A 144179-nucleotide genomic window follows, 5' to 3' on the forward strand; every position below is an offset into this window, starting at 1 on the left:
CCCTACTATCTATCTATCTATCTATCTATCTATCTATCTATCTATCTATCTATCTATCTATCTATCTATCTATCTATCTATCTATCTATCTATCTATCTATCTATCTATCTATCTATCTATCTATCTATCTATCTATCTATCTATCTATCTATCTATCTATCTATCTATCTATCTATCTATCTATCTATCTATCTATCTATCTATCTATCTATCTATCTATCTATCTATCTATCTATCTATCTATCTATCTATTGTATAAAGGCTATGTAGCCCATACTGTATAGAAGAAAACTTGGGGCTAATGAGCCAAAGTTTTTGAGACTCTTAACGGACCATGCCAGTCTAGTTTTGACTTCTCGCAATTACCAGAGATTGTCCCTGTCTTTAACAAATGTTGTGTTCATAGGTGTATAATGTGTATGTTTTGGTAGATCTCAGTCAACCTTTCACACTGATGTCAAAAAGAGTTGAAAATATGCTCCATGAGACTTTGAAAGTCTTTGACACTACCAGCTATTCAAATTTGCAACCAGGAGCACCCGAGAGTTAATAACAAGTGCACCCAACTGAATATGGACGTCTGACATGCAGGACTTCTAGTAGAGTGTTAGCTAAAGTAAAACAAGTCAGTGGTTTTCAGAAGGATGGATTTCCTGCCTTGCAACTTTCAAACATCTTTCAAGTCTCGTGGAGTATTGTACACCCCTTTTCAACATCAATGGCAGTGTGAGGCATACACTATACCTACTGTACGAACACAACATTTGTTAAAGACGGGCACATCTACAGTAATTATGAGAGGACAAAATTAGACTGGTATGGTCTTTTAAGCACCATTTCTTAGAGAGTTGCCTCTGAGGAGAAACTGCAGTGGTATTCTGCTCAGTATGTTTCTTATAGAGAGTTACCTCTGAGGATAAACTGCAGTGGTATTCTGCTCAGTATGTTTCTTATAGAGAGTTACCTCTGAGGAGAAACTGCAGTGGTATTCTGCTCAGTATGTTTCTTATAGAGAGTTACCTCTGAGGAGAAACTGCAGTGGTATTCTGCTCAGTATGTTTCTTATAGAGAGTTACCTCTGAGGAGAAACTGCAGTGGTATTCTGCTCAGTATGTTTCTTATAGAGAGTTACCTCTAAGAAGAAACTGCAGTGGTATTCTGCTCAGTATGCCAGATCCTCCAAGCCGGCGGACTATGGTGGTATCATTGTATCGCAGGTCCACATCAGTCTTGGGGAGGTCGAATACAACCAGCTGAACTGCATACGCTCCGTAACTGTGTATGCGTTCGTACAACAGAGTGCAGTTGTTCTGGTCAAAGGAGAGAGACAATACAAGTTATTTTTAATGCAATAGTTTGAAAAGCATTTGAAAAGGGCTCTAGGAATTGCAATGGTTGAGGAGATTAAGCTATTATCGTGACATGCAACATCACCAGCCTAACCTCTTAAACATCGGACGGCCTGATGGCGTGCCGTCACGCACTCGCGCTTACTCGCTACACTTTGTGCTCGTCTACCAGCTCTGGGCTGCATTTTTCGCAGATCATGCAATACACTGTTAGAAAGTTGAAATTTCCACATTTCGATCGCCACCACACTCAACCAATTGCGTGCTTCGGGTCTCGAGTTACAATACGATATATCCGGCGAGCATCATTTTACAGGCCGCTCTGTCAAGTGACCACGTCCGGTTCTGAACAGTCCTGAACTGACCAATCCCCACTGATGGCAAAGATTATTGATCACCATTGTAGCCAAGGAGCTTCCGCTCCGAAATCGATCTCAGACGGGTGGGTGAGTGTGGGGGAATTGATTGATTGATTGATTGAAAAGTTTATTAACAGATTGCAGAATGGGTACAGTACAGTACAGCTCAATACATACAATTGTTAAGGGGATGCAGACCAGAGAAAGACTTTCGTCTTGTTTACATCAGGGTCCCCCATTTTCAATTCATCATAACATATATGACATACATGACATACAGATAGACAGTACTGCTACATCTATACATTTATGACATATCAGATTTGCAAATACAGTACTGTTTGCGATATGATGTGGCATAATTGCGAAACGTGTTTAGTCCCTTGTTTGAGCCGAATCTGGGTTTTACATGATTTGTGGAGCTCCCTCTGGTGTTGTGATCGTGGTATTCACTGACCTTTGGGAAGTATTTTGACATGTACATGGGTACCTTGGTCGCGTAGTGTATCTTGTAGACCAGGCCCATTGCAAGTTGCTGTACTCTGTCGTCTACTCTAAGCGAGGTGGGGGAAGGTGGGGAAAGTTGACGAAGAAGTCCGTTGTCCTGACTCAAGCATCAGAATGAATGGAAGTGGACGGTCATTTTGGATAATCACGCTGTATTTTTACCGGTAAACACATTTACAAAAACACTCATTTTCTGTGAGATTTTTATAAAATGTGGACCTGTAGGCCTACTACAAATGGTAAATGGTAAAATGGTAAAATGGTAAATGTTACTACATAAGACTTCAGGCTATGGAACCGCTGTGTTTTCCAGCTCCTACCTCTCTGCTGGAACTTAAAAACAGGCATCTGGCAACCACTAAACAGAAATGTGAGTACCTCTCTCACATTATCTGGTCGTGAATGTGAAGGATTAAGTTCCTCAACTCTGTAGCCACATTCTTCTCTGACTCTCGTGTTGACAAAAGATAATTATTTCAAATTGCTGTATGTTTTAAAATTCTCCAGAGTCAGAGAAGAACAATAGATACCAATTTCCTCTTTGTGCATTCAGTAGAAGGCTATCCAGCTACAAGCAAGACTAGCTTAGCACAAATTAATGGAACCGGATACGGACCAGCTAACCTAGCTGTTGTTCAAAAACATCTCTCCTGGAGTAAAGCTAGGCTAGTGGTCTGTATCCGCTTCCATTAATTTGTGCTAAGCTACGCTAGCTTGCAGACCTACTGAACTCACAGAGAGGAAATTAATATCATATCTTCTTGTCTGAGTTTGGAGAAGATGGGAGAAGCGCATTTCCCATAATGTTGGTGTGTTCCATTAACGTGTTGTCATTTCAAAGGCAATTGGGCAAAGGTGTACCATGAGAGGTTAATCAAATTAAGAGATCATTGATTGATTCATTCATTTTGTGAAACCTCAATTAAACTGACATTTATCAGGGTGACGCCAGGCGGGGGATTACAGTCAATACACTCCTTGTATGCATTGGAAGTAGCAAATCGGCACTTGACTTGGTCCCCATCTGGATCAAAGGCCAACAGCTGGTATGTCCTGGGACAGTTCCTAGGAATCCTGGGCAAGATGAAGATTGGAGAAATTACGAGAGAGAACGTTTTTCAGTTTAAAGCATCAATTTAAAGATAATATGCAACTTTTTATTTATTATTTTATTTTATTATTTTGCCACCAAAATACCACGAGATGTTGGCACTGATGAGTAGGGAAATGTGGTAGAGTTTCAGTAACCTGTAGTGAAATGTGATAGTTTCAGTAACCTGTAGTGAAATGTGATAGTTTCAGTAACCTGTAGTGAAATGTGAGTTTCAGTAACGTGTAGTGAAATGTGATAGAGTTTCAGTAACCTATAGTGAAATGTGATCGTTTTAGTAACCTGTAGTGAAATGTGAGTTTCAGTAACCCGTAGTGAAATGTGATAGTTTCAGTAACCCGTAGTGAATGTGATAGTTTCAGTAACCCGTAGTGAAATGTGATAGTTTCAGAAACCTGTAGTGAAATAATGTGAGTTTCATTAACCGTAGTGAAATGTGAGTTTCAGTAACCTGTAGTGAAATGTGAGTTTCAGTAACTTGTAGTGAAATGTGAGTGCCAGTAACCGTAGTGAAATGTGAGTGCCAGTAACCATAGTGAAATGTGAGTTTCAGTAACCCGTAGTGAAATGTTGAGTTTCAGTAACTTGTAGTGAAATGTGAGTTTCAGTAACTTGTAGTGAAATGTGAGTTTCAGTAATCATAGCGAAATGTGAGTTTCAGTAACCATAGTGCTCCAGTAACGACTCAGCGATTGCCTTCTGAAGTGTTCTGCTGGGAACAGAACAATCATGGAAGCTCTCAGCAACAATTTCCATTGATATTTTTGTGACAGACTTCAAATAAAATATTAGTTAGAGAAAAGTTGTGCATGTTAACTAATGATGATGATTAATGGACTGTATTTATATAGCGCATTTGAATGAGTCTTCCAACTCCCCAAAGCTCTTTGCAATGCCTCACATTCACCCATACACACAACAACGGCGAAGGCAGCCATGCAAGTGTCTTGCTCAAGGACACTTTGACATGAAGTCAAGAGGAGCCGGAATCGAACCGGACACTTTCAGATTACCAGACTACCGCACTACCTCCTGACCCACTGCCGCCCTTTGAAGATATTCAATGAGAGAATTTGAACAGATGTGAAAACACAGCACATAGGGTCCTTGGTCCCTGCACTGACAGCTTACCGGATCACAGGTAAGATGGCAGCTTGTGGTGAGATATTGCTCCCACCAGTATCAGATCGGGTCCCAAGATCCAGATGAGTGAGGATGCTGAAGTTTCTGACTGAGTTTGAGTTAAACATCCAACAACAGTCCTCCATTCTATCAGGGGGATTAGATGAGTTAACATGTGAAAGAAAAACACAACAAAAATCATATGCCATTATAAAAAATAAATTGTAATCAGATTTTATTGGATGATAGTGAAATAAGGATTCAAATTTTAAACAGGTAAGCTTATTCATTTGAAAAAATTACATTGAAACTATGCAGAGACAGTTACCGTAGGTCAATTGTATGTGCCCGGGGGAATGCCTTGATCACGGTCCCTTCAGTTTCACACCAGGTGAAATTCATATCGTATTTCCCGTGGTCCACTTCCATCACTCTGTGAGGTTCTGTGGTCATGTTCTGGGCCTGGCAGGAGCCGTTGGTGCACCAATATGGGACACCTTCAATACAGGTTGTATGGGACAGCCTGTAGCGCAAAGCCACCTGTAAACGATGCAGTGCATAATGATGAGAGAGAGAGAGATAGCAAGTAGGGACAGGTAGGGAGGAATGGGCCGAATGCTGTTAAAACTCTATAGCTGATCACCGAAAGTGAACCTGAGATTCCCAGAGTACGTGTGTCACAAGAGAACAGTGTTCAACTGAAAAGCATCTGTTTGGTTGCCCTTCCACATGCCTTTCAATTTGTTTCAAATGGTTATTTTGGTATTTGTGTCGAGATTAGAAACAAAATTGAATCATTTGTAATTATTGCAGAGGTAATTTTCTCTTCCCAAAACTACATGGTGCAGCTTTAAAACTGGAATTGATCAAATGTCCACTTTTAAGTCATCCATTAAAACTAGAATTGATCAAATGTACACTTTTAAGACATATCCATAGCAGGTCCTATCATCTAGGTTGGATTGTGCCGGCAATGAACATGAACAAAAGCTGTAAACCTCAGAAATAGGTCAAAATAGAAATATTGGCATTTTTGAGTGCTTTGAAATGTTCTCTATCTGTTTCCTTATTTGCTAAACGTAATACAACTTGTAATTGTAAATGTGTTTATTATTGTTAGATAGCCCGACCGTTACCGTATCATGCCTAAACTTAACCGGCGAAAGAATGCACGTTAAAAAAAAAAAAAAAAAAAAAGTTTAAGGGAATTGAACTTGTGACCAACGGACCGGAGGATCCACAGCAATGCAGCGCTGCCAGATGAGCTAGTTGTCGATAATAAAAAAAAAAGGGGGGATTACTGCTACATAATGCTGCCGCGATGGAGCTCCACCGCGACAATATTATTAAACAGCGGCTCTGTCATTGAAGTGGGAAAAGTGAGCCGTATTGTATATTAGTACATTGCATAGTATCACCTTACTGTAAATTGTACCTCATCCCATTTCTGCTTTGCACTATAGCGTATTGTATATTGTATGGTAACTCAGTTACTTCTATTCTGCATCGAACGCTGTACATATGTCTCTATACTATTTTATTTCATACAACAATGTATGCCTTTCAAATGTTAAATGATAAATGATTGCATGATACACACTGAAATAATCCTGCGCTCGCGCAAATTTGCTGCTGCGGGCGGCGTTGAAGGCGGAAAGCGGCGGTGAAACACAGCAGCCTCGTTGCCGCGTCCTGGGGCTGCCGCGGGGCGTGGCCGCGGCGGGTCACGTGCCTGTCGCGGCCAATCAGGCCTACCCCGGAAATAGGAACGGTTGCGGAACTGATACAGGCAGCCTGCCTGTCAGACAGTGCGCATAGATTACACCCCGCGCGTTATTTTTTTCCGTAGCCGCACATACTTCCTTCCGCAAGCCGCATCCGCACGTGCGCATTGGTGTGCGTGACGTCATTTGTGTTCTCGTCAGCGCGGACGAGCTCGCTGACGAGTAGGGTCCAGCTGCAGCGCCGTAGAATCCTCTCAAGGAGCAAGCCTGTGGCAGCCACGAACCAACTTTCTATAGAAGCAGATCGGAGGGCCTGAGCAGCTCGGAGGTTATGCTTAGGCCCTCTTTCGAAGTTGGTTATGCTTAGAGTTTATCTTTAGAGCAGGGCGATCACCAGCCCTGATTCCAAACTCTAAGCATAACCGACTTCGAAAGAGGGCGACTTCGAAAGGGGGACTAAGCATAACCAGTTCGAAACAAGGCGGACATTAATACAATTTTCAATCAATCAATCAATCCAATAACACACGCTCACTTAAAACAGCGCACCTTCGAGCTGCTTCTTTAGAAAGTAGGTTATAATAATAATAATAATAATAATAATAATAATAATAATAATAATAATAATAATAATAATAATAATAATAATAATAATAATAATAATAATAATAATAATAATAATAATAATAATGCAGGACCTGTTCAGAGATAATTGGCATGCAATTATCCTCAATGTTAGCGGTTAGCACACACGGTTAGCAGACACACACACACCGGAACACACACGCATGCATTGTCTTTGTAGGATTGCCGATGCGATTCGTCTCTGCGATTAACCCATCCCGTCGTCCAGGCATGCAGTCATGCACAAACGCGGTTAAACGACATTTAGGTATAGGTCACTGAGGCAGAAGTGCGAGCGGATGTGCACGCGCGCACACAAAAATGCGTCACGCCGGCCGGCACTTATCACCTAGACTTTGCATAATAATAGGATACCGATAGGCGATAGCATAACAACGGACTCCTCTCCTCCACTACCGCCTCTCCACCAGCGTCAATGAGTCCTCGGAGCAGCCGCCCAGCTCCGGCGGGGAGTCGCTGAAGGAAACTGTCCTTCTCTAAGTTACATTGTTAATTTAGTTTGTATATACTTTTCTAGTTTAAGTTCATTCAATTAAAGAAATTGTAACTACAATTACATTTAAAACATTTATGCATAATAATCATCTGTTCTGTGCGCAACCGAGGGAACATGTATGCACGTGGCGTTTGGGCATTGCCCATATTACGACTGCACCACTGCCGTCGTCCTTCCCCCCAAGGGCAGCCGGGAGCAGACAGGCGTCGGCGAGGGCCGCGCCCGGGGACCAATCCAAGTGCTCCTGCCCATCTTCGTCAGGGACGCCACAGCGTTAGCGATCTGTTGTTGTGCATGTTTTTCCATTAAGTTTATCTTATCGGTGGGAAACCCTTGTCAGCACGGGGAGAACATGCAAACTCCACACAGAAAGGCCTGGGAGATACCCCACCTGGGTACCTGGCATCATGGAAACCTGGTCCCCAAGCGGGAATCGAACCCTGGACCTTCTTGCTGTGAGGCGACAGTGTTAAACACTACACCACCGTGTGCCGCCTATAGAAAGTAGGTTCGTGGCTGCCACAGGCTTGCCCAGTGAGAAGATTCTACGGCGCTGCAGCTGGACCCTATTGGCGCTGACGAGAATTACACAAATTACGTCACACGCACCAATCACCGTGCAGATTGATTGTTGAATGAAAATTGTATTAACAGATTGCAGAATGGGTACAATACAGTACAGCTCAATACACACAATTGTTAAGGGGATGCAGACCAGAGAAATACTTTTGTCTTGTTTACATCAGGGTCCCCCATTTTAAATTCATAATGAATTGTAAGTAAGGGTGCAACTTGCTCAGTGCAATCCATTCTTTGTGGATCTAGCCCACAGTGTCTCTCCCTCCCTCCCCCCTCTCTCTCTCTCTCTCTCTCTCTCTCTCTCTCTCTCTCTCTCTCTCTCTCTCTCTCTCTCTCCAAATGTTACACTATAGTATAAAAACGAACTGGATAGTTGATTTAACTTCATAACAAGTCTGCTATCTTAAATGTGTGTGTGTGTGTGCGCGCGCGAGTGTGTGAGCGCGTGCGTCCCATCTCTGGTCTTTGGAAATACCAGATGAGGTCAGAGGAGTTTGATAGTATTGACTGAGGGATGGCCATATTATTGATATTTAAACTTAAAAAATAATAATACATTTATTTGGTCATTTAGCTGATGATTTTATCCAAAGCGACTTGGTATGATTAATCTGAGCTATATTGTTAATACAGCTCTATTTTGTACTTTATTTTAAATGATAATACAATCTTGAATCTTGATTACTATCTTGACTATTTTCCTTTATCCTCTTACAAGATCTCACAAGTTTCAAGTTTGCTTTTATTTGTCACATATAAAGTACAGTTCTCTCAGTTCTCTCAGCAAAAAGGTGGGTGTTTGTTTAAAGTGAGTGTGAGCAATGAGTGTAGATGGATGGGTTGATGAGTCATTGAGCATCCTGATGGCCTGGGGATAGACGCAGGGTCACAAGTCATCGGAATAACAAAGGCGTCAGACTGGAAGGTGCAGTAGGGAGGTGGAGGGGGTTACATTGATTTCTGGGTAGAGTAGTCATTATACATTGTAAGATAAATGGCTCCATTTTCTCTTAAGGCCTGTATCTCTGAATAAGTATTGTGTTATCAGCATGTTTCATAAGACATAGATTGAAAAGTATCCGCCAGATTTGTACAAGTGATGGCTTATTGAAGTCATCAACCTGTAGTTTCATATCATGTAAAACAATTAATTGAGGACGCCTCTAAAGGACCCAAGGTCTGTGCTGGGTCACCTATTATTGGAAGGGAACCATGAACAATTTTTTTTAAAACACATTTCTTCTGAATACTTCTGTAAATCTTTTGGAAGGTTTTGAATTCTATTTTTTTTAACACCAAGTTTCAAATCATCAATTTGTACCAAAACGTTTGGCCCTTTTAGCCCTCAGGTGTAGGTTACGTTTTGTTGTAAGAAAGTAAATAAGTAAAGTTTCACAGAGCAAGGTCACAAAGTGCTTCACAAAGAATACAAAATGTACAAAAGCCCGACCACAGAAATAGTAAAAAAGATTATAAACAAATCAAATATTTTGGAATGTTTTCTCAGCATTAGAATGTTCAGCTTTCAGAATTATCATCTCATACTGTATGTGAGATCGATCGTGCACCTGGAAGGGTTTTAGCGTTGATATCTTACCGTGACAGATCCATCTGGGTGGCTCTCCTTGGGGATGAAGCTCACACTGGTACCATAGAAAGCCCATGAGTCACACACCTGCAATAACAGCACTAACAGAAGCAAAGCTGCCATAGACGAACACATGATGCATGCGCTGGTTTGGCTTTGCAATTACTGGCTCTACTTATAGTCTCTCTCTCTCTCTCTCTCTCTCTCTCTCTCTCTCTCTCTCTCTCTCTCTCTCTCTCTCTCTCTCTCTCTCTCTCTCTCTCTCTCTCTCTCTCTCTCTCTCTCTCTCTCTCTCTCTCACACACTCTCACACACACTCTCACACACACACACACACACACATTCCTTATGTTTCCTTCCTGAATTTGTACATAGTTCTATATATTAATTTATGTTACAATTGTTTCTGATAGTTCATTTGATTTATTGCTGTCTGAATTTTAGTCGATCACCTTCATTCACATAATCACAGTTCGTAGAGAGAGAGAGAAACGGTCATGCAGGATGTCATATTGTGCAAGTCAGAATACAACGAAAGTACATTAATAATGTTTTTTCTTTGACTGAATATTCTATGGATTTCTGGAGGCAAGATAATCCATAAGTAAATATATGTAAACTAACCTTATTGTGAGTTGAATGGATTACACAACTGGTAGCAATCATATACAGGTAATCGGTAATAGCTATAAAATATTGTATTTGATTATTATATATTATTATATTATTCAATATGTGTCACTGCAATTAAGGGAACTAGTTGAAGTGATTGTCCAAGTATGTATCTGTGTAATTGGGCTATGTGTAATAGCTCAATGCATTATGAAATAAATAGAGAATATTTATTTCATAATAATTAGAGAAAATATCTTATTCCTGAGGATGTGTGTAAATGTCGGTTCAAATCATATACAAGCTTAAAGAATGCCATTCTTTAAACTGCAGTGTAGTTTTACGACTGCAGTGTGCAGTTTGGGATATAAATCAGTTTAGGTCACAATGGAATAAAAACATCACTTGTGGTCAAATTGTTCACGCAGTACAATTTCAGTTTATTTTTAGGCTGACAATAAAACAGGTTGACCTACTTTCATTTGCTTTGTATGGCAGAACTTGCCGTGTGTCTTTATAATGGAAGATTTCCCTTTCATTTAACTTTCCATCTATGATGTAAATACAGAGAGCATACCACTATTTTCTAATCTTAGTATCTACTTATTTTCAGCTAATATCGCAGTATATTTATTTAAACTATGTTATAGCTTCAAAGTAGTTTCTATATGAGTTTAACCCTGGAAATTTGACTTGCTTCCACATAGTGCCATTCAAGTTTATCGGAATTCAATTCCTTCCGTGAGCTTTGGGTGTGACAGTAAAATTAAAGGCTTAAGAGATCATTTTCCCGGCTCTTTAAAAAATATAATCAGTAATTGCAACCTTTTAGCTTAACTGATGGGGACACCTGTCCTTTGTCTACGACAGCATCCACAATGGTGTCAGAGAGATGTATTATGTAACAAAGCACATACTACTGACCACACTGTCAGGACTTTCCTCAGCGATGCTATAGCTTTAAAATAGCATATGCCATTTGTTGGATACTTTAATTCAAAGTGTAGAGAAGCAGCAGTTTATGCTAATAGGGATTATACGAGGGCTTTACAGTATCATTACTGAGAGCATACATTTCTTTTTAGCATGGCAAAACCTCTAATGATATGGGATGCTTTTTCTGCATGTTGTTGAATGAGATGATAAGGTTTCACCATTTCCCCCATACTACGTCTTTTCCCCAATACTACATTTCAGGTTAGGGCTAGAGCTCGGATTGCCAAATTAAATAACCCTAGACTGCTCTAGTTCATAACGCATGATTCTGTCAAGGTCAATGCTAATCACTGTTAGACACTGGTTTTGGATGATCATCTGACCTCCAGTTTTATAATGGAGGTGTATAATGCAAACCCCAAAAGCCCTTGACTGTAGGCTACTCCTCACAGAAAGACCAAGGAAGAAGGCGAGGAGTATCTTGGCAGACAGCTCCCACCCTTTACAAGATACAAGATACAAGATACAAGAGTTTTATTTGTCACGGCATACAAGTATACAATGAAATGCGGGGGGTCTTGCCCGCAACGATGTGCATAATTACAATAGTAATATATAATAAGAATACAATAGAACGACATTGTGCAATAACAAGTAACAAAGTAGGGCATATCGGTATCTGTACATGAGTTATTTACAGAGCATGGTAGGACATGCTAGGTCCTGTGGTAGTGCAATACACTGTTAGCTATGGATGAGGCACTGGGTCTTTATGTACACTGCTATACAATGCTATATTTTACAATCTCAAGCTATACTATACTATTCTTAAAGTGACCTTTCCTTCTGTAAAGTGACCATAAGTGTGAGCGTGTGCAGCATGGGTGTGTGTGTGCTCATGTTAAAGTGGCTGCTAGTGTGTGAGCGTGTACAGTGTGTGTGTTGTGTGTGTGCTCATGTGTGCTGTGCATGGAGAGTTCAGTGTTCAAGGCTCTGATGGCCTGGGGGAAGAAGCTGAGCCGAAGTCTCTCTGTCCTAGTCACTGGTGTTCGCAGGCGTTTGCCTGACCGCAGCAGCATGAACAGGCTGTTGTTGGGGTGGTGAGGGTCTTTCATTATCCTGCAGGCTCTGGATTTGCACCTCTTGTTGTATAGGACCTGCAGGGTTGGTAGTGCAATACCCGTGGTACGCTCGGCTGAGCGCACCACTCTCTGTAGGGCCTTCTTGTCCTGTGCCGTGCTGTTTCCATACCAGGCAGTGATGTTTCCAGTCAAGATGCTCTCTACAGCTCCGGAGTAGAAGGACTGGAGTATCTTCCCAGATACTCTGAACTTCCTTAACTGTCTCAGGTGGTAGAGGCGCTGCTTCGCCTTTTTTACGACTGAGTCTATGTGTGTTGTCCATGTCAGGTCCTCTGAGATGTGGACCCCCAGGTACTTGAAGCTGCTCACCCTGTCCACGGTAGCCCCGTTTATCCTCAGTGGTGTGTGTGTCTCCTGCTGTCTCCTCCTAAAATCCACTATCAGCTCCTTGGTTTTACCAATGTTCAGGAGCAGGCTGTTGTCCTGGCACCAGCGTTCCAGTACCTCAACCTCCTCCCGGTAGGCCTTCTCGTCGTTGTCCGAGATCAGCCCCACCACCACTGTGTCGTCCGCAAACTTCACTATGGAGTTGGAGCTGAACTTGGCCACACAGTCATGTGTGTATAGTGAGTACAGCAGGGGGCTCAAAACACAGCCCTGGGGGGACCTGATGCTCAGGGTGATGGTGTTGGAGGTCTGTCCCCCCACCCTGACCGCCTGGGGCCTTTCGCTCAGAAAGTCCAGTATCCAGGCGCTCAGAGCGGAGCTCAGACCTAGCTCGATCAGCTTGTCCAGCTTGTGGAACGCCCTACCCAAAGCTGTAAAGGAATGTGGATCACTACCCACTTTCAAAACCTCTCTCAAGGGACACCTACGGGAGACTGCAATTCAACACTGGCCCCTGTAAATATCCTAACCCAACCCCCTCCAATGTACAGTCATTTACCTAGTATGGTTTTGTCAATAGTCCAATGTACAATTTTGTTTGTTTGTACAGTGTCTCCCCCCCCCCCCCCTCAATGTACAGTTTTGCTTGTTTATACAGTGTGCCCCCCCCCCCCCAACCACCTCCAATGTAAATTACCCAGTATGGTTGTCAATATCCCAACGTACCCAACCCCCCCCCACCCAACCTCCTCCAATGTACAGTTTCTACGTCAAATGTATATACTCCCTTTTCTTGACTCCTTCTGTATCACAAACAGTACTGTATTTGCAAATCTGGTATGTCATAAATGTATAGATGTAGCAGTACTGACTATCTGTATGTCATGTATGTCATATATGTCCTGATGAATTGAAAATGGGGGACCCTGATGTAAACAAGACGAAAGTCTTTCTCTGGTCTGCATCCCCTTAACAATTGTGTGTATTGAGCTGTACTGTATTGTACCCATTCTGCAATCTGTTAATAAAGTTTTCAATCAATCAATCAATCCACCAGTCTGGTGGGGACTATGGTGTTGAACGCTGAGCTGTAGTCAATGAACAACAGTCTCACATAGCCCCCCTCCTGATGGTCTAGGTGAGAGAGGGTGCTGTGCAGTACTTGGGAGACCGCATCATCAGTGGACCTGTTTGGCCTGTATGCAAATCGCATAGGGTCCATATCACTGGGGAGGGAGGCACAAATGTGATCCTTGACCAGCCTCTCGAAACATTTCATGGCCACAGAGGTGAGTGCCACCGGTCTGTAGTCATTGAGACCTGTTGGGGAGGGTTTCTTTGGTACCGGGATAAATATTCAGCCAGTTTGAGCTCTTGAGCTCTGGGAGGCACTATAGAGCCCCTTTGGCAACTAGGAATATATTCAAGAAGTCCTTCATTCCAAGTGCCATTAGCATCCTTAATTCGGCAAAGTGACCAACAAGACGGAAGCCACAGACATGAACTGTTTTTTCCCCCTGTGTTTATAATGTGTAACCCTGTCTATGCCTGTTTGTGTTTTATGTCTTGCTAGTTGCTTTCTGGCTTCTTGTGTTGATGTTCCTGTTTGGTGAGCCGAAGACAATTTTCCACCTTGGTGGACAATAAAGTTATATTCAATTCAATGCAATGTTCAAACTGGGATTATATACCGACTAGTATAAAGAAAGCATTGGTATATGGGTAAAATCCTTATCATGTTGTTACATTTTCCCAAAGCAAAATGGATCTATCTCAAACCCTACCCTTTTTTCTCAATCCTTCTATCACAACTGTTGCGTCCCTCTGTGACAGTTGTGATTGGAGGAACTAGAAAATGGGGGGGAGCTTGATATAGGTCAATATAATTGCTCAAAAATGCCACAGACAAAAAACAAACTCAAATCACAAGGACTGACCTGAAAAGGTGAAAAGCATCCACGAAACACTGCTACATGCTTTAAAGGAACTCTAACCCAAGATGGATGCCCACGGAACACTGCTACATGCTTTAAAGGGACTCTAACCCAAGATGGATGCCCACAAAACAATGTGCATGCTTTAAAGAGACTCTAACCCAACATGGATGCCCACAAAACTGCCTCAAAAAGTGGATCCAACCAAAGTGGAGCTCAAAATGAACATTGCCTCAGAATTGGGAAAAGCATGTATGACCAAATAAACCATGGGATAAATAACATAGAGGTAGAGGACGGGGTGAATTGAAGGTTTTTCACCCTCTGAATGAGAAATACCAACAGAGAGCACCTTTGTTTGGCAGGCTTGTAAAACCTTAAAGCCCAACTCAGCTGAGCAAAATTCCCAAGGGTGTCCACATTTTTGTACATGGAGGGCCAAGGGCTGAATTGATAGTTTAAGTAAATAACTGTGTCTAGTGTGTCTAGTGTCTAATGTCTGAATGTTGTGAGATGGCTGAATTTGGCCTGCAGATCTTTGACCAGCCCTTAGACCAGGAGCCTGTTTGGTAGGAGAGCAGCTGTGGTCACTCAAGGGCCAAGAACACATACACACCTAATGGAGAGGTACGTTTCAAAATAGACCATGCACTACTTTTTATGATTCACAGCATTTTAAGCCATTTTCTAACAACTGCCAGCTCTGTTGGGATGATGTTTTTAGATTGTTCTAGTGCTTTTAAGGCGAGACAGAACCCCCAAAATTGGCTTTTTGCTTTTTTTTGACGATATTGATTTTTTTTTATATTTTGCTTCCTAAACATGTCTTCTATGAAACTAGTGACAATACAATGTCAATAGTTTATTTGACTTCATTTTGCCTGATTGCATCCATAAATGTGCACATATTTAATGGGGAAGTGCCTCATTTGCATATATAAACATAACATTCAGAAAACTTGCAATATTTTTCTCTTAGTTTATATGTACATAACAAACTGGGAAAGTCTCTATTCAGATATTTTGTTTGCCTATTAGAGGGTACTACACTTACTACACTGTTACTTTGTAGCCTGTGTGTAGTTCTGTTCAGTTCAATAACATCATTATTATTATTATTATTATTATTATTATTATTATTATTATTATTATTATTATTATTATTATTATTATTATTATTATTATTATTATTATTATTATTATTATTATTATTATTATTATTATTATTATTATTATTCAGTTATCAGGCATGTGTTTAGGTTGTCTATTACTAATGGTTTGATTGGGTGTTGTGTTTGTAAATAGCTGTTTCAAATACAAATTTATGGTTTTACAATACAAAACTTTGAGGTTGTTTTCTGATAAACTAGTTTTTAACTTTTTATGCATTTTACTTACACATAAAGAGTTGGAACTCCATTTCCCTAGTACCTACACACACCAAACTTTCCACATTTCTTCCCATCCATATTATGCTTATTTCTATAGAAAGGTTTGTTGATATATATCATTCATAGCCGGGTTTATAGTACATTTTATACCAAAACTAGGCGGGAAATAGTTTTTTTTATGACAGTAGACAGTATTTCCTGATGTATGGGCTGATGAGAGGACATAGCCACAAAGTCTTTCTATACAAAGTTTCGTTTTGAATGTATCAACAAAATGAAACCAAGTTCAGCATCACTGACATATATTAAAACAGGATCAATAAAATGATCAGGGCTGGCTCAGTGATTTTCAGATTTATTTAATCAACACTTTTAGATGTGGTCTAGATCCATAGCACCATTTAGCTGTTAATTATGTCTCAAATGGTTTCCTATGGTGTTATATATATCTTTTTTTATTGCAATCTATATTGTTCTATCGATTGTTGTCTGTATGATTGTTTTTGGTGGAAAATGAGTTTCCCCACAGGGATGGGACTGTCTAATCTAATCTAGAGCACAGCCCTGCTCCACCAAGGCTCTCACTTTGCTGTTTTTTGCTGTTACATGCAGCATGTTACTGGGTAGATGAGACACAACAGTTTCCATATATTGCCAGTCTCAACAGACCCAGACTATAAATAAGATGGTAGTGCTAGAAATCAACAGAATTCTTCTGCTTGGGGTCATGAATGTGCACAACAAATTGAATGGCATTCTGGCCATGAATCACTTATAGAGAGGACCAATATAACATAACCTCCTTGTTGTTGAATCCATTTTATTAAAAAAAAACTTTCTAATAGGGCTGTCAATTGATTTAAATATTTTATTAAGCACATGATTGTCCATAGTTAACTGATTAATTGCAAATGAATTGCAATTTTGTATCTGTTTAAAATTTACCTTATTTTCACTGCCACACTACAGAAGGTTAACCTATTACTATCACACTACCAACGGTTATATTTTAATATGTTTTACTCTTATCAACACAGGAGTGGACAGATATGCTTGCTTTATGCAAATGTATGTTCATTAGATACAATATATAATGAAAATGATAAGAATATACAACCAGAAAAACAAGGGTACTGCATTTAGCATAAAATAAACAAATAATCATAACAAACCGCCAATAGACATCAACAGATGACCATATTGACCTGTTAAATGTAACATTACTCAGTGATATGAGTACTCACACAATGTAGTGCCCAACCTTACTCTTATGATGGTTCACTAAAACATCCTGTTTTTTTAAGCATTAAAACCAAATGATGGACCTCAATGCATCGCAACAACAGACACATTGTACAACAGGTACATTGATAAGCACATTTTTCATTATTCCCTGGATGGATCCCTCACACTTCTAAAGCAAATCACACAATGCAATTACCTCACATGGGGAAAAATAAAGGGTCAACATCCCCTTCTAGTATGTGGAATCAAAGTTCTCTCTCTCTATTTTCATCGTCTGGGCATATTGGGGGACATACACATACACACAAGACACACATGTCACTAATTAAAATGTACTCAAATGTTTGAGTCAAGACATCTGAAGAAGTCTGTCACCAAAATTACATTTATTTGTCTTGATGAACTGGTATGATTGCATTATACATTTAATTTGAATGTGCATGTCAAAAATGGTGGCGTTAATTAACGTGCTAATTTTGACAGCACTACTTTTTACCTATATTTACCATAGGGTAGGTTCTCTTTTTCAGCAACACCCTGCTTCACACCCATAACGTACATATATTCCCACCTGGGAGCTGCCCAGTACCACCAGTCTGACACTATCACACCTGGGAGCTGCCCAGTACCACCAGTCTGACACTATCACACCTGGGAGCTGCCCAGTACCACCAGTCTGACACTATCACACCTGGGAGCTGCCCAGTACCACCACCAGTCTGACACTATCACACCTGGGAGCTGCCCAGTACCACCAGTCTGACACTATCACACATGGGAGCTGCCCAGTACCACCAGTCTGTCACTATCACACCTGGGAGCTGCCCAGTACCACCAGTCTGTCACTATCACACCTGGGAGCTGCCCAGTACCACCAGTCTGACACTATCACACCTGGGAGCTGCCCAGTACCACCACCAGTCTGACACTATCACACCTGGGAGCTGCCCAGTACCACCACCAGTCTGACGACCACTGAGGGCCTGGTATTGGTATTGAGGAGGGAGTGTTATTCATTCACCCCCCCCAAATCTTTCCTGCCAGCCAGGGGGGGGGGGGGGGGGCATTTGATGGCTAAATGTGCTTTACAGATAAAGGCGGTTATCTTTGTTAAACAATGCTACCATCATAAAAATAAATGGATGTAAGTGATGATACAGACTAATTTACTTTAAAGTGATGTGTAATTGCGGCGCCTTCTGACTGTCAGTGTTTTCTTGGTGGTCGAGGTGGCTGTGTGACTGGTGTAGCTGCATACTTGTTTTCTCATTCTTGCAGAAAATACTCTGCGTTCTGGGGGGTATCAGGTCTCTTGTTCTAGGCATACATTCGGGATCGTGAGGCATGATGGCACCAGACCATTTGAGGCTCTAGCAGCGACAGGGAGTGGTGTGTTGAAGAGCCGTCTCTGTTCTGTAACACACTGCAGAACTGAATGATCTAATAGACAAATTACACATCGTCGCTCCGAGTAAAATAATTCACGATAGTAAGTACAAAATAATTACCAGTAGATAGATACACTAGGCCAAAAGTATATATTCAGGATGTTTTACATGCAGAGTATGAGCTACTGCCCTCTGGGAGGAGGTTTAGAGTTCCAACATGTTTAAAAAATCCTTTATTCCATTTTCAGTTAAACTTTTAAATGGCGCTGATAAATGGACGGCAATTATTGAATAATCTATATTTGGTCGTAAATAAAAATATTAACAACTTCAGAGAGATATTGGCAGAATTGTGCTGGCACCAAATGTAAATACAGCTTATAATAAATTAGATTAACATTAAATCGACATGGGACACTGAAAACATTACTCAATATGAGACCCTCCTCTTCTCCATCCCCAGCTGAATTTCAGGATGGTGCGGATAAGATAACAGAGCCATCCCAAATTGCGAATAGTTTTAACAACTTCTTCGTGAATGTGCAGACCATGTCTTGCAAAACATATTGGCAATGCTCTTGGTTCTCCCACTTATTTTATAAGTAAAGAGTATGTTTCTCTAAATCAGGGGTCTCAAACTCAATTTACCTGGGGGCCGCTGGAGGTAGAGTCTGAGTGAGGCTGGGCCGCATCAAATATTCCACACAAAAAGGGTTTCAAGTATTTTTTTGACTTTTTATGGAAATGTATGGTTGAAACATGCAAACATTCAAACGCACACACACTAATAAGCATTGGAGGCTTTTAACCAGGGCCAGACTGGGGAAATCATTCAGGCCAGGAAATATAGTGCGAAATATAGCCCCAGTCAGGCCACTTTTTAAGCGGGGGGTCCCCCACCAGGAGATTTTGTGTTACAAAGACTTCATTTCCTGCATTCTGGTGCAGGACTTTTTTTATTTGTACCCTTTAAATGCCAGTGTTTGTGATGACATGACTGCAAAAAAAAAAAATTATATATTTTTTTGGAAATCATCTGGGGGGCCGCAAAATATCATCCAGCGGGCCGCAATTGGCCCGCGGGCCGCGAGTTTGAGACCCCTGCTCTAAATGCTTTTGAGCCTGTAAAGACCAAGTACTTGATATTATTATGAGCCTAAAAAACTCTTCTCCTGGCCATGATGAAATTCCTCATGCAGGCCAGGATCAGTTTTGGATTTGTTAGGTTTTAAAGTTCAGACTGGAGCCACAAACCACCAGGAGAAGAAGGGTTGCAATCAAATATCAATTTATTTTGCTGGATAATGATGATCTGGTGTTTTCATGTTGATTGCCATGGTTCTGAACAAAGACAGAAACAAATTCAATATCATGCCAGATAATACAAACATAAACATGGCCTTTAAATCATAGTATATAATTTAGGTATTTAAAGTATATTTAACATAAACATGGCCTTTAAATCATAGTATATCATTTAGGTATTTAAAGTATATTATTTGAGTAATAATTAGCCACAGATTTGGGAACTTCATAAAGTAAACAAAATCAAAACATACATATAAATATAAATAATACAAATGCATCTGTTCTTAACACTTTGATCGCCGGGGTTAAATTCATAATTTACCATCCCTCGCCAGCCCTATTTAACATGGAGAAGTTCCCCTTCTTTGCAGGGCTATAACTTTTTAAATTGTATTGCTAAATTGACATTATTATGGCCCATTCAATGTCCTATATCTATTGTTCAGGGTGTAGCAACGTTATACTTTTTCATTCACATATTCATACTAAAATACGGTCAAAGTATAAGTATGTTTTTATCGTTTTCTGCAGCTTTCTCCAGAACTTGATTTATAGCCCTAAATGCATTATATTGATGATCAAATACAGTTTGGTAGGAATCTGTGCGAGATAAAAAATTTCAACTGGACGTGGTTCTAGAAGTTACTACGTATGATCTGATGTTGACCGGATGGGGGGGGGGGTCGTTTATAATTCCGTGGGCAACGTTAGATGATTCATCTAGTGTGGGTGATATGATCATCAGAGCAGTTAGTATCGAAGACATTAAAAAATAACGCTGAAACTCACCGTAGCGTCCTCGCGCCGTTGGGAGATGAGCGTGGAAAAAAAAATTCTATTATGGGATGTCGAAATATCAGATCCATTTCCAGGTTGTATAATAGTATATACGTCCAAATCATGTTGTTTACCGAGTTATTGGTAACCGATCGCCATCCATTGTGTCAAGATGGAGTCCTGCTAATGATAGCGAGTGCCCGGACGAAATATGGGTGAGCACCACTTCATCCGCATCACTTCCTGTTTGGGCGAGCGGCCGATCGGCCACCAGATGGCGCTCTTGAACCGTTGGAGAATTGACAGGGGCTCACCAGTACATATAATGTCTCCGGGGGAGAAATATGATTTCGATCAGAATACCTTCCACTTCAATCAGGACTGTGTGCAGGACTGTTTCTGTTGTTGGTTGGTTTCCTAGAACAACACGGAGGGCCATCTTTATGGATTTGATCTCTCGTTCCCAGCTTCCACCGAAATGTGGGGCAGATGGAGGATTGAATTGGAAGTTGACTTGTGTACGAGCTAATTGATGCTTCAAGTCTGGTGCCATGGCCTGAAAGGCATTCCTCAGCTCTGCCTCACCTGCTTTGAAATTAGTCCCACAATCAGAAAGAAGTTCAAAGGGTTTACCTCTGCGTGAGACAAATCTTCTGAAGGCCATTAAGAATGTATCTGCATCCATACGGTCAAGCAGCTCAATATGTATACACGTGTTGTTAAGCACTTAAAGAGTAGTCCCCATCTCTTCTCTGTGCGGCGACCAATTTTGACAGTGAAAGGCCCAAAATGCCTATGGACTAGAAGGGGCGCTTAAACAGTCTAAGACGGGCTGGAGGAAGGTCTGCCATTTTGGGAATGACTGGATTTGCTCTCCATCTCTCACGGTGTCGACATTGGTGCTGATGTTGGCGAATGGCTTGGCGACCGCACAGGATCCAGTACCTGCGTCTCAGTTCCCCAAGAACGCGCTCACAACCTGGGTGGAGCAGTTTCTCATCATAATGCTTAATAATGAGTTTGGTTATGGGATGTTTAGGGTCCAATATAATCGGATGGATGCTGTACTGGTCGAGGGACTCAGCAGCCCTTCGAAGTCGACCTCCCACTCTAATGAGACCAAGATCCGGGTCATATTCAGGAGACAGGGGGAGTAGTTTGCTACTTCTTGGAATGGATTTGTTTGTTTTGAGGGCATTGAACTCCTCAGGAAAACACTCGGATTGGGCCCTTTGCAGGAGATACTTTTCTGAGTTTATATAGCATTGGGCCAAGTTTGAGTTGTGATCTGCCACGCCATGAAGCATATTATTTGTTTCCTCTATGAGATCATCCCAGCTGCTGTACTTGTTCGGATCAGGGAGATTTGTGTTAGACATCACTGTGCCACAGAACATTGACTTCCTAAGTTCCTCCACAGGTTCTGATCCAGCAAGCACAGCTGGATTGGCTGGCCAGCATTCGGTATGCATCAAGAGGAATGGAGGGCCTTGATGCCATCTGTGTGGCTGAGAAAGTTCAAGGAGGGTTTTACCCCGTGTCAAATCATCATTGCTCTTTGAGTCGACATATCTCCAGCTCTTGGTGTCGGTCAGTGTCTGAATCTCAGCTACTCTTGTGCCAACAAACACCTTGTAGCGACATGAGTCGGATGTTAGCCACAACAAGACAGTTGTAGAATCTGTCCAGAGTGTCACTGACTGTAGTGGGATAGTGAGTTCAGAACTGAGGAGGTTAGCCAGTTGTGCACCTGATAGGGCTGCACACAATTCAAGACGAGGGATGGATAACTGGCGTTTAGGGGCTATACGAGAACTGGCCATGATGAAGCTGACATGGGTGTGGTGATGTTTGTCTGTGGTCTGAAGGTAGGCAACAGCACCGTAGACACGCTCTGAGGCATCATAGAAAACACCAAATAAACATATTTGCTGCACAAATCCTGCATTGATCCTTTATCTTTCATTTTTTCCATGTCCCTTGAATCAGGACTATCCCTCAAGCCTTCAAAGTTGCCAAGGTTATACCGTTGTTAAAGCTGATAAACTCACTGTATTCTCAAGCTATCGTCCTATACCAATCAATACTACCTTGTCTTTCTAAAATTCTTGAAAAGCTGGTATTGCAGTAGAATCATGAAACATCTAGATGACAACACTATCTTGTTTGAACATCAGTACGGCTTTAGAAAGAAATACTTGACATATATGGCTCTTTTGCACCTCAGAGAAAAGATTACCGCTGCACTGGAGTACATATACCGATATGCCCTACTTTGATTACTTGTATTATTGCACAAATGTCATTCTCATCCTATTGGATTGTTATTATATTATTATTATTGTATATGCACAATCGTTGCGGGTAAGACCCCCCGCATTTCATTGTATACTTGTATGCCGTGACAAATAAAACTCTTGACTTGACAAAAATGTATATACCTTAGGCATTCTAGGACCCTTGTTGTTTTTGATTTATGTGAATGATCTTGCAAATGCATCCAGTTTGTCACCTATATTATTCGCTGATGACATAAATCTTTGTCACCGACAAGAATTTTGATTCCCTTATTGATAAAGCAATTTCTGGACTCATTACATTTTTTTATTGGTTTCAGTTAAACAAGTTATCACTCAATGTCAAAAAATCTAATTTGAACAAAAAATACATTTCAGACAGAACCAAGATTTGTATCAACAACAATGAACTTGCACAAGTTTCATCTGTGAGGTTCTTAGCTGTCAATATCGATGAGAAACTCTGCTTTAAGAATCATTGTGAAATTGTTTGCAAGGTTTCAAAATCGTTGGGCATTATGCAAAACCATTTAAAAAATAGCACATTACTAACTTTGGATTAGTTTAATTTATCCTCACATCTCTTTATAATTGCAATATAATTTGGGCCAACACTTACCCTTCTTACTTACAAGCAATCATAGATCTCAGAAATCCTTTGTAAGAATAGCAACAAACTCCTCTTATTTAGGCCAAACCAAAACCTTATTTAAACAACTGCAACTATACTCACAATTTATGAGGTCAACAAGTACCAAACAGGGGTTCTCATGTATACAGTACCGGTAATTGGTCTACGTTTCATCTTTACCTATTTTCTTTCCGTTATTTTGAGTTTAATTCTCATTATCATGCACATCCCACAAGGAGAAATAATGACTTATGCATTCCTTTCTGTAGGACCTCTGTTGCCAAATTATCATTGGTCTATCAAGGTGCAGTGATGTGGAATATAAAAAATCTAACAGAAACATGTTTCACGTTAAATAGATTTAAAAGCAGCTTTAAAAATAACTACAGATCCTGTAGTCTTTAGTATCCTTGTGTATTTGAGAATTCTATTTTTTTCAACATTGTAATTGTTGTATTGTATATATGTGTGTAAGAGGGATATGCGCATAATGTGTGTGGGGGATTTTCTGTGTAGTTATTCTATATAGGTTTAAGAGGGGGGGGGGTCGCTTATAAGCCCTTTCCTGCACATTTGAACTGTTCTTTTACTTCTTTTGATTCCAGAATGTATGTTTGTAAGTGCAAATAACAATAAACAAATATTCGATAATCGATATTTGGTCATACTATATATATATGTGGTGTTGCCAGACATCCTGCTGTGCAGGTACTTTTTTGTACCTTTTATATTGTTTATCTTCTTTGTTTGGAGTCAGTTGCGTCATGTCTGTGTATGTAATGTATGCGTTTGTGGCTGCAGTGTGGGTGTAAGCCCAAGACAGATTTCCCAGCTGATGGGACAATAAAGTGACTCTTGACTTGATGGTGTACAGATCATTTAGGAAACACAAGGGAAAATAAACTGTTGATAATTTTTTATTTTTTTTATTATTTCTTTACCTTATCAAAGACAATGTTTTGTAATAATTTATTTTAACACATTGTCTGCCACGCAGTTTGCCAATCTTATACCACTCTCTGCCAGTGCTGTAACCCTATGGAGTCGCTCACCTTCTTTGCAGGGCTATAACTTTTTAAATATTATAGCTATATCGACATTACTATATGGCCCATTCAACATCGGGTATCTATTGTTCCGGATGTGGGAATGAATGAATGAATGCGAACGTTATATTTTTCCATTCATACATTGTCGTGTTAGTACCATCGTGAATATAAGTATGTTTTTAGAGTGTAGAGCAGTAATTCCTAGAACACGAGTTATAGGCCCTGATGCATATTATCGATATCGATTGGCGTTTCGTTCCTATACACGCTATATTAAAAAATTCAAATGCATATGATCGCTATACATTATGCTCCATCATGCGTGAAGGAAAGGGGGGGGGGGTCGTTTATGATTCCTTGATTGTCAGTAACGGCTTTCTTTAGTACAACATCATACGTTGATCAGATGGATTGCAATGAAATAAATGCACAATCGAGCTGGAATTAACGTTAGATTCCTCTTATATGTGGCCGATGAGTCTGGAGAAAAAAAAATCCAATTATTTGATTTCGATCTGCTAGATCCATTTTCCGTTTGTATGACGCAATAAACGCCGAAAGCATATTGATTCTTGCATCTCGAAAGTGGCGGTATTGAGGCGTTGCAATATCAGACAGAGTCCAGCTGGCTCCCGGAGCCTTCCTGGATGAATTATGAATGCCAATAGCGAATAAAGGAAACAACGATCATAAAAACGAGTAAACTCGCTGTTGGCGTTATTAGATTGGCGGGCAATAACGAGTAAACTCGTTTTTGGCGCAGGCAAACATGAATAAAAATATGAATTAAGTAGTGCCACTAACACAGTACGAAGGTACAACAACACTAGAACAGGTTTAGTAAACAGAATGGGCTAGTAATTCAAACCCTAAATGTACGGTTTACATTTAACTCAATGGCCACCAACAACGATTATATACGTGTTTGGCCGACGACATTGAACGCCAACCACGTATATATACGTTATTTGATCGTTATTTCTTTTATTCGATATTTCTATTCATTACAGGCACACGGACTCGGGGTTAACATGGGGAATCATCCTGAGAATGCCAAAGTACAATACCGGCCGCATCACGCTAGACGGCGGTATCGAGCACCCTTTGGAACCTTGTATCTTGGGCTGTGGGACGGCCAAATGTCTTGGGTTTAATTTTTTCCTTGTCGGCCGAGGCGAACGGTTCTCCCGGTTCCATTGAAGCACGTCAAATATCCCCATGTTGTGGTGGATTATGTCATGGACGAAATGAACATTGAATATAGCAGATGGCGATCAAACAATTGGAATATTATTTTTGGAATACTCCCGATCACAGGTAAGGACGATTTGACGTCAATTTGAGCTTGATGGATGGAAAACGTATGGGTGGAAAAATTCATTATTTTTCACATATTGAACGAGATAGGTGATGTCAAACAGGCCATAGTATTGTATCCATAGCTATAATATAGAATATAGTTATAGCTCTACCAACAAGGTGATCCACTCCTATCTTTTAAAGCATGGCAGTGCTAGAGCGGGGCCACGGCTAATCCCCGGCGGTCAATGAGTTAAAGATGGCTACATTTAATAATAAACTTGTAAAATTGTATTGAAAAAATATTAAATAAAAGAAAGAAACTGATCATGACTCAACAGAAAGACAGCATACAACTGCATAAATACACATTTGGCCAGAATCATGCAATATTGTAAGCAGTATGACAGCATGCAACACATTGGCAACTGAACTAACAGGCTTAGTAGCTCTGCCTAGTGCTACAGCACACATCGAGGTCAGGGGGCTGGTACTATGTCAGAAGTGACTTGAGATAGTGTAACAGAAAACATAGGGACCATGTATCCAACAACCTAATTTGCACCTGCACTCTTTCACACGCACATCTTCTTCTGACACATTTCAGTCGACATACAAGCACTCACACATGCTTCCTCACACATACTTCCTCTCAGTCACTCTCTCTCCCAGAGCCAACGTTTTGAAGTTGATTGTTCTGGATGAGGATTTCAAGATAGTCTCTGGTAAAGTCTTCCTATGTCAGAATTTACAGTTGGGTTGAAAGAAAACCCATGTCACGTTGTAATGTAACATCCCAGTGCTCACTGGGCTCTTGACACACAGACACACACACACACACACACACACACACAGACAGACACACAGAAGCAAGTAAGTAACAGCCGCTGAAATGACAAGATGTTCAAACTCTGAACAGAAATACACGCTTGCTTATATACTGTAATTAAAAAAGACCACAAACTATAATTGGCCCAGTTCCCCAAAAGCATCTTAGCACTAAGAACATCTCATCCCATTTACCTCTGAATGACACCAAGTTGATCTTAGTGCCGAGAGGGTTTTTGAGAAACTGGGATCTGATAATATGAGTTGAAACGGTAAGAAAGATCGAAATGTGAGCAGGACAAAAAAATAAAACAATACAATGAACTTGTGATTAGTGGTGCCTAATCCTTTCTGCAAAGGGAAAACCTTTGGATCAAATCCAATTCCAACAATGAAACTTATCGAACTGAAAGCTTGGTTGGATCCGATAACAAGCTTTTCATGTATGGGATGTCTGTTCATGGGATGAACAGTTGATCTCTGTTCGATGGAGGAAACGAACGACAGTGTATCTACAAACACAAGAGCAACAAAAACCAACAGCGAAAAAATAAAATAATCTGAAGTATTTTTGTTGTTTTGTTTAAAATCCCAAACTTGGAAATAACTCAACGTCAACATCAAGCTGGAGGATGGACGGAGGTTTGCAACGAGGCTGTCAACCGCCTCCTGGGTCAGGGAGTAGCCACTTCAAGATCAGTAAGAGTGGGTGAAGATGGCCTGAGGGTGCTCTGGCAACCCTCACAACAAACAACTCCTCCCCTGTTCCTGCGTAGAACAAACAACAAACCCCTCCTCCAACGTAGACCCTCATCTCTCACGCTCCCCTCCAGCTTCCCTTCTCTCTACTCTGCCAGTTTACAAGACACTCCCTCAGAGAAAGAGATGCAGCAAGGCCAGTGCTCTAATGTCGCGCTCTCTCTCTCTCTCCCTCTGTCTCTCTCTCAAAGCCTGAGAGAATCCTGCTGGTATAATTAACACACACTAACTGACTGCAGCAGAGGCACACAACTGGACCAGGAAAACGTACAAATCAAAACACTCCATCCTACCTTAACTTTCTCCATCTCCCCCCAAACCCACCCATCTTTCTACCTTGCTTCCTGGTCCGTCGTTCCCTAGAGACTTCATCAAGTCTCCCTCTCTGCGCCAGAGGAAAGCTGGCTGATGTTGACACACACGTTACACACAAACACCTTGTGACGAGAGGCGGGACAAAGCTCATCAAAACCACTATTTGTGTTCACTTTAATTTTGTTTGTAGTTCACAAGAAGTGGTTCCTATCCACTCTTCCTTTCGCTCTCCCTCCCTCCCTCTCTTCTCCTCCTCTGCTTCTTGCGCGTCTTCTCCCCACTCCTTGTTTTGAGTGGCCGGCAGGTTTCAGCAGTTGGGTTTCCCTGTGGTTCCACAGTCTGGCCTGGTTCAGCCCACTTTGGCCCAGCTGAGGAAGGCCGGGATGTCTCGGACCGGGACGTTGCGGGTCAGAGCCTTGACGCGCATGTTACGGTCATCCGTCAGCAGGACGACCTCCCTCCGCAGCCGCACTGGTCCGCCTGTGCGGGTTACAACACACACACACGGGGGGGGGGTTAAGACACACGTCACTCTCAAACAGAATGACATTAACTTGTTAGACAGTTTTTCAACTTAAAGGGGCAGTTCACCCAAACTTCAGAAAAACACATTTTCCCCCTTTACCCAGAGTGCTATCTATACAACCAGATAGTTTCGGTGTGATTTGCCTAGTTTTTAAGATATCTGCCGTAGAGATGTCTTTCATCACTCTAATACAATTTTCAAATTAACTATAACCCCCCCCCCCCCCCCCCCTCCACATAAACACGATTGACCGTTGTTGATGGAGAAATATGTTGAATCAATATTGTTTGGGACTTGCAGAATTGGAACGTTATTTAGCTAAACTGTGCATCTTGGCCATAATTTGATATTAGCAAAACCTGCGACAAAAAACATGGCAGAAACATATTGGCTGTTTATATTGTTCAATCATGAATTAGCCGTTAAATAAAGGCTTTTTAGTTGTATCGGTCGATACAATAAATCATCAATAAAGTCAGATACTATGGTGATATGGTGGAGTCTTGTAAAGCACAAGAAAAAGATGATTTCTGTTTCGCTGTGTGTTACCAAGGCAACGGGCCGTCAGTGTGCACACAGGGGCTTTTACACTAAAGTCTAGTTCCATGTTCTGTTGGCTAGTACAGAGAAATCTGCTTCTCCCCCACACTTTTAATGTGATCACAGCTCCAGAATTCATTATGATGAGAGACAACAAGACACCAAAACATCACCATGGTAAGTTAAAATGACCCTATTGACGACCATTTTCAGCAGAAGGTATTTAATTCTCAGCGTGATGCATCTAGACCCAAAGGAGAGCTAGCTTTGCGCAGCGTTCCATGGGCCTGACGTGTCAGGCTATATATAAGTATGTGTCAATGAGTCATCCTTACTTCTGTGATCAGGCATGAAGTCCTTTGCCTTGTCCTTGCAGTAGTGGAGACAACAGGACAGAATCACATCATCGTTGTTGCCCTGAGGAAGAAACAGGTAGAGAGGATAAGTCTGATGTCCAGAGGAGCCGTTTAACTGTCACACATTCTCTCTCTCTTACCCTTCCAAGTCACAATCACATTGCATTTCACCAGGCCATGTTATCTTGCTAAAATTATATATATTTTTTTTAAATAAAATCACCATGAACATGTAGCTTTACATCATAGCTGCTCTAACATCCATTAAGCACCGGTGAGTCACGCAACTTTGTGGGTCAAGATTCAACCAAATAGAACTTGGCATGATGCTGAGTGCAATGATGCAAAAAACGTAACATGAGAAGAAAAACATTGTTGATGCCCTGTTACCTCTGCTTACTCATTATACCCGTTATATCAGCCATCCTTGTTGGGGGGATCTCTCATTTAAATGTCCTTCCGAGCTTTCTTTCCTTTTTCCCCTATTACAGTTTTGCAGGAGTTTTTCCTCATCTTCGTTGAGGTTTAAGATCAGGGGGTGTTGTTCCCGTGGAGACATGTTTGTGTGATATTGGCCTATAAACTTGATAAAATTATGTTTTTATTCACTGCAGCTGTACCTGTTGTCCGGAGGTGTCCTCGCTGCGGAAGGCGATGGACTCCAGCTGGTTGCCTCTGCTGGTCAGAGCTCTCAGACAGGGCTCCCTAGACTCGAACCCTCGCTCCAGAAACGCCACGGCCACCCGCGCCTTCTCCTGCACGGCCCGTGCGTGGGCTGCACTCACATTGGAGTTGCCGCGGCCGCCGCGCGCACCTGACCCGACTCCCCCGGACGCACCGCCGATGTTCTCCTGGCCCTTTGCCAAACCATCCAACTCCGTGATCACTGGTGGAGGGAGAGACAAGTCGACCCGGGTGGATAAACAAACACTTCCTGTTTGAGGCATAACGTCATGGATCCATGCAAGGTTTCAGCAGTTGCATCGTCATTTAAAATAACACGCCAATATTATGGGAAATGGGCTTACCGTCTTCTCCAGAGTCCGACAAGAAGATAGATACCAATTTACCTCTGTGCATTCAGTAGAAAGCCATCTGGCTGCAAGCTAGCCTAGTTTAGCATAAATTAATGGAAGTGGATACAGACCACTATAGCCTAGATGTTGGCCAGAAACACCTCTCCCGGAGTTTTAAGCTAGGCTAGTGGTCCATATCTGCTTCCATTCATTTGTGCTAAGCTTGAATAGCTTTCAGCCGGATAGCTTTCTACTGAACGAGATAAGAGGAAATTGGTATCCATCTTCTTGTCTGACTGGAGAAGACGGTAAGCCCATTTCCCATCATGTTGGCATGTTCCTTTAATCCTGAAGAACAGTGTGATGGTCTAAAGGAGCAGGGTTATTGAAAAACACATAAAACAAGTCTAGACCTAAAAAGGTAAAACTAGACTTTAAATTAAATTGCAAGTCATACCGCAATCGCTTTATCGGGTTAGAACCACCATGTATATTTTGTCCATATTGTAATTCTGACTCTCAAGTCTCACCTATGAGTGGCACCACAAGTATGTATGTGTTGGACTGGAGGAGTCTGTTCAGCCCATCCAGGTGATCTATGAATCCATTGGTGTCCGGAACCAAGAATAGAGGACGGACCTCCAACTCCAACTGACCACCGGTCTGCAACACCGCCTGGGAAGAAAACAACACAGACATTAGTGGTGAATCAAGTAAAGAGTCTTTATTCTGCTGCAAGGGAGAATTTGTCAGACAGCTCCAACAGTTACACACATGAAAAACACACATTCCAGACAAATGCTTTCAAAAGCATAAAGAAAACATTTCATTAACTATAGATTCTATAAACCGCTACGCATTTCATGAATAGCTTTTACTCAAAACATACAATTAAAACCTTAGGAGGATACTTTGGTATTAGGGGTGTAACGGTACACAAAAACCACAGTAAGGTAGGTACCTCGGTTTTGAAGTCAAGGTTCGGTATGGTTTTCGGTACAGTGGGGGAAAGTTTGGCTTTCCATGTTCCACTCAGGGGTGATGTAGTGTGCAGTAACTAATTGTACTTGTAGGGCTGTCAACTAATATTCTATATTGAAATTAATAATCGACTTGTAAAAAAAAATTATAAAAATAATAATTATATTAGATTGTGAAAAAAACAGCTCCCGGTGGGCGGTCGTTAGTGGTTAACATACCATTGTATTCATTCGGTACACTACACTAACACAGCCGTTCGGTACGGTACGGTACACACTGAAACTTGTTCGGTTCGGTACGGATAGGTGTACCTTTACACCCCTATTGGGTATAGTATCTGTGTTTGTTCTCCAATGTTTTAGAAGAAAGGAATAAAGTGGGACGGTCTGTGGTGGTAGTGTTTAGATCCCATAGCCCGGGAGGACATTTCCATGGGGAATCCCTTACTTTAAAGGGGGAATGAAATGATGGAGCATATTAACATGGTTAAATAATCAAGTAATTTTTTGATAAAATTACACACAGTCAACAAATGCACATTACTTGGGTATGCTTTGCAGAGGGTAGCGCCGCTAGCACTGAAAGTTGTGGCGAGACCTACGTGCAGCTGGCCAACAATTTAACTGGGCATGAAAGCCCACGTAGAAGTATATCTTGGCCTTAAGTGAACGGGCTGCTCTTAAACTATAGAAACAATGGTCCATGTCACTAAGTGGCTCCCAGACTTAATGTGAAAAAAGTGAGTTTTTCACAAAAAGGGCAAGTGCTATTCCAAAACATTCTGTTTATGTATCAGGTGAGAAGCTTCAAGTGGTCCCAAACTTCAAATAACTTGATATTATATTAGACTCCTCTCTCTCTCTCTCATTTAAAAAGCAAGCAAAATGTTCTAGCAAAAGTCTAATTCAATTTGCACAACTTCAGATACATACAGAGCAATGTTACATCTGAAGCTGCAAATGTGTTTCCGTGCCATGATTCTCCCACATATAACAGTAAACTATATACTGTTTAACTACCTGGTCTCATGCCAGCGATACAACCCTGAAACCCATACAATCCATATATAAGCAGGCTTTTAAAGGGGCACTTTAAATGAGTTTGAATATGGCCACCACTAGTAATGTCATCTGGGACATTGAATCCTTGGTGTGTTAATTACAGCTTGATGAAATTATGTTGATGAATAGCAATACCTTGTCTTATAGGGACTGCTACCATATAATTTCATTTAGCTGTAATTAACACAACACAAGGATTTAATGTCCCCACTGATATCACTGGTGGCCATATTCAAACTCAATTACGCTCAATAAATGTTAAACTAAATAAATGTGTGCAAAACTGTTTTTGGATGTGTGTGAGATTATGTGCAAAATAAGTCAGCATTGTTTTTTGGTGAAGTGTTGGATATCAAACCCAACAGCTACCATCATTGCAATAGACTGCCATACTAAGTATGATCTCCTGAGCTGGGAAGATTTTGTATACATTTCCCGACACCCATCTAATATATAAAATCCTTCATGGCCTAAAGCACCTCCCCCACTTAGCACCTTCATAATACTGAAGACCCATGGTGACAGGTCAACCAGATCAACGACCCATTGTTGTCCTGAGGAGAAACTCATTCAGCCAGTTTGCTTTTACAGTGAGAGGCTCCGAGACTTACCAGTTCCACACTTCCAGCACAATACCACCTACCACTCCTTCGTACATAATCTTAAAACCTGACTCAAAAGCAACCAGGTGCGTCATCAATCATCATACCTAGGCTCTGCATCGTTTCAGTAAAAGCCAAGGTATGGCAAGGAGGGAGGGTGGCTGTTGCGGCCGGTGCTACGTACGTAACTACGTATAGTAGATAATTTTTTTAATCAGTTGTGCAATAGTAAATTTTGGTGCGTTGTTTCTATACAATTCACTTATGGCGAGTCTCGGAATGTGCGTACTGCGTTGTGTGTGTGTGTGTGTGAGAGAGAGAGAGAGATAGAGAGATATCGCGCTATTTATTATCTACAAAGCAGGCATGGCCAGTCCACCCTCATTTCACTGTCTGTATGCGCCCCCAGACATCATATTTGAAGACCCTGATAGGCCAAATTAATTAGCTTGATCCATTTACATTGGCTGCGATGATACATTGGCCTGAGCTATTGTTATGCAAAGACAGGTAGCCAGGTGGGTACTTGGTGGCTGGCGCACAATTTTGTCAAATCAGTTGTGCAATAGTCACTTTTGGTGAGTTGTTTCTATACAATTCACACCTGCAGCTATTGTTATGCAAAGACAGGTAGCCAGGTGGGCTGGTGGGTACTTGGCGGCTTGGTTGTTTATTCTGAGATAAAGAGCAGCCACCTCTGTCTGGTGTTCAACTACAACGTGGCAGCGCCATCTATTAGGCTGGGTGGTGGGGTGTACTAAAATGACAGAGATCAACATTGCGGACGGACCAAAACACCAGCGCGCGTCACAAATGACACGCAAATTAGATGATTTTGTCACAAGCCAAGTGGTATGGCGAGTGCCATACCAAAACGACGCCCCTGCTCTGCATGCCTTCTCTGTCTGCCGCCTTGCGTGCGTCAGGCTGATGTATCTTCACTCGAATCCCAATGCCTGTATGGTTATATAGTATGGATTCCAATTGCTGGCTGTGTGTTGTTTGCTAATACGTATGTCTTATCTGATAATGTCGCTGCTGTCGGGACAAAACCCCATAACTCCAAAAACCCAACTTTTCAGCAGACGAAAAAAACGAACACAGATTTGAGAGTGAATAGAGTTAGGAGGTTTAGACAGATGGTCGGTTTAATGCTTTCCCATTGTTTAAACTTTGTAAAACCCACACACACATATGGAGGATGATCTACGGAGTTGATTTATATAAAAAAAGAAATATAAAAAAAATGGAGTTATGAGGTTTTGTCCCGCCAGCAGCGTTATGTATTGTCTATAATTGTGTCCTGTCTGCTAATGCTTAAGTCGGCTAATTGCTTGTGTTTTATCATGTATAATTGTATGCTTCATGTGTGCCTTACTGTGACAACTATTTGACACAAAACTACATAATGCACTTTAATTGCTTTAATGGCTATTTAAACACCTGGCCCAGGGACAACAGTAGAAAATGTGCCTTGGCTAAGGCTAAGAGAATCATTAAAGACTCCAGTCACCCGAACAACTGCCTCTTTGAACTGCTGCGGTCAGGCAAGCGATACCGGAGTCTCAAGGCGAGCACAGAAAGACTCAGAAGAAGCTTCTATCCCCAGGCCATCAGGCTGCTAAACGAACAATGAACACTACACAACAACAACCATCAAACGCACATAGCACACACATCCACACGCACACACTCACTTTAAACAAACACACTGTAGCACCCACTCCACACACTTTATAGCACACACCCACTTTAAACAAACACACTGTAGCACCCACTCCCCACACTTTATATTTATTGATGAAGGATTGCACTACAACTCGTACACCTTACTGTAAATTGTACCTAAATTGTACCTCATCCCATTTCTGCTTTGCACTATATAGTACTGTACATTAGTACACTGCATAGTATTGTATATTATATGGTAACTCAGTTACGTCTATTCTGCATCGAACATTGTACATATGTCTATACTGAACACTGTGACCTCATTTTCTACTTCTAAATTACATGCTATACTATGTTATTTGATACTATCTTGTCTAGCACAGTCTCTGGAGCGTAACAGTAAGAAGCATTTTGTATGAAAGTATTCTGTACTTCTGTATGACAACTATTAAAGAAACTTGAAACTTGAAAACTTGTGGCTAACATTGGCACATTTTCAGCAATGTTGATTAACGTGCACTGTCCCTGTAAATATAAAATAATAAATAGGAGTGTGGTCATTCCCTTCTAGACCAGTGATTCTAAACCTTTTTTGGGCCAATGCCACCCTATCTGATGTTCAGGCCCCAATCCTGTGACATAAATTCTGTGACAAACTTTCTTCTATTAAGCCAGTTTTGCGCCTGAAATGATTGAGATGTGCATTCACATTGGATTAATGTTGTACTTTAGAAATGATAGACATGGCAGATTTGCATGGGATTATAATCAGTTATGATCTCAGCTGGTCATTAAAGTCCCAAAAGGCTATGTGGTACGATAGCTCATCAAATTATTATGCTTTCCAACCTGACCTTGGCTAGAAGTCTATATCAATTCATCATGAAAAAAAATCACTTTCCCTGCATTGTACACTGATTGCTCCAACATTTTGTCTTCATCCTCTATAGGCGAGAATGCACTCACACACACGCATATAAATATTTTTTCCCCATATATTAACATTGACCACACGTGAATAATTGCCACTGGGCTCATTCAGTACCTTCTTGAGATCAAGTGTACAAAAGATCTAAGCAAATGAATAAAGGGCAGATGATTTACAGGGTTTTTGTGATTTTTGTGATCTATGGATCAGGCAAAATCTCCTCTTTCCAATGGCAGAGTTCAATCTGGATTTAGTATCACCAGGTGCCCGTAACAGGCGGACCGCAGATGACATCACGTCATAAATCAATGTCTACAGAGTGTATGAATCAAAGTAACGTTTTTTTTCAAATGTATCCAAGAGTAAACAATCTAACCATGTCACAACAGCAGTCAGTGTATATTTTCAGCAATACGTTTGTTTACCAATAGGTTAAAGTGTTATTAGTGAGATTTTAGTTTATGGAATGCGTTCATAATTTTGCGAATATCCGCCATTTTGAATTAGCGAAACGTCGCCAGTTGTAGTCATATGAGCAGGGGGCATCCAGAGCTCTCAATGAGTGTTGAAAGTTAGAAAAACTACATTTCCTAGCGATTTCCAGCTTCCTGCAAGCAAATTACTTCCTGATTATTATTTTTAATTTCTCTGGATTATATACCACAAAACTTAACGTTATTGGCATAGATTGGAGCGCAGTTAGTTTGTCTACCTTCTGTGAACATTTAGCAACCATCCGTGTTGAAATCAGATAAAAAATGGCAAGAATAAAAAGCTGACTGTATTTACAGTAGATTTCATTCTCAGTTCTTCCTGCATGCCTGGTGATACAAAATCCAAATTGAATTCTATCATTGGAACGAGTCGATTTGGCCCGATCCATAGATGTGCAACATGGCTATAATAAGGTCATTAATAGGCCTGCTATTCTATATTCTATAATAATATTTCAAATAGCATGTGTCCGGATGGCAGAATTCAGTATTGTATCTACAAAACCTTCTGTTTAACACTTTGAATGCCGACGACGAGAATTGTGGTCTTATCATGCCCCCCGTTGAGTGCCGACGACGGGATTTGTTGTTTGATTTTTTTATTAGCGATCTGAATTCATATTTCATCAACCGAGTCTCCCGTTGGTACAGCAGCCCCTCCAGGAGCTCAGATGGGGGAAAAACGCCCCCTATCGTCTATCCTGTGTAACTGCAGGTCAGTCGATTATACTGGGAGATCCCTGTGGGATCTGTAGAAGTAGAGCCAACTGGCTCCATTATGCTAGATAAAGATAATCAATCAATAAACGCGATCGATATTTGGAATGGCGATCAGGAATTGGAATAATCTTTTTGGAGAACATCTGATCTAAGGTAAGGAGTCTATGGTACTAGTCTTGGGGTAATCGGAGCTGTATTCAGTGAGATAACAGCGTGTCCCGTATGTGTGTGTGATCTTGAGGAAACGAGAATAGATTTTTTAGCCCGCCTCTATAGCGTGCATAAGTACACATATACTATCGATAATCTAGCGTTCATTTGAAAACGATTCATAAATAGGCCGATAAATGACAACGTGTCTAGTGTATTCGAGAATATTCCAATAAATGCCGTTTAATAATAATAATAATAATACATCTATTTTATATAGCGCTTTTCCAGGTGCTCAAAGACGCTTTACATGGGCAGGAGAGACAAACTATGGCAAAACAAAAAAACAGAACAAAAATAATACATGACAAAAATAAAAATAACACCGACAGAATTAGAGGTCAAAAGCAAGATTGAAAAGGTGAGTTTTGAGGGCTGATTTAAAAGATGTCAGGGTGTTTGCATCACGGATATGGCTGGGGAGGGCATTCCAGAGGGAGGGGGCAGCAGCAGCAAAGGCCCTGTCGCCCCAGGTCCGGAGCCTGGTCGTGGGAGGTGTTAGGAGGTTGGCATCTGCAGACCTAAGGCGACGGGTGGGCGTGTGACGGTGGAGGAGGTCGGACAGGTAGGGAGGGGCAAGGTTGTTGAGGGCTTTAAATGTGATGAGTAGTATTTTAAAATGTATCCTGTATTTGATTGGAAGCCAGTGGAGGTCGTGGAGGACAGGGGTGATGTGATCAGAGCGACGGGTGGAGGTGAGCATGCGGGCAGCAGAGTTTTGGACATATTGGAGTTTATTGAGGATAGTGTTTGGTGAGCCGTAGAGGATGCTGTTGCAGTAATCTAGTCTTGATGATATGAATGCATGAACCAGTGAACCAGTTTATGGGGGAATATTTAAATTTTCCGAAAAATTTCGAGAGAACGATTTTCGAAATGCTATAAAAAGGATATGAACCGATTAAAAAACAATCCGTTTCGACAATGTTGACTGCAAACAAATCATTGATAAGCGACGGGGAGATTAGACACATAGCCATAATTTAAAACATAGATTATGCGTTTTTAACGCTAACATTGAAGTGGATGATGGCATTCAACAGGGTAAAAGGGTAAACAAGGCCGGCATTGATAGTGTTAATCATCTTCCCTTTATTCATTTCCTTAGATTTTTTGTACACGTGATCAAGAAGGTACTGAACGAGGTCAGTGGCAGTTTTTCATGTCTGGTAATTTTTTGCATGGTGTTATTCACTGTCAAAGATGCAAAGTAAAATCGTAATTTATATTCTCCTTTGTTTCATCACAAAAAGACAATATTTCTGACACTGGGAATGCATTCCCTGAGATCCATAGATGTCCCTAGATACCAGGAACATGCAGATGGACCTTGTAGAAGTGGAGCAATCTTCCATTTACTTAGGTATGTATTTTTAGGCGGATTTTCAAAAAATAGGGCTAGGGCTTAACAGGTTAAAATTAGTGCTGTCAGGCGATTACCAAAATTCATCTAATTAATTACAGGATTTGTAATTAATTAATCGAATTAATCGCATTTTAATCACATAACCATTTTAGGCCTGATATTCTATAATCATATTTCAAATTGCATGTCTCCGGATGGCAGAATTCGGTACTGTATCTACAAAACCTTCTGTTTAATCATCTTCCATTTATTCATTTGCTTAGATTTTTCAGGTCTGGTCAATTTTAGCATGGTGTTATTCACAGTCAAAGATACATTTTTTTTTAATTGATATTGTGGTGGACACTAGATATTCTCACACAATATTCTCATTTGGTTCATTACAATTTACTCAAGCCTAGTAACAGACACAATATTTCTGACACTGGGAATACATTCCCTGAGATCCATAGATGTCCCTAGAATCAGATACCAAAAAAAGTCTGTAAATGTGTATTCTACGTTCTTATGGAATTAATGAGATTTAAAAATATTTAAATAAAAATAATAACATTTCCTTTTTTTTAAATTAATTTTGAGGTAATTTTCATAACGCGATAATTTGCTGTGTAATTAATTAATCTAATTAACGCGATAAACTGACAGCCCTAGTTAAAAACATTGGTAAACAAACGTAGTGCTGAAAATACAGTATACACTTTGACTGCTGTTTTGATAGGGTTAGGATCTTTACTCTTGGCTACATTTGAAGAAGAAAAAACGCAAGAGAAAACGCAACATTGATTAACTCAATCAGCGCCAGACCCGAGGATAGTCGGGTTATCTCGCCACCCGTTCAGCGCCAGACCCGAGTATAGTCGGGTTTTCATCGTTATTTCTTTTATTCTATATTTCTATTCATTACAGGCACACGGACTCGGGGTTAACATGGGGAATCATCCTGAGAATGCCAAAGTGCAATACCAGCCGCATCCTCCCAGGTGGCAGTATCGAGCACCCTTTGTAACCTTATATCTTTGCCTGTGCAACGTTCAAATGTCTCCGGGCGCAGTTTTCTTTGTCAGGCGAGTCGAGCAGGTATCCCGATCACCTGTATCAGTTCCGCAACCGTTTCCATTTCCGGGGTAGGCCTGATTGGCCGCGACAGGCACGTGACGCGCGTGGCACGCCGCCGCTACTGCTGGAGTTCACTTCGCCTTTCACATCGCTGCCGTTGGCGAAAGCAGGATGAGGAGAGCGTAGATTTTGCTGTGTATCATTTAATCATTTATCATTTAACATTTGAAAGGCATACATTGTTGTCATACAGAAGTACAGAATACTTTTATCCAAAATGCTTCTTACTGTTACACTGTTAGAGACTGTGCTAGACAAATGAATGACTAATTCGGTCAGAAATAACGTAACTAATAACGTTAGTAAGCACTGCTTATATGCTTATTATGTCTGCGGGGTACAGTAAACGTTTCTCCCGGTACATTCTGAAGAGCACACCGCTGTATGTTGGAGAACCAGCGGTCTTCCGCTCCTCCTCACTCGAGTGAGAGCAAAGCCGCGCACAGCTCAGCCCTGTGTGAGACGCGAGGAGGAGATGGGAGTCCTTCCAATCGGAATTAGGGGTGGGAATCACCAGTTTCATCACGATACGATACGATATCGATTCTTTGGACAACAATACGATATTTGCCGATATCACAAAGTCTGCCACGATACGATACGATACGATTCAGGTGCCTGCGATCGATATGAGGCGATATTATGTGCCCATTTAACACAATCAGTCACATTTAGATCAACTAAAAAAAGGCTACGGAAATATCAATTGATGTTTTTATTTTTGAGCTCTTCCAGACATTTAAATGAAAAACAATCTATTGTTTTTAATACAAATAGACCTCCTGTTAACTTTTTATATATTGAGCTTTAAACTTTAAGTAAAATGTTTTGGAACTCACAACACGCAAGCTAAAACCCTTTCCTCTCCCAAACTTCCTACAATTGTTTTATGTTGCATGATGATCATGAATACATATATTATGTATTCATGTTTAAATATCAACATTATCTGTCCATCCTCAGTAACACACACACACACACACACAGAATGCCCCTCACGCAACCCAGTCCCCCACAGAAAGGTAGACTGCCCAGTGCCCCCACCCTTGCTCTTTCCCAAGTCCCCTCTCCTCTCCTCTCATGGTTAGCTGCAGTGCTTAGCATAGTTAGCTCACGCTAACGCAACGTTCATTTCGGTATTTAGCGCGACATATTGGGCATAAAGGAATGGAGAGGATGGAAAGCATGTTAGATGCATTTAACCCCTTGTGGGGAAAAAACAACAGGCACTTATTTCGGGCAAAATAGGCGGACTCTGAAGCAATACTATCTAACGTCTACACACGGAGCTGCGCTGAGCTAATGTTGTTCTTCCGGCCGGGCGGATATGCTCACGAGGGGATTTTCAAAATAAGAGTATCGCAATATGAATCGATCTTTTTACGTTGCATCGATCCTATTTGATTATTGATAATAGATCGATATATCGATCTGGATCGATGTATCGTCCCACCCCTAATCGGAATATGTTGTTTCTTTACACATATGTTGGATTATGAATATGTCTTTATAGCTACAAATGAATGACTAATTCGGTCAGAAAGCAGTAACACAACAGCTGCAATGTTGTGTTACTGCTTCTTCGGCATAAGCCCCAATAAGACCGTCACCAGAGCTCAGCGATGCCGCTCGCGTGAGCATATTCTCCCCGCTGGTGAGTGCAGCACGGAGGGTCGCGGACCAGCCTGGCAGCATAGCTATAAAGACATTCATAATCCAACATATGTGTAAAGAAACAACATATTCCGATTGGAAGGACTCCCATCTCCTCCTCGCGTCTCACACAGGGCTGAGCTGTGCGCGGCTTTGCTCTCACTCGAGTGAGGAGGAGCGGAAGACCCCTCTTCAGAATGTACCGGGAGAAACGTTTACTGTACCCGCAGACATAATAAGCATATAAGCAGTGCTTACTAACGTTATTAGTTACGTTATTTCTGACCGAATTAGTCATTCATTTGTCTAGCACAGTCTCTAACAGTGTAACAGTAAGAAGCATTTTGGATAAAAGTATTCTGTACTTCTGTATGACAACAATGTATGCCTTTCAAATGTTAAATGATAAATGATTAAATGATACACAGCGAAATCTACGCTCTCCTCATCCTGCTTTCGCCAACGGCAGCGATGTGAAAGGCGAAGTGAACTCCAGCAGTAGCGGCGGCTGCCGCGGGGGTGTGCCACGCGCGTCACGTGCCTGTCGCGGCCAATCAGGCCTACCCCGGAAATGGAAACGGTTGCGGAACTGATACAGGCATCCCGATCGCATTGAGAAGCGTCAAATGCCCACGATGCATCTGTTGTGGTGGATTATGTTGGCGACACGATGGACACCAATACTTGGACTCGTGATCAGACAATTGGAATATTCTTTTTGGGGTACCTCCTAGTGAAGGTAAGGACCAAATTATATCAATCCTGCTTTGATCCAACCATGATTTCACCTCGATCGCAACGTGTATGTGTAACATTACTCCACAACATATGCCGTTGGTGACGATCAAAGCATTTCATGCATTCATGATGAAACATAATACCTATTATATACATTTGATTTGGAAATAGTAGCGTGTCCAGGCGAGAAATGGCAATGCTTTTAGTGAAATTCACGTTTTGCTGCATATCGTCGTTTTCTGGGATTAGACAGGATCACTCTAAAACTATACTTATATTCACCACGGTATAACACGCAAACGTATTGATGAACAAATTTATTCTTTTTCACATATTGAACGATAGATAGTTGATGTCAAATGGGCCATAGTATTGTATCGATAGTAGGGCTGTCCCCAACTAAGGATTTGGATGGTCGACTATGATTGGCCAAAATTTGCTGTTAGTCGACTATTGGTCGAAAAAAAATAAAAAAATAAAAGTATAATATTTTCAAAAAAAAATGTACTTAAAAAAAAAAATGTATCATTCCATTTGGGCTGTGGGGGGTGCTTAATATCTGAAGGAGTTGACTAAAGGCTTCTTTTCCTCTGCAAAAGCATGCAATTGGTCCACTGATGGATACATCTTGATATTTGTCTAGTCTAGTGTGTTCATTAGATGGGTGAAATCCTCTTTCAGTGCCTCTGTGCCTGTTTTCGTAGGCAGTTAGTCTCTGGTTTGCGTGCCATTAGCGTTACCTCTTTTCTTTTGGAAAGAATGATTACAAAATAATAATAAATATATATATATATTTTTTTATTATATTCGACTAAGAGGTTGGCCAGTCGACTACGGCTCGTTTCGACCGATTAGTCGACTGATAGGGGTCAGCCATAATCCATAGCTATAATATACAATATAGAATATATATATATATATAGCCCTGCAAACACCGCCACTTATACCTATCTTTTAGAGCGTTGGCGTGGTAGGAACAAACAATGCTCAAGTCAGTGGCGTCCAATGAGTTAATACGGACTGTATTGATCTATTAAATTGCATTTATCTATAGTCGTAATTCTGTCACTGTTTGATGTCACAAAGAAGGGTGGATCCGAAATCTGCAACATTTGTAACAGGTGATGAAAAAGTCAACAAATAATTAACAAACTGTATTAGACATTTGTTAATGATGAATAGTCTACACTTTAGATTAGGGCACGCAATAGCATCTGCAAATTATTTATACATGTTTTATGAATGTCTAACAAATAATTTGTTAAACATGAAAAGACAAGTCTGGTCATTGCTTTGTGTGTATTCATAAAAGTCCACAAATAATAAACAAACTATTAGACATTTGATTTGATGAATAGTCTTCACTTTAGATTCAGATTCAGAGTTTTATTTGCCACATGGAATCATACAATCAGAGTTTCTTCATTACACAATCATAAATAACATTCCATGGACAAAAGGAGCAGGAAGAAGAATAAATCTTATAGTTACCTGCCCCTTATTCCTAAACTCCCTTTAGATTAGGGCTAGGGATAAAAAATAACAATATTTGTTATATATATATCCAGTGAAATTATTAGTTACCTGAAATTATTCAGTTTTGGGGGGGGGGGGGGGGAACCCTGCATATATCGGTATCGGTTGATATCGGTATTGGAAATTAAGAGTTGGACAATATCGGAATATCGGTAAAAAAGCCAATATCGAGCATCCCTAATTAGGGCACACAATAACATCTGCAAATGATTTATAGATATTTTAAGAATGTTTTGCAAACGATTTGTTGAACATGGTATAGTTGTTTTTTCATATCAATTTTTTAAAGCATCTACAAATGTGTTACTACTACACATTAAATAACATTATTTAATGATGAACAAATCAAGTACAAACAATGTTGATAATGTATATAGTATACATATAAATATTATGGCTGTCAAAGTTAACGCGGTATTAACGCATTATTGCCCGATTCTATTAACGCCACTATTTTTTTTAACTCACGATAAACTTTTAAGATTTTTTTTTTTTAATTATTATATATATTTTTTTACTAGACTTCACTCAGGTGTATTATTGATGCTCTCATTGATACTATGTTTGTTTCTAAAGTGTGTGTGTGTGTGTGTGTGTGTGTAGGTGTGTATAGGTGTGTGTGTGTGTAGGTGTGTAGGTGTGTAGGTGTGTGTGTGTGTGTGTGTGTGTGTGTGTGTGTGTGTGTGTGTGAGATATAGAGAGGGGGGTGAGAGAGATGAGGAAGGGGCAAGAGAGAAAGGGAGCTGGGAGTGTGTGTGTGAGAGAGAGGGGGGGGTGTGTGATTAATCAGCCCTTGTGTGGGTGAATGTAACAAGTTCCTAACGTTTTCTTTCCCCTATTATTTCATGCACACTTTATTCATTGTTTTAAATAATTATTTTCTTTTAAGTTATTTTGTGCATCACTGTTTTGAATTTGATGCAAATTTGCAATGCATGAGGGTCATCCTTTTGTGTTAAATGGCTGCATAAAGCAAGCATTTGTTGACTCGCATGTTGATAAAACTTGGAACTTGAAAAAGATCCGTTTAAGGTTAAAAAAAAAAGAAAAAAAAAAAAATGCGATTAATCACGAGTTAACTATGGACAATCATGTGATTAATCGAGTTAAATATTTTAATAATGTATAACTCATTTGTAAATGTTATACAAATAGTTATAAATGATTTAATAATAATTTACGAATGTATATAAATGGTTTGTTCATGATTAGTTCATTATCTACAAAGACCTTATACTATATAACTGAGTGTTATTATAAAGTGTTACCATGTTATCTATAGATGGCATTGTGACATTGGCATGTATGGCAATATTGAAGCAATTATTAAAAAAAATATTAAAAAAAGCCTAGCTGCCCCCTTTGAGCATCTCAACACTCCCCTTTCAACCATTCTGCACCCAGCGCTCGCCGACACTCTGAGCGCCCCTGTTGAGAAACCATAATCTAGACACTACCACCTGTGGTTTACCTGTATCTTGTCTCTGCGCCTCTGCTGTTGGGCCAACTCGTTGGTGAGGACGTGACGTCGAGCCCTCAGCTCTCTGATGTCGTCCTCGCCGCCCCCTCCTTCCTCCACGTCCATCTCTCCCTCCGATGCAGACAGGGAAGACTCCGCCTCCACTATGACGTCATCACTCTACAAATAGACACCAACGGGAGCAGTAGAAATGTACTAAATTATTTTCCTTCACGTTGATTTTCTCACTTAATAATAGTGGTCTCAAATCAAATCAAATCAAATCAAATTTATTTGTAAGGCCCGACAACACACGTTAACGTCCCCATGGGCCAGACACGTCTTCTTTAAACAAGTCAAGAAGAAACATAACAATAAGTCAAGAACAAAACAAGAACACCATAAGGTCCAACAAATTTAAAATAAATGCAAATAAATTAATGAATGCAAGCACTCCCAGACATACCCCACACGAAGGTAAGGAAAAACTCACTAAAACCTAATAGGGAAAAATGCACCACAGGCCTCTTTGATTTTACTTTGTTGTTTATATATGGAGACAAAATCGAATTGTTAAAGGTAGAATCTGTAATGATGTCAAACAATCCCTCAGTTTTACCTACTAACTAAAAATGTTTCATTGATCATCTGAAATATCAATTTTACATATTGGCTACTGGACCACCTTAACACTTTGACTGCCATGAAACGTCTTTTCACGTCATTGCTGGCCATGCTCAAGTTGCCGGGGGACGCTGTACAGCGTCCTTATATCAATATTTCAAAGATCTGCGATCGGATTCATATGTCCCCTCCGCTGGCCTGAGATCCACCAGCAGGACCCACTGAGCTCTCTGGCGGTTCAGGAGCGCCATCTGGTGGCCGATCGGCGCAATCGCCAAACAGGATGTTGAATAGAGGTTGTCCTAGACGACCGTAGTACTTCCGGCGCTCGCTATAGGTCCCGCGACTCTGGCTCGTCACACTACACAGTGATCGATTGCCAATAACTCGATAAACAACATGATTTGGACGTATATACCATTATACAAGCTGGAGATGGACCGGGTAAATTTACATCCCATAATGATAAGATTTCAACTCGACGATGATCGCCCAACGGCGCGCGGAGACGGGTGAGTTTCAGCGTGTAACGTTACCGTCTTCGATACTAACTGCTATTATCAACATTTGACCCACATTAGATGATTGGTATAACGCTGCCCACGGAATTATAAACGCCCCCTAGCCCATCCGGTCAACATCAGATGACGTGTAGTAACTTCTAGAAGTACGTCTAGTTGGAATTTTTTATATCGCGCTGATTGCCATAAAACTGTATTGCATCATCAATATAATGCATTTGGGGCTATAGATCACGTTCTGGAGAAAGCTGCAGAAAGAGATGAAAACATACTTATACATTAGACCATACTTTACTATGAATATGTGAATGAAAAAGTTTAACGTTGCTACACAATGAACAATACATATAGGACTTTGAATGGGCCCTAATAATGGCAATGTAGCAATAGAATTTAAAAAGTTATAGCCATGCAAAGAAGGGGTACTTCTCCATAGACAAATAGAGCCGGCAACCTATGGTATATCATTAATTTAACCCAAGGCAACCAAAGTGTTAATGATCAATCAATCGGTAACAGCTGAAAAGATGCCATATTGGTCGAACATATTGGTAGAGATTTGACTCAGGCTCTATATTTATATAAACTATTCATATAGTTAACAAGGAAGCAGAGACAGAGAGCTCAGGGGGAGGGGGAAAGGGTGGTGTCACCTTCTCCGTCTGCGAATCCTGTCCGCTCCTGACGCCCGACAGACGGCTGGGAGGAGAAGTAGTTGCCATGGAGATGTATTTGCCTCCCTTGAAGGCCAGCAAAGGCTCTTCCTGTCCACACAAAGCCTCCAGGAAGTACTTGAGCACCGTCACTCTTTTACAGTCTGCTGCTATGGCCTGAGAGGTGGATGGGGGGGGGGGACAAGCGCAGGAATATACGTTAGAACTATCACGCATCTTGCAACTGATAATTCTGATCTTTCTGTCACTCCCCTACGGCTGTGTGGCTGCGTGTCACAGAGGTAACCTATGAACATCTTGAGGTATAGAGAGCGATGGGCTAATGTTACGGCAGCGTTTTTACCAGCCTCAGCTCTCACTTGAGGAGTGTCACATTTTGCAGAGCCTGTCTTGTATAGTTTTAGCTAGATTGCATCGTCGCTTTTTTAATGCAAAGACGAGGCATTTGCAATCATCAACCATATTGGGAAGTCAAAAGATAATCATACTAAACTCGTTCCTACAAACTACATGTTCTAAGAGGGACCATTTCTACTGTACAAAGAATAGATGCTCAATATCCAGTTTGGAAATCCCTGGCACAAGATGACCTTTCTGAAGGTCGATAAGAAATCACCTATAGTTTTAAATGAGTATTAATACGTAGATTTATTTTAACCTCTCTCTAGTTGTTAAGAGCAGGAAGGTCTCTCACTGCAGTGGATGGAAAACTTGAAATATTTTAACTCTTACCGTGGCTCCTGGCATTCAGTTCTACCATATAGTACCCTAATATCAATGCAAATATAAGGAAATTGACCTATCTCAAACCCTGCCCTCTATTCTTGATCCTCCAATCACAACTGCTGCTTTCCTCTGACAAAGTTTTTCCTGAGGAAAGCAACCGTTGTGATTGGAAGATCAACAAAAGAGAGCGGGTTTGACACACGGTAGATAAATTCTTAGTCGACTAATAGTAGAATTTTGTCGACTAACCAATTAGTTGATTTAACTGCCAAATGTGTCTTTAAATCCAGTGCTTACCAGAGATATTTATCATTTTAAATCTAGTGCTTACCAGAGATGTGTTTATCATTTTAAATCTAGTGCTTACCAGATATTTATCATTTTAAATCTAGTGCTTACCAGAGATGTGTTTATCATTTTAAATCTAGTGCTTACCAGAGATGTGTTTATCATTTTAAATCTAGTGCTTACCAGAGATGTGCTTATCATTTTAAATCCAGTGCTTATCAGAGATGTGCTTATCATTTTAAATCTAGTGCTTACCAGAGATGTGCTTATCATTTTAAATCCAGTGCTTATCAGAGATGTGCTTATCATTTTAAATCTAGTGCTTACTAGATATGTGCTTATCATTTTAAATCTAGTGCTTATCATTTTAAATCTAGTGCTTACCAGAGATGTGCTTATCATTTTAAATCTAGTGCTTAATAGATATGTGTTTATCATTTTAAATAGTGCTTACCAGAGATTTTTCGGGAAATAACTCATTCAGTATGAAAAACAACTAATCGGCTAAAGATGTCTTGATCGACTAACACCAAATAAATCGACTACAAGGGGATAGCCCAAAACATAACATCCCCCCCCCCCTCACCGCGTCAGTGTGCTTGTCTATGTAGCAGGGGTCCTGCGGCGCAGCCAGTAAGGGGACGAAGCCGGCCAGCAGCCTGTCCTCTGCCAGCAGCACCAGGCTCAGGTCCTCGTCCCCCTCCCCCCCGTCTCCGTCTGCTTTGTACAGCGGCGCCTCCTCGTGGTCCACGCGGGCCAGCACGTTACACAGGTCGGCCAGGCACCGCCACACCTCCGGGCTGCAGCTGGTGGAGGACGAGCGTGAGAGAGGATGGATGGATGGACGTGGGACGTAAAGACAGACCGATATACAAATAGACAGATGATCAGATAGATATAGATATAGAATTAGTGTACTCATGTAAGAGACACAAGTATGTGCATGTGTGTGTTTTGTGTGCGTTTGCGTGAGAAGGTAGGACAACTCACTCTATACTGCACGGCGGCGGGTTCCACTGATCGGGGTGTTCCAGCATCCAATCAGACCAGACCTTCATGCTAGGCAGCAGGTCTTTAAGATCCAATGGGAAGGCAGAGACTCTCACCATGCCCTCTAGCTCCGCCCCTTTGCCATCTTCCTCCCCATCCTCCACCGATACGGGCTCTGACGGAAGGTTTGACAGAAGACAGATGATGTTAAAAATGCTCCCAGGAAATGGGATTAGGGGGAATAAAAAAAGATAGGGGAAATGTATTCAATGTACAGTGAGAGTAGAATAACGTGTTAGAAAAAAAAATACTATTAGCTATATGACCCTTGGTATATACCGGTACTATACACAACAACCCTGTTAGCTATAGAACCCTCTGTATATATGGAATATACACAACAACCCTGTTAGCTGTATGACCCTTGGTATATATAGAATATATACAACAACCCTGTTAGCTGTATGACCCGACGATTGTGGATGTTCGGGTGGATGGACATGGTGGTGGTTGGATGGGGGGGCGTGTGGCATTGTGGGTGGTCTGGGATGGCACTAGGACCTTTGGGACGCTTTGGGGTACTGTGGGGGTTGTGGTGGGTTCTTCATGTGGGTGGTCCCTGGGGTGTCGTTGGGTTGGGGGGGTTCAGTGGCGGGGTCTGAGGCGTGTGCGGGAGGCTGGTGTTCGACTCTGGGGGAGGTCTGGGAGGGGTTTGGTTGGAGCCTATGGCGCCCATGGCTTCGGCTGGACTTTTCCCGGACCTTTCCTGGAGTTGGATGCTGGTCTCTTGCAGGTGCTTTAATGGACAGCCACTTGGAAGCAGTCAGCGGGAAACTCAAGTGGATATGTGTAAAGATGCATATCTCAGCTGTTTTCTTCAGGTAGTAGTGGTATTAGGTTCAGCATGTAGTCATCCCAGGGAGAGAACACGTTTCTAGCCGTCCCTTGCTGGGCTTGAACAAGCAACCTCTCGGTTAACAGCAGAACGCGCTGGCCCGTTGCGCTACAGACAGCTTTGGTTAAGTCGCTATGGTGACCCGCTAGTCACTCATTGCCAGCCTCATGATGGCCAGATGGTGGCGCTCTAAAGAAATGGCAGATTTAACAGGCCATCACAATGTGCCGCTGCTCAGCACTAAAGTGGCCACAGCTCCTCAACTGTTTATTCAATCATCATAAAACTCGGTATACTGTATATGGTGAGAATGTGCTGAGTCAACTTCTCGGGTGAAAAAGGAGGATGGCTTTAAAGGCACTGCTGGGATTTGAACCCAGAATCTCCTGTTTACTAGACAGGTACTTTAGCCAACTAAGCCACAGCGCCATGGGTTTTAGGATGAAGGTATCATGGAAATGGTGTATATTGATCATGCAGTGTGACGTTCCACAAATTAAGCTTTACAGGCACTAGTCTTCTGCTCTTCGCCACCAAGCAGACATGATACTAGCAGAAACCTTGTGATGCAAAGGTAGTCCTTGCGACTCCAGGTAACACCCACTCACCATAATATGTCCCCTTTAAGATTTATTCGGCAACCTAGGTTGTGCTGCATCCCAATTGTTCAAAGCAAGCCTTGTCTTTCGTCTTCAAGAACACTGACAATTGGGAGTAGAATGCTTTCGTTGCTTTTGCAGTTGTCTGAGTGGATTTTGAGCATCAGAAGCCGTCGTCATGAAGGAGTGGATTGTGCTTTTAACTAAAGCTTTCCCTGACCGGGAATCGAACCCGGGCCGTGGCGGTGAGAGCGCCTAATCCTAACCACTAGACCATCAGGGATAGGGCGTCTCGTATTAAACATTGCATTCGGTGTCTGTCTGTTGAATCTGTCAGCAGATTTTGAAAAACAAGATACCTCTAACTTTTTTTGATTGTTAAGAAACGGGTGGCAGCAGCTTGATTTGGTGTCGACTCTGGTGGGACTCGAACCCACAACCTTTGAATAGCTTCTTCTCTTTGCCTAGAAGTCCAACGCGCTGTCCATTGCGCCACAGAGCCACTACACAAAGGCAGCTGTTTTCAGCATACATGGTAAGAAGTACAAGTGCCATGCGGCCAAACTCTTTGGCTATCAAATTAGCCTATGACGTGGCACATAGGCACGGATGGGATTTGAACTCGAGGAAGGAAAATGGAGATGTCACTGCGTCATATCACATCATATCATTGGAGTATAAATCATGCGCAGTTACAATTAGGCCGCATCTCCATTCGCGCAATCACCATGCACCCATCTCCCCCATTCGACGGCTGAATGGTGACCTAGCCAACATTCATTAGACTTACTTGAACGGATGACATCCCGCTTAATGGATTTTGGTTGGTTTTCATCATTGGGCTCCCTTGGTTCGCTGCCGTTTTGGGGAGTCCTTGCGTGGGGGGCTCACTGCGGCTTCTGCAGTGTTTCGGGGGGTCCCGGTGTCCCGGGGGGGGGGGGGGGGGGGTGTCTTGGATGGGGATGTGGTGAGGATTGATGTGTGGGGTGTTTGGGGGACTGGCTGTTCCGGGGGGGTTCACATGCCTTCGAGCAACACTGTACTTATTTTTAGGGATGCACCGATCCAACTTTTTCAGTCCCAATACTGATACCGATACCTGGGCTTTGGGTATCGGCCGATAGCAAGTACCGATCCTATACCCATTGTTCATATAATTAATTAGCATTTAATGTTATTTATTATAAAAAATATAATAATAAAAAAAAAAAAAATATATATATATATATATATATATAAAATTGTCACCGATACCCAATCTAGCTATTTGAGTCATATTGGGGCCGATATCCGATATCAATATCGGATCAGTGCATCCTTACTTATTTTATGCCTATTCTTATGTCTGCACATTTATGTTGCACTACTTGTATTGTCTTTTAAACCTATTCTTATATTCTGCAATTTATGCATAGTTTTTATTCTGTCAACTGTGTGCTGATTTTATGCCTATGTTAATTTTATACTAATTGCTGTGGGGCACTCTGGACTGCGGTCCATGTGTGAAAAGTGCTATATAGATAGTTATTCATATTTATTATATTGTAAAAAAAAAATTGCATTGAAATGTCTGTAAAGTCTCAACGACATTGAAAATGAGGGATGACCTCAATTGTCGTTTCGAGAATAAATAAAGGTTTGAATGAATGAGGTTTGAATGAAAGTGTTAATTACAGCTCAATTAAACGATGTAGATGAAAAATAGAGATATGGATTGCAATAGGGATTGCTATTTTTCCATCTACATCATTTCATTGTGATCTCTAGTTTCATATGATACCATCATGTCCATGCTAGTTTTAAAATTAAACGTGTGAAAGATGATAATGTTGGCGGGTCGATATCAAAATCCATCCAATAACAATATTTTGTAAATGGCCAATATTGGCCATTAGCCAATAACCAGAAACCAGGCCCCAACCCTGTGTGTGTACCTGCAGGTGTCTCTCTGAGCAGCTCTGTGCAACGCTGTACCAGCAGTCCAAACATGGCCAGGCCCAAAGCTGTGGTCTGCTCCTGGAGCACAGAGCGCACATCTCCTTCATCTGATGTTCAGAGACAATGACCACAGTAATTAAAGACACATCACAATCAATACCAGCATGGACCTTTACTATACATGAATGGATTTATGTCCATTAACTGAATGTGGTATGTTGACATCTTGAAATAAATAAATGATAGCATTGGTCTTTATTCAATTCTAAATAAAGCTTTTAGTTTAAGAACCATATAAGTAAAAAATCTGTTTACAATCCAGTCAATCCAAATCACAAGGAGTGTGAATGTGAAACATTCCCCAAGTACTCAATCTCTACCGTCTTTACCATCTTTAAAAAGTACTCAACCTCTACCATCTTTACCATCTTTAAAAAGTACTCAACCTCTACCGTCTTTAAAAAGTACTCAACCTCTACCGTCTTTACCATCTTTAAAAAGTACTCAACCTCTACCGTCTTTACCATCTTTAAAAAGTACTCAACCTCTACAGTCTTTACCATATTTAAAAAGTACTCAACCTCTACTGTCTTTACCATCTTTAAAAAGTACTCAACCTCTACAGTCTTTACCATATTTAAAAAGTACTCAACCTCTACTGTCTTTACCATCTTTAAAAAGTACTCAACCTCTACCGTCTTTACCATCTTTAAAAAGTACTCAACCTCTACCCTCTTTAAAAAGTACTCAACCTCTAGCGTCTTTACCATCTTTAAAAAGTACTCAACCTCTACTGTCTTTACCATCTTTAAAAAGTACTCAACCTCTGTCTTTACCATCTTTAAAAAGTACTCAACCTCTACTGTCTTTACCATCTTTAAAAAGTACTCAACCTCTACTGTCTTTACCATCTTTAAAAAGTACTCCACCTCTACTTTAACCTCTTAAGCCTGATCAGCCCGGTACCGGTACGAGATTTTATTAACGCCATAAATAGATCAATACAGTCCGTATTAAGTAATGTTGCATTTCTTTTTCAAATGTAGCCAAGAGTAAAGACCCTAAACCTATCAAAACAGCCGTCTAACTTCTAAGGCCTTGTCCAGACTAAAACGATTTTGATCTTTTTCATTTTCGTTTCGTTTTCATTTAAAAAAAGGTTTCCGTAAAAACGAAAAACGTCTCAAGATAATAAGTGCGTGCCAAAATTTACAAAATAAATGTCTTTCCTGTTTTTCGCTCTTTTATTTTGAAACCCGACCGGAAGTGTTGTCGGTCGTTGTTTTCGATAACTTGTTTGTCCGGTTCTGTGCTTTTGTTTTGAGCCGACGCTAGTTTTCAACAGGGATAGGAGAGACACACACACCGCAGCGCGAGTGCAGCTTCACAGGCAGCCGGTGATGAGGAGGAAGAAGAGCTGTGGATTTTTATCGGCACGAGAGAGAGAGAGCTCAAAGCCGTATATAATATAATAGCCCGGTGGTGCGGTCGGAGGCAGCTCAAACTACCTGTGTTGTAATAAATTAATTGATGTTTAACTTGTGCATGTGTGTGTCCAGTCCTTTCGACTAGCAAACGTCTGTATCTAACGTTACCTCAGGATACCACTGTAATTGTAACAAACGTTGTCTGTATTTAACGTTTACCTCAGTTGGTTAGCTATTTTGCTAATGGTGTTAGCATTGAATAGCATCAACCTTAGCTGGCTACAGCTCAACACTATGCCATGGGGATACTATTTAATAAATTATGGAGGCTTTTTAATCGTCAAGGTAAGAGAGGATTTGTCATGATCAACTGAAGGGGCATGCTATGGAACAGTATGCTTGGCTACTACTTGGGTTTTCAGAAAAAGTACATTTAGCTGTAAAAGCCTGATCAAGCTCTGTAACACTGTTAAGGGAGATGTCAATCTGTTGTCGACGGTGGTTGTGATGTTGGCTGAGAGTCTGCGCATGCGGGGTAAGGGAGAGATGGGCCAACGCGTCATCGGTTCAGGAGAAGCCGCGTATCGCTTGTAAATATGGTGACGCAATGGGGGGGCGTCTCCAGAGTTGCGCACTCTGGAGGGTGGTATCAAAAAGTACCATCTTCAGGCTGCCAGAACGCAGTTCTGTCTGGCAGAACGATCCAAACGATCAAATACTTTGCCTAAAACGACCAAAATCGTCTTAGTCTGGACATGGCCAAAGTGTATATTTTCAGCATGTTTGTTTACCAATGATTTTAACACTTTCAGCGGCAGCCGTTTTAGTTATCCTTGTACTCAATGGGTCACCGCTGTAAAATATAGGGATTTTCACTGTGCGTTGCAGTGTTTGCAGGGCTACTGTATATCTATATTCTATATTATAGCTATGGAGACAATACTATGGCTCATTTGACATTAACTATCCCTCATTCAACATGTGAAAAATAATAGAAATGTTCATGTATACGTTCGCATGTTATACCGTGGTGAATATTGTAGTTTCAGAGTGATCCTGGCTAATTCCTGGTAACTGTGTTATGGAGCGATATGTGAATTTAGCTAAAGGCGTTCGTTTTTTGATGCTTTGATGGCCAGCAACGGCATTAGTTTTGAATACTACATACGTTGATCGGCTGGATCGATATGAAATCATTGTAGGATCAAGGTGGAATTGACGTCAGATAGTCCTTACCTTTGATCGGGGTTATTCCAAAAAGAATATTCCAATTGTCTGATCGCGATTTCCAGTATTGATTGGTCGATCGGGTCCCTGACATGAAGTGGCACAAGATATGCCTTAAGTGTGCTGAACGCGGTTCGAAGTGCTCGGATGAAGCGATTTACTTGGCTTGATCTAAATTCTCAGCCCGGACGAAATTAGATGTGACACACAGTGTGAAATAAGGTTTCAAAGGGTGGGCGATACTGCCACCTAGCAGGATGCGGCCGGTATTGCACTCTCGGGATCTCAGAATGATTTCCTATGGTAACACTGAGGTCCGTGGGACCTGTAATGAATAAAAAATCAAATAAAAGAAAAAACTGCCAAAAACCGACTATACTAGGGTATGGCGCTCAACTGCTGGCGAGATAACCCGACTTCACTCGGGCATGGCACCCAATGAGTTAAGTGTTATTAGCAAAATATGAGCTTTAATCTCTGCGCATTAAACAGACGATTTAGACGCGAGAAGAAGAAGCACTCATGAAATCGTTGAAGTCCTAAGAAAGAGGAGACCCAGGGCTTTCGATGGACGTCGAAATTTCATAAAACTAAAACTACACTACCCAGGATTTCTTTTGCAGGATTTTTGGAGAAAGCATGGCACTTGAGACAAAACACACTATATCCTATATAATTGTACCAATAATTGAACTCCTCGTTTCTTTGTTTACAGCTTGTTATATTACGTTTTATTTTGTTTTCTTTTTTTTGTGGCCATCTTGGACTATAAAACGTATTGTCAATGTCAAGTATACTATTATATACTTACTGTTTATGTGTCTTGTAAGCCCATATGGGCTGGGCATACACCTGTATGTAAGACACGAAAATAATAAACATCAAATCAAACCCAGCTCACACCAGCCGCCGACAACGGAAGTCCAACCATTTTTCACGTAATTTTCGTGTTTATATCTTACGGATCGAACAAACCTCAACGTTATTGCCATAAAATACAACGTATATTGTTTCTTTAGCTTTCTGTGAACGTCTAGAAAAAAACATGTCACAATCCGGTGAAAAATGGCGGAGCTATGGACATTATACAAAAGTAACTGTACTTAAGAGTAGATTTCATTTACGGCATTTGCTGCCCTGTAACGGGCGGCTGGTGGTACTAAATCTAGATTTAACTCTACCATTGGAAAGAGGAGATTTGGCCCGATGTATGACTTGGCCATAATAAGGTAATTTATAGGCAGGATATTCTATATTCATATTTCAAATTGCATGTGTCCGAGTGGAAAAATTAAGTACAGTATCTACAAAAGCCCCTGTAAATCATCTGCCCTTTATTCATTTGCTTAGATCTTTTTGTACACATGATCTCAAGAAGGTGTTGAATGAGCTCAGTGGCAATTATTAACTTCTGGTCAATGTTAGCATGGTGTTATTCACCATCAAAGATGAAACAAATCAAATAAATAATAATTCTCCTTTGGTTCATTACAATTTACTCAAGCATAGTAACAGATACAATATTTCTGACACTGGGAATAGATTGCCTGAGGTCTGTAGATATCCCTAGATGCCAAGAACATGCAAATGGACCTTGTAGAAGTGGATCAATCTTCCATTTACTTGGGTATGTACTTTTAGGCACATTTTCTGAAAATATGGCTAGGGCTTAAGAGGTTAAAAAGTACTCAACATCTACTTTATTTACCATCTTTAAAAAGTACTCAACCTCTATTGTCTTTATCATCTTAAAAAAGTACTCAACCTCTACTGTCTTTACCATCTTTAGCTAATAGAGGCCCTTACAGCAGCCATTTTGACACATCATTGCAGGGAAAAACACAGGTGTAATTAATATCATTAGGTGTGGTATTGTCAGAGACGGTTCAGAATGCGGTCTCACTGGCTCAATGGCTGTGACACTTAAAGGTCACATACTATAGCCCTTTTCAACAAGTTAATATAGGTCCTGAGGTCCATCTTTGAAGATAATTTGGCTGAAAATACCACTCAGCAGCCTCTATGTTTATGTTCTTCAACAGGCTGCTTCAGTGTCTGTAGCTTTGAATGCAATGAGCTGTGCGTGACTCACGAAATTCAGATCAAACTGACAAACTATAGGGGTGGAGGGAAAAAACGACACAGCAATATATGGTGACGCCAAGTATCAATAACAGAAAAACACTGCAATAAAAAATTATTGGAATGACTTGAACAGACTGAAAATGTTATCTTATTAGATACAACAGATAATGTATATATATTTGTATTACAGATGTTAACAAAAGCTTGGGGACATAATTTGCAGTTGAAAAAAGGTAATAAATCTACCGTACTTTTCGGACTATAAGCCGCGGCTTTTTTCCCCATTTTTTGACCCTGCGGCGTATATAACGGTGCGGCTTATATGTGGACCAAACCCGAAAATATTGCTTTTTTTACTGCATTGAAATGTTATTTATCTGTTCCCTTATTTGCTAAACTTAATACAACTTGTAAATGAGTTAATTCTTGTTATTTGTCCGACAGTATTGTGACAATCCCCTCTGTGCACGAACCCTTACATATGGTAATTAAACATTAAAACACCTGCGGCTTATAGTCCAGTGCGGCTTATATATGTACACATCATTCAATTTATCTGCTGCGGCTTATAGTCGGGTGCGGATTATAGTGCGAAAAGTACGGTAAATATATTGCAATATCGTGACATTACAATATTGTGACTCTAGTATTGTGATAATATCATATTGTGGGGCCTCTGGTGATTCCCAGTCCATACAAACTAGGCATTGCAAATCAAATATGAATTGATTTGTGTGCAATTGTGTTGCCACGCACATTTTTCACACAAACACACAAGGACCACCATAATGTAATGAGTGTATTGTTGTGACATCACAATGTTACGGAAATCCAAACAGTTTGTTTAAAAGGCAGTTTTTAAATAAGGGCTGTGTGCAATGTCTGACTGAGTTGTCTTATTTCACAGTGTTAGTAGGCCCATCAGATACCCAAATGTATCTGAACAAGCACTGAAAAAGTTCGTTTTTCATAATATGTGACCTTTAATTGAACCTTTAAATTACACCTGTTTACCCTGCGATGACAAGTCAAAATTACCACAGTGAAAAAGGCCCATTAGGACTGAAAGCATTGTTCATCTGAAAACTAAAAGTGACATGGTTCTTCATTTGAAGAATTGTGTCATTTGATTTATATGTGTGTGTCCACACGCATGTTGCTTTACCTTTGCTGTGAGCATTGTGTATACTGAACATGTTGATAGTGATGATCTGCAGCAATCGAGTGCTGCCCAGAAGGGAAGGGCTGTGCTGGAGAAGAGCCCTAAATTCCTGCAGAACACGACTGGCCACACCAGAGAAGGATTCCATACTGCATGACACACACAGGTCAAAAAAATTAAAAATTTAAAAATTCCATGGGTCTCGTTGAGTCATTAAATTTAGGGATGCACCGATCCGATATTGATATCGGATATCAGCCCCGATATGACTAAAATAGCTGGATCGGGTATCGGTATTTTTTTATATATATATATATATATATATAGTTTTAATTTTTTTTTTATTATAGAATAATAAATAAAATAATAAATAACAATTCCGTACATTTATATCTATGTGTTAATTTGTTACATTTTGTTTCACAAGTTAGGGAAGTAATGTTTTAAGTCAAGCCTGATGCTGCCTTGCACAAAAGAATGATCCCAGTCTCTTCCACACAGTGAGGCATACAGTTTATTAATTGAACAATGGGTATCGGATCGGTACTCGGTATCGGCCGATACCCAAAGCCCAGGTATCGGGACTGAAAAAGACGGATCGGTGCATCCCTAATTCATTTCTAAGACTTCAATGGCAAGCACATAGGAAACAAATACTCACCCCACTTTTGTGAAGAGCTTTCCGTGGGCATGCAGGAAGCTCAAAATGAACCTCTTGTTAAGCTGGAGAGGAGCAGAGGAAAGAGAGAGAGAAAGTGTGAATCATTGTAGGTTGATCATTTTTATCCAGTCCCACCCTGACGAAGAAGCACACAAGACAACACGTCTTAATAGGAAGACAGAGGGAGAGGAGTGAACTGGCCAACACTGTTCAAACATACACCTGGCATTCTCCATGGCAGGACAGTACACATTACTGTGTACAGACCACCACCCAACAGCTATACCCCAGTTACATCAGGATGCAATGACCACTGAAGGATGGAGACATAATGCATTGAGAAAAAAGAAATAAATAGATAAATAAATAATGAATTCAATAATAAGTAAAACACTTTTTTAAAAGATAGGAAGTGACATAAAAAGGATGTATCATTTATTGGAATTGAAATAGTTGGTTGGGTTTCATGAGGTTCCCAGCAGACAGCACCGGGAGATTGGAGTCGGACAACAGTGAAGGATGATTAATTGACGGTTCAGTCGACCTTCGTCATTGGAACGTCTGAAAGGAAATAAGCTTGATGGAAAGCTACCACATGTACTGTATGCACATATCAATAGACCCACAAACAAACCGGAGGACAGCGTGCATCTGTGTCTGTGTGTGAGTGGATGATGGGTAGGCATGACGCATCCTTTTAACTATGGAGGGTGAAGCAGTCAGAACTTCCATTTTTTTATTAAAGGGTAATGTTGCCTATTTTAAGAATGTCCTGTGCTCCAGAAAGGTTAGGTCAATATTTGCGAACACTCTCTCCTAAAACCAGAAACTAAAAGGAAGAACGTCCAAATTTGTGATGCCACCTGGATGTAAAATCTGGGGCAGCTCCATAGACAATGAATGGGGCACTGACTTTGTAAGGCCATAACATTCTTGCGTGAGCTTTTACACCACAATGAGGTTTACATTCTGGTTCACACCTGTTAGCAATCCTTGACTATAAACCTATTTTAGGGGTGTGAGAATAATTCAACTTCATATTTTAGGGCTCCACAAAGTCAGCACCAGATTTTACATCCATGTGACATCATAAATCGGAGGAGGGTACTCTCTCTTGATTTCTAGCTCCAGCAGAGAGTGGCCAGCATTCACAAATGCTGTCCGATACTGTCCTGAGGTGCAGGAGGAATTGTGCATTCTTAAAATTGGTGACATTCCCCTTTAATTAAAAGGGAATGTGACCCATTTGGCTCATCCTCACTCATCATTATGTGCTTCTACATACCAGGTCAATCAACACACACTCGCTTCCCATGCAGTGTTTTTCGACAGGTTGAGGACATAGCATTGTGGTTGTGGTGCTGTTGTGCCGTGGTGTGGTGGGTGGCGGTGCTGGGGATGTCACCATATGAGATTTTGATGGTGCGATTATTGTGAGGGAATATCATGGTTTTTGGCGATTATTATACCGGTACTTTCTTTTTAAGATTATAAAAAAAGATCTTCCTTTGGAATAAAATAGTATTTTTCTGCATCAGGATTGTTAAAGATAATTAATCCAAGCCTAATCCATGTCAAAAGGGGAGTAGCCTATAGCAAACTTGCACACATGCACGCACAGAAAGAGAGAGAGAATGGCTTATAGCAGATTCTAAAATATTTCAGCTAATGAAGTGAAATATTTATTGTCATCAACTATCCGGTGAGTTTTTATAGTGTAATCGTTGGCTATTTAATAAAATCATTAAACATACAGTGAGAGAAAGAGGGGGGTCTCAGGCTAAGCCCCTCCCACTCCTCACTGTTGGGAGCTGGAGACTATCCCCTCAAATGAAAACTAAAGTAAAGTCACCCAGAGGACTACTCCACTGTGAGCGTTAGCAGATAACGTTAGTTTAGGTTTTTACGGTGACTTGGGCATACAGGGATGGTGAGGATGCAAATTGGACCCTTTCACTACACATACAAACAGCGTAACCAGTGAGAGGAGTTGAATAGCTAGATATCATAGCGTATAACGTTTAAGGTCCGCGTTGGTCTGTGTGCATTATGAAATGACAATTGCGCACCAAAAAAATAAAGGAATTAAGATGAATCTACCTGGGCCCAAGTAGAGCATAATGTATGGAAATTTTGGAAAACACTGCAATGTCTCTTCTGAAATTATGTGAGGAGGACGGGGGCAACAGGGGTAATGTGATTACTTTCAAGAGAGGGTGTTCTATGATTCATTTGAAGAGAGATAATGTGATTACTTTTAACACTTTCAGTGACACGGACATATCTCATTTTATTAGCCCCCCCACTGAGTGCCGATGACGACAAATATCGTTTTATTAGCGATCTGAAATCATATTTCATCAACCGAGTCTCCCGTTGGTACAGCAGCCCCTACAGGAGCTCAGAATGGAAAAAAGCGCCCCCTATCGTCTATCCCTGTGTAACTGCAGGTCAGTCGCTTAATCAATCAATAAGCGTGATCGATATTTGGAATGGCGATCAGGAATTGGAATGATATTTTAGGAGAACATCTGATCTGAGGTAAGGAATCTATTTTACCAGTCTTGGGATAATCAGAGTTGTATTCGCTGAGATCTCAGCGTTTGCCCTATGTGTGATGTGTCTGTGTGTGCGCGATCGCTGATGAGGAAATAAGATAATCTATTTTTCAGATCGCCTCTATAGCGTGCATACGTACACATATACTATCGATAATCTAGCGTTGATTATAAAACTATTCATAAATAGGCAGAAAAATGACAATGTTTTTGTGTATTCTAGAATATTCCAGTAAATGTCTTTTATCATGGAATCTTTATATTTTCCTTGAAAACGAGGGCTTTTCAAAATGCTATAAAACGAAAATGAACCGATAAAAAAACAATCCGCTTCGACAATGTTGACTGGAAAACGAGTCATTGATAAGCGACGGGCAGATTAGACACATAATTTAAAACATAGATTAGGCGTTTTTAATGCTAACATTGAAGTGGGTCGCGGCATTCAAGGAGGTTCCGGGGCACCGAGCTCCGGCACGGAAAGTGTTAAAAGAAAGGTACTGCGATTACTTTTAAAGGGGCACTTCACTGAAAAACCACGTTGATTTATTTTTCACATAATCTCACACATATCCCAAGGCTCTAAACTGTTTTGCACACGTTAATTTAGTTTGACAGTTATTGAGAGTTAATGAGTTTGACTACCTCCTCCTGTGATGTCATCAGAAGACGCTGAATCCTTGTGTTTTAATTACAGCATGATGGAGATGAAAAAAATTGCATTCAGTATTGCAATCCTTATTTCAATCATCTACATAATTTCATTGAGCCGTAATTAACACAACACTAGGATTCTGTGTCCTCTGATGACATCACAGGAGGAGATATTCAAACACATTAACTCTGAATAACTGTCAAACTAAAAAAATATTGTTTTCTGGTAAAGTGCCCGTTTGTGAGGAGATATGTGATTAATTTGAAGATAAGCGTAATGTGATTACTTTTAAGAGAAAGGTAATGTGATTACTTTTAAGAGATGGTTAACTAGCTAGCTAGATAGATAGCCCCAGTGCATAGAATACATTGGCTTCTTCAAGAAACAAAATAGTTCCAAAGACATTGCGTTAGTCTGAGAGATTAATCAAGCATCAGAAATACACAAGGACTTTTGTTTGCATGTTATGTTATGGTGTGGCTTAAAACATTTGTTACTGTTTGCTGCCTGTCTGAAGTTACTCGACTCACTCAGAACTTCGACCACAGGTCTCGTTAAGTAAGCTAATGGCTATGCATCGATTACACTACTGGCAAGTATTTCATACCACTTTACTATCTTAACTATCCCTTTAATATGTCATGTTTTTATTTTCACAAGCATTACCACGTTAATATATTGACAGTACTTGTTTTATTCACTTCCACTATTCACTGAATTTGATGGTGGTTTTTGTTTTGGATTTATTGTGATGTTTCTTCTTGACTTGTAAAGCCCATGGGGGGCAATTCCATGTGATTTCGGGCTCTACAAATATGATTAGGATATTCAGGTACTGAATATTGTGATTTAACGTCTCGCTAGTATTGATGTGATGTGGTCGGTACCTAAAAAGCAACTAATTTCATTAACCCCCACATTGGTAGACAAGAGTGGGTGAGTGCATAGAAACTAATAAACAATGCATCAACTAACTTGAAGGAATATGAATCATTAAAACATGAAACGTGTATGTGTATGTGTTTGTGTGTATGATCTTACATCACTGGGGCTGAGGTTGCCCAGCTCTCCCTCCTGTTCAGAGTCTCTGCTGGACTCGCTGCCTCCTCTGTGTGAAGACAGAGTTCCTGCATGTGCACTGGGGCGGACCCAAGTCTCCACACGAGCCCCATCCTCCCCCCTCCCTCCCCCACGCACAGCTGGACCCCTGCAGCCTCCCGCAGAGTCCTGCCTCCTCCTTCGCTCCAGCTGGTCCACCTGTGAAGAAGAGGCTTTTTAACAAGTACATTTTACACTACATGCAGATGATTTGAGCTAGTCATTGGACCTGTCTCAAGCTCCGCCCTCTATTCTTGATCCTCCAATCACATTTTCTCCAATCATATTTTCACATTATCCATCATTCGAAGGGGGGTGGGGTCGTGTCGGGGTTCCCACTCTTTTCAAGAGATCAATTTCAAGGACATTTTCAATGATAATCAAGAGTTACATTTGCGCACAAAAAGGCAAGTCAGCTCTAGCAACTTAACCAAACATGTACGTTAAGGTCAGCTAATGACTTGAGGTGCATTCAACAACTCACAACAGTGTGGGGTGTTCAGAGCATTTTGCTACATTGAACTACTATTTTAAATTTAGTTGGTCCCTAGATATCTCTTTCAGCTGCGAGCTGGTAGTCTGTTCTGCACAGGAGTGTGGTTGCATGGCTGAACATTAAAGGAGTGGTTGTTTCTTTTTTTAAATCTAAAGTGGCCATAAGCCGGCCAGTACAGTGCAGGATCACTTTAAGTCCTGTATAAGTTTGTAGCTGCTGGGACATTGTTGTATAATGTATAATGGCAGATGATGTGTTTATGTTATGTTTATGATGTGGGAAGATTTTGGTGGCATCTTTGCCAGGCAACAAATTTGGGAGCAATATGAAATTAATAATAATATAATAATAATAATGCAGGACCTCTTTAGGGGTCTTTATTCGGCATGCAACAAACTGGACATGCAATTGGAGCGGCACACACACACCGGGATACACACACACACACATGCATTGTCTTTTTCTCAGTCGCCGATGCGATTGAGTCTCTGCGCCTAACCCATCCCGTCGTCCTTCCCCCCATGGGCAGCCGGGAGCAGATAGGGCGTCGACGTGAGCCGCGCCCCGGGGACCAATCCAAGTGCTCCTGCCCATCTTCGTCAAGGACGCCACAGCGTTAGCGATCTGTTGTTGTGCATGTTTTTCCATTGGGTTTATCTTATCGGGGGGGGGGGAACCCTTGCGAGCACGGGGAGAACATGCAAACTCCACACAGAAAGGCCTGGGAGATACCCCACCTGGGTATCTGGCATCGTGGAAACCTGGTCCCCAAGCAGGAATCAAACCCTGGACCTTCTTGCTGTGAGGCGACAGTGTTAACCACTACACCACAGTGGCGCTTTCATGTGGTCAATTGAACGGTTTATGTAGCATCAATGCTAGCAACGCTAGCTTGCTACATGTGATAGCTCCAGGATTGTTCTGTGTAGCTAGCTTTACATATTAACATCTGGCGTCCAGCAAGCTACCTCAGTGGTAAAAGTAGCATTAGGAGTTTAACGCAACCGTTAACACTTGCTATTGTGGATTGCAAAATGATGGCCTGTCATGCTATGGCCTATCAAGTAGTGTTAGCCATTGTTAGCCTAAGTAGCAAGCATTTAGCTTGTTTTCTTTTATGAATATCTTTGTTGGGACATCACTGACCTAGCAAAGCAATTTTGTGTTTATAGAGTATTTGCTCCAGAGAAAAAAACAACAACATTATTGCCAATATTTTCTTCAAGGTAGGTTATACTTATAGTACCACAGACTATAAGAATTATTCCTCATCGAGTCTTAAGAAATGCCAATCAACAGTTCAAGTAAGGTGCCGGCTACTTTCATATTTGGTAGCCATGGCCATGTGAGAAAGGTAGTGTATTAAGGGGCCTTCGGTTGACAGGTGGACGCTGAAGAAGTGGTCCAAGCAGTTGGTGAAATACCTTTCACTGCCTGTCAACTATTATTGGCTGCTGCACAGCCACAGAGGAGGCATGTGTGGACCGCAAGTGCAGATCGGTACGTCTTGCAATACCTTCTGACCACGTGTCTGCATCGATGTGGACATGAACAAATCATTCTGACACTTTGAGAGCCTGACCTTGCGCTTGGCCTCCTCAAAAAGACTCATCAGACTCTCCTTGGCAGTGAGAATGGGGTTGGAGGCGGCCAGGCTCCTCATGTAATAATACACTGCATCCAACTTCCGCTTCTGGGGAAATAAATAAATGAAGATAAGGAGAGTACAGAGAAGCACCCCCCCCCCCCCCCCCCCCATGCTGCTTTGACACTTGAATTTCCCCAAGGGGATCAATAAAGGATCATCTTATCTTATCTTATTCATGACAAGCAAGGACAGAAAATGACACGAAAGATATCCACTTATCTAAAGATAATATGGCTCTAAACTCCTTCAACTAAGTAGTTCAAGTACATGACTCACCGTGTAGACTGCTAGCAGGGCCAGCTGGTTATAGGGTCGTCCGTTTTTGGGGGCTATCTGCTGCGCTTTCAGGTACCAGCTTAGAAATAGAGGAAAGATACAAATAATTTCCATTGCATTATTCCAAATTATGTCAGACAGCTTAGTCAATATCTATAAACATAGACAACTCCATTGACAATGTTACCGACTTTGTGGGCTCATATAATTTGTGTTTGAACAATTACATCCAAATGAGTTGTATTTATATGTAGGGATTACAGCTCTGATCAGAACTGTACACATATCCCAGTAGAATCACCATGGGTACTGTCATAGTGTCATCCTATCCCAGTAAAATCACCATTGGTACTGTCATAGTCATCCTATCCCAGTAAAATCACCATTGGTACTGTCATAGTGTCATCCTATCCCAGTAAAATCACCATTGGTACTGTCATAGTGTCCTCATATCCCAGTAAAATCACCATGGGTACTGTCATAGTGTCCTCATATCCCAGTAAAATCACCATGGGTACTGTCATAGTGTCCTCATATCCCAGTAAAATCACCATGGGGTAATGTCATAGTGTCCTCATAACCCAGTAAAATAACCATGGGTACTGTCATAGTGTCCTCATATCTAGGGGTGCACCGATATGAAAATTTGCGGCCGATACAGATTGTTCAACTAACCGATACGATACAGATATTTGTGACAAAAAAATAAATAAATCAATACCGTAAATCCTCTAATAGTGGAGGGTACTCGAATAAAGGACGGGCCTCTTATAATGGCCGAGGGTTTGATGCATGCAGACAAATAAAGGCCGGTCTCCAATATAAGGTCGTAAGAAAATGTATTATTTAAATTTTTCGTGCCGTGATATAGAATGAGATAAACTCTTGCCAATGCAAATCAAGTGCTGCCTCCCGCTACACTGATTACCGTACATTAACGTTTCCCTCTGGTTGGCGTTAGCTTTAGCGCTAGCTAACGTTGTCATAATATCTAGATCTGTGGTGTCAGCTGGATGACGTTGACTTTGTTTGCAAACGTTAACGTTCGCTATCTATATGGCATTGGCAGGCGAGGCTGGTGTTGTCCAGTTGACACATTACTAGGGATGTCCGATATTATCGGCCGACCGATATTATCGGCCGATATCGGCAGTAAAATGTGATATCGGAAAATATCGGTATCGGTTTAAAAAAAGAAAAAAACAATAACAATATTTGTTATATATATATCCAGTGAAATTATTAGTTACCTGAAATTATTCAGTTTTTTGGGGGGGGGAAACCCTGCATATAACATTACAGATCATGATGCTATGATAGCGTTAGCTAAAGCTACTGCATGTTATCAACAACTCGATTCGACTGAGGAAGTCGAGAAGGTAGGTACCACACGCTAAATCGTCCCCGGACCCCGCAACCTATACAGTTCCAGCCGAAAGTCTTTTTCTGGTCTTCATCCTCCAGTCTTAGCACTGTTGTTGTATTGAGCTGTACTGTATTGTACCCATTCTGCAATCTGTTAATAAAGTTTTCAATCAATCAATCAGACAAATATGTAGAAAAGCTTTTATTATAACCATATAACAAAAAATGATATTATTGTTTATGAAAATGTGTTAGCCCTATGATTGACTATTATTTTAGGCATGGCAACAAATAAAATAATAATAAAATTAATAAAATATTAATTAAATAAATAGGCTACACGTCTCTCTTTTTGTGTTACAAATTGTGCTCACCGATATGAACATAGGCCTCTTTACTTACTTAAAAAAGGAAACATCAAGAAATATGTTTATGGTATTCCATCATGCCATGTGTGTTTTTTTTTATATATTTTATAATGCTCATGATTATTGCTGAAGTCTGAGTCATACAATACCCACTGGCTTTCATCTTCAACAGACTAACTTGACTAAAAAGACAAAAAAGTTTATGAGTTTTAAGAGTTTAAGAGACAGCACTCACTGTAATCTCTCTCAAACAAAGCTCCATGTTCTCCAGTAATATCTCCATAATCTGAGTTTGCAATGCATGTGTCGACAGTCGATTCTGCCAATTACGTCACACCGCTAGCACCCACCTCCTAGATAAGATAAGATATTCCTTTATTGATCCCCTTGGGGAAATTCAGGCATCATAGCAGCATGGGGGAAGGGAGGGGGTACAGGTAGTAAAAACAACACAAGCAGTGTAAACAAATGTCAATATAATTTACTATCTAACTAACTGAAAAATATATTCACAGTATTCACAGTGTCACATAAGGTGCAGTATGCATAAGGTAGTGGTTATAATTTACTATCTACTGAAATATACATTATTCACAGTATCACAGTATCCACATAAGGTGCAGTATGCCTAAGTATGCCTCCTGCTGTTCTTACCACCAATCGGCAAGCGCTTATTCGTTTTTTTACTTCCGGGAAGTCCTCCATTGATTTTCACGAGAGATCAACAACAAAGCTAATAACGTTAGCTCCCCGCAGGCCACGAGTAATTACCAGCGCTCTGCAGGGAGTACTAAACGAGGCATAATGATTTTACTGCAACAAATGTTATAATAAAAGCTTTTCTATACATTTGTCTGATTGAAAACTTTATTAACAGATTGCAGAATGGGTACAATTCAGTACGGGCTCTCTGAGCAAAGGAAGGAAGTGAGAGATATGAATGAGTAATGCTTGCTATGGTCGACTCGGGTAAATATGCTGATGTTATTGAACGTGTAACTATATAACGTTAATGCCACAAAACGAATGCCTTTGTTAACACTTTGGCTGCCAGGAGCCGTGTTAAAGCGTCATTCCCGGCCATGCTCAAGTTGCCGAGGACGCTTTACAGCGTCTTTAATATCAATATTTCAAAAATCTGGAATCGGATTCATATTTCCCCTCCGCTGGCCTGAGATCCACCAGGAGGACCCACTGAGCTCTCTGGCGGTTCAGGAGCGCCATCTGGTGGCCGATCGGCGCAATAGCTTAACAGGAAGCGCAGTAGAGGTTTTGCTGGTCGGCCGTATTACTTCCGGGCACTTGGTATAGGTTCCGGCACTCTAGCTCATCACACTACATAGCGATCGATTGCCAATAACTCGATAAACAACATGATTTGGACGTATATACCATTATACAAGCTGGAGATGGACCGGGTAAATCGCCATCCCATAATGATAAAATGTCTACTCTACGATGATCGCCCAACGGCGCGCGGAGACTGGGGTGAGTTTTAGCGTGTAAAATTACCGTCTTCGATACTAGCTGCTATTATCAACATTTGACCCACATTAGATGATTGGTATAACGCTGCCCACGGAATTATAAACGCCCCCTCGCCCATCCGGTCAACATCAGATGACGTGTAGTAACTTCTAGAAGTACATCTAGTTGGAATTTTTTATATCGCGCTGATTGCCATCAAACTGTATTTCATCATCAATATAATGCATTTGGGGCTATATATCACGTTCTGGAGAAAGCTGCAGAAAGAGATGAAAACATACTTATACATTAGACCATACTTTACTATGAATATGTGAATGAAAAAGTTTAACGTTGCTACACAATGAACAATACATATAGGACTTTGAATGGGCCCTAATAATGGCAATGTAGCAATAGAATTTAAAAAGTTATAGCCCTGCAAAGAAGGGGACTTTCTCCATGTTAAATAGAGCCGGCAACCTACGGTTGATAATGAATTTAACCCATGGCAGCCAAAGTGTTAATCATAAGTAACTTTGATGCAGTAGCGTGTGTGTGTGGGGGCGGCGTTGTGCAGGTCGCTTGACTGAAACTTTTTTCAAAGTTTGAACGTGTGGACCAGATTGACGCGACACAAATTGACGGATATTTATCGGCCACTGCCATCGGCAAACTTTGATGGCAGTCAACAAGGCACTTATCGGCCGATACCGATACCCGACCGATATATCGGTGCACCCCTACTCATATCCCAGTAAAATCACCATGGGTACAGTCATACTGTCCTCGTATCCCAGTAAAATCACCATGGGTACTGTCATAGTGTCCTCATATCCCAGTAAAATCACCATGGGTACTGTCATAGTGTCCTCATATCCCAGTAAAATCACTATGGGCACTGTCATAGTGTCCTCATATTAGGGCTGGGCGATATAACGATAAATATTGCGATATATTTTAATAATCGATATCGAAATAAAAAAAAAAATAAAAAAAAATAGCTTTTTTTTTTTTGACCTGCAACAGGGCAGTTTTAAAACCAGAGACAGTGGACAGACTTGTCTTTCTTGCCTGCAACTTAAAGTAATGGCTTTGCTTGTCCAAATGACAATACTGACCAAATTGAGATTTATTTTTCTCTTGTCCATTTATTTTGTTTGCTTTCTAATTTAAAATACAGTTTGAAACCGTCTGTACACAGTAGGCTATGTGTGCTAGCAGAACTAGACTCCAGTCACGAGTCACGGTGCACATGTGCGGTGGTTTGTCCACCAAAAAAGCGCCAAAAGATCGAAAATAAACTAGCAGAGCCAGAACTGTTCAACTCCCCTGGAGCCACAGCCAGCAGAGAAGCCGGTTTACTTTCGCTTTTAAACCAGCTGTAGCCTGAGAACTGGAGTGTGAGGGGATGTAACACTAAAGATGGCGGCAATGACAAAGAATTGCTGCAAAATAAACATACATCTGTTGTTTAATTTTTTTTTTTTTAATTATACTTACCGGTATAACAATTCGATAATTATAGATATCGAGAAATATGATAACATTATCATATCGTTATCGCGATATGATTTTTTTCCATATCGCCCAGCCCTACCTCATATCCCAGTAAAATCACCATGGGTACCGTCATAGTGTGCTATGAGTGGTTCTACTAGTCACTGTCTAAAGAGCAGCTCCAGTTTGGTATTTTTCTTTGACGTTAACCTTAAAGGGGAACACCACTCAAATAAAAGAAATCCAATATTTTATTTCCATGGTCTATGGCAGTTCAATCAATATGTGTGAACACTGGTTGGGGCTCGTGTCTATAGTGTTTTTTACTGGTGGGGTGCTGGGGAGCGCTGGGATGAAGTTTGCTTGCGGTGAGTAAAAGAAATGGCAACAGTGTAGCCACCAGCCACCATTGTAAGTCAAGTCAAGTCATTTATTTATAAAGCATGTTTAAAAACTCAAGAGCCAACCAAAGTGCTGTACAGTCAAAGCATAACATTGATAATACAAAAAAAGGCACAGCAGGCCAATGTGTTGCTTTTGATTAATGTTATGTATTTGTTATTTTACTATCTAGAACCACGATTTGCTCCTTTGCATTTTATTGTATATTTGTTATTTATTTCTATTGTCTGGCATCGTGATTTACCCTTTGCCTTTTAACACTTTGAGTGCCAGCGACGTGTTATGTCGTCTTTTCATGCCCCCCGTTGAGTGCCGACGACGCGAATTGTCGGTTGATTTTTTTATTAGCGATCTGAATTCATATTTCATCAACCGAGTCTCCCGTTGGTACAGCTACAGCAGCCCCTCTAGGAGCTCCGATGGGAAAATACCGCCCCCTATCGTCTATCCCTGTGTAACTGCAGGCCATTCGATTATACTGGTGGATCTGTGGAGGGGGAGCCTCCTCGCTCCACTATGTTGGCGAGGGATCTGATGATGAGGGAAGTGATCGCAAGTTGGAAAGCAGCCTGGAATATATATTTACAGCAGCCAATAATCAATCAATAAACGCGATCGATATTTGGAATGGCGATCAGGAATTGGAATAATCTTTTTGGAGAACATCTGATCTAAGGTAAGGAGTCTATGTTAGCAGTTGTAGGATAATCAGAGCTGTATTGACTAAGATAACAGTGTGTCCCGTATGTGTATATGTGTGTGTGTGTGTGTGTGTGTGCTGTTGAGGAAATGAGAGAATCGATTTCTCAGCTTGCTTCTATAGCGTGCATAAGTACACATATACTATCGATAATCTAGCGTTTATTTGAAAACGATTCATAAATAGGCCGACAAATAACAACGTGTCTAGTGTATTCGAGAATATTCCAATAAATGCCGTTTATGAGGGAATCTTTATATTTTCTGGAAATTTTCGAGAAAACGCTAGCTTTTCGAAATGCTATAAAAAGGATATGAACCGATTAAAAAACAATCCGTTTCGACAATGTTGACTGCAAACAAGTCATTGATAAGCGACGGGGAAGTTTAGACACATAGCCATAATTTAAAACATAGATTATGCGTTTTTAACGCTATCATTGAAGTGGATGATGGCACTCAAGGACATTAATCAACGTTATGGCTGGCACTGAAAGTGTTAATGTATATTTGTTATTTTTATTGCCTGGCATCGCAATTCACCCCTTTGGTTTTTATTAGCCATTTGTTATTTTACTGTCTGTGGGTTTGGTCACGATGAACACCAACCGGAGGATGCTTGCCCTCATACTTTGTTTGAATAAGTTTGGTGATGTTCCTGGTGTCACTACACAATCTGGCGGCCGTAGAGCAAGGAGGATGTGGATGTATGACGATTCGTCAGATATGATTGGTTGTCTGAAATGTAGCAACAGTGACGACACCAGCGCCTTTCAGAAAGGTTGAGGTTTTCAACTAGAAACGGTTGTATGCTGTCGTATACACAAATTTACACAAGCCCTTATTCTCTCCCAAAGCCAGAAACCAGAGAAGTAAAAATCAAACGTGATGCATGTCATCAAGTATGTACCTGCGGGCCTTGCCATAATTGGCAGAGTCGCTTGCCTGCTCCCGGTAACGTGCGATGTCTCCCTGACAGATCATACACCGCTGAGCACTGATCAGAGCGTACTTCACCTGAGAAACACACACAGGAAAACGTACATATACACATTTAATCAATGTTGCAGTTGGTAGGTTTTTAGTGAAAGTGACAACTTTCAAGGCTTTGGAGTTTGGACCTAAAGGTTTGTTCAGGTAATTTCTCTTACTGTTGCTAGTGAGCTACTGTGTTGGGAAGGAGTTGACTACTTATCGTCCAGTAACAAGTTAAACAACATTTTGCACTTACACTACATTTTACAGTAGTTGGATGGTAGTTGTAACTAAATGTAAATCTAAGTCCTGGGCACAGATGTGTGTTTATTTAAAGGAGACATATGTTTCAGATTCTTGATTATTTTCGTAGTTTGGATGTAGTTAAAAACAACTTCCTTTTAAGTATTAGTTTGACAAACTACATGTTTTGCGTGGAGTTAAGATGTAATTTAACTAGTATATAATAGTTTGGTCAACTACATTTGTATTTGCAATAATCACATAATCCTGACTAAATAAAGTTATTAAGCAGTTATGAAGCAAACATTTATATTTAAAGTTAAAAGTTATGATAAACCAGTTAAAAGGGCAGTTCACCCAAAAAGAAATAAAGAAAACAACAACATATTTCCCCCCTTACCTGATAGTTTCTGTGCGATTTGGCTAGTTTGAGATATCTGCCGTCACTCCTATTAACACTTTGACTGCCTAAAAACGATTTACAACGTCTTTGCTGGCGATGCTAAAGTTGCCGGGGGACGCTGTAAGTCGTCTTTATATCAATATTTCAAAAATCTGCGATCTGATCCATAATGTACCTCCGCTGGCCTGAGAACCACCAGCAGGACCCACTGAGCTCTCTGGCGGTTCAGGAGCGCCATCTGGTGGCCGATCGCGCAACCGCTTAACAGGAAGCACAGTGGAGGTTGTGATAGATGTCCGTATTGCTTCCGGCCACTCGGGATAGGTTCCGGCACTCTAGCTCGTCACACTACATAACGATCGATTGCCAATAACTCGATAAACAACATGATTTGGACGTATATACCATTATACAAGCTGGAGATGGACCGGGTAATAATATATCCCATAATGATAAAATTTCTACTCGACGATGATCGCCCAACGGCGCGCGGACACTGGGGTGAGTTTCAGCGTGTAACGTTACCGTCTTCGATAATAACTGATATTATCAACATTTGACCCACATTAGATGATTGGTATAACGCTGCCCACGGAATTATAAACGCCCCCTCGCCCATCCGGTCAACATCAGATGACGTGTAGTAACTTCTAGAAGTACGTCTAGTTGGAATTTTTTATATCGCGCGGATTGCCATCAAACTGTATTTCATCATCAATATAATGCATTTGGGGCTATATATCACGTTCTGGAGAAAGCTGCAGAAAGAGATGAAAACATACTTATACATTAGACCATACTTTACTATGAATATGTGAATGAAAAAGTTTAACGTTGCTACACAATGAACAATACATATAGGACTTTGAATGGGCCCTAATAATGGCAATGTAGCAATAGAATTTAAAAAGTTATAGCCCTGCAAAGAAGGGGACTTTCTCCATAGACAAATAGCGCTGGCAATCTATGGTATATCATTAATTTAACCCATGGCAGCCAAAGTGTTAACTCACATCTACAAATATACTGCATCATGAGAACATTTATTTTTGTGCAATATTGTTCCAAGTATTCTTCTCATTATTATTATTTCTGGTATCATTATTCTATTATTATTATTCTATCCTTATTTTCTGGCCTTACATACTTATTATATAATTTTTTTGCAGCTTGCCATCATAAATCCATCATCATCCATCCATCATAAATAAGAATGTGAAGAGAGGGACACTCAAGAACAAGCAATTATTTTGGAATGTTCATATAGGTCTTGACGGGAAACTTCTGAAATTGGTCCCCGATTGAATTGCCCCTGCTATCTGTCATATTATAAATCAATCCTTTAGTGAATGTTTGTATCCGCAACAGTGGAAAACTGCCAAAGTAATACCACTGCCAAAAAAATTTAAATTGCCATTCTCGGGATCTAATAGTCGTCCCATAAGTTTACTGCCAGTTTTAAGTAAACTGATGGAAAGAATATTAAGTGAACAGATTAAATGCTACTTTTCTTTTAGCACATTAACCACTGATTTTCAACATGCATATCGTGAAGGACATTCAACAGCGACTGCTTTAACCCAAATGACGGATGATTGGCTGAAAGAGATAGATAAAAAGAAAATGGTTGGCGCTGTTTTGCTTGATTTTAATGCAGCATTCGACATCATAGATCACAAATTCTTACTTAAAACATTTGAATGTTACGGTTTCTCCTCATCTGCACTATCTTGGATTCAAACTTATTTAGAAAACCGGAAACAACGTTTTTTTTAATGGGAGTTACTCAAAAGTTAAAACGGTAAGGTGTGGAGTACCCCAAGGAAGTTGCCTTGGGCCTTTGCTCTACACCATATTTACAAATGACATGCCTCTTGTCCTAAATAAGTCCTATATTTCTATGTATGCAGATGATTCAACTATTTACACATCAGCCTCAACAGCCAATGAATTAAATACGGTCTTAAAGGCAGAGTTGCAATCAGTGATGGAATAGATAAAGAATAACAAACTAGTTCTAAACATATCAAAGACAAGTAGCATCATTTTCGGTTCAAACCATAAGAACGAACCCAGTCTTGAAAACTTTTGATAAGTGATGTGGTAATTAATCAAGTCCAGGAGACTAAACTCCTAGGGGTAACATTAGACAGTAAATTGTCATGGTCACACCATATAAACAATATACCGGTAGTAGTGAAAATGGGAAGAGGGATTTCTGTTGTTAAAAGATGTGCTCATTTGTTACCACTAAAATAATTCTATCAAACAGGTAATTCAAGCTCTGGTTGTCAAATCTTGACTATTGTCCTGCAGTATGGTCGAATGTAACGACGAATAAACTGAAAAAATTGCAAATGGTACAAAACAAAGCAGCACGTATAGCGCTTCGCTGTGAGTACAGAACTAATGTTGCAGCGATGCAGTTGTTTAACTTGGTTACTTGTCAAACATAAATTACTCTGCTCACTCCTTGTATTCACTAGGAATATTCTTGTTACAAAGATCCCCTCAATTTTATATAACAATTTATCTATAAGTCTTGACAGACACAACCATTCCACCAGACATGCTTCTGCACGAGGTTTTACACTTCCAAAAGTGAGGTTGAATGCAATGAAGCGAACTGTCATGTTCCGTGGTATGCAGGAATAAAACTCTCTTCCCAGACATGTTAAGCAGGAGAATAGTAAATGTCGTTTCAAAATCGTGGTAAAACAGGCGGTCAGGTGGCGTAGCGGCGATTGCGCTCGTCACCAACGCAGGAGATGCTGGGTTCGAGCCCAGCTCTCGGCGTTGCCACCAGCTTGGCTGGCCGTTCACACTAATACAATTGGCAGTATTAGGGGGTGGGGAAGCTGGCGGGTGGGAATCTGGCGTTGTGGACAGCGACGCCTACAGGTCAGGTCTCGGCACTTGCTAAGCGGGGCAGGACTTGGTGGAGATAGCGTGCCCTCCCACGCGTTACACTTCACCAATGAGAGTCCTCGCTGCCAAGTGAAAAGACGCCACTGGCTGTCGGCGCACGTCTCGGAGGAAGCGTGCGATCGACTCGGGACGCCCTTGTACCGACTCGTAGGAGAACATGCATACAGCAGCCAGGTAGGGGAGGGGGGGGTGAATTGGCACAACGACTAATTGGGACGGGGAGAAAATCAAAAAAGAATATATAAAAAAGAAATCTTGGTAAAACAACATTTTCAACCAAAGAAATTGACATTCCCTAATAGATAGTGTAAATAGTAAATAGTGTAAATAGATAGTAAATGAAAATGTATGTGTCTGATAAAGAGATAGGTATATATAGATGAAAAGGCATGTGTCTGATAGGGATATATTATTAAAAGATTGTATAATTGGCTGATATGAACATAGATAATGTATGTAAAAGCTAAATAGTATATTATGCTGTATTGTATTATGAATTAATTATGAGTAGGTATTATTGTATTGTATTATGAATTCATAAGGCGTATATATTGTTGTATTGTATTATGAATTTGATTAGGGTTTTTATTGTTGTTTTAATTGTCTGTATGACATGTGAATGTTGTGAGTGTATAACTCTGTAACTGTATTTTACGTGTTATGGTCGGACCCCAGGAAGAATAGCCCCAGCACTGCTGTGGCTAATGGGGATCCAAATAAACTTAAACTTAATATAGAGGCCTTGCACAGAATGTTTATGCAGAGTTATCTTTCATCCAGGATGGCCTTTAACCTCTTAACCTCATATTTCCAGAAAATTCACCAAAAAGTACATACCCAAGTAAATGGAAGATTGCTCCACTTCTACAAGGTCCATTTGCGTGTTCTTGGTATCTAGGGACATCTATGGACCTCAGGGAATGTATTCCCAGTGTCAGAAATATTGTGTCTGTTACTAGGCTTGAGTAAATTGTAACCAAAGGAGAATATAAATTATTATTATTTTAAATGTTTTTCAATCTTTGACGGTGAATAACACCATGCTAACATTGACCAGACGTGAAACATTTAGCTCTGAGCTCATTCAGCACCTTCTTGAGATCAAGTGTACTAAAAATCCAAGCAAATTAATAAAGGGCAGATGACTTACAGGGGTCTTTGTAGATACAGTATTGAATTTTGCCATCGGGGCACATTTTTTATCTACTTTTTCTCCTCCATTTTTTCTTTTTTTTTTAATCCACTTTTTCTCCTCCTGTTTTTCTGTGCTTTTCTCCCATCCCAATTTGTTGTCGTTATGCCAATTCCTCCCCTCCACTTCCTGGCCGTTGCTCGCATGTGCCCCCGACTGGTCGGTCTAGGGAGCCCTGAAGTCTATCAGATGCTTCCTCCGAGACATAGGAGACAGCCAGCAGCATCTTTTCACCTGCCAGCGCGGACTCTCATTGGTGAGGTGTAATGTGTGGGAGGTCACACTACCCTCACCATCTCCCTCCCTCGCTGTGCAGGCGCCCTGACCGACCTGCAGGAGTCGCTGTTTACAACGACCAGAATACCACCCCACCGGCTTCCTTCCCACTGACTCTGCCAATTGAGCCAGTATGACGGCCGGCCAAGCCGGAGGCAACGCTGACAGCCGGATTCGATACCAGTGTCTCTCGCGTTGGTGACGAGCGCTTAGTCCGCTGCGCCACCCACCTCCATTTTTTCTGTATTTTTCTCCCATCCCAATTTAGTCGTTATGCCAATTGCCCCCTCCCCTTCCTGGTCGTTGCGCGCATTTGCCCCCCACTTGCCGGTCTAGGGAGCCCTGAAGTCTATCACATGCGTCCTCTGATACATGTGGAGACAGCCAGCAGCCTCTTTTCACCTGGCAGCGAGGACTCTCACTGGGGAAGTGTAACGCGTGGGAGGCTCACACTACCCTCCCCAATTCACCGCCTCGCTGTGCAGGCGCCCTGACCGACCTGTAGGAGTCGCTGTTTACAACGACCAGGATACAACCCACCGGCTTCCCACCCGCTGACACTGCCAATTGTGTCACTATGACGACCGGCCAAGCCAGAGGCACCGCTGACAGCCGGATTCGATACCAGTGTATCTGCGGTGGTAGATAGACGCTTAGTCCGCTGTGCTACCCGGCCGCTCTGGGGCACATGCTATTTGAAATATGAATATAGAATATCAGGCCTATAAATTACCTAATTATGGCCAAGTCATACATCTATGGATCAGGCCAAATCTCCTCTTTCCAATGGCAGAGTTAAATCTGTATTTAGTACCACCAGGCAGCCATTACAGGGCAGCAAAGACTGTGAATGAAATCTACTGTAAGTACAGTTACTTTTGTATAATGTCCATAGCTCTGCCATTTTTCACCAGATTGTGACATGTTCTTTTTCTAGACGTTCACAGAAAAGTAAAGAAACAATATACATTGTATTTTATGGCAATAACGTTCAGGTTTGTTTGACCTGTGAGATATAACCACAAAAATAACGCCAATATTTTTTTTTCACGTCAGCCGGCTGCAGCTTTGACAACGGCTGGTGTGAGCTGGGTAGTGTAGTTTTATGAAATGTTTACGTCCATCGAAAGCCCTGTGTCTCCTCTTTCTTAGAACTACAGCGATTTTATGGCGGCGTCATTTCCTCGCATCTAAATCATCCAGTGGCCCTGAAAAACATCGAAGAGGGGGGAAGCTTTAGACGTGCCACAAAGAAATGGCTAGCCAGTGAAGTATAGAATAGCCACGTCTAGGAAGGAGGGTAGGGCGTGTTTTATGGGGTTGCTATATGTTTTATTATGGTGCTCTATGTTTTTATTATTATGATCTATGTTTTATTATGATGCTCTATGTTTTATGATGTCTGTCCATGTCCAAAATCAGGGACCATGATGGAAATAAGTGCTTTTTATCCCTTGGATGCTGTCTTTTACTCCACAATAAAAATCATTCAATCAATCAATCAATTTATTATGTGAAATAAATCTCAACCCGGTACCAGGCCGATTGGGCTTAAGCACACATTTGTTTGCCATTCAGATCCGTTTTCAGGACCAGAATGATCAGGTTTGTTTCCTTCATTCCTTCAAGATAAAGAATTCCAAATTATCTTTTGCTGTAAAGGTCACAGATTATTTTGCGAGTTCTCTCATCTGTTTGTGGCAGTAAAAACGCCTTTCATCTAGGGGTGGGATCATATTACTTTCCCATGTCAAACGCACTGCACTAGCTGCCTGTCAATGTTATTAAGATTCTAACGTTACTGGTCAGAGATTATAGATCTCAAACCTGAATCCCAGCCCATTGGGACCTGACGAGGCCTGACAGATTTACATTTACATTTACATTTAGTCATTTAGCTGACGCTTTTATCCAAAGCGACTTACAAGTTCTGTACGACAAGCCATCAGGAAGGGCACAACTCTATCAGCTGAGCAACAATGTTCATCAAAGTGTTGAGTGCTACAGTGTAGGTTAGTTTATTAGGACAAGTGCATGACAGTACGGTTAGTTAGGGTTCGATTTTTTTTTTATTGTTTTTTTTTGTGCCACAATGGAATTTATGCAATTGGAGCCGGGCTGTTTAATTATTTGCATTTTCTTTTGTGTTTGTCATAGAGTTGGATGACAAATTGCTGAACTCAGAAGGGGGATGTCTAGTGATGCACCGATGAGAAAATTGTGGCCGATACCGATAACCGATATTAATATTGCTGTTCTGGCCGATACCGATATTTACCGATGTCGATATCTCTGTATAGAAAACACTTTTTTATGATAATCAAATAAAGAGCTATTTTCCAAAACGCATAATTTTTTTTACTTTTGTAACTTATTTTCAGAAATTACTGATATTTTGAAACTATTTAAGGCCAAAACATGTAAAAAGAAAAAGAAATGTATCGGCCCTATCTTGATATCGGACCGATACCGATGTGTAAAAAAAAACTGCCATATCGGCCGATATTATATCGGCGACCGATATATCGTGCATCACTAGGGATGTCAACTGTATTACTGTATTAGGAACTGTATTATACCATCGATCTCCATGCTGAGGTGATGTACCGGTAGATTGATTTGGCGTTTGCACTGAAAATACATTTAAAACGTTCCTGTATTGAATACCAAAACGAATTACAACCCCAAATGACTGAGATGCTGATACGGGACTCATATTATCAGATGACGTCTGTGTTGGCAGAATTATGGTAATTAGTACTGGAATATTTACTTTACAAATAAATGACAGACGTGGTAGATTCGCAGGATTAAGATCACAGACAACCTCAGAATGCCAGGATACACAGTTAGTGTGGACAGTCAAAAGTTAGCTTCTGCTGTATTATCTTTGTGTTAATATAAGCTTCGCTTTGTCATGCCAATTAAAAAAGTTCACAAACGTTACATTCAAGTTAGTATACAATGTTTTTGGTTTTTACCGTTTTACGTAATGGGCGTGACCTAATAGCCACGCCGTCCATATAGTCGCCAAGCTTAAACTGGAACACTGTCTGCAGCTTCTGTAGTAGCGCATCAAAGAATACCGCCCCCTGTGAAACACACATACAACACACTGTTAAATTCAGAACACAAATGAGGAAACAAGGATGACCTTTTTCTTTTTTTACACATTTGACTGGTGGTTTGCGTTATATTATATACTTTTCTTTTTTGCAATTTAGAAAATTCATTCTGGCAGACACATTTTTAAAACAGATGTTGAGAACCTCTCATATCCTGGGAATGTTCTGGTACCAAATGTATGCAAATAGGGCAGGATTTAGGATGTGTACAAGTATTTTTTTAAATAATTTGGCTATGCCCGATATAGGTCTAGATGGCCACCGCTTTAATCAATGGGAGGAGTGGGAGATTTGCGAGTGCTTAAAATTAGGGATGTCCGATATTCGCAGCCTCGCAGATCTATCGTTGATATCAGGTTACCTCGCCTGATTATTTAAACCACGCCGCACGGCATGGATCGTCCCAGAAAAAAAACGATACAATTCCCAGTGGAGTGCAATACCAGCCGGAAGGCGTAGGGGGCGGTATTTGCCCTTTTGCGAGCTCAGACCCATTCCCAACGATAACATCAGGCTGGATGGATACAAATTAATGGATATCGCTAATAAAAGAAATAACGATTAAAACCCGACTATACTCGTGATTGGCGCTCAAGCGATGGCGAGTTAACCTGACTATCATCGGGTCTGGCGTCGAATGAGTAAAAACCCAGTTAATCCTTATTTGGAAAACAGTTGGTTTAGATTGATTTGCAGTTATCAAATGCAGTCCTATGTAGCATTACAATGAGAGCTTTATTTCCACACAAAGTGCCCCATTGCTTTGGGTTATCCCAACTGTGAATCCACCCCATTGTCCTTTTATTTAGGTAGCCATCACTCTATTTAGCTTTTCCGCACCTACTGCTTGGAACAATCTTCAGTCTGATGATTCAAAGCTTGGTAATCCTGAATGTAGGGCTGCGATTAACGATTATTTTGTTATCCATTAGTGAATCGATTCATCTAAATGATTCATTTACCAGAAAAAAACAACAATTGATTAAATTAGCAATTGAACATGTCAAAATTATTTACATGTTTTCCAAGTGCAGTACTACTATCCTTAGGTCACATGGGTAGTCTGACACCTCCTACTGTATACCCAGAGTAGGAGATGAATCATGAAGTTTATATATGTCTGTAAATTCTATGTAGTATGGATGCCTACTGTATATGAGTAGGGTGAGTAACCTACATGCCATTCCTATTTGTATCTATTGACTCATTATAGCTACTTTATTATCTTGAAATAATAATAACACCCACCAGTTACTAGTACCAGCCAGAGCTTTTTAGTATATCTCCATGTGTTACTATATGTATTATGTGTAATCTCTCCACTCCACACTATGGTAGTGCTTGTGTCAGCACAGGAGATAAAATTATTAAAAAAAGATAATATATATACACATGTAAATCAATATCTTCCTTTTGAGTAAAATAGGCTCAGGAATCAGGATTGTTAAAGCTAATTAGCCTAAGCCATGTCAAAAAGAGTACCCCCCCCCCCAACAAATATGCCCAAACCCTGCTTCACCTCGTCCAGCAGTGTGAGCAGCATGGCCCGGATACGCAGGATGTTCTCTGCACTGGGTTCTTTGAGCAGCTGACGGAACCGCTCGATGACCTGGTAGAAGACGTTCTTCCAAAGGGCCTGGTCAAGGTTCTGCGAGTCCGAGAACTCAATGTCCGTCAGGATGACCTGCTCGTACAGCGTCAACAATTCCTTTCTGGAAAACAAGGGGGGTTTAGTGTTTTGTAGCATCGCAAGTGGTCTTGAAGAATACAGGAGAATTACAGGGAAGTTCTTCTTTTCAGACTTCACACTTAAAAATGACCGTACCAGTGTACTACTACATGTCACTGTCAGCGTCGGCCACATAGTTTACATAAACCTTGACCATTTCCCCCAAAATTGCTTTATTTTTTAGATATCATGTTTGTTTACATTTTGTCCATATTCAATAAACGTTACATAATGTACCTGGAAATGTGTGTCAACGTTAGCTAAAACTCACTGCATCATTAAAAGCCCTATTTAAAATAACACTTTTTTTGGGAAATTTGCTTGTCCTCTTCTCCAGAGAGAGACAAGAAGATAGATACCAGTTTCCTCTCTGTGCATTCAGTAGAAAGCTATCTCAAAGGACAAAGGTTGAGTTCTTAATCTCGTAGTATGTGTAAAATGACAATAAAAAAACGATTCTATTCCATTCTATTTATATACAAGTAAGAAAAAGAAAGCAAATGCATTTTCAGTTCACTCTGACCCTGTCCAGAACTCTGTGACACTATTAAAGTAAAGGTGATCTGATATCAACGAAAATTTGAATGGTTTGTATTAAGAGTAATATGTTAAAAAAATGTAGGCAGATATCTACTAAAGTATACACTGTATACGCAAAATGTGTTAATCTCTGATAATGGCAAGAAATCGAAATTAGACTGGTGTGGTCCTTCAATCCATCTTACAAATCAAGCATATCCATCCCACCTTCCTTCTTTCTCCTCTTTTATGCTTTAAATTATCATTTACCATATTGGCTTGAATATAAGACAACTGCCCCTTTTTTTCCAAGACTATTTTTTTGAAAATATTTGTTTGAAGATCACATTTATAAAGAAACATGATCTGAAAATTGGAATTATAACTCCTCCTCCTCAGTCCTGACCTCGGTTAACTTGCCTACTTTCAACCCCTCTCAAACCTATCAATGAGCCAGTGGATCATCCAACGTTAACATTGCGCGCTTTTAAAGGCCGTAGGTATTATGAAACTTGAGATCGCAAGGAATCCACCGATCTCCAACATACTTGTAGGTAAAGGGGATCAGTGTTTCCCCTATATGCATTCAGCAGCAGCGTTTTTGCGCCAAAAAAACCATCATCTTATATTCGTGCCAATACGGTACTTTTCCATCTCTTTTGTTTATCTTTCTTTCACTTCATCAACTCTAAATCAGTTTGACAATATCGATTGTGTTCAATGAAATCAGTGAGGTTTTTCCACTACACGTCAATGAATTTTTCACTTACTGTCGTCCTACTATGTGTACTTATTCCTATTGTGCCAATAAATATACAAAAGAATATCCCCCCTTCCTCACCTAAGCTGGGCCATGCGATCCAGTCCCTCAGCACTCAGTCTGTCCCGGGACAGCAGGTTGCTGAGCTGGAGCTCCTGTGAGTCAGCAGCCCTCAGAAGCCTCCCCAGCTCCCCCCTGGCATGCTGCTCCACTTCTTCAGGAGTCAAACTACCCCCCACGCCTGACTGTGGGTAGCCCGTGCCCCTGTAACCCCCACAGAACGGACCCATGCCAGGGCTCGGGTATATGCCGTTCGAGGGAGCCATTTGGTAAGGACCCATATGGTAGGGGTACGGATAGCGCTGGTTCGCGGTGGTATTGGGGTTATTTGGACTGTTAGCCATAGTGTAGCCGTAGGGGTTGTCCGAGTTTTGAAACTTGTAGTAGGCCATGGCAGCGGCCTGGGTGGGGAAATGCTCCCCCTGGCGGATAGGAGGACTTCCCGCCACGTCGTCGTCCGTATCCAGGAAGTGAAGCTGTCCGTATCCGCCCACCGTCTGCAGGTACATAGGCTGCTGGAGAGGCGACTGCTGGGAGGGCTGGATACGGTTCAGGGCGGGCTTCTGATCAGGGTTGTTTGGATCCCAGAGTCTGCGCGTCCCACCCCCCCTGCCTCCTCTCCCTCTACTGGCCGCACCTCCCCTGAGTCCACCGAACAGGAGCCTCGGCCCGGGCTCAGGGGAATTAGAGAGGTCCGTGTGGGCGGGAAGCACCAGGATACCCCGCCCTCTGCCGTGGGGACCCAGGCCTTGCCTGCGATGCTGGGGGTCCTCGCCGTGTCCCAGGGTGACGTGAGAGGCGCCCGACTGTTTGTCTATGGATACCCGAAGGATCCCACCTCCCCCCACTCTGTGTCCTCTACGTCTGTTGTTGTTTTCCTCTTTATGTCTCTCAGCGCTCCAGTCCTTCTCGTCTCTCCTCCTACTCCTCCTGTCCTCCACAGCATCACTCATCTCACTCCCATCCAACGAGTCTGTAGATGGTTCTCTAATGGTTTTCCTGTTCTGCAACTGACTCCCTCTTCCTTCTCTTCTACTCCCTCCTATGCTCCCATCAGTCCGCCCGTCTGCTTTTTCCATGTTGCCAGAACCCAAACCCTTCCATTGGGACTTGTCCTCATCCGCCCTCAGCCCGGGTCCATCCAGGCTGGTGACGCTGCTAGCCGAACTGCTGCTATAAGTACGGTTACGCGGGCGCCGGATATCCGACTTGGAGTAGCGTTTGGATGACGGGGTTGTGACGTTAGCGTTGAGTCTGTTCCTCTGTCCTCCCTCCATGGACCTCTCCCCGTTTCTGTCCATCATCTCAGCATCTCTCTGTGGATCTCGGGGCCCGTTGTTGTTGTTCCCTCTCTGGCTCTCTCTCTCTCTGGGCTTCTCTCTGCCCTTGCCTCCTCGGTGTGCCTCTCCCAGCCGGCCCTTCTCTCGATCCCCCACGGAGGCTCTCCTGTCCCTCTCCTTCTCCGCCATCCCCCCATCGCCCTTCCCTCCTATTTTTCCTCCTTCTGCTCTTCCTCTCCTAGGCTCCTGATTCCCTTCTCGTTCCTTCTCCCCTCCTCTTTTCCTGCTACGGTTTCCCCTCTCTCTCTTTCTCTCTGTCTTTTCTTCTCCGTCGTTCGCCCCACCACCCCCGGCTTGGGTTCTCCTGCCCTCACCGCTGGCTTTCTGCCTCCCTGCGCCCGCCTCTTCCCCCTTGTGCCCGGTGGCTCCCATCTTCCCCTCCTCTCTCACTTCCAGTTTTTCTATTCTGTTAGCGAGGACCTCAAATGTGGCGTCTGAAACGGACAAAGCTTTCTCTCCTTCTCTCCCGCCTTGTCTACGATTTGTGTCACCGCCTTTGCCTCCTTTCACCTTCTCTTCCCTCTCTTTCCCGCTCTCCTTCGACATGGACAGGTTTCTATCTCCCTCTCGTTCCCCCGCTGCCCTCTGTGATTCCGGCTCCGTCTTTGGTTCTTCCTTCGTGGGGGATGGTATATCCGGCTCTCCGCCTCCTCCAGACTCCTTCTCATGCACGCTCCTCCGGCTGCCGGGCTGGTAGAACTCTCTGTCTGGCTTACGAGCCTTTCGGGTCAGTTTAGGGGCCCCGGCCGGCTCCTGGTGGTCTCTGTCATTTGCAACACAGTTCTTTCCTTGGCTTCGTTCTCTTTTGGCTTGTTGTAGGTTAATGGCGTTCAAGGAGGCCTTCCTGCAGTTCCGACTGGTACCATTACCATCACCTCTCGGTCTGTCTTCATCTGCTCTGTCGGTGCCCATTCTCCCATCTGTACATCCACGGCTCTCTGAGACCTTCTCAGACAGAACCTTATTATCAACCTGCGATGGTCTAACATGCTCATCGGGGTCAGAAGTCAGAGTAATGGGGTCTCCATGGTGACCAAATGTAGTAGTCTCTCCTTCCTCACTGTCGTGGAGATGTCCGTGTCCAGCCATTAGCTGATATCGCTGCTGATCAGCACGCTTCACCTCACACTTCCTCTGTTGGCGACGGCCACGACCCTCCTTGTGCTCCTCAGCTGAAAGAGGTAAATAGTTCATTAAGGTAGTGATATAGACCATGGACATCAAGTACAAAAGCAACAATGAAACTCAGGAGTGGAACTTTTGCTGTTGATGGAATTTGTATTAATAATTCAATTATATTTATATACTTTTTTTGTGACCTTTGTCCAATAACTAATCAATATGTGATATGCAGTTAGCTAGCGTAGCATTGCATACTACAGCCAGACACCAGCAATGGTAACATTAGCTAACCAACTTAATACTAGTGAATAGTGATGCGAGATACATTTGGTTTAATTGAGAGCAATGTAGCTAACGTTACTCCAAAATAAGATGGCGTGCAATGATCTAATGTTAAAACACACACAGAGTTCAAGCGTGGGAACTATCGCAGACAAAGTGTGGTTTGTTGTTGTTTCTTGGAGGGGGCGTTCAACAAACGGCGCGAGACCAGATAATGGACAGCCAGTTAACGCTAGCTAGATGTAACCAGATAGCTAGACCTGTTAGCTGCTATCAACTTAGCCACCTAGAAAGCTACTTTATATAACTTGTGCGGCTTGTTTAACTAATATCAGCGTGTATTTCACGACTATACACGGTTTTCTTTTTGGTCAACTTGATCTCACCTTTGTGACAGTCACCAATATTGACCAAATTTGACGCTTCAGCTCGAAGTTCCGCAGCTGAGATTCGCACTCTGTCTAGTTCATCCGCCATCTTCGCCCACAAGACAACAACACACAAATACGGTAGCCGAGATGGAGCAAAACAGTAGGCACGCGAGGGGTGTTTAGAAAACAACACCCGCGCAATGTTTAGGGGGTTTGGCAGCGCCTCACCACAGTATTCCCTCATAAGTGATCTTAGAAAATATATTTGAAAGGATTGATTAGATATATAGATTAACCCCCCAGGCCATACTACTATTTATGTTCACTATAATGTGTCAGCTCACGTCAGACAGCTCCCTCTAGTTACAGCTGTGTAATGATAAGTATTATGCACTGTTTTTCTCTCTCTCTCTCTCTCTCTCTCTCTCTCTCTCTCTCTCTCTCTCTCTCTCTCTCTCTCTCTCTCTCTCTCTCTCTCTCTCTCTCTCTCTCTCTCTCTACTAGATTTTGATTGATATATTGAGGGTTGATTGATTGATTGAAAACTTTATTTGCAGAATGGGTGCAATACAGTACGGCTCAATACAAACAACTGCTAAGAGGATGCAGAGCAGACCAGACAAATACTTTTGTCTTGTAAACTTACATCAGGGTCCCCCATTTTCAATTAATCTCGGTTATATGGGTTCAAGGTCATACTTGACCCCCCCCCCCCCCCATTCCCTTCTTGAGACTCCTGAATCTTCTGGAAGTTTATGAGTCAAAATGTTTTCAATATATCTTGAATATCTTGCTACTTTGCATGGCCCTATAAATATATTAGACCATTTTATACTCAACGTAGTTTCAGCAGTTTGTGGAGATTGTACCATCTTGTCACCTTCTCCTTGGAATTTGGCTGGAATAAACCTCACCCACTACTATTTCCCCAGAACTCTGGGTCATCTCTTTGCCTGCTAAATGTTTAGTCTGCTGGGGTCCACATCTCTCAACCACCACTGTACCACTACCAGCGAGTAGGCCTACTGTGATGATGATAATGATTTATTTTGATTTCCATCCTTCTGACCTGTTGAATTATGCAGACAATGGTGATGTGATTAAAAACCAACATGGTTCATCATATGCATTCATATTGCCATGATAAAATGCAACAACAATCCTTTTCTCTCTTGCTTGTGAGTGTGGGGAATAAGCAAAGAGTTCTAGGGATGAGTCATTGGGTTGAGTCATGCATTGTATGTGTGTGTGTGTGTGTGTGTGTGTGTGTGTGTGTGTGTGTGTGTGTGTGTGTGTGTGTGTGTGTGTGTGTGTGTGTGTGTGTGTGTGTGTGTGTGTGTGTGTGTGTGTGTGTGTGTGTGTGTGTGTGTGTGTGTGTGTGTGTGTGTGTGTGTGTGTGTGTGTGTGTGTGTGTGTGTGTGAGAGCGTGCGTGCGTGTGCGTGTGAGAGAGAAAGAAATAGAGGAGTTATATGAATTAGCCACTGGGTGTCAGGATTTATTCCTTGTTCTTGTTTCTATCTTTGTCCCTTCCAACTCATTCACTGGTATAGCTTAGAAATAGTTGGTCTTGATGCTGAAACCTTTATGGGTCCCCCTTCTTTATAATTGGCAGATCATGATGATAATAATCCTGTAGCCATTTTATATAGTTCATATTTATATATATATTATATTTCATAGGTACGATTTTACCATGAGCCCCCCCCCAACACCAAGGCCCCTGTACTTATGTCACTGGTGAATATATTACAGAACTCTTTGATTGAACTCCCAATGAAAAACGTTCTCCAGATGTGTCCTCCCCCTCAACCCAGGTTCTGAAAATATTGTATCTGCTCATAGACTATAATTTACATGCAACAGATTCGCAGTACGATCTTGGAGGACCATTGGATTCTGTTAATTTTCACCAATTCTTTTTTTTATCCACTTTTTCTCCCCATTTTCTATTTTTCTCCCATCCCAATTTCGTGTTTCCAATTCTTCCCTCCCCTGTCTTGAACGTTGCTAGACTATGCCTCCCACTGGTCGGCTGTAGTGAGGATAGAAGCCTTGCATCACGTGTCCCTTCCGGTACACGAGGAGGCAACCTGTCGCATCTTTTCACCGCAGCAGCTCGAACTCTCAGTGGCGAGGAGTAACGCGTGGGAGGCTCATGCTGCCCCCGATACTTCCTGTTTCCGCCGCACCGGCGTCACCCAACCAACCTGTAGGAGTCGCTGTCCACAATGTCCAATCCCCACCCACCGGCTTTCTCACCCTCTAACACTGCCAATTGTGTTAGTATGACCGCCGGCCAAGCCGGTAGCAACGCCGAGAGCTGGGCTCGATACCAGCATCTCCTGCGTTAGTGGCGAGCGCCTTGTCCACTGCGCCACTCAGCCGCGCCCAATTTTCACCAATTTTTTTAATGCAGGGCAAGAACTGATTTATTAGTTTGTTTATTGTTATTTGCACTTACAAACATACATTCTGGAATAAAAGAAGTAAAAGAACAGTTAAAATGTGCAGGAAAGGTCAAAAAGCCCAAGGGCTTATAAGCGACCTCCCCTCTTAAACCTAGGATAACTACACAGAACCCCCCCCCCCCACACACACACACACATTATGCACAAACACACATGCGCATATCCCTCTCTCATACACACAGATATACAATACAGCATTATACAACAATTATAATGTTGAAAAAAAAGACTACTCACAAATACTACAGGATCTGTAGTTATTTTTTAAGCTTGCTTTTAAATGTATTTAAAGTGGAACATGTGTTTGTTAGATTTTGTATATCATTCCACATCACTGCACCCAGGGCTGGACTGGGACCAAAAATCGGCCCTGGCATTTTTGGCCCAGACCGGCCCACCATAATCGGTCGGACACCACCCACCACTACACCATCCTTGCGGTCCCCTTAAATATGCGTACCTACTGTACTATTCCCCCAAACCACTACAAAGCTGGGTAGTAAGTGCCATGGACAAGTGGACCAGTGCAAGTGGACCATGCAGTGTACTCACTCACTCTCTGTCTCTCTCCTCCACAACCTGGCTTGACTAGACATAAGGAGATAGATGATTACAATTAACTGGTACATTAAGGTCCAGAATTGTTGGAATTCCCTGACAAAGATGTACAAAAAGCTGTACAATTTAAACAATACCATACTGGTAATGAGCAAATAGTTGTTTATTCAATGAATGCATGGAGCTGTTCCATCTTATTTCATTTGATACTAACTACTCAGCATACAGATTTCAAGTATTCAAATATCAATGATGAATATTGCATAAGGTTTACACAGTTAATAGATCACCTTCTTGTTTTATATTCATGTTCAGAGAGGAGTAATAGTTAGATCTTTGTATGTGATTTATATGGCAATTAAATCAATGGTGTGCTTGTTTGTTTGGGGAGTTTGACCTACAGTTAATGTGCCCACCACGTGAAGGTGCATGATCAATGGACAGCACAAAAATAATTTGTGTAGGTGGAGACTAGAGCTACCACAGATAGTAATAAGTTATAAGAGTAAGTAATCCATACCATATATATCCTAATAGTTACCTTATTACCATACTTGGCTGAAAAGAAACTTTGCTGCCTGTTGTGAATGTGTTTTTCCCTGTAGGCTAGTACATAAGTAGGCATACATTTTTGCAGTTGAGCAAAAATTAGCAGTTGAGTAGGATATATGTGCTGTGTTTTTATGTCTTCCATCGAGGACCAAGTGTTTTAATTAATGCTTTTAGGTGATATCCGACCTCAGGAATACAAATTGGTCAAGATAATTTGTTTTTATGATGTGTTTTTAATTTCCAAATACAAATCTAATCAAATCAAAAAAGCAGTTTTTGTAGTTGAGCTACAGGTGTTGTATATTATACAGCCTTTTCATGCATCTTTATCAAGGGAACCCCTATCCTAATGATTTTTATTTTTACAAATGTTTTTATTTTCAATTTTCAACATAGAACAAGACATCACAATACAATACCACTAACAATAATAATAACAATAATAGTGACACTAACAGTAATAACATCACAAGACAGGCAAACAATAAAGTAAAAAAAAAAAAAAATTAAGTGTGGCTCTCATGTGTGTGCATTATCTTGTGTGCTATATATATGTGTGTTCTACCTACCCATATGTGCGTGTGCCTTACCTATGTACATGTTTTATGTGTAAATGTATATGTGTAGTGTGAGCGTGTGCATGTGACCGTGTATTCCCTCTGCAACAATGCCAGTACAACCAGACAAACCAAGGCAGCAGTGGTCCATTGGGGGGTTACTGGGGAAATCCCAGATCTCATAAAAAGTGTCCAACTTGGAATGCAGCATGCACGTAATATACCCACAGGGAATGCATTCCATTATGATATTGTGCCATGACCTCTTTGATGGGACCTCATCCTTGATCCAAAACAATAGGATGTTCTTCCTAGCAGCAAATGTCAACAAATTGAAGTCTCTTATGTTTGAAATTGGCAATATGAATATCTGGGAGGCCCAGTAAAAGGCAGAGGGGATCCAGCTCGATGGGGGTGTGAAATATGTCAGATAGTTCCTCTAAGACAGGGGTCGGGAACCTATGGCTCGCGAGCCATATATGGCTCTTCTGGTGACAGCATATGGCTCCCAGATTTTTTATTTTTTTTTAATACTTGTGATATTTCTTAATAATACTGTGTCATTTTAAAGTAAACAGAAATTAGTTTTGAAGATACAGCTAATAGTATCTGTAGCTGAAGATATAGCGAGCAGAGCTGGCGAGGGAACACAAGTGGACAGAAATAAAAAATCTTCAACCTGAAGACCAGCTGATTCTTAAAACTTGGAACGAGCTTCCTGTGACATACCACACAATGCAGCGTGAGTATTGCCGTATTGACCATGTTTGGCTCTACATATGCATGTGGGCAGTCATTCTCGCATATGAGGAACATTAAGACCAACCTACGCTCACGTTTAACTGATGGAAGCCTCAACACCTGCATGAAGCTCAATCTCACCACGTATGAACCAGATTACAAGGCCATCAGCAAAACCATGCAGCACCAGAAGTCGCATTAAAAGTAAGACATATTTAATATATTATATGTTAAAAATACTATATGGCTCTCAATGAAATATATTTAGAAATATTTGGCTTTTATGGCTCTCCCAGTCAAAAAGGTTCCTGACCCCTGCTCTAAGATGTCGAACCAATAGCTCTGAAGCTTTACACAGGTCCAAAAGCAGTGGACGTGGTTTCCAGTCTCTATCTTACATTTAAAGCAAAGTGTGGACGCATTGGGATCCATTTGACTCTTAAAGGAAAACTCCAACATTTTGGGAAATTAGCTTATTTAACATCTTCCCTGGAGTTAGACAAGAAGATACATACCTTTTTTGTCTCTGTGCGTGCATTTAGCTTTGGGAACAGTAGCTCCGTTAGCGTAGCTTAGCTTCATCACTGGAAGTGGGGCGGTGCAATAGCCTGACGTTCCCTACAGAGTCCTACAGTCATGAAATACAATCCAAATACAACTCCAAAACGTTCCTGTAAACATGTTGTGACCTGTGTATTTACCACATGGAGAAATACAAAATAATTGAATTCGACAATTACGTTTTCTAAGCAAATATACTCGGAACTATTTTTTGCCTAACCACTCGTCTCTGGGCGCAGTCAGTGATTTCAACGTGAAGCCGTGTTTGTTGATATTCTCATTCATTCAAAGGATCCGAACCGATTGAAGTTTATGGATACCATGACTTAAAATCCTAAACCTTTAAACCTAAACCGTTACAACTAACCTAGTTAGTTTAGGTTTGTGTTAACGTTAGATAATGTACAAAATAAACGTTTTCCGCTGCTATAGACATCGCTCTTTTATTTTGAAACCCCCCAGAAAGGAAGTCATTATATTTGCTTTAGTGACCGTCCGGTTCTGTGTTAGCTCCGGTTAGCTCCGTGCAGTAGTTAGTATTATATTATCAATACCAGCCATTGGATTAGTTTTCTAAATTGGGGAGGCTTTTAATCGTCAAGGTAAGAGGATTTTAAGTCATGGTATCCATAAACTTCAATCGGTTCGGATCCTTTGAATGAATGAGAATATCAACAAACACGGCTTCACGCTGAAATCACTGACTGCGCCCAGAGACGAGTGGTTAGGCAAAAAATTGTTCAGAGTATATTTGCTTAGAAAACGTAATTGTCTAATTAAATTATTTTGTATTTCTCCATGTGGTAAATACACAGGTCACAACATGTTTACAGGAACGTTTTGGAGTTGTATTTGGATTGTATTTCATGACTGTAGGACTCTGTAGGGAACGTCAGGCTATTGCACCGCCCCACTTCCAGTGATGAAGCTAAGCTACGCTAACGGAGCTACTGTTCCCAAAGCTAAATGCACGCACAGAGACAAAAAAGGTATGTATCTTCTTGTCTAACTCCAGGGAAGATGTTAAATAAGCTAATTTCCCAAAATGTTGGAGTTTTCCTTTAAGGGTAGGGGTAATATGAATGCGGTGCAAGATTCTCATTTGAATAGCCTTGGTGCGGTTGCAAACAGAGATTTTTTTTGCGTAGGTCCATGCATCCTGCCAGTCTGCATCTGTGATTTCTATGTCCAGGTCTTTTTCCCAGGACTGTTTAGTAACAAAGGAAGATAAAGATGAATTAAGGTTCAGAGTACTATAGAAGATAGATATTTGTTTTTTGGGGACCTGCAAGGAGAGGGCTTTCTCCACCTGCGAGGTGGAGCTGTTAGTTAAAAGTGAGGTGTCCTTGGTGATAAACTGCCTAATTGGTAGGTATCTAAAAAATTCCGCTTTCAATAGGCCATACCGCTGCTGCAGCTGCGTAAAGGACATTAGGGTCTGGCCATCAAACAGGTGGCCAAGATCAGTTATGCCCTGCTTGTGCCAGGTCTTGAAGCCGCCGCCAATTTGGTCTGGCTTAAAGTCAGGATTGCCTACGATCGGGGCAAGGAGAGGTCAGCTTGGCTCGGCCCTCCACCTTACGGACAGTCTTCCAGGCCTTGACGGAACATAGTGTGATGGGGTTGGAGCATAATTTCCTAACAGACTTAAAGTCCTTGATAAATAGTAGGTTCCATAGGGGGGACTTAGATTGCGAGGATTCAATGTCCAGCCAGATTGACCGTGGGTCTGATCTGGACCAGCCGACCAGCACCCTAAGGTGTGCTGCTAGTTGGTAATGTCTATTATTAGGTAGGTCTAGGCCCCCATCTTCACTATCCAACTGTAATTTGGCCATTTTCAGACGCGGTTTCTTCCCATTCCAAATGAATGAGCTTAGCCATCCTTCTAACGCCTTGATAACCTTGTTTGTCAGCAGCACCGGGATCATTTGGAGAGGGTACAACAGTCTAGGGAGTACGTTCATTTTGACGAGGGCTATCCTACCCAGCCAGGAGATCGGTAAAGGGGCCCATCTAACTAGGCCATCTAAGGCCCTTGACCTAGCATACCGTGCGGCAAAGGGAACTGCTCCCGCCTACCTCCGGTCAATGGTCTCTAACTACACACCCTCAAGACCCCTACGCTCTGCATCTTCTGGCCGCCTCAGACCTACTCCTATCCAAGCTCCGGGAGGGTCATCAAAGAGAAGTCGCCTATTCTCAGTCCTTGCCCCACAATGGTGGAATGAACTACCCACCCCAGTTAGGACAGCCGAAACACGTCCAATCTTTCGCCGTCGACTAAAGACTCACTTTTTCAACCATTATCTGAAAAAAAAAAAAAAAAAAAAAAAAAATCTAACCCTAACTAACCATACTGTCATGCACTTGTCCTAATAAACTAACCTACACTGTAGCACTCAACACTTTGATGAACATTGTTACTCAGCTGATAGAGTTGTGCTCTTCCTGATGGCTTGTCGTACAGAACTTGTAAGTCGCTTTGGATAAAAGCGTCAGCTAAATGACTAAATGTAAATGTAAATGTAACTAAGTCTGCCCTTATGGTGTCTAAAAGGGGGGGAAAGTTGGCCTTACACAATGTATCATAGGTGGGTGTCACAAATACTCCTAGGTAAACAAAGCCGGAGGGCGACCAGCGAAATGGGAAGGGCTCGGGCAGGATTGGAATGGATTTAAGTGTCCCAAGTGCATTGCTTCGGATTTGGAAAAGTTTATTTTGTACCCCGAGAAGGTTCCAAATATGGAAATCATGCGGGTTAGACATGGAATTGAAGAGTCAGGTTTAGATATAAAGATCAGCACGTCGTCCGCATAAAGAGTGATTTTGTGTTCCCTCTCGCCCACTCTAATACCAGAGATCTCGGCTGACTGCCTCACAGCCTGCGCAAGTGGTTCTATGGCCATGTCAAATAGTAAAGGGCTAAGAGGATCCCCCTGGGGGTTCCCCCGTTGTAGAGGAAAGTTGTTAGACCTAAGTCCGTTAGTCAGGACCGCCGACATCCGCGAGTTGTAAAGAACCTTGACCCAGTCAATAAAAGTGTCTCCTAAGCCAAATTCAGCGAGGGTTAGAAATAAATACGGCCATTCTACACGGTCGAATGCCTTCTCCGCGTCGAGAGACAGAACCACCGCGGGGTGGTCTGTCTCATGAGTCATTTGGATGATATTAAAGTGGAGATGAAGCAGTGAACAATGTGATCCTAGTTTGTTTGTTGTGTACCTTGTGTAAGACAGGGTTCTATAATCAAATGTGAAATCTATCTTATTTGTCTGAAAAATCAAATATAATATCCCTGTTTTCAACATGGGCGCCGCCATTTTGTTGCTGACGTCATGGCTGACGTCATGGGACTTGTTTGGTGTATACACTGCTGGTTAGCTGCCTATAGTGAATGGGTCAGTCAGTAAATAAAATGTTGCCTACAAAACAACGGGACCGCGGTGGTTCTGTTTGTATTGCTCCTGGCTGTTCAAACTAATTTTACCATGTGAGAGAGAGGAAAGTTGGTTAATTTCCACAAACTACCAGTGAAAAAAACAGTGTTGTTGGCACGTTGGCTCAGGCTGGCTGCACTCAGGCGGCGCGACCAGCCTGTAGTGTTGGACAGGGAAGGAGGATCTGCAGCGAACACTTCATTGCCTCGGATTATGTTGTTTGGGTGGGATGTTTGTCCAGAAGACCACTAATCAGCTGAAGCCGGATGCGGTTCCCTCAGTCTTCGACAGACACGACGGCCCAGGCAGTTCAGCGTCGCAGAGAATTCAGCCTGCTGGCTACCTAGATCCACTTCAACCAGCGTCGCGGAGCATTCAGCCTGCTGGCTACCTAGATCCACTTCAACCAGCCGAGCATCGGGAGCTCCAGCAGCTTGTCATTTTTTCTGTGGCTTATCTAAATACTAATGTGATGCTATGAATATGTATTTATCGCACTGCTTCATCTCCACTTTAAGGAGCCGTCTCATGTTGTCGGTAGAGTTCCTACCCTTAATAAAACCGGTCTGATCTTCGTTAATAATAAAAGAGAGTACTTTTTCCAGGTGCATGGACAGGATCTTGGAGAGCAACTTTTGGTCCGAATTAAGTAGGGCTATAGGCCTATAGGAGGCGCTTTTCAGGGCATTTACCCTTCTTAAGTAGAAGGCAAATATTAGCTTCCCGCAGGAACTGGGGTAATATCCTCACCTCAGAGGAGTGATTAAGCATTGCCAGCAGGGGATCCAAAAGAATATGACCGAATTCCTTATAAAACTCGCATTCGAAACCGTCCGGGCCCGGAGCCTTACCAGATGGCATAGCCTTTTTTTTTTTAACAATGGCCCAGAATGAGCCATTTATCCTTAACTTTCCTATGCAAATTGCCATAGGATCTAAAACTCTTAATTCTACCTTAATAGAATGTCAACCGTGGCTTAGCCACTCTCCTGTTAAAAAAAAAAAAAAAAAGGATATGTAAAAAACATAAAAATATGTCTCAAATATCATAGTATATTCACTTAAACCTTATACGAACATGTATAAGTTAAAACACACCAAAGAATAAAATAGATGTATTGAACTAAATTAGAGAAACCTCAAAGAGTAGAGAACATTTGCTTAAATCTTAAAATAACTATGCCAAGCTTAAACACGTAGATCATAGGAGTCAAACTCATGGCCCGCGGGCCAAATGTGGCCCGCCACGTCATTTGATGTGGCCCCCCAAGAGCTCTGGTAAAAAAAACAAAGAAAAAAAGTTTAAAAAAAAAAAAAATTTTACATTAATCTTGGGTTGAAAAATAGCAGCGTTAAAATAATTGTGGGTTAATGCGTTAATAAAGCTTTAACTTTGACAGCCTTAGTTATTACACATTCTTACACATACATGTATGTTGAACATCTGAGGTATTGATGAAGTAACAAAGGAAAAAAGCCAAAAGCACTTACTCCTCAGACATTATTTGACAATTTTACAGCCCAAAATACAAAAAAGATCCAGGCAGAATAGGTAACAAAGGGTTGAAGAAATATTGTCTGAACTGTCAGATGCAAACTGGCTGTGTGACATAACCGAGCATCTCGCTCAATTGAATAAGAAGCTGTAGGGACGCAAACAAGTCCCACCCAAAACTTGACCAATATAGTTGTGAACTGAGACAACCCTTATTTTGTTATTTTTGAGTACAGTTACAGTTGTGTGTTCATGCAGACACATAATAGCAATTTCATTACGAATTGAAAATGGTGGACCCTGATGTAAACAAGTCGAAAGTCTTTCTCTGGTCTGCATACCCTTAACAATTGTGTGTATTGAGCTGTACTGTACTGTACCCATTCTGCAATCTGTTAATTAAAGTTAATTAAACTATCTTCCATTAGTTGGATGTATGGCCTCTGCAAGGTTGTGTGCAGCCATTTGTTTTTGTAACATCTGCTACATCTGTCCCACGTGTTCTTTGCAACTCAGTTGTTAGTTCTGCCCCTTTTGACTGTGACAAAAAGGTTTTGAACAAACTTAATGTCATAGCTTGTATTTGATGATCTTCTTCTTTGTTATTTACTTGAATGGTTTGATCATTGATTAATGGAGTAATATGGGGTTCTGATCAACTAAAATTATCTGTTAAAATAACATAAGCTAACATATATTTTTACATCTATGCAAATGCATATGCAATATGTATAACTTGAATAAGTAATAATTACAGAAACAACATGTTTAACAATATGTAAATGAGTAGCTATTTATTTTACATTACATTAACATTTATACGGTCTTTGGCCCTTTGAAGGCAACCATAATGCTGATGTGGCCCTCTGTGAAAATGAGTTTGACACCCCTGACCTAGATGAAAAGGAAGGTTTTAAATACGTGTATGCAGTTCGTCCCCCAAACAGGGGTGGGCAGTATTCCGCTGTAAAGGCTGTTGTTCTTCCGGATATGATCCTTGTGTATGGTCACAAATTGTTGTTTATGTTCCAGGGCATTCTGTATGCCACAGAGCGTTATTATTCCAGAATATTCCAATATGACACGAGCGTTGAAAAAGTCCAGAGTATTCCAATATTTCAACAACATAGCTCCTCACATGACTTGCATAAAACCCATAAATCTAGCGGGCCCAAACAGCGAACCTTTACAAAAATACATTATCTAGCGTCACATATTAACCTATTTCTACATCAAGGTTATCAAAATGTATTTGACGCCGTTTTTGGTGTTTAAGTTATAACGAAGTAATACAAAAAATAATAAGACTCGTGCAAAATGCGGCTGCACGGATACTAACTAGAACTAGAAAATTTGATCACATCACACCAGTTTTGTCCGCCCTACATTGGCTTCCTATCCAAGCCCGCTCTGACTTTAAAGTGCTACTCCTCACCTACAAAATTTTAAATGGGCTTGCACCGCTCTATCTATCTGATCTCATCTCCCGATACTCGCCCGCTCGTGCTCTGCGCTCACAAAATGCGGGGCTTCTATCGACCCCTAGGGTTAAAAAGAAATCCGCCGGCCACAGAGCCTTTGTCTACCGCGCTCCCTACCTGTGGAACAAATTACCTGCCGTCATCAGGGGCGCCTGCTCTGTCGAAGCTTTTAAATCCCTGCTTAAGACTCATCTTTTCTCTCTCTCCTTCAACCTACCTTGATCTCACCTGGTCGGGGACTGACCTTTAGATTAATCTGTGTAGTTTAGTTATGGTACAGGGTACTACATGGTACCACTGGGTAGTTTACTATAGGGTAGTTTAGTTAGGGTACAGGGTACTACATGGTACCACAGAGTACTACTTGGTACTGCATGGCATTACAGGGTACTACATGGCTTACACAGCTCTACATGGCACCACAGGGTACTACATGGCACCACAGGGTACTACATGGCACTACAGGGTACTACAGGATACTACGGGGTACTACATGGCACTATGGGGTACTATAGGGTACTACATGGCACTACGGGGTACTACATGGCACTACAGGGTACTACATGTCTGCTCCTTTGCAGCACCACAAACATGGGAACTCTCTAACTCTTCCCCCCCCCCCCCCCCCTCTCCCCCCCCCCCCCTCTCCCTCCCCCTTCTCTCTGAGTACCCGTCTCCTGGCGCTGACCAAGGTGATGGATGCCTCGGGGTCTTGGCCAAGCTTGTAGTGACTGCTCTACATGCACCTCCGAGGCATTGGATCAGTTATTCACCGCCGTCTGTCCGTGGTCCTGTCAACTGATTAACAGACTGTTAACAGATTAACAGTCAACGCGGTTTCATTGCTGGGTTAAGTACTTCTATTCTATTCACATAATACGCTTACTTCATATATCTACTCCATTCACATATATGCCTACCACTTGTATCTATTGCTATGTCCGCCTACTACAATCTCATGAGCTGTCTAACGCCTGTCCCGTCTCCCTGTCTTCCTATGACTTGCTGTCCTGGAGTGTTGACCGGAGTGTTGGACGTCCCGTGACGAAGGCCGGGAGATTGCGACCCCCTCTGCGTGCCCCCCTGTCTTCGGAGGTTTCGTAGTGGTGACCGGAGTGCCGGATGTCCCGCGATGATGTCGGGGAGTTTGCGACCCTCTCTGTGCCACCCCCCCTTCCCCCTGTCTCCGGCTGTCCCTGAGCAACGACCGGAGTGCTGAATGTCCCGTGACTAAGACGGGGAGGACGTGACCCTCTTGCGCCGCCCCTGTGCTTCAAATAGATCCGCTATCAACTCTATCTTTAATTTTTCAAAATGTACAGTTGCTATTGCATGCACTCATCTGTGTTTCACTACACACATGAGTGCATGCTTACCAACTGTCCGTCTGCAACACTACTATCACCGACATCTAAGAAGGGAGATCCCCCCTTGAACGGCCCTTCTAAGGTTTCTCTCCTCCACATTGCCTGTGGAGCTTTTTTCCCTATTGTTAGGTTTTAGTGAGTTTTTCCTTACCTTCGCGTGGGGTATGTCTGGGAGTGCTTGCATTCTTTCATTTATTTGCATTCATCTAAAAAATGTTTGGACCCTATGGTGTTCTTGTTCTGTTCTTGACTTATTGTTATGTTGTCTTCTTGACTTGTTTAAAGAAGACCTGTACGGCCCATGGGGACATTAACGTGTGTTGTCGGGCCCTATAAATAAATTTGATTTGATTTGATTTAAGAAGAATAAGACCTAGCCTCCTCCGCGTAGTGGGTCCCTCATGTAATCCTCTGCGTCTTCCCGTTGTGTTGCAGAATACCCCTCTTCTTTCGTGCTGCCCGGAAAATCGTATCTCTTATTCCAACTTGACGTAGGCTAGCAATAATCACCCTTGGTTTATTGTTGTTGTCGTCTCGGGTGCCAATTCTGTAGCGCTGATCCACTATAAGTGGTGTAGAGAGGATATCTGGTCCTAGAATTTTAGCTAACACTGTCGCGAACGAGTCGTGTGCAGTTAACTGATTCATCCAGTCCCACTATACGGATATTAAATCTACGGGAATGATGTTTGATTTCGAATATCTTAGCCGTTAGCTTCTCATTGTTGTCATATATCTTATCCGCTAGCTTCTCGTTGACTTCTTCTATCTTCTCCGTTAGATTCACGATGCAGTCATGTAAAGCCCCATCGCCCCTAACGAATCTCAGTGTGTGTTCGACCAAGGTGGCTTCCACTACAATAGTGTGCTCGATATGTTCACCCGCCGCTGCCTTTTAAATCTTCGATTTTGGTATCGAAAGAAGCTTTGATAGCGTCAATCTTTTCAGATAGGGTATTTGATGTTGTGACTATTAGCTTAGCAAGATAATCTATGGAACGGGCAAGAGAATCAATATCGGTTGAGGTGGCGGGGACGGTGGAAGAGGTGGCAATCTCAGCTGTTTTTATCTCGATTTCTCTTGCTCTATCTCGCACGGAGCTCGTATCCACAGGTGGATCTTCTGTAGTTAGTTTGGCTCCGCGTTTTCTTTCTGTTTCTTTCCTTGTTGTTGCCATCTTGATTCTTTCTGTCGATATAGTTAGTTGAAGATCTTAGTTGATATATACGTCGAGGTTTAAACACATTGGTGGTGTAAAAAGTGGTTTTTGAAGCAAAAATGAAAATAACGGGAGAGGAGCTCTGACCAATGCGACACTACATGCTGATGCTAAACCGGAAGTCTGCATAGCCTGGCATAGCCTTAAGGGCGCCCAGAGCTTCTTCCTTCGTAATTGGGGCGTTAAGGAGCAAGTTCTGATCTTTCGATACCTTAGGGAGGTGTAATTCAGCGAAGAAAGCCTGCATGTCAGAGAGAGCACCGTCGGGTCGTTCGGTCCTATAGAGTTGGGCATAGAAAGAGGCACTCTTTATTAATAGTTTTGGTGTCAAAGGACCTGACCACGTTGGAGTCCGAGATTGAGGCTATTACTTAGGTGTCAGCCCTTTTTTTCCCCAAGTTAACCAGGCACCTACCAGGCTTGTCACCGTGTTCGTACATTCTCTGTCTGGCAAATTTAAGAGAATATTCGGCGTCCTGGATCAGAAGAGTGTTTAACGCAGTTCTGGTGGCCGTAAGCTCTATAAGCACAGCCAGGGCTGGGTTTGAAACATGTTGATTTTCAAGGTCGGCTAGTTTGGATTCAAGAAGTTTGCATTGTTCATTTTTCTTGCGTTTCTTGGATGATACATAAGGTATAATCAGTCCGCGAGAAAAGACCTTGGATGTTTCCCAGAGTAGAGACGGGTTATCGGTAGAATGCGAGTTAATTGAGTAGAACATTTTAAATTCCGATTCGAAATAGGAGACAAACATATCATCTTTGAGGAGGTATGGGTTAAGGCGCCAACGCCTCGACAGCACTCTCTCTTCTGACATGGAGTAGACCAGATATATAGGGGCGTGATCCGATAAAACGATACTTCCGATTGTGCAGGACGATACTAGAAAGAGCTTAGAGGAAGGGATGAAGAAATAGTCTATTCTACTGTTGCTCTTGCGTGGGCCGCTAAAAAAGGTGAACTTCAGTTCGGATGGGCAAAGGGTTCTCCAGACATCTGAGAATCCAGTGTCTTCGCATAGGGAGGTGAGCATCTTTGCTTGCCTAGAGGGGGGAGCCATACTGGGTGGGAGTTTGTCAAGAGACGGTATGAGGTGACAGTTAAAGTCTCCGCCCACAAAAGCATTCTCAGAGGCCAGGCCATTAAATTCAGTAAATATTTTGGATAGAAAGTCAGGGGAGTAGCCTGGGGGACAGTATACATTCATAAATGTCATTTCACCCGGTTGGAGTTCGAATAGCCGCGGCCCGGTTGGCGCAGCCACGAGATCCCAGTTCGTTCGACGTGTAATCAACAGTAAACGCATCCCGGTGGCAATGAACAAAAACATGGCCGGGAGCTGGTATAGTGCGTAAAAGTTATAAGCGTGGCAGAAATAACCGAAACAAAATAGAATAGGTCCCGCTCCTTCCGAAACGGAACGTTAGCAGTTAGCATCCTAGCCCGTGGCTACAGTCGTGCAACAGTACAACAGTCATATACAACAGAATTGTCCCCCTCCTCCCCTTGTCAGATAGCGAGAGAAAAGAAAAAGATAACCTTCCAGGCGAAGCCTAACGTCAAGTATTCATCCATAATCACATATGTAATAAAACATTAAATGCAACCCCTCTCTGTGTGATAGCCGTAGCAGAACGGCCCAGAGCTACTACCACGTCTGGATCTGATGAGGCCGGTATCGGGTCCGCGTTCAGCTCCGGTGAAGCCGGCATCGGGTCCGCGTCCCGCTCTGGTGAAGCCGGTGTCGGGGTTTCTCTGGGCCGGGTCCTCAGGAAGTCCACGGCGTCCTTTGGCGATGGTAGATGCATCCTCGTGCCATCCTTGGCTCGGATGATCAGCTTCGCAGGGAACTGGAGCGACGGTTTAAATCCACGCTTGTACAGGGCCCCCATGACATCTCGATATTGTGATCGTTGCTCGACCACCTTGGGGCAATAGTCTTCGAAGATCGAGACTGGTTTCCCTCTGTATGTCAGATCCCCTCTCCTTTTGCGAGCTTCCAGGATAATAGTCTTCTTAATCTTGTAGTGATGTAAGCGGGCGATCACTGCCCTAGGCCTGGAGCCTGGCGCTGGTTTGGGTGTTAGCGTCCTGTGGCATCGGTCGAGCTCCGGTGGTGTAGCGAGGATATCTTTCCCCATGATTTCCACCAAGAACTCTGCGAAAAAGACACTAGGATGGTTGCTGTGTAGGGATTCGTCCAGGCCTAGGGTGCGTAGAACGCTGACTGCGTGATTCAACATCAATTAGCTTGTTTTTTAGCTTGTCAATGACTACGTCCTGAGCTGTGCATCTTGCCTCCAGCTCCACCATCCTACCCGACCACATATCCAGGCCGCCTTCCACGGAGGTCAGGCATTGGGTATGGTCTGCGATCTCCCGTTGGAAGCCGTCGAGTCTAGACTCGAGCGAGGCAGTAAACGTTCTGAACTCCGTGGTGAAGGCCTGTTTGAGTTCCTCCATTAGCTTAGCCATGGTAGCCCCATCCACAGGGCTGGTCTCGCTCCTCAAGACTCGCGCAACCATCACGCACGTTATTCTTTTTTCTTTTGGGTCGAATAATACAGGCAGAGATACGGATGTTGTATATTAGTGGTCCAATTATCTTGAAATAAAAAAAATAGGCTTTTTAAAGTAAAATAAAAGTACGGGAGCGGCAGCGTGGCTCAAAGACGTTCACCCCATTCTTGACCCGGAACCGGAAGCCATCCTAATGATTTTTTAAATAATATTATGATGATACGATATGGTCCTAGTAGTTGGGTCATCTGTGGAACTTCGTTTCTCAATGGATTTGTCATCTAGGAGGGTTAATAAACAAATTTAGCCAGGGTGTATTTTTAAAAAAGGCGGGGGAAATTTGTGAGAGACCAAAAATCCAAAATGGCTGGCGTGGAAATTACCTTTTTAATGGTTTGACCTACAATGATGCACAATACATGGTGCTAGCCCCCTCTCAGTCATGTACCAGCCAGCCCCCTCTCAGTCATGTACCAGCCAGCCCACTCTCAGTTATGTACCAGCCCCCTCTCAGTCATGTACCAACCAGCTCCCTCTCAGTCATGTACCAGCCAGCCCCCTCTCAGTCATGTACCAGCCTCCTCTCAGTCATGTATACCAGCCCCCTCTCAGTCCTGTATACCAGCCCCCTCTCAGTCATGTACCAGCCCAATCTCAGTCATGTACCAGCCCCCTCTCAGTCCTGTATACCAGCCCCCTCTCAGTCATGTATCAGCCACCTTAGTCATGTACCACAGCCCCATGTCATGTACCAGCCCCCCCTCAGTCATGTACCACAGCCCCCTCGCAGTCATGTACCACAGCCCCCTCTCAGTCATGTACAACAGCCCCATCTCAGTCATGTACCACAGCCCCCTCTCAATCATGTATCAGCCACCTCTTAGTCATGTACCAAGGCCCCATCTGTCATGTACCAGCCCCCCCTCAGTCATGTACCACAGCCCCCTCGCAGTCATGTACCACAGCCCCCTCTCAGTCATGTACAACAGCCCCATCTCAGTCATGTACCACAGCCCCCTCTCAATCATGTACCACAAAATATTTATTTTTATTTTTATAAATATATATATATATTTTGTTTATCAAATCATAACGGCCCAAAGATGCGTCAGCCCACCGAGAAAATGGCCGGTATGCCAGATGGCCAGTCCAGGCCTGACTGCACCTTGATAGACAAATGAGAATTTGGCAACAGAGGTCCTACAGAAAATAATGCGTAAGGGCATGCGTCCACTTAGCTCACATTTCCAGCTGAAAACGCTGGCAGTGCGCCGGTAGTACTGGGGTGGATAACTTGCGGTGAGAAAAAAAAAACGCAGCACGAGCCAGCGCATCGCTCTGAAAAGTTCAGAAAGATTCAACTTTAAACGCTGGGTGCGGCCGCACACAGGCGCTGAAAAAAGAAGCCGACTGCAGTGCATTTCCTATAGGCGGCAGCATGCGGCCGCATAAGCTCCCTCCCCATTGGGATGCGTGTATCCTTTCCGCAACGGAATTCGGTTTCCGGGTTCCTCTGATTGGCCGCGACCCCCACGTGACCCGCCCCCCTATCCACCGCTCTGGCGCTGCCGCGCGCGGCAGAGCGGTGGGCCGCTGCCGTGCGCGGCAGAGCGAGCGGCCGCAGACTCGCTCGCTTCCTCAATTTATACGCATGGAAGTATTGACTGAATGAATGAATGAATGAATGAAAACTTTATTTAACAGATTGCAGAATGGGTACAATACAGTACGGCTCAATACACACAATTGTTAAGGGGATGCAGACCAGAGAAAGACGTTTGTCTTGTTTACATCAGGGTCCCCCATTTTCAATTCATATAGAACGACTACGCCGTAACAAATCATTAAAAAAATATACCGTTAACTGGAATATGTTGTGCCTTTACACATATGTTGGATTATGTAATTGGTTTGTCATGACAAACAAATAAAAAAATCGCGATTTACCCGCTGGCTACAACAACACACAGTGATCGCTGAGCTCTGGCTCTGACTACATGCAGTCACTGAGTGTTGTTGTAGCCAGCGGCAAACCAATTACATAATCCAACATTTGTGTAAAGGCACAAAATATTCCAGTTAACGGTATATTTTTTTAATGATTTGTTACGGCGTAGTCGTTCTATATGAATTGAAAATGGGGGACCCTGATGTAAACAATGAGGAAGCGAGCTCTGCCGCGCACGGCAGAGCGGTGGATAGCGGGGCTGGTCACGTGGGGGTCACGGCCAATCAGAGGAACCCGGAAACCGAATTCCGTTGCGGAAAGGATACACGCCATTGGGATACATTGAAAGATGTGAGATGTGCATGATAATGAGAATTTAACTCAAAATAACTTTGAAAGAAGTTAGGTAAAGATGAAGAAAGACCAATTACTTTATACATAAGAACCCCTGTTTGGTACTTGTTGACCTCATGAGTTGCAGTTGTTTAAATAATGGTTTGGTTGGGGCTAAATAAGAAGAGTTGGTTGCAATTCTTACAAAGATTTCTGAGATCTATGGATTGCTTGTAAGTAAGAAGGGTAAGTGTTGGTCCAAATTATATTGCAGTAAGAGATGTGAGGATAAATTAAACTGTAATACAAAGTTAGTAATGTGCTCTTTTTTAATTGGTTTTTAACCCTTTTTATAATGCCCAACGATTTTGAAACCTTCTTGCAAACAATTTCACAGTGATTCTTAAAGCAGTTTCTCATCGATATTGACGCCTAAGAACTTCATGAAACGTGTGCAAGTTCATTGTTATTGATACAAATATTGGTTCTGTCTGAAATGTTTTTGTTCTTATTTCTAAAAATAATGAAGTTAGATAATTTTACATTGAGTGATAACTTGTTTAACTGAAACCAATAATAAAATTGAATGAGTCCAGAATTTGCTTCATCAATAAGGGAATCAAAATTATTGTCAGTGACAAAGAGATTTGTGTCATCAGCAAATAATATAGGTGACAATAAACTGGATGCATTTGCAAGATCATTCACATAAATCAAAAACAACAAGGGTCCTAGAATGGAACTACATTTTAGTACAGCCAGGGGTGATCGATTACCATTGAAAACTACAAATTGCTGTCCATTGTTCAAGTAATTCTCAACCCATTGTATAACCTGTTTTTTAAGACCATAACGTGACATTTTTGATAATAAAATGTCATGATTCACTGTGTCGAAAGCCTTTGATAAATCTATGAAAATGCCTAAGGTATATTCATTTTTCTCCAGTGCAGCTGTAATTTTTTCTCTAAGGTGCAAAAGAGCCATGTATGTAGAGTATCTTTTTCTAAATCCGTACTGATGTTCGACCAAGATAGTGTTGTCATCTATATGTTTCATGATTCTATTATATACCAGCTTTTCAAGATTAAAAAAAAAACAAGGTAGTATCGATATAGGACGATAGTTTGAGAATACAGAAGGGTCATCAGCTTTAAACAGCAGTATAACCTTGGCAACTTTGAAGGCTTGAGGGATAGTGCCTGACATGGAATAAATGGGACATGGAAAAAATGAATGATAAAGGATCAATAATTGAAAATGCAACCTTTTTGATCAAAGAGGCTGGAATTGCATCATGACCAGGAGAAGGGTTTTTGAGGCTCATAATAATATCAAGTACTTCTGAGTACAGGCTCAAACGCATTTAGAGAAGCATAATACACTTTACTGATGAAATCAGTGGGAGAACCAAGAGCATTGCCTATATGTTTTGCAAGACATGGTCCCACATTCACGAATAAATTGTTAAAACTATTCACAATTTGGGATGGCTCTGTTATCTTATCCGTACCATCCTGAAATTCAGCTGGGGATGGAGAAGAGGAGTGTCTCATATTGAGTAATGTTCTCAGGGTGTCCCAACAGGTGTGCCAGTGAGCCAGCATCAACAATAATACTGACCATCAAGTGTAACCACACATCTGCTTGCCCTTCTTCTTGTGACATGAAAATGGTCTATTAGTATTCCAGATTGGGAGATGGGCCCCAGCTGACAGTTTGAGAAGTGTTATGGACTCAAGGTGCCCAGCCCACATGGGCTTACAAGACACATACACCCCCTTAATTTAGTAACTATATACATCCAGACACAAACGCGCGCACGCACGCATGCACGCACACACACACACACACACACACACACACACACACACACACACACACACACACACACACACACACACACACACACACACACACACACACACACACACACACACACACACACACACATAGGGGAGGGGAGTTTGAGTGGGAGCACAACTTATAGAGAGAGAGAGAGAGAGAGAGAGAGAGAGAGAGAGAGAGAGAGAGAGAGAGAGAGAGAGAGAGAGAGAGAGAGAGAGAGAGAGAGAGAGAGAGAGAGAGAGAGAGAGAGAGAGAGAGAGAGAGAGAGAGAGAGAGAAGGGCACGTGCAGGGTGTGTGTGTGTAGACAGGAGCTGTGCTACTAGAGTAAGCGGCTTAATTTCCCTAGCAACAACCGAATTAAAGGGCCAGTGTCCTCTGTGCCTTGTCCCTTCCTCATCCCTCTCTCATCCCTGTCTCTTCCATTATTCCTTATCTATGTTGTGCCTCCTCGTGTTGCATACATACTACTTCATAATGCCAGTGAATTATTAATCTAAAGTCCTTGGCTTACATGATCTAAATGGTAATTATTAGCACAGGTTAGTTTTCACACATGAACATGTGTGAAGGTTCTAGATGTTTTTGATGCAAACGTTTTTACAAAATGGTAAATGGTGCATTTATATAGCGCTTTTATCCAAATTTGTTCCTCACATGGTCTACAACAGGGGTCAGCAACCTTTTTGACATGGAGTGCCTGTTTGAAATATAGTTGTAACTAGTGTGCCTCAACAATATTCCATGCATCGTACATTTTTTTTCTCATAATCAGGTATTTTTAATGATAATTTCAATATAAATAAATAAATCATTATTGTTATTGTTATTATTAACAATATTATTATGATGGTTGTATCAACCCTAAATCTGAGTTGGGGCGGGGGTGCAATGCAGACAAACAGTTTTGCTTTACTGAGCTCCATTATCTGGGGGCTGTAGTTGGTCACTTTAAGCTGCACACCGGAGCATCTTTTAATCCAGCTGTTTGCTGTTCTCTGATATTTTCTGACATTTTGTTGATGCGTCGCTCGACACTTCAAGCTGACATGGGGATATCTTTTATCCTTGATTTGATTGTCTCTTTGTTTGGCAAGCCTTCAAACAAAACATCTGAGCTATAGAGAAAAGCCTCCTTGATATACTCGACTTACAAAAAAGAACCTGTGGGAGGATTTCAACAAGATAAATGCGACAACAGTGCAAAATATTTCACTATAATATTTCAAAGCAAAAAAAAAAAAAAAAAAAAAAGTATAATTTGTATTACATTTTTTTATGCTGCCCCCTGTGCCAATGAAAATGCCCCCGCGTGCAGGCACGCATGCCTAGGGTTGCCTACCCCTGGTCTACAAGATACACTACACGACTAAGGTACCCATGTACATGTCAAACATTTCCCCAAATGTCAGTGAATACCACGACCACAACACCAGAGGGAGCTCCACAAATCATGTTAAACCCAGATTTGGCTCAAACAAGGGACTAAACACTTTTCGCAATTATGCCACATCACTGTGGAACGCCTTACCAACAGCTGTTGTAGGAGCCAAAGCTATATATTTAGGTTATTGTATTGTATGAATGTTTGTATCTTTATTTTTATAACCTTACCTTGAAACGGCATTAGGAATATTGTTTGGATTTAGATAAAGTCATTCTATTTGTCATGGTGGAACATTCTGGAACATTTGTGATGTCACAGTATGACGTCATGATAGAACATTCGTGATGTCACCGTATGATGTCATAACCAGGGGTGCAGTCATAATATCAGAACTGCCTGTACGCTGTTTAAATGACGCCATGTGCACGCAGGCTCCCGCGTGTGCGCGCACATGCGCATACATGTTCCCTCGCATGCGCACAGAACAGATGATTATTATGCATAAATAGTAGGAAACATGTTTGTATAGGAAATTACTAGTTTTAGTTTAGTTTTTGTAAATATTGCCTTGAAATAGAGAAGCTGAAAAAGGTAGCAGGATGTAGCCTTCAATATAAAGAAATTATATTGTCAACAGATATGGTTGAAAAACAAACAATGTTTTAAATGTAATTGTAGATACAATATTGTAGTTAAAATGTCTTTAATTTAATTAACTTAAACTAGAAAAGTAAATACAAACTAAATTAACAATGTTACAGTTTCCTTCTGAAGCACAACGAAATGTCTCATACTTCCAGTCGGGACCATTTGGTTCCACAGCTCAAGCAAACCCCCACCAATTGGTACAGGGCTTGTATTTTGGTTTTGCACTTCTCTTTCTTTGTTAAGCTATTGGTATCCTATTATTATGCAAAGACTAGGTGATAGATAAGTGCCGGGTAGGGCCTACTTGGCGCACGGCTCGACGAGTCGAGTGAAAGTTGTGAACGCATTTTTGTGACCGTGCATGTGTGTTTCTGGGTCTGCCTTTGAAGCTCCCCAGCAGGTAACCAATCAGCACTAATTGGCTAATTGGCAGCCCTCACCTGCCTGCCCTGGTGACACAGGAGTGACCAGGCCTCTAGTACATAACAGCGCGCGTGTGCACACGCATGCACATCCGTGAGCGTACTTTTGCTCAGAAAACTGCTGGGTCGGCGTGGTACCGCGTGGGACCACCACTGCACCACTGGTCATAACCGAACATTCTAGAACATTTGTGTCTCTATATATAGTCCACAATTCTCTCAGAACAGTGTGTGTGTAGCCAAGGACTGAACAGGACTGAACGGATGGACTCAACAACCAAGACTGAAGCCTGCATTTCTCAACCAAGGTGCCAAGGCTTTCCAGTGTGGAGGAATTTTCATGTGTCGAGTCTGCGGTGATTTTGGAGACTGGGAAAATACAGTTTTCTTACCTTGTAGTGACGTGAATATTTAGGAAAATAGATTTAGGACCACTTCTGTAAAGAAAGACTTCGCTGTGGAATAGAAATAAACCATTTGGATATCTTTGTTTTACACTGGAGCGGCTGTGGACATTATCTTTCTCGAACGTACTACTCACGAGTAAGCAATTTTAACCAGTAGAGTGGAACGTCGGCCCTCATAGCTGTAAAGGAATGTGAATCACTACCCACTTTCAAAACCACTCTCAAAGAGCACCTACGGGAGACTGCAATTCGAAACTGGCCGCTGTAAATGTCTTAACCCAACCCCCTCCAATGTACAATAAACGTCCTAACCCAATAATACGCGAGACCCTCTTCTTGGGACCAAGTAAGTGTAACGGAGGTCCGTGAGTATATCCACAGTCACAGAAACAGGGGTGTTGAAAGTGACTGTGGCAGTAAGCGGGCTGCGAGTTAAACTCACTTCCCCATAACAGGGTTAATAGACGCATAGGTACGGTACTTAGGAGTGGATTCACTTCTTAGTGCAGCGGTCTATGTCGTCGCCCGCGGAGCGGGAGCTCCCCTGTTCGACTCCCCCTCGGGACATCAGATTTTAATACACAACGCAGAGGAGTCCGAACCGATCTGTCACACTGGTGCCGCGTGACCCGGATGTTCTGAGGTGACGTGAGTTTAGGGAGGTGAGTGTAACGGAGGTCCGTGAGTATATCCACAGTCACAGAAACAGGGGTGTTGAAAGTGACTGTGGCAGTAAGCGGGCTGCGAGTTAAACTCACTTCCCCATAACAGGGTTAATAGACGCATAGGTACGGTACTTAGGAGTGGATTCACTTCTTAGTGCAGCGGTCTATGTCGTCGCCCGCGGAGCGGGAGCTCCCCTGTTCAACTCCCCCTCGGGACATCAGATTTGAATACACAACGCAGAGGAGTCCGAACCGATCTGTCACACTGGTGCCGCGTGACCCGGATGTTCTGAGGTGACGTGAGTTTAGGGAGGTGAGTGTAACGGAGGTCCGTGAGTATATCCACAGTCACAGAAACAGGGGTGTTGAAAGTGACTGTGGCAGTAAGCGGGCTGCGAGTTAAACTCACTTCCCCATAACAGGGTTAATAGACGCATAGGTACGGTACTTAGGAGTGGATTCACTTCTTAGTGCAGCGGTCTATGTCGTCGCCCGCGGAGCGGGAGCTCCCCTGTTCGACTCCCCCTCGGGACATCAGATTTTAATACACAACGCAGAGGAGTCCGAACCGATCTGTCACATAAGGTTTTGTCGATAATCCAATGTACAGTTCCCCCCCCCCACCCCACCTACCCAACCACCTCCAATGTACAGTTTCTTTGTCAAATGTATATACTCTCTTTTTTAGACTCTTTTTGTATCACAAACAGTACTGTATTTGTAAATCTGGTATGTCATAAATGTTTAGATGTAGCAGTACTGTCTATCTGTATGTCATATATGTTATGATGAATTGAAAATGGGGGACCCAGATGTAAACCAGACAAAAGTCTTTCTCTGGTCTGCATCCCCTTAACAATTGTGTGTATTGAGCTGTACTGTATTGTACCCATTCTGCAATCTGTTAATACAATTTTCAATCAATCAATCAAAACATTTTACTCACACATTCACACACCGATGGCAGAGGCAACCAACTCATTGGGAGCAGTTCTGTTTCTTTCGCTCAGCATCATCTGCACTGTACTTCACTTCGTGCACGTGCACTGAATGAAAAATTCCACCATGTACCTTTACATCCCAACATTCGTCTGGCCACACCCCCATCCGCTTACCTTCATAAGCAGGTGTGTGGTCACCTACTCGCCTCTTTCTTCACTTTCACCACAAGGAAGTGCCTTCGGTAGATCCCCACTTGACAAGGTTGTTAGTAGAAGAAAGTTGGAAAACAAAAGAACGGGAAGATACGTTGACATCATATCTTTATTTTCTCTCTCACTATTTCGAGAAAATACGGCGATATTGTCTTCGTTACTGGAGTGTCTGGAAGATGATGATCATTCTGACCTTCAACGGCTTTTTCGTATTAGGAGCTCACGCCGCTGACATGCTCCCCAGCTACAGTCCTCCTTGCTGCGGCTGGATGGGTTGGCCCTCCAGCCATACAGCTGGACTGTGGGAAGCACCGACTATTGTGAGAAGGCGGTCGCTTCCAGGGTGGGGTATGTACTGTTTTGCTTGCGAGCTCTGGTTGTTGTTGATGCTGTGGGGGTTAGCTGACAATTTACAAAACGGCGACTCCAGACTGGGGTCCTCTGCTCGGCTTCTTAAACGGCGGTCGGAGGATCTTGGTCTGACGCCCATGATGGTCAATCTAGTGGGCCGCGACCAGGGCCTGGTGAACCCAGGATTCTCTGGACGAGCGGATGCTTCTCTGTCCCGTGCAGACCCCATCTTTCACATAAAAGTGAAAGTACACCCTAACGAGGAAATGTGGGCATAGGATCTTCTTTATCTGGAGTTCCATGCTCAAAGTCGGCTGCAGCCCGAAATGGGAATTGTGCTGGCCCCGCTGTATGTCTGGATCACCGTTGAAAACTGTGTTTGACATTCTTTTTCTTTACCCTCTTATGATGGGGAGGGACTTGGACAGCGGCCTGTCTGAAGTGTGGCTTGTTATGTAGTTGTGTACAGTTCAGGTGATAGCTGCTTAGCTGGCGTGCTAGTTGTGGCCTACTGTGTTAGCCAGTCAGCTGTTAGCTGCGGCGCTAGCTCGCTGTGTTTACCAGGCTAGTAAACGTTAGCTTGTTGCTATCAGTCGGACGGCTGTTAGCTTAATGCTACACTGTTGAAACGATACCATGCCTTAAAACACTCTGACTACGACGTCATCTTTGACAGAGGATGTTAGTCGACCCTACACCCGGTTGCCAGTGCCAGCGAGGACTTCGTCAACATGGAGAACGGCGGCTGGGTGGCGTTGTGGACATACCCTCGTCACCGGCGCAGGAGGTGCTGGGTTCAACTCTGTGTCCCGTTAACCTGTGTTGCGGTTCTTTCGGCCTGCATTCTCGGTGAAGGTAGGAGTCCCGACCGGACTTTAAACACTTCTTCTTTTCTTCCCTTCTAAATGTTTTGTAATAACGATGTTTCCAAAACATGTGTTGCTGCAATACATTGAGGATATGACGCGTGTTGTGTGTGAATTGTCTTGTCGTTGGTATAGCTTCTCTCTGCAGTGAATTGGCGTTGTTTTTTACGTGTGTAAAAATGAACTGGTTTGGTTGTGATGAGAACATGTGTGTTCATGTAACGTTGTACTTGTACCGTGTGTGAACTCACAACTAAGAGGGTTAATTAAACCTGTAAAGCTATGCTTAGTGACATGTGATTGAGGAATGAATCTTTTTCTCAGCCTGTGATGACAATGAACAGTATGTTCACACATTAACAGAGGTGCCTGTTCGCCTTGGTCGTATCAAGGGTAAGATAAGAGGGGTGTCCCCCCGGTTTCCCTGGGGCTTCCCCCCCTCCTCTCAGACATGTTGGTTACAATATATTGTGTCACTGTGTTTGTGGGGATACGATGTAACCCTCAGCTTAATTGCTGGGGTTGTGCTTTCCGCTTGAGAAACTATTTTCTCCTAAAGAAAAGATTGTTTGGTCACTTATCATGTGTGCTTAGCAAGGCCTGTGGCCAATACATAATCGAGGATTCTGTATTCTCTCTTTATGAAAAACAGCGTTCCTCTGTAAGAGTGTACTTTTGCCATTTTTTGTTGTGATGAAGGGTTGTGTGTGTCTTGTGATCTACAACTGGGTTAGGTTTGGCCCACAGAAGCACATGTGTAAATCTGGTACCGGGGCTCTTAAGGGGCCCTCTCTGTTCTGTGTTTTTTCCTTAGTAAAAATCAGATAGCAGGTTAGCACATGAGCTATGTGAGGCTGTTCGATGCTTCATGTAGCAGGCTATGACTGTGTGTCATGCTCTACTTGTCATTACATCGTATCATGGGTGTGGGGTCGTAAAGGGGTGAACTGGTAATCCTTTCCTCCCCTTTTCTGATTGGTCAGGGGTTAAAACCTCCTGTTCTTCAAGGTTCCTGTCACGTTGCTGTTCTGCACGTTACAGGGTGAGAGGGGGGGGGGGGGGGGGGTTTCCTGGTCCCACGCCCTGGAAGATTGGGTGTGTGCACCGTGGAAATTCCCCCGCCATAGAGTACGTCACTGAGCGCGTCTCTGTTGGTAAGACTTCCGTGGGTTGTTCAGGTCCATGTTATGGATCTGTTTCAGGGAGTTGTCAGAGCTCCTCCTCATGAAGCTCCTCCTCGGGGAGAAGTGCCTTCTGTGAGTTCGGACTCTCCTTCCCTGTGAGGGAGCCTCCTCAGAGTTTCAGAGCCTCCTCCTCAGATTGTAAGGTGAGTAGAACTTCAAAAAGGAGTTCTGCTCTATTATGTGTGTATTCGATTCAATTCGATTATTGAGTGTGTATTGGTTCAGTGCCTCCTCCTCGGAGAGCCCTAACCCAAGTGTTACATAGCTCAATGTTGCAATATATTCTTTTCAATCTATACAGCTCGCATCGGAAGTCTCTCTGGGGATTTCCGTCTCCTCCCTGTGGCGAGGGTGGTGGATGTAAAAATGTAAAAAAAAATTACCCTCAGCTGCGTCATGTGGGATTCATGTCAGTCTGTGTTTCTTTCTTTTTTAAATAAAAAGAGGAAGGAACATGAAGCACGACGGCTCCGTGTCGTTCTCCCAGGCGACTTGTAGGAACAATGTTTGGTGTCTTGCTAGACTATCCATTGATGTGTTTGGGTCTCGACGCGTACATAGTGCTGGCTCGGGGTGTTTCTGTTAAGAATCACGCAGGGGCTAAGTGCACCTTTGTTGCTCGTTATTAAAACAGCGTTTTTATAGGGCAACTGGGATGGAGTTTTGTCTCTTCCGAGCGCCAGTTTACTAGGTTGTCTCGATGAATTCTCGTTCATATCTGGGGGATGTTAACGGAATAGATCAGAACATAGGTAAAGGGGTCTCACGCCCTTGGGGTGGGCCACTGAGCGCGGTCCAAATGGGACCGTCTGGGTGGCGCCCTTTTTTCATGTTTTAGATCGACACGCATACCTACCCCCTCTTCTGGAGTGGGCATGTCGGCGTGGTTAGGGCACGGGTCAGCCTTCTCTGCCTCGACCCCTCTGGGTGTTTTTTTTTTAATGGAGGCTTTGTCATGGTGCTCAACAACGCCAGCATACGCCCCTTCCGCCGGGGGGGCTGTTTTCAGTTGACTCCTTTGGCGCCTGTCTCGTCCGCAGTGCTCCAGGCTGAGGTTACAGCTTGCTGCCTAGTTTTCCCCGGTGCGCTGCCTGCTTCCGTTGGTTGGACTTTTTTGAGTGCTTACGGCCATGCTGACTGCCTGTTCTGCAGGGTCAGTGTGCCAGGCGGTGTACTATTGGGGGGAAAGGGCCCGCTCTTGGAGGGGCCCTATCCGAATACGCTGGCGATGTGGGGGGCGGTGTCACTAAGTGACCGCCTGGTGGGGTCTTGATGCCTGGCGTCATTGACCTCTCCGGGCCCCCTTTTTCCAGGGGATCCAGTCCCTTCAGTGAGTCTGGGTCTTCCTTCGCGCTCCGCTGCTACAGCCTTGCCACGGGGTTGGGTTTGCTCTTGACTCCGTGATTTTGGGGGCAGTAACAAGGTTTGTTCCTTCCGTTCGTTCCTTGGTGGCATGCGGGTTGTGCGTGTGTGTAGTCGTGGGGTCAAGCCACGGTCTGCTCACCCTGTGCGTTGAGTTGCTTGAGTTCCTCTTCGCACGGTCGGATCTGTCTCCCTCCCGTAAGCCTCCAATAGGGAGGGTATCCTCTATTAGGGAGGGTCGGGGGGCTCGGTCCTCCCCGGTCTGATGGTTGTGGGGGGCCTCAGCGGGGTACATTTGTCGAGCTATGGCTCCCGCTCAGCTCCTCTTGTGCAGATGATGCTGAGCGAAAGCCATAATGAAACAGAACGTAAGGTTATGTATATAACCAAGTTCTGTGAATTATGGCGACGCTCAGCATCAGACGCCGCTGAGGCCCTTGATCTCGCCTTGTGGTGAAAGTTTGGGAAGGAGGCGAGTAGGTGACCACACATCTGCTTATGAAGGTAAGCGGATGGGGGTGTGGCCAGACGAATGTTGGGATGTAAAGGTACATGGTGGAATTTTTTATTCAGTGCACGTGCACGAAGTGAAGTACAGTGCAGATGATGCTGAGCGTCGCCATAATTCACAGAACTTGGTTATATACATAACCTTACGTTAGGGGTTAAGTGTCTTGCACAAGGACACTTCGACACGCTGCCCGGGAGAAATGGGGATTGAACTGGGAACCTCCGGATTACCAGATGACTGCTCTATACCTCCCGAGTCACTGTCGCTATAGCAGTTCGTTTTTATCTAACTGTGAGAGGTCTAGTTATGTGTACACAAAATCACATATCTTCATAATGTTCTCTCACACATCATTGTGTTAATTTCAGTAGCCACCTGTGCAATTGTAGATTTCCTCTTTATTGTGTTTTCATGAACCTTTTTCTATATTTCTTCCATATTCACTGTCATGTGGTGCTGCCATCAACAAGACACCCTTATCTTATCTTATAGAAAGACAGCTATATATATGCACAGGTTGAACCACAGAGGAATAATTTGATGAAATACACTAAAGAGTAAACTGGCAAACCATAACAATTTAGTTTTTATTGTTTTGCCATAGTCACCATATAACACCAGTGTAATCCAGTGTTATCCACCATAGTGATATAGGATCGCTATTTACAATGCAGCCGGTTTCATTATATTGTGTTTTATGGGATCAATTCTGCATTTTTTTTTTATTCTGGTCTGGTTTGAGAGCAGTGTGACAAGCAGAAGAGCATGACAAACATCCCCTAATCAAAAACATCTGTGTCATACCACCTATGTGTGTAGTCAGGGTTCTGTCTTAGTGTAGTGCCTGTGCTTCTCAATAAAGCAATTGGTAAACCAAGAGTTGTAGAATGTTTTGTGTCTGCAGTGGAGAGGTGTATGAGAGAGAGAGAGAGAGAGGGAAGGAGGGAGCAACCGGAAGTGATGGGTGTGTGTCTCCCTTCATGTCTGTGTAAGCGTGTGTGTGTGCGTGTGTCTGCATGCAGAGTTCTGATTGTCAGTGCTGCACTTTGGTGCAGGTAGAACTATGCAGGATGGTAAGAGACAGGGTAGGGGAGGGGTGGAGTGTGGGAGGTGGGGAAGCACGATGAAGGAGAAGTGGGACGAGCAGAGGAGAGACTCTGAATACAGATGAGAAAAGCGGAGGCGGTGAGGGAGTTTTTTGCTTGTGGTTTTATTTTTTTCACACCAGGGGCTTCTCCAGCCCCCTCACATCTCCACCTGCCTCTCCCATTCCTCCCTCCATCTCTCTCTCTCCCTCTCTCTCTCCCTTGGGATGCTATAAGGTGGGAAGATATGGCTTTTAGAAAGAGAGGACAGATGGAGGGATGTGGCCAGTAGAGAAAGGTCAGGACCACTACCCGAGGACGGTGGACCATACAGATGACCATTGACCATATTCACACGGCTGTTTTGCTCCTATGTCATGCTCAGGTTGTGATTCCTTTCCGGCCGCCGTGTGAATATGGTCAACAGGAATCAGATTGGTAAACTACTAACAAGTCTGTCGTAGTCAACCAGCACCTGCTAACGGGTCTGACCGTTTAGCTATCCTATGGTCCCAGGTTCAAATCCACTCGGTTACATTGGTGGCAGTGGTGGGATCTCACTGCCCTGTGAATATGTATCCAGGTTCATGTATCAATGGGGGTGGGATCTCAGTGTCTTAACCCTGGAAAAGTGCGCGCATGGACGAAAGAACATGCGAGGACGTACTTCTCAGGGGGAGGACGACTGTAAACTACTACCGAGTTGGTCACAGTCAACCAGCACCTGCTAACAGGTCTGAGCCTTTAGCTCAGCTGGTTAGTGCGACCACCTGTGGATCTTATGGTCCCAGGTTAAAATCCACTCGGTTACAATAGAAAGTCCATTTTCATTCGGATCCACATTACGGAATGTGTCGTTTCGCTGGTACGCCTTAAAGGGGACATGCATTATAAATGGCTTTTTCAGTGTTTAGCATTGTATTATAGTAATAGGGGTTAGTATCAATGGGTCTGTGTCTCTAAATACCATATTGGCGGATTGCTCTCATTCAGTTGCGACAATTTCCTCCTCCAGTGAATTAGGTCATTCTGATTTGACTCGCTCAGTGACGTAACTGGGAGCTGGTGGAGCTGATTGTGATCTGATTGGCTCTGTGGTTGGAGCCAATACCCGCCAACAATCTACCTAGCCCACAATCTACCTAGAGCAGGCAGACCACAGGAAAGAAGTGCAGTAAAGCAATTGCTTGCCAACCCTGTGTTGTGAGGGCTGCTTTTGAGCAGGTACCTCAGCCTGTTGGCTCCCCCCTGAGGACGCGTGGCGCGTTGACACGACCCCAAGGCGTACGTCTCTCGAGCACCCCCAACATGTTCGGCTTGTTCTCCAGGGCCTCCTGGAGAATAAGCTCTTAATTAAGGCTGAGAAGTGCAGTTTCCACACCGCCTCTGTGGAATATTTGGGCCATATTGTGGAGGGAGGTCAGGTGCGTGCTGACCCCTGTAAGATACAGGCGATGGAGGAGTGGCCCCAGCCCATCTCCCGCACCCAGATGCGGCGATTCTTGGATTTTGCAGGTTTTTACCGCCGGTATATTAAGGGGTTTAGTCGGGTAGCCGCACCCCTGACCGCGCTTACTTCCGCGCTCCGACCATTTGTTTGAACTCAAGAGGCACAAGCCACTTTACCGCTCTTAAGAGGTTGTTTGTCACGGCACCCGTCCTAGCTCATCCTGATCCGAACCGTCCCTTCATTGTGGAGGTAGAGGCGTCGGATACCAGGGGGTCGGAGCGTCCTCTCCCAACGATCCTCAGAGGATGGTACACTTCACCCCTGCGCTTACCTATCTCGTAGGTTCACCCCGGCAGAGCGAAACTACGATATCAGTAACCAAGAGCTGCTGGCGGTCCACGCCGCCCTAGAGGAGTGGAGACACTGGCTCGAGGGGGCCAGAGATCCATTTCTGGTGTGGTCTGAACACAAGAATCTCACGTATGTCAAGTCCACCCGGAGAGTTAACTCTCGACAGGCGCGTTGGGCCCTGTTCTTCAGCCGTTTCAATTTCACACTCACCTATCGCCCGGGGTCACGAAATACTAAGGCTGATGCGCTCTCCAGGTTATTTCCGGAGAGTCCTGCTGAGGGGAATTCCGATACTATCCTTCCCCCCTCCCAGGTGATAGGTGTAGTGACTTGGGTGCTGGAGAACAGGGTCCGAACCGCCCAACATGCTCAACCATACCCCTGTAATGGACCCCCTAACCGATTGTTTGTTCCTGACCTGTTGCGGTCGGAGGTTATTGAATGGGGTCACACCAGTCAGTTCTCTTGCCACCCCGGCGTCGGAAGAACCCTATCCTTCCTGCGGCGGAGTTTCTGGTGGTGAACCATGGAGAGACATTAGAGAGTACGTGGCGGCCTGTCCGGTTTGCGCCTGCAGTAAGTTCATTCATCGGCCCCCCGCCGGCCTCCTACGTCCGTTACCTGTGCCCACCCGTCCATGGTCAAACATAGCACTGGATTTTTTTACTGGACTCCCAGACTCCCTGGGTAAGACTGTTATTCTAACCATTGTGGACCGTTTTTCCAAGGCAGTTCACTTCGTCGCGTTGGAGAAGTTACCGCCCTCCGCTGAGACCGTGGAGCTCCTTGTGGACCATGTGGTGCGCCTACACGGTATACCCCAAGACATTGTGTCCGACCGGGGTCCGCAGTTTTCCTCCCGGGTGTGGCAAGCTTTCTGTCGAGGGATGGGGGCCACCGTCAAGTTTATCCTCCGGTTACCATCCTCAGACGAATGGACAAGCCGAGCGGGCTAACCAGTCTGGAGACTGCTCTTCGCTGCGTCACCGCGAACAATCCAGCGTCCTGGAGCAAGCATCTTTCCTGGGTGGAGTACTCCCTCAACTCCATGACCAGCGCAGCTACAGGTATGTCCCCCTTTGAGTGCTCGTTGGGCTACCAGCCTCCTATGTTTTCCTCCCAGGAGTTGGAGATTGCCGTGCCGTTCCCTCACACCCATCTCCAGCGCTGTCTCCGGGTGTGGGAGACTGCCCGCAGTGCTCTGGTCAAGGCTACGGAGCAGGCCCAGCGGAGCGCTAACCGCCGACGCATCCCAGCTCCCGTTTACCACCCGGGCCAGCGCGTCTGGTTGTTGGCGAAGGACCTGCCGCTTCAAGTCCCGTGCCGGAAGCTGGCGCCTCGTTTAGTGGGACCGTTCGAAGTGGATCGGATCATCAACCCCTCCGCGGTACGTCTTCTGTTACCCCCGTCTCTCAAGGTCCATCCCGTGTTTCACGTCTCCCTACTCAAGCCCGTGTCGGAGAGCGGCTTGTCTGCCCCGGTTGCTGTGCCCCTGCCTCCGCGGGTCCTACAGGATGGTGACCCAGTCTGGACGGTGAGGAAGCTGATGGACGTCCGCCGTCGGGGTTCGCAATTGGGTCCCCTCCTCGTACCTGGCCGATCCGGCTCTCCTGGAATCCAGGCAGAATCCTGAGGCCTTGGGAAGGTCGCCCGGTGTCTCCCGTCAGAGGGGGGGTACTGTTGTGAGGGCTGCTTTTGACAGGTACCTCAGACTGTTGGCTCCCCCCTGAGGACGCGTGGCGCGTTGACACGACCCCGAGGTGTACGTCTCTCGAGTGCTAATGAACAATTAGAGAATGCTGCCTCTTCCTGGACTATAAACACCTGACCAGCCCCAGCAGTCGATGCAAGTTCGTTCTGTAGGAACAGTAGGTTGGTTGCGCCTTAATTATTTCCTTTTGACATTTCTGTCTAACTTAGTTCTCGTTGATTGTTGTCATTTATTTGTCTGCTACCTAACCTTGTTGTTTTGATGCGCATGTTCAAATGCTTGTAACCCTGACCTCGTTTTCTTCTCCCCCTCCAGCGTGGGTAGATGTTTACTGGTCATCTAATAACGTATCTCTTTTTCGCTCTTCCATCTAGTTTGGAAGACGCCGTCTCGGATACTCGTTGCGTTCATCCGCCCGTTAATTCCCTTGTTATTTTCTCCCCCCTGCCTCGCCAAGTCCCTCGTGTTATTTTCCCTCTCGGGAATCAGTTATTGTTTCGCCCCAGCGTGGCCGAGGCCACATGTTCCACTACACCTTTTTAAACACGATAAGACTTTATTTACATATTAAGTACACACACATAGTCTGCTAGATCGCACATACTTCGGGTTTTAACACACAACTCATAACCCAGGTCCCGACCTGCTGACACTACATTTCCACCGCTCATTGTTTGTATCTCTTGTAATTTTTTTTTGTATTGTTGAATTTGTCTCCATTTGTAAAAATAAATACACGCTTGTTTTAGCGTTTAAACTGTTGGACTGTTTCACTCTCTTATTTGGGTCCCGTTCCTCTGTTCCCATAACACCCTGGCCACCATCGACTGTTCGCAAACTATTCAAAAGTTGAATAGCTTGATCCTATTCAGGCCATATCAGGCCTTTCTACCTTATCTTACGGCGTTTCCCCCTTCAGTGGCAGGAGATTCCCCTCGCCACAAAAAGAAACATTCGATTTTGTCATCGTTTTTTTATTTTGAGTTGGTGTATGTGTCATGCCCCGCCAGGCCTCCAGGGTTCCCGTCCACCTTAACTCTCGTTATTCCCACTCTATCCCTACCCAGCTACTCTCCCTCTCTTCCTCTCTCTGATTACAGGATGGGGTGCACATAGATATCTATAGACCACTACACTTCCGCGTTACATTGAAATCAGGGAGGAGATTGCGGGGGGGTCAAATGAATGGATGTGGACGAGAGCCGTGATGGAAGTGGTTGCCGATACGGCTGTGGGGGTGCTAGAGACATGATCGAATAGACGTTTATGCGCCTCGCTCTCCTGAACACGGCGTGACCCATAACTAATCGATCAGAACTAAATCGGCAGAGAAAAAGCCCATTTTAAAGCACCTATTCCGCATGGACATGCGCAGAGTGCCCATGGAGTCTGGACGACGCGAGATGACGCTCGAATGAATGTGGACTGTTCTATCAGAGGGGGGAGCTTCGGTGGCCAGCCGAACAGGATAATGAAAAAATTATCCCACTAAATGGCCAGACGCGTCTTATGGCGACATCTACAATTACCTCATTGAGTCTACAGGTAGACTAACGTTTATATTTAAGTGCAGCGGTCTGTAGCCACTTACATGACCATCGAAGCTCCCCCCTCTGATGGAACAGTCCACATTCATTCAAGCGTCATCTCGCGTCGTCCAGACTCCATGGGCACTCTGCGCATGTCCATGCGGAATAGGTGCTTTAAAATGGGCTTTTTCTCTGCCGATTTAGTTCTGATCGATTAGTTATGGGTCACGCCGTGTTCAGGAGAGCGAGGCGCATAAACGTCTATTCGATCATGTCTCTAGCACCCCCACAGCCGTATCGGCAACCACTTACATCACGGCTCTCGTCCACATTCATTCATTTGACCCCCCGCAATCTCCTCCCTGATTTCAGAATCCCGGAAGTGTTACGGTGGTCTATAGAACACTGGATAGCTTAAGGCGGAGTCACCAGCGTCACTGAACCGCCGCCATCTTGCTCCAGTTAGCCTTGAGTGAGAGTGAGTGAGCTGCACAGACAAAAATACTCATAACTCGCTGAAATATTGACGGATTTACAAACGGGTTGGTTTGCTATAAACATCAAATATGTAGTTATGATACTGCATACTTATAAAAAAAAAATTTAAAGATGTTTTTTTTTACAAACCGCTTGAATCATAGCCACGTTAATAATGCTTGTAATAAACCAAACCGTTTGTAAATCCGTCAATATTTCAGCGAGTTATGAGTATTTTTGTCTGTGCAGCTCACTCACTCTCACTCAAGGCTAACTGGAGCAAGATGGCGGCGGTTCAGTGACGTCGCTCTCCATTGGCCGGCAGCGCGGGCAAGCTATCTAGTGTTCTATATATATCTATATATATCTATGGGGGTGCAGGTGTGTGACATCTGGATGAGCAGCTGAGTGACATCTACCAGCTGATAGGGTATGTCTGGGAGTGTTTCATTCATTTATTTTAAACTTCATGGTGTTTTTGTTTTGTTCTTGATTTAATGTGATGTTTCTTCTTTACTTGTTTAATTGTTTAAAGAAGACGTGTCCGGCCCATGGGGACATTAACGTGTGTTGTCGGGCATTACAAATACATTTTGATTTGATTTGAGAGGAGAGGAGGGAGGGAGAAACTGGAAGTGATGGGTGTGTGTTTCCCTTCTTGTCTGTGTTTCTGCCGATCCGTCAATCGAAAAAACAACCTTCTCCGTTTCTAACGTTCAGCTGCCACTTTACTGAGGTATTTTCAACAATATACAGTATAGATTGATGATGCTGGCAAGGAAAATACATCAACACAATATCATATGTTTTAACATGATATAATTTCATCATATCCCACTGAAAAGCAATAAATGATAAGATAGAACATTGAATTATCGCCCAGCCCTACTGCCAACATAAACTGATAATCTCTCTTTTGCTCTCACACATCAACGTTTTTTGCATGTAAGTTCATTCAGTTTGACCTTTATGCTTGGGAAAGTGTGTGTGTGTGTGTGTGTGTGTGTGTGTGTGTGTGTGTGTGTGTGTGTGTGTGTGTGTGTGTGTGTGTGTGTGTGTGTGTGTGTGTGTGTGTGTGTGTGTGTGTGTGTGTGTGTGTGTGTGTGTGTGTGTGTGTGTGTGTGTGTGTGTGTGTGTGTGTGTGTGTGTGTGTGTGTGTGCGTGCACGGGTGCGCGCGTGCATATGTTATGCTTATGCCTGTATGGGCATGTGGGTGTGGTCCAATGCGTGGGTGAGGGCGTGGGTTTGTCCTATACTGTATATGTGTGTGTAGGCGAGACGTCACCAAGGAGACCATCTAGGGGAAGACGTGGGGGCGAGGGGGGTTTCACTGATCAGAACCTGCTCTCTCACTCTGACACCCTCTCTCCCTGCTCCTCTCCCCTGCTCTCTCTCTCTCCAACCCTCCTTCTCACTCTGACACCCCCTCTCCCTGCTCTCTTCCAATCCTTATTATGGGCGCGTTTGACAGCAGCGGGTCTCCTTACCCCTCCCCCCCAGCTTTTTCATTCGCTCGTTCTCCTGCCATCGTTTGCTGATTCTCTTGCCATGCTCATTGCATTTGATCAAAGGACAGAAAACACAAAATGTATGAGGATGGAGGGATGGGGGAGGTTCAGAGTAATCTGAGTATGAGTCAGACTGGGGGGGGGGGGGGGGGGGGGGGGGGGGGTGCGGGTGGGGCGGGGCGTTGAGAGGGGAGAGAGTGTATTGGAGGGATGATTTTTTATTTATTTTTTTTTCATCCTGCCATGCTCCGTTTGGAATACAGATAAGGAAGGGAGGGAGAGAGGGAGAGAGAGAGAGAGAGAGAGAGAGAGAGAGTGAGAGAGAGAGAGAGAGAGAGAGAGAGAGAGAGAGAGAGAGAGAGAGAGAGAGAGAGAGAGAGAGAGAGAGAGAGAACAGCGATGGCATGACAGACGGATAAAGGATTTAACTGAGATCTGCTTCCTTATTCACGATCATGCCTAGAAATATTAAGGAGCATAATCCAGAATTGCCATGTTGAGATGAATATGTGAAAAGATAAGCAAGATATCATGTTGATGCCCCCCTCTCTCTCTCTCTCTCTCTCTCTCTCTCTCTCTCTCTCTCTCTCTCTCTCTCTCTCTCTCTCTCTCTCTCTCTCTCTCTCTCTCTCTCTCTCTCTCTCTCTCTCTCTCAATGGATAGAGTAGGTGTGTGTGTGTGTGTGTGTGTGTGTGGGTGGGTGAGTGTCGATGGGTAGGTGTCCATGTTTGTGTGGGTGTGTGGGTGGGTGGGTGTTGTGTGTAGGTGTGTGGGTAGAAATAGGTGAAAAAGAGTTGTCAGTGAAGAACTTAACTTAATTCATACTATTTAATTATAAAATGTGTGCCCTGCTTGTGTGTGTGTCTGTGTGCTGTGTGTTTTTGAGTGAGTGAGTGAGTGAGTGAGTGAGTGAGTGAGTGAGTGAGTGAGTGAGTGAGTGAGTGAGTGAGTGAGTGAGTGAGTGAGTGAGTGAGTGAGTGAGTGAGTGAGTGAGTGAGTGAGATTGTTTATAACAAAGTAATGTGGATATATGATTTATTGCATAACGGAGGCACAACGGAGACTATATGTATAGCTTGATGCCCAAAACATTTCTACATTATTGACTAATTGATACATGATTGGGCACATCTGTGGATAAACAATTGTGTTAGGAGAGGTAACCACCCCGGGTGCCTCCTCCCAGCTCTCTGCTAGTCTTCCCATACAGTATGATGAGATCATGGAGGCACACCTGGGCCCTCATTTATCAATAATGCGTAGAAAGTGTTCTATTTTCGTCCCTACGCACAGAATTTAGAATGTCTCTACGCACAGAAAAATCGGGTTTTATCAAACGTGCATACACAAGTCGTACACACACTCAAATACCAATTGCTCTTACCGTCTATGCTCGTGCACGATTCTAAGTATTTGCATTCAGAACCGCCCCTAATTGACCATATATGGTAAATAAACACCCCCATGGGAACATGCCTGTTTGTGGAATGTGGAATAATATGAGAAACTTCACAGAGCGAGATTGATCAAGGAGGTCATCTAACGAACAAATTGAAGGTATACGCATCTTATTTGGAAACATGACACACAAAATAATAGTATTTAGCTTTTTATTTTAAACACTATTTAATCGTATGATTTTAAATATTTTCTGAGAATAAATAAATCCAATGAAGTTGTCAATTTCACAGGAGGCAAGGGTGCCAAGGGTGTTGACTGACACAGTCCTACAGAACCAGCAATTGACAGAAATAAATGACAAGCTGACCCGACATTTGCACTGTAATGACTGAAATGAACAAGTCACTGAAGCAAATTGCTACCTGTGCAACCCAATGGAGAATAAAAAATTGTAACCACTATTTTGCGGTTGCGTTTACTGTATACCGCAAAATAAATGCCTTATTTCATTTAGGTTTTTTAAAGTTAGATTAAGACCTTGTAAGGGTAGACTTACTTAAAACTGCTGTATGATCCTCTTGACTAAATTGCTGTGGTGTTTGGAGGTGGGTGTTGAAATATGAATTCAGATCGCTAATAAATATATCAAAAGACAATTTGCGTCATCGGCACTCAACGGGGGGCATGAAGACGACATAACACATCGCTGGCACTCAAAGTGTTAAGGTACTGTTCAACCCACAATGTCCCAGCCTCAGTCTACACATCTTGACCCTATCGCTCCTAGACCCATATCCAGCCACATTGATTTTGACCCGAGGCTGCAGAGAGAAATAGTGCCTCCCCTTGGTCCCCCTTTCCCACTCAGCCTGCCACTCAGCCTCTACTCCTTTTTTAATCTTCTCTCTTCCCATTGAAATGCTTATCTCTTCTTCCCTTTCCAGGCTGTTTGGCAAGGGAATCAGCTGTCTCATTTCCCTCAATCCCAGCATGCCCCAGAACCCAGCAAAACTCCACTGAACAGCCTGCCTTTTCAATCCTATATAAAACTAATATTATTTCCTGAATGAGATCAGGCCGAGCTTTGAACCTACCTGCACTCACAGCCATCAGTGCAGCAGCCGAGTCGGAACATATAATCACCTGGCAGAATTGTTGAATATTAGATACACAAATGTTCTAGAATGTTTGGTTATGACATCATACTGTGACATCACAAATGTTCTAGAATGTTTGCTTATGACATCATGCTGTGACATCACAAATGTTCTAGAATGTTTCATTATGACATCATACTGTGACATCACAAATGTTCTAGAATGTTCTATTATGACAGTTCAATGACTTTATCTAAATCCAATCAATATTCCTAATGCCGTTTCAATGTAAGGTTATAAAAATAAACATATAAACATTCATAATACAATAACCTAAATATATAGCTTTGACTCCTCTACAGTCCCCTATTGTAAAAATGGCCTTTTCCAGTGTTTTGCATTGTTTTCAAGCAATGTGGGGTTGTACCAACACTAACTAAATGTTAAATCTGTACCAAGTCCCGTTCTATATCGTATTAGCTGCCGCTCAGCGTCAATCTGCACATATCTCACTCCAGTGACGTGCACTGAATAAAAACTTCACAAATGCACCTTTACATACCAGCATCCGTCTGGCCACACCCCCATCTGCTACCTACATAAGCAGGGGTGGGGCCACACACTCATCTCCTTCTCAAATTTCACCCCAAGAGAGTGCCTGTATACCAATCACGTGACGTGGGAAAGAAAGTATTTAGCTGAAGAAAGGAACAAGGAGATACGTTGACGTTATATCTTTATTTTCTCTCTTACTATTTTCGAGAAAATACGGCGATAATGTCTTCGTCACTGGAGTGTCTGGAAGATGATGATCATTCTGACCTCCACCGGCTTTTTTCGTGTTAGGGGCTCGCGTCGCTGATATACTCCCCACCTGCAGTCCTCCTTGCTGCGGCTGGATAGGTATTGAATCTCCGGTTATACAGCTGGACTGTGGGAGGCACCGGCTGTTGTGAGAAACTGGTTGCTTCCGAGCTGGGTGAGTAATGTTTTGCTTGTGAGCGCCAGTTGTCTGCTAATGCTATGGGGGTTAGCTAACAATTTTACGAAGGCCGGCCCCAGATTGGGGTCCTCTGCTCTGCCTCTTAGGCGGTGGACGGAGGGTCCTGGTCTGACGCCCATGATGGTCAAACTAGTGGGCCGCGACCGAGACCTGGTTGAACCCGGGATTCTCTGGACAAGCGGATGCTTCTCTGTCCCGTGCAGGCCCCATCTTTCACATGAATGTGAGAGTACACCCTAAAACACGAGGAAATGTGGGTATGGATCTTCTTTATCGGTAGTTCCATGTTCAAGTCGGCTGCAGCCCGTATGGGAATTGTGCCGACTCCGCTGTATGTCTGGTAAATCACTGTTTGTGTTTGACATTTCTTTTTCTCTTCTCTCTTAGGATGAGGAGGGTTTCAGGCGGCGGCCTGTCTGAAGTGTGGCTTGTTATGTCGTTGTGTACAGTTCAGGTGATAGCTGCTTAGCTTGCATGCTAGTTTGTGGCCTATTGTTAGCTGTTAGCTGCGGCGCTAGCTCTTTGTGTTCACTAGGCTAGGAAACGTTAGCTTGTTGCTATCAGTCGGGAGCGGCTGTTAGCTTAATGCTACACTGTTGAACGTTACTGTGAGTATAACATGCCTTAAACACTCTGACTACGACGTCATCTTTGACAGAGGATGTTAGTCGACCCTACACCGGGTGCCATGCCAGCGAGGACTTCGTCAACATGGAGAACGGCGGCTGGGTGGCGTAGCGGACATTACCCTCGTCACCAACGCAGGAGATGCCGGGTTCGACTTCGGTGTCCCGTTAACCAGTGTTGCAGTCCTCTCGGCCTGCGCTCAGGGTGGAGGTAGGAGTCCTGACCGGACTTTAAACACTTCTTCTTTCTTTCCCTTCTAAATGTTTTGTAATACCGATGTTTTCCAAAACGTGTGTTGCTGCAATACATTGAGGATACGACGCGTGTTGTGTGTGAATTGTCTTGTCACTGGTATGGCTTCTCTCTACATAGAAAATCAGCGTTTGTTTTTTACATGTGTAAAAATGAACTGGTTAGTTGTGATGAGAACATGTGTGTTCATGTAACATTTGTAATGTGGGTGAACTCACAACTAAGTGGGTTAATTAACCTGTGAAGCTATGCTTAGTGACATGTGATTGAGGAATGAATCATTTTCTCAGCCTGTGATGACAATGAACAGCATGTTCACATATTAACAGGGGTACCTGTTCAACCTGGTCGTATCAAGGGTAAGGTAGGAGGGGTGACCCCCCCGGTTTTTCCCTGGGGCTTCCCCCCCCTCCTCTCAGACATGTTTGTTTACAATATATTGTGTCACTGTGTTTGTGGGGATACAGAGTTTCCTGGTCCCACGCCCTGAAAGATTGGGCGTGTGCACCGCGGAAATTCCCCCGCCATAGAGTACGTCACTGAGCGCGTTTCTATTGGTAAGACTTCCGTGAGTTGTTCAGGTTCCATGTTATGGATCTGTTTCAGGGAGTTGTCAGAGCCTCCTCCTCACGAAGCTCCTCCTCAGGGAGAAGTGCCTTCTGTGAGTTCGGACCCTCCTTCCCAGTGAGGTAGCCTCCTCAGAGTTTCAGAGCCTCCTCCTCAGATTGTCAAGGTGAGTAGAACTTCAAAAAGGAGTTCTGCTCTATTGTATGTATATTCGATTCAATTCGATTATTGAGTGTGTATTGGTTCAGAGCCTCCTCCTCGGAGAGTCCTAACCCAAGTGTTACATAGCTCAATGTTGCAATATTTCTTTTCAATCTATACAGCTTGCATGGGAAGTCTCTCTGGGGGTTCCCCGTCCTCTCCTTTTTGGAGTAGGTGGACGGGGTATTGTTTAGGGTTTCCCTGACTCCTCGACTTACAGGTCTGTTGAGTCATGGGTTTCCCCCCGTCATAGGGGTACGTCGCTCACCGTCCCCTCTTATGAAGTGTGGTTGACGGGGTGGTGTTTCCCTCAGCCGCGTCGCATGGGACCCATGTCCGTATTATTTTTTCTTTTTTCCGAAAAAATGTAAAATTAAAAAAGCGGCTTCTTGTCGTTCCCCAGGCGGCTTGGAGGAACGGTATCTGGTGTCTTGTTAGACTATCCATTGATGTGTTTTGGGTCTCGACGTGTACATAGTGCTGGCTCTGGGTGTTTCTGATAGGAATCACGCATGAGGCTGGTGCGCCTTGGTTGCTCGTTATTAAAACTGCGTTTTTATAGGGCAACTGGGATGGAGTTTTTCTCTTCCGAGCGCCAGTTTACTAGGTTTGTCTCGACGAATTCTCGTTCATATCTGGGGGATGTTAACGGAATAGATCAAAGCATAGGTAGAGGGGTCTCACGCCCTTGGGGTGGGCCACTGAGCGCGGTACGAATGGGACCGTCTGGGTGGCGCCCTCTATAATGTTTTAGATCGACACGCGTACCTGTCGCCGTGATTAGGGCACGGGACTGGTTCTGGTCACGCTGGTCCAGGTCAGTTAACCCGTTGTCCGCCGGGGACGCAGATCTGCTGTTCTGGTACCCTGAGGGACTTGTGCTTTTTTCAGGGGGGAAAATGCCGGGTCGGCCCGGGTGTCACAGGGTTGGGCGTTATGGAGACACTGTTGTTTGGTACATGTTGTACTTTGTGCTGTCATGAAGGGGCCTGGTTTCTCCATTCTTTTCGCCCCTCTCTTCTCCCGCTTACGCATGACTGAGAGGGGGCTGTTGAGGTGGTCTTTATAGAACTCCTCTGGCATCCCTGTGTACATCCCGGTCCGCCGGGCCCGGTCTGAAGTTGTTTTCGTTGACCCGTAGGCCTGGGATAACCCCTTTTTGAAAACTGAAACACTTGTACTGCGGTATAGCCAGTGTGTACCCGCAGGTGTGTTTTGGAGTTTTTTTCCTGAGGGGTTATAGGAACAACCACTGCATGTTGAACCAAGAGGGTGGTTGATTCCCTGGTGTGTTGGAGCGGAGTCAACTCCCGGGTTACCCGGTTGAGGGTGCCCCTGCACGTTCATGACGTCTGCCAATCGTGTCAGCCTTCTCTGCCTCTGCCCCTCTAGGGCATCGGGGATTTTTGGTGGAGGCTTTGACATGGTGCTCAACAATGCCAGCATTCGCCCCTTCCGCCGGGGTGCTGTTTTCAGTTGACCCCTGTCTTGTCCGCAGTGCTCCAGGCTCGGGTCAAGTGCCTGCTGCCTGGATTGAGGGATCGGCCTCTTCTGGAGGTCGTCTCCCCGGTGCACTGCCTGCTCCCGCTGTAGTGTAGCCTCTTGAGTGCTTCAAGTTACAGCCATGCTGACTGCCTGAGTATGCCAGGGTCAGTATGCCAGGCGGCGTGCTAGTGGGGGGAAGGGCCTGCTCTTGGATGGGCCCTGTCCGAATACGCTGGCGATGTGGGGGGCGGTGTCACTAGTGACCGCCTGGTGAGGTCTTGATGCTGTGGCGCCATTGGCCTCTCCGGGGCCCCTTTTCCGGGGGGATCCAGTCCCTTCTGGGTCTGGGTCTTCCTTCGCGCTCCGCTGCTACGGCCTTGACACAGGGTTGAGTTTGCTCTTGACCCCGTGATTTTGGGGGCGGTAACGAGGTTTGTTCTTTCCGTTCGTTCCCTGGTGGCATGCGGGTTGTGCGTGTGCGTAGTCGTGGGGTCAAGCCACGGTCTGCTCACCCTGTGCGTTGAGTTGCTCGAGTTCCTCTTCGCACGGTCGGATCCGTCTCCCTCCCGTCCTCCAATAGGGAGGGTATCCCTCCATTAGGGAGGGTCGGGGGGCTCGGTCCTCCCCGGTTCTGATGGTTGTGGGGGGCCTCAGCAGGGTACATTTGTCGAGCTTCAGCTCCCGCTCAGCTCCTGTTGTGCAGATTGACGCTGAGCGGCAGCTAATACGATATAGAACGATGTATTAGTATTAGTGGCGCTCAGCGTCTAGACGCCACTGCGGCCCTTGATCTTACCTTGTGGTGAAATGATTGAGAAGGAGATGAGTGTGTGGCCCCACCCCTGCTTATGTAGGTAGCAGATGGGGGTGTGGCCAGACGGATGCTGGTATGTAAAGGTGCATTTGTGAAGTTTTTATTCAGTGCACGTCACTGGAGTGAGATATGTGCAGATTGACGCTGAGCGTCACTAATACTCATAGAACTACGGTTATATTCATAACCTATCGTTTCTGCAGTTCAGCTGAGACAATAACGCCGACCCCCCCCCCCCCCCACTGAAACAAGCCATTCTGAATTGACTCGATCTGTGACGTGTAAGAAATCTGATCTGCCACCGCCCACCCACAATCAATTGTGACTGGAGGAGTTAGCATAACGTTGAAAGTATGAGCAGCGAGTGGAAATAATGCAGAAGCGTTTTCGACAGCAGAGTTGCCACCTTCAGCTGTTCCACTGTCGGCACTTCCTCAAAAGCGTTCGACAGTGTTCCTAATCGTTTCCTAATGATATCGTGCTCCACAAGCAATGAGCCAGGGCAGTGGCCGTTTTTGGGCTACAGGCTGTTGTTCAGGACACTCAGCCGCGGCTGAGATGAGACGGTGAGACTTGCTTTACCGGCAGCGCTTCTCTCCTTTCGTCTCTCACTCTCACACACACACACACACACACACACACACACACACACACACACACACACACACACACACACACACACACACACACACACACACACACACACACACACACACACACACACACACACACACACACACACACACACACACACACACACACACACGGGCGGACCTAGCACATTTGGCGCCCTAGGCGAGATTCATTTTATTTTTTATTTTTTTTGTAATTTCTTTTTGTAATTTTTATTTTATTATTTTTTTTATGGCTTTTGCCTCTTCATAGTTCTCTAACGTTAGTCTTTCTTTCCTCAACGCTCAAGTCTATAAACACTTGACCGATACCCATCAATGCACAGCGCTCTAGCATGTTCTGACTGTGAACACCTAAAGCTGAGGCTCAGACCGACCGACCGTTTTAGATTTTTGGCTCATTTTCCCTTATGTTGGAATTTTTTTGATGTAAAAATAATGGTTGCAGATATAGAGGGGGCGCCAAAACTGCACAGAGAAAAAAAAATTAAAATTAAAAATATTTTTTTTTATTTTTTATTTATTTTTTCCCTCTGGGTGGCGCTCTAGGCGACCGCCTATATCGCCTGTAGGAAGGTCCGCCCCTGCACACACACACACACACACACACACACACACACACACACACACACACACACACACACACACACACACACACACTCGCAGAATGGCAGCACTTCTCTCCTATCGTCTCACAGACACACACACTCGCCCAACTTACGTCACGTACACACACATACACGCACGCACACACACACACACACAATCACACCCAGAGACGGAGCGGGTGTGTGTGCGCTTTGAAAAGGTTCCCTTTTGGGGAGCTCCAGTAGCGATAGCGAGTGCTATTTCAGCGCCGTGGACAACCGCGCTCGCGCGGATCTGGGGCTGAGCGCGTTCGAATCCCGGACGGCAGCCGTGCCTTTCCCAGAGTGTCTTTCCCCCCATCTGAACCCTTTCAGCCTGCTTCTGTCGGTCGAACTTGACCAAGTATGAATGCGACGAAAAAGCGATAAACGCTAAAAAGAACCAGAAAAGGTTCCCTTCATCCTAGCGTATCTGCCAGTGCAGGTGGGTGACTGTCAATCAAAGCGCATTGCGAGTATGGGAGGAGCCCGGCCAAAAACAGCTTGTACTTTGGAAGGGGAGAAAGTGGTGCACCAAAGTACTTGATTAAAAATACAAAACAATGAATTTTATTTAAAAAAAACATACAGATGTATTCCATAGACTCACAGGAATTGTGTAAAATTGCCCAAATAGTGAACAATAGGGGACATTTAAAGCTTTGGTTCCCCTCCCTCGTTCCTAGCTGTCTCCCCGCGTTCCTTTTCTTTCTATATACCCCGTTCCCCCATTTTCATTTGTTGGCTAGTGAACTTAGTAGGTTCCTTTTTTAGCCCCTTGTGTGTTTTCTGTTGTCACCCCCTTGTCTGTTTGCTTGACACATGATGGTCCCCGTCCACTAGGGTGGCAGAGGTACAGTACCTTCCGTGGGTGCAGCAGCAGTACTATGCGCCCCTGTTAACACTAGTCACTGGGCAGAGGGTTAGGTTGCATGCCATTGTGTAATCATGGGCATTTGATTGAATTAATGTTTAGCCTTGTTACCACCTGCAAACAGTGTGAGTAAGTAAAACACTATACTTGTGTTGGCCATTGGGTGTCGGTGTGTGTGTCCGAATTTATCATTTGTTTCTTTCTTGCTTTGTAGTTATAGAAAATAGCTCCCTTTTAAGTACAGACCCGGTGGCATGGGCGGGCATTTGGGGGCCGGGCCCGCCCACTGAGTCAGCTGTGCCCGCCCTGGTGACATTTATTTTATTTTAATAAAAGAAAAAAAATATTTGGCCAATCAAAGTCGACTATCCAAATCCTTAGTCGGGGACAGCCCTAGTGGGCACTGATGTCAACAACAACACTACTGAAGCTAGCACGGCACTCTGTGAGAATTCGTTTTCTACCTTCAAGAACATCTTTACAGAACATCGCCTTAGTATGCTCCATCGAAGGCCAATTTAATTCAGTTGGCATTTGAGAAGACCTTAACAAAAAAGTTCAGGAATCAGTGGAGGGATAGTGTTTTAAGAAGATTGCACTCTGTCCCCAAACGCCGCTTGCCGCTCTACTAATGATGGTGTATAGCCTGTGGAGGAATTTTGTTTGCTTTTTTATGCACCTTATTTTTGTGAATGAATGAATGAATGAATGAAAACTTTATTTAACAGATTGCAGAATGGGTACAATACAGTACGGCTCAATACACACTTGTCAGTTCAGTTCAGTTTGTCAGTGAATTCAGAAGTGTTGAATAAATGGAGACTTTTCAAAGATATAGAATAGAATAGAAATGTATTATCCTGAGGGAAATTTGACACTGCAAATCACTCAACATTAAACATTTAGACAGAACAACAAAACAAATGGCATAAGAATAGAATAAAATTAAATAGAATAAAAATAGAATAAAAGATACAGTAAATAAATACAGTAAAAATATACTGAAGTCTACAGTAGGTGTAATATTGCACAGTGCTGTTTAAAAAGTAAGAGTCCAGAAAGATGGTAACTGTCACTCTGTGCTCAGTGATGCAGTGAGGCACAGTGATGCATTGTATAGTCTGATGGCTGTCGGAATGAAGGACTTACTGTGCCATTCAGTGCTGCATTTAGGTACTGTGAGCCTGGCACTGAACATGCTCCTCCTGTCAGCCAAGTCTGTGTATGTGGGTGGGAGGGGTTTTCCCTGATGGCCTGGAGCTTATCCAGCCTGTTTGTGTCCCCTGCTCTCAGTCCGCTGCCCCAGCAGGTCTGTTATATATATCCGTTCAGTCTGTTTTTGTATAAGTTGGCCCTATACTATCTTAAGATAGAGAGAAATTAGATTTGAGTTCAGCACCGTGGGCAGCGCCAAGCAAGCCACAGCGCCGCTGTCCCAGCTGAAACATATAAAAGGGAACCTGTGTTGAAAAACCATTGTGCCCCCCGAGAACATTTTATGCCCCCCCACTAATTTGTTTCTGCAGCCTGGTCTGTTTAAGTACATTAATCATGAAAAATACTTCCTGTACATTTAAAATGCATTAATATTACACTTAAGTATACATTATCTTTTTTAAAGTATATTTAAGTGTACTACGTATATAGCATAAATACAGCACAAATAGCACACGTTTCTGCGCCAAAAACGAGTTAACTCGTTGTAGCCCGCCAATCGTTGGACGCCAACAATGAGTATACTCGTTATTGGATCCGTTTTTCTTTTATTAGCTATTTCCATTCATAATTCATCCTGCTGTGCTGTAGGACTGGGTGACACTCTGTCTGAGATCGTAGCGGTCCGATACCACCGCCTAACGCCTTGCGGCCGCTATTGCACCCCATTTGAAACTATGTGGTCTATTTTCTTGGCCGAGCTGAACCGTGCAGGTGGGGTCTATACACTCCGGCAAGACTCCGGCTTATATCGATGCCTTGACTAGGCCCCCCCCCCCCTTTCATATGCAATGCTGGATAGCGCTGGATACACTGACGCGACCAGTATTTGGAATGGCGATCAGATAATTGGATTATTCTTTTTGCAGTACATCATAGACAAGGTAAGGACTATATGTTATCGATCTTGCGTTGATCCGATAATTCTTTCCCCGCGATCAAAGCGTGTCGGGTGGTGTGTGTGTGTGTGTGTGTGTGTGTTGGTAGTGATCAAAAGCACGGAGTGGCCCCGCGTCCCTGTCTCCCTTTAATGCGTGCATGATGAAAGATAATACCGATAATCTAGCGTTGATTTCAGATTGATTGTTGATCCAAGCGAGGAATGGCAACGTGTTTTGTGAATTTCACTAAAACTCAGTTTTCGCGTCTTTTCCTGGGATTACTCAGAATCACTCAAACTATACTCATATTCACCACGGTATAAAACGGAAATGTACAGATGAATAAATTATCAGTTTTACTTTTTTGCATGTTGACCGGAAGAAACTCACTGACAATTGACAATGTTATTAGATCCATAGCTATAATATTTAATATAGTTTTAGCAGTAGCAAACACCGGCATTATCCCATTGAACAAAGCGCTGGCACAAACGGCCATACGCCCACAGCGCCTACTGGCGATCATTGTGTTAAGTACATTAATCGTGACTCCAGAAAACATATTTCCTGTACTGTATTTATATCACTCTAAATAGTAAAATAAAGTTTTGTTTGAATACATTTAAAGTATATAAGTAAGTACAGAAAAGTATACGTACATGTACAACATAATGGTGTCTCAAATAGCAGTTAAGTGCACGTATATTTAAGTGTACTAAGTATATATATATAAGTGTACACACAAATTATTAACTTAATATTACTAATACATAGACAATAATATCTCATATTTAACTTAATGATGAGTAATTGTTACAGTGGCAACGTGTATTTGGCACTTTACCTCATAATCAGCCTCTCTCTCTCTCTCTCTCTCTCTCTCTCTCTCTCTCTCTCTCTCTTTCTCCCGTACTCTTGTTTGCAACTTGTCTTGCAGTGTTGAGCCCTCAATGTCTAAACTATGGTCAAAAGCATGACATAATTGGAGACAATAACTTATAGGCTGATCAATATAGAAGTTAGCACCCCATCAACAGGTACATCTACATGGATTCATTAAACAATGTCATCAATAAATTGCCAAGCAATATACAAGTCAGCACTCCAACAAGGAGCACACTTTGATTTTAGGCTATGACTAAATACAGTATGCAATATCAACGTCATCATGGCAGGTGAATAAATAGCCAAGCTTGCAGCAAGTCAAGTTCCTCTCTATTTCTCTCCCAATCATTTGTGCTGCACACACACAAAGCAAATAAGGAAAGAAACAGAGTCAGTCATTTTCCAAGGGTAGACTAATTGTTTGTTTTCACTTTACTTACTTTTGTATTTCTTTGATTGATTTAGATTAGATTTAGATTTAAATCCTTGCATTTTGTCCACTTCATCATGTTGTGTTATTTGATCATTGCAAAATACTGAACACTGTGTCTACGTACGTGACTTCTATTTTTTACTTCTATTTTTACATGCTATACTATTTTATTTCATACTTATCTTTTGTCTAGCACAGTCTCTGGAGCGTAACAGAAAGAAGCATTTTGTATAAAAGTATTCTGTACTTCTGTATGACAACTATTAAAGAAACTTTTTCTATGATTTAAAATGTTACGTTGTAACCCATAAGCCCTGATGGGTTTCTTACCTCACTTGCAGTTCAGTTCAGTTCAGTTATTTTTTATTTCGGGCTTTGGACACAACGATCATTTCATAAATCACCAACGTTTTACCAGCTGCTAATGCAGCATTGGCCAATTGTCCGAAAGGGGCTAGGGAGAAGCACTAGGCTTGTCGGGCCCTACCCCTGCCCCTACCTCACTTGCACATCCACTTTATAATATAAACAATATACAATATAAACATTGTATTTATTGTATGTATGTATTTTTATGTGAATAAAATAAAATAAAGCTTACAGATGGGAAAAGATTGTTTGACTCACCCAGTATTTGCAGATACATGGACATGGAAAAAGACTAATCTGTATAGTTTTGCAGAACTCATTAGCCATTCCTATCACTTCCATGTTGAAAGAGCATAATCCATTTGGTAATTTCAGAAACTGTTATTATAAAAGAGAAAAAAAGAAAGTCATATCTACAAATATACTACGTCATGAGAACATTTATTTGTGTGTAATATTGTTACAAGTGCTCTTGTATATCTCATTGTTATTATTTCTGATTCTAACCCATTATATCCGTATTATCTGGCCTTAAAGTACATAATACAGACAGTATTATAAGGCATAAGGCCATCATAAAAAAGGAATGTGAAGAACTGAAGAGACAGACAGAAATAAATCCACCCCTCTTGTCTGGCCCATAAGACTCTGGAGGTCAAGCAGTTATTTTATCATTTTCAAATCATCATCAATAGAGGCCTTGCACAGAATGTATATGTAGGTTATTTCCTCAAGGATGGGTGCCTGTAACATAGCAACCATTATTGTGTGCAAGAGACAACAGTTTCTACGTGCAAAACAATGGTTGGTTACCCGTCTATAGTGTGGTAGTGAAAGGGTTAACCTTCTGTAGTGTTGTAGTGAAAGGGTTAAGTTTCAGAGGGCCCGTTTCAGGATTAAATATATTATATTATCTTATACATTTACAGGAGAATACAAGCGAGCCTTGGACATAAACTCAAACATATACCTCTCTGACGCATAAATTCACTCTTTTTGAACTAAATGTTTAACTACTCTCTGGAAATTATCTTTTCTTTCTCAAACTCACAGACACAATATAAATATAAATATAATGCTTTAGGTGAATTTGTGCATCAGGCAGGAAACTAGCCACTGTGCCAAACTCACCACTACACAGCTCAACTAGACCTTGGAGATTTCCATTAGCTACTTGGTTTATGCCAGGAGCAAACATACAGTGTACGTACGCATTTGCTGTCAATCTGGGGCCCTACTAGCAGGTGAGGCCTGTTTAAATTGAAACTAGTGAAACAAAGGAGAGTACTGTATATTTGTCTTGTATTGTATGTCATAAATGTCTTGATGAATTGAAAATGGAGGACCCTGATGTAAACAAGACAAAAGTATTTTTCTGGTCTGCATCCTCTTAGTTGTTTGTATTGAGCTGTACTGTATTGTACACATTCTGCAATCTGATAATAAAGTTTTCAATCAACCAATCAAAGAGAGAAGTGTGTTGGTAAATTTCCCTGTCACTGCTGGTACAGTCTGCAGTTTGCTGTGTTATGTGTGCACATGCCTTTACCAAGTTTATACTCAAATGCAGGGGTGTAAAGTACTTGAGTAATTGTATTTTGTTACAATACTTAAGTACTGTTTTGGGGGATTTGTACTTTACTCGAGTATTATTAGGTTTGTATACTTGTACTTTTAATCAATTACATTTCAGGGAAAAAAACATACTTTTTACTCCTTACATTTAAAATGCAGACATACAAAGTACAAAGTACAAACCTCACAGGTCCAGCAATCGTACATGTATCTCACGGAGTTGTAATTGCAATAATGTATTTTTAACAGCTCTTATTTTGTTAATATGTGCACTGGCTTTTGTTTTACTATATACTTATTTTTTTTATGCAAGCAAATCACTATCTGGCCATTGGTACTTGTAATAAACCATTTTAATTCGTATATTTGTTTCTCTGGCCGAACTAACGTTAACGTTATTAACTTATTAATCATGCGTTCGCACTTTATTTAAAAACAGCCAATCAAATCCCCATCAATGGAAAATTAACCCGCCCATACCCATGCTGATTGGTCCTTGTGCAAGACTAGAAAGCGGGGATCTTTTAAGTTAAACCTAAGGTTTTACAGTTTTGAGTAAATACAGCTACTGCTGAAGTTAACGGGGAACGTTCTGGTCTTGTGAGCAGTTGTGAGCAATTATTTTTATGTGTACATTTTCTATGGCAGTGGTTCCTAAACCTGTCTTCGAGGCATCCCATGTATTTGTTTACACTTGACTCAACTTAATCAGGTAAAATAGTTGAAAACCATTTTAAATTCTGCATTACGCTTACTGATAAATGGCCACTGTAAGCTCATCACAACACGCTCATCACAGACAAGCTGGATGTAGCCAATTACTTAACACTTTGAGTGCCACTCACGAGATATCTCGGGTTTTTAATAGTGTCGTTGAATGCCACTCACGAGATTTCTCTGACTTTTTTTTTTTTTTTTTGCGATCTGAAAAATTATTGCATCACCCGAGCCTACCTGAGTATAGCCGAGCGGCGCCGGTGATCACTGTGGAAAAAAGCGCCCCCTGTCGTCTCCCAGATGACATAAGTGATTTTGGAATGGACTCAATGAAAATGAATGGGGAAAAAAATCCGGTACTCCACATTTTCCAGTCCACTGATCCAGCCGGGGTTACCACAGTTCATTCTGGAACCTCAGATCCCCACTGATCATGGAGTTCTACAGTATCGCGTTGGATCCATACACGTATCGATTTTTTCGAATAGTGATCAGGAATTGGAATATACCAGTTGGATACCATCTGATGTCACGTAAGGACTCTATGTTATCAGTGTTAGGATAATCAGAGTAAGTTTGATGAAGATATAGGCTGTTTTGTGAAATGTCTTCTTTCGGTTTCACTGTAAAAGTCCGAGAGGAAATCAACGAGGCGATTATCCGTGCGCGGCCGTAATGTGCTTGCGTGCACGTATAATATTGATCATCTAGCGTTTATTTGAAAACGATTCATAAAAAGGCAGACGAATATCAACGTTGTGGAATATTCCACTAAAAGACGATTTTCATAGAATGCTCCAGAATGAGCTGTTTTTTATATCAAAACGGGGGCGTTTCTAACTGCTCTGAAACGGAAACGACGTGATAAAAAAACAATCTGCCTTGACAGCACTGACTGGAAAATAGTCTTTGATAATGCGATGGGCAGATTAGACACATAGCCATAATTTAAAACATAGATTAGGCGATATTAACGTTAACATTGGCGCCGATGGTGGCATTCAGCCGGTAAAAAGGAAACCAGGCGTGGCGCTCAAAGTGTTAAACACTTTCTTCACAAACATAGCCACAACACTGGTAAACAAACTACCCTCCCACTCAGGGCAGTATGGGGTAGAACACATAGTAGCATACTACAAGAACCTAGGCGTCCACAAAGACGACTTCAAACTGGAAATGGTAACTACAGATGAGGTACTCAAAAAACTGAGCGCCCTCCAACCGAACAAGGCCACTGGCCATGACAACATCCCCTCCAAATTCCTCAGAGACTCAGCAGCCGCCATCACCCCAGTCATCAAACACATAATAAACCTCTCCATAAAACAGGGACACGTCCCCAAGGACTTCAAAATTGCGAGAGTAACACCCCTGCACAAAAAGGGCAGCAAACTAGACCCAGGCAACTACCGCCCTGTTTCTATCCTTACATCCATCTCGAAAGTCATGGAAAAAATAGTATACGAACAGATCGAAAAGTACCTCGCGGAAAAAAATCTAATCTACGAATTCCAATCTGGCTTCAGAACATCCCACTCCACTGACACATGCCTTCTCTATTTGAACGACCACATCAAACAAGAGGTGGACGCGGGCAAATACTGCGGCATGGTCATGCTGGACCTACAAAAGGCCTTCGACACTGTCAATCACACCATTCTGATTGACAAGCTAAAAGCAATAGGTTTTGATAGTTTATCAGTGAGCTGGATACAATCCTACCTGGAGGGGAGAGAACAGATGGTGGAGGTAAACGGTACCCTATCCCCCCCCCCCCCCTCACAGTGAGCTGTGGTGTTCCACAAGGAAGCATACTTAATTTTATTAGAATGACTTTACCACGGCTCAACAAAAGTAACAGATGATATGCACGCTGACAACAATAAGGCACAAGATGTTTAATATGGCTTGTAAGGCATTATATTTACAGTCTTCTGGTCTTTGCGGAGACAATAATCCAACATTGACATTATGAGCATTCTGGAACATTCTGGGCTCCTCTCTCGACTGCTCAGGGACACAAAGGAATATTCCGGAAAATACTAGTGGTCATGACCCCTGGGTAGGAAGATCATTCTGGAACATAACAGCAGTGTTTACATATTTACCAGGGTATTCCACAACCTTCTAGAATATAATGCACCCCTTCAACGAAGGCCTGTAAATTTAGCATTAACATCCGGTGTGAATAAGCATATGCGAGTCAATATATGGTTTAACCCCAAAAAAATGTATACAAAAGGTTTTTCAATGGATTCTGGTAGTATTGGGCGTGCTAAATAACATACTAAAAGTCGACCAAAATCGACCCCTCCGAAAGCCGTCATTTCCAAGATGGCGTCCCAGATGGCGCCCAGGCGATTAAAATGTCTATATCTCAAATTAAGAAAATGGTGCAAAGGATTTCTCAACTGATTCTGGTACCTCTGGGCATGCTCACTAAGATACTAAAAATCTAGGAAAATACACCTTCCAGAAAGGCTTCATTTTCAAAATGGCGTCCAAAATTGCGGCTGGCCAAGCTTAAAATGGCTATATATATGTCAATATAAAAATTATATAAATGATTTTGTCATTTGATTCTGGTACCCCAAGTACCCCTAGACATACTTAGGAACATACTAAAGTTTTAGGGAAATACACCTTCCGAAGAGGCTTAATTTTCAAAATGGTGTCCAAAATGACGACTGGGAGCTTAGAATGCCTGTATCTCAAATGGGAAAACATTTCTAAAGGATTTATAAACTGATTCTGGCACCTCGATACATTAATAACGAGCAAAATATCTAGCTAAATATATCTGCTAGGAATGCATCATTTGCATCATCAAAATGGCTGCCTGTAGCTTATTTTGGCTAAAATTAAAATTGGTTATTATATTCAACCTAGAAAGCTGGCTTTGGTGTTGAACACAAAATAAATGACCCACTTATTGTGGTCTTTAGGCCTACTCATCATCATCTTCAGGATCCTCTGGGAGAAACTTGTTATGTGGATTGTCACATTCATGAAGTTGACATGGTCCACAGACAGTAGTACAAGGTAGTCCATATTTTCTGCATGAGCAGCGAAGTGTCTTGCAGGCAGTGGTACAGTTACAATTAATGACCTTCAAGAGACTGTCTGGAGCAGCATTCATTGTTGACATGAGTGGGACAAATCTATTGTCCTGCAGGTTCCAGCCCCAGTCTAGAGCATCTATACCATCATCTGTTCCCATCCAGACCATGACCTGGTAGTATGCTCTACGACAGTGGAATTTGGTAGCAGATTCAGTTGGTGGTAGACGTTCAGGCGTTACCGTTGATGAAGCTGAGACAACCTTCTTGCTGAAAATGTTATATCTCATTTTTGCAAGCAAATCTGTGCACTTTCCACCAAAAAAGACAGCCATTGCTTGGCACCCAAGGTCATCAATCACATCTGTTGTCTGGTTTGGTACAGTGAATGCATTGGCACAAGCCTGAAGGACAGGATCCCCTTTTACAAGTTTTTGGAATGCTGTCTTTTTGCCAACTCCGAAGATCCGGGAAGTTGTGTCACAGCCAGTCACAGCATGGATGAACAGCAACTGAGAACACACATCCTGTCCGAGTACTTCTTTCAAATGGTTTATGGCGTACACTTTAAAACTGCCATCAGCTTTCGACTTGTCTGATCTGAAATAAAGGCCCTTGCTATCTCTCTGTGCATAGTAAAGAAGTAAGACGAGGAGATCAGTATCTTCTCCAATCAGCGTCGTGGTGTGAAGAAGAGATGATCCCACTGCGGCCCTTACTATGTCTACATCAGCATTTCCAAGTGAATTGACCACAGTGCAATCCCGTTCTTTCAGTTCATCACTTATCATGTGGATCAGTTTCTGTTTATTCAGATCTCTTGACAGGAACTCCTCCTTCTTACCTGAGAACTCTGTCTCAGCAGTGAAGTTGACAATGGGATGAATATTGTTTCCTCTTCTTTGATGTGTGTTGTCTTTAATGGATAGCCCATCCTCATA

At 42.7% G+C, this 144179-nt stretch overlaps 1 protein-coding gene across 1 annotated transcript; it reads right to left on the minus strand.

Annotated features, from left to right (window-relative positions):
* Nucleotides 1-24449: 24449 nt before the first annotated feature.
* On the minus strand, nt 24450-86472 carry smg6 (SMG6 nonsense mediated mRNA decay factor; the record flags this gene model as incomplete). Its single annotated transcript, XM_084320405.1, has 19 exons — nt 24450-28199; nt 29121-29202; nt 29762-30027; nt 30688-30832; nt 44705-44872; nt 46491-46667; nt 48112-48331; nt 48516-48690; nt 51944-52054; nt 57852-57997; nt 58510-58571; nt 62764-62979; nt 64899-65009; nt 65241-65319; nt 71952-72058; nt 80040-80150; nt 81703-81895; nt 83273-85763; nt 86382-86472. 19 exons carry the CDS (start codon nt 86470-86472, stop codon nt 28069-28071), a joined length of 5082 nt encoding a protein of 1693 aa, XP_084176531.1. The 3' UTR covers nt 24450-28068.
* Between the last annotated feature and the right edge of the window lie 57707 nt (nt 86473-144179).

The sequence above is a fragment of the Notolepis coatsorum genome (assembly GCF_963971535.1).
Source record: "Notolepis coatsorum genome assembly, chromosome: 8".
NCBI classification, from domain to species: Eukaryota; Metazoa; Chordata; class Actinopteri; order Aulopiformes; family Paralepididae; genus Notolepis; species Notolepis coatsorum.